We start from the raw sequence: 143,672 nt of genomic DNA on the forward strand, positions 1-143,672 counted from the left end.
CTAACAAATTTATTTGGGCATAAGCTTTTGTAGGATGGAGCCCACTTCGTCAGATGCATGAAGTGGGTTCCAGCCCATGAAAGCTTATGCCCAAATAAATTTGTTAGTCTTTAAGGTGCAACAGGACTCCTCATTCTTTTTGTCCTAGATGAACATCTCCTAGGAAAAATAACTGACAGCATTATAGAGTAGTTTGCAGTGTTGCTATAGTCATGTTGGTCCCAGGATATTAGGGAGACAAGGTGGGTGAGGTAATATCTTTTATTGGACCAACTTCTGTTGGTGAGAGAGACAAGCTTTCGAGCTTACACAGAGCTCTTCTTCAGATCTTCTTCATACCTGAAGAAGAACACTATGTAGCTTGAATGCTTGTCTCTTTTACTAGCAGAGGATGGTCCAGTAAAAGATATTACCTCATGCACCTTGTCTCAGCATTATACAATGTCAGAGCTCATTAACTTTATAAAGCAGGTAGTGAAGATTTATATATCATTGGGAGATATTTTAATAAATGTGAATTGCACAAATTAGGTCAAGGAGTGGAGGTAAGAATGCTGTAGTTTTGCTTACTGGTTGGATGTTGTGATATATTTGTGGGGTTTGTAACTCTCTTCTCTTTCTACTGTTCTTCTCAGTCAAACAATCAAACAAACCCCACAAGTTCATAAAGGGGAAGTTGAGATCAATGAGTAACTAAAAGGTAAAAATCCTGATGAGAATGTTTTAGCTAGTAAAAAAAAACAACCATTACAAAGCCAAGAAATTCTTGCTGCACAAGAAACTCAGACATTCAAAACTCTGGAAATCCATGGTTCAGGCACCCAAACAACTGTAACTCTGTCCCATAGAGACCCCAGCAACCCTTTCCCCCTCTTTATGGATGCAGTATAAATAGTGTGCACCACAGGGCACTGCATTTATAAGTCACCTCTCTCATACTGAATGCACTGCTTTAGTTTTATGTTAGTCCTGTTTGTGCAAGTGCCATAATGCCGTGCTCTGGGCCAGGAGACACACAAAGAGTGCAGGTAAGAATGCTCCTCCTGCTGGGAGAACTGGCCAGTGCATTAAATCATTTGCTGGGCACTGTAAATCAAACAGATAAAGCAGGAAAAGATGGGGATTCAGAGAAGGGTGATGAAAATACATAGAGTCAAGAGACAGAGATTAGTTCTGCCCTTGATTCCCTGCTGCTCTGTGTGTCATGGACATTTTGATGCAAGTTGAATGTAAGGACTCTGGCCTTCTCTATTTCCAGCTGGCAAACATGGAGATGGAAGGAAAACTGCTTCGAGACCTGAAACAGAAAAACCAGAAAGGAAACCAATCCATCAAAGAAAAACTGAAAGAAAAGCAAGCCATCAATGAAGATTATGAGAGAACACACTATGACCGCGGACACCTGAACCCAAACTCCTTCCAGTGTGGTCAAAGCCAAATAGCCACCTTCACGCTCACCAATGCGGTCCCCATGGACCCCTGCTTCAACAGGGTCAATTGGTATGAGCTGGAACAAAATCTCAAGATGCAGTTAACATACAGCTGTCCTAATGAGAAAAATCAGAAAGGGAAACCCTTTCTAGAGACCGGAGCAGTGCCCAGTGAAAAATATAAAATCCCCATTAACAAGGATGACAAACAAAGGCACATCAATCGAGATGCAGAGAGGGTGGTGGTGCTGAGCCACATCTGGACAGCCGTTTGCTGTGAGCACTCAGACAATAACAAGAAATTCTCCTTCACCTTCCTGGGAATGAACAGAGCAGACAGCATCCTGGAGCCCATGAAAGTGACACAGCTGAACAAATTGTTAATGAGGCTGTATGGAAATCCGTCAAGGCGGCCAATCAAGATTTTTAATGATGACTGTAATGAAGAAGACACAAAGGCACCGGACGTTTTATTGGAAATAACCAAACAGTTGCGCGACACCTTTCCAAACCGGGGAAACCATCTATCAGGAAACAAAAGGCCTCAAAATACCGCCCCCTGCCCGCCATTGATTCTAATAAGAAAAAGGCAAAGCCTTAGCAGAAGCTGAAGTAGTGGGGGGGGGAGGGGGAGGGGAAGGCAGGAATGCAGCATAGACAGAAATTCCAATAGAGCTTTTAATTGAAAGCTCCTGGGGCCTGTGTAACTGCATGAGCTTGTCAATGTCGATCTGCCCCTAACTCTCCCCTCTTCTCCCACCTGGTGCTTGTCAAACCCACTTGTTAAATCTTGTCTTAAATTATTCCTTGATCCTGCCCCCATTTTGGTGCAGCTGGAGCCCCACTGATGCAGAGCTCTGCCCATTTATACAAGCTGAGTGTCAGCCCCAGCTGTTTGCAGATTCAGCCCGGCTCTGGGTTACACTTAGAACAGGAGCATCTTGCCCAGAAAGGCTGGGAGCTCAGTCTGCCTACAGTGAAACCTCAGTTTTGCAGAAGCCAAAGAGACCAACAGGGCTGTGCTGGTGTGATACTCGCCACATAGAGCTCCACATAGCCCTGCATCGCTGTGTGCAGTACCACAGTCTGTGCCATGGGGATACAGCTCCATCTGGGCCCTGCATCTTTGTGCCAGTGTCTGTGACACGGGGCTATTTACCCACTTTCGGGAAGTGTTTAGGGCTGGTGGGATGGCAGGCGCTAGAGAAATGCAATGATGGTGATTTACATAACGCTGGTAAATATTGTGTTGGGTTGTGATTATTAAAATCAGCTTTACGTTAAAACTTTACACTCCACATCTCCAGATCGCACAATGGAAAATTCTGCTTTGCTGAGATTGGCAAATAAACAGAATGAAAAATAAAAAGGTTCTGATTGCAAATAGCACCCTGGGCATTGCAGCACTGCGTTGGCTTTGACTGTTTGAATGTGAGAGGGCAGCTGGAGAGCCACGACACCACCATGATGCCCTGGGTCAGCTAGACTCCGGGTTTCCCCTCTCACCCATTTCCAGAATCATGGCCCAGTTTCAGGTACTTTCAGGTGTTCTTACAAGGGGACATATTCAAAGACATGATAATACATGTTTATTAACTACAGAAAGAGAGATTTTAAGTGATTACAAGTATGAGGCATAAAAGCCAGAATTGGTTACAAAGAAATAAAAGGTAAAGTGCAAACTAACACCGAACATAACAAATTAAGTGAACTTGACAGTTCTGCCCACATGCTCACAGCAGTCTGGCTGGAACTTCAGCCAGGACCACTCCCCCAGTTCAGTGATGCTTCATTTGTCTTTCAGATGTTGATGCTGCTGCGAGTAGAGATGCGGGGACAGAGGTGATTTGTGTCCTCTTTTGCTCACTTTTGTATCTTTTTCTCCTCTTTGAGAATCATCCCCAGCTGGGATTCAGATGACAGTCAGTCTGTTTACACAGGAACCTCCAGCGAAGATGTAAATTTTTCGCTCAGACCCTTCTTCCTGCCAAAGAATGGTCGCTTCACCAGGTGATAATCCATCTGATTGTGTTGACACCTGGCTGAGGCATCAGTTTGCCTTTGTCTCTGAGGAACTGGTTTGAACTGCTTCCCCAGATTTGGAATATGCCTTAGTAACATCATAGAGGGAAATCTTATAACTTTACAAACAATGCTGCCACACATATTTTACCAGGCCAATAATGATCAGTGGAATATGAGTTTTCAAATTATACCTTACCCGGCATACTTTGTACAAAATTTATCATAATCTTGTGAGCATAGGGTACAGAGTGTCACAGAGAGATGCCAAGGCACGAAGGGTAGGCAGGTTCCCTGTTCCCAGTGACAGTCAATGGGAATGGGGGCCTGAGTCTCTTAGGGGTTTGGACCCCAATTACTGGGATGGGGTGGTTGGCGGCGCTCTTCTTTTTTGCCTGGGGTGGCAAAAAAGTTAGAGCCGGCCCTGCGAGCAGGGCTGGCTGATCAGCATAACGCAGTGGGAGGGTGGGAGCAGATCACAGCGTGACCGGTGCTGCCTGTCCAGGGCTGGCTCCAGCGTTTTTGCCGTCCCAAGCAGCAGAAAAAAAAAATAGCCGCGATTGGCGTCGCTTCATTCTTCGGCGGCAAGTCCTTCCCTCCGAGAGGGACCGAGGGACCCACTGCTGAATTGTCACCGAAGAGCTGGACGTGCCGCCCCTCTCCGTTGGCTGCCCCAAGCACCTGCTTGCTGCACTGGAGCCGGCCCTGTGCCTGTCCGCACGTGGCCCATTGGGGTTCCTCACGTTACCCATCTGCAGCCTGAGCCTGGTGCACGGAATGAGCAGCTCTCTCTGAGGCTGCAGCAATGACACAGTGCGCAGCCCAGCAGAGCACCAATTCCCTCCCTCCCCCTGTGATGCTCTGACTGACTCCCGAGGGGATGACGTCACTCCCGCTGCACAAAAACTACATCCCCCAAAATCCCGTGCGCCAGGCATCCGCCCGCGACTGACCCAGAGATCTGGAGGCAGGGTCGGCTGGGCTCGGCGGCCAATGGCCTCGGGCAGATCGGGGCCAATGGCGGGGCGGGATGCGCGCGGCTGGGTGGCCAATGGCGGGGCAGGGTGCGCCTGGTTGGACGGCCAATGGCAGGGCGGGGCGGGGTAGATTTGAAGGCGAGCGGGGCGGGCAGCACAATAAAGTCTGGCGTGGACGAGGTGAATCTGAGCTGGGGCGGCTCCGTGAGCGTGGTGGGCTGAGGGGCTGGAGCGGTGCCTCCGTTTGGGGGGGGGGGAGGAGGGGAGTCTGAGCCGGGAGCCGCGCGCCGGGGCTGGGGTGGGAGGGGCTGAGAGGCCCCAGCGCCCCGCCCGCAGACCCCAGTGTCACGAGGAAAAGGGTCCGTCTCCCCCTGAGTGCAGGGCTCAGGCCGGGGCGGCGCTGGGTCCCGTCAGTGCGGTTCGGGGGCAGCAGAAGTCCCCGGGGGGGTGGGGAGGGTCCTGCCCTCCCCCCCCGATCGCGGCGCTGGGCGGTGTCCATGGGCATCGGGCCAGAGCCAACGTCCCGTGATCCCGGCTCTGGCCACAACAGGAGAAGGAGACACCTTTTCTCTCTCCCAGCGCTCCCTGCCAGTGCCCAGCGCCACTCCACTCCCCCCCCCCCCCCCCGCCCCGTGACTCCAACGAGGTGACTCCTGATTTGCAGGGGACGGTGTAAAAGCTGCAATGGCGCGGAACAGCATCTTAATTAACTGAATTCTCGCAAAATAAAACCGATCCTGTTCCCCGGACCTAGGAGCAATTTTTCAGTAACGGGAGCAGACTAAGAACACCCTGTTGTTAACTTGGGCTGGCCTAGAGCCACCGTTTAACAACAGTAATGACCCGGGATAGACCCTTCCGAAGAGGCCCAGGAGAAGGAATTTCCCCACGTAGTGCAGTGCCCTGCGGACAATACTTTAGCACTGAGACTTGATTAGTAACACACTGTCATTAACCCATTCTGACCCAGAATCTTTTTCAACACTAATAAAGACCCAGAACAGTCAATTCTGCAGTGGCCCAGAGGATGAAATGTATACGTGTTGTGGAGTACCTTGAGGACAGCACTTTAGCCATGAGAACGGTGTAGTAGAATATTGTCATTAACGTGTTCTGGCCCAGAACCATTTTATTAAAACAAAAAGGATTCAGACGGTTCCCAAGTGTCACAGCACACACTATGTATACATAAACCCCGTTATCTCGAGGGCAATATTTTAGCTGTGAGAACTGATTAGTATCACTCCGTTCCTGCCCAGAATAATTTTTTAAACAGCAGTAAGAATCCAGAACATGTGGTTCCAGCACAGGGATCAAAATAATTCACAGAATGCCAGGAACTGAATAACTCTATGCCTCAGCAAACCTTTTCGGAACTTGCATTCAAGTGCCCAATTGGGGCAATAAACCTATTTTTGAATAGCACCGCCCAACGCACTGTTCTGAGGGTGGTCTACACTACAGTGTTAGGTTGACAAATGCTGCATTAGGTCGAATTTATCTTGTGGGTGTCCACGCTACTGAGTCCTTTCCGCTGACTTAAAGGGCTTATAAAATAGATGCCTGTACTCCACCTTGACGAAAGGCATAGCGCTAGAGTCAACATTCCCAGGTCAAATTAGGGGTAGTGTAGACACAGCAATGTGCAATGCAATGGCATTGGCCTCTGGGAGGTGTCCCAGAGTGCTCCAATGTGACCACTCTGGACAGCACTTTTAACTTTACTGCACTTCAGCCAGGTACACAGGAAAAGCCCTGGGAACTTTTGAATTTCATTTCCTGTTTGATCAATGTGGAGAGCTCACCAGCACAGCTGACCATGCATGCCCAGGGCTGCAAACACACTCCAGCATGGAGCATACAGGAGACACTGGATCTGATTGCTGTGTGGGGAGAAGAGTCTGTGCAGGCAGAACTCCAAACCAACAGAAGAAACGCTGACATCCATACCAAAATTACACAGGGCTACACCAGGGACACACAGCAGTGCCATGTAAAAATAAATGAGTTCAGACAAGCGTACCATTGTTCACTCACTGGGAGGTTCCCAGGTCTTTCCAGATCCTCTCTTAAGAGGTGTGTGATGCACACACCTCGTATCTCTGCTTTTCATGGAGCAATGCTAACCCTTTTTCACCCACTGAATAGCAATGGTTATAGAATGCAGCGGGAAACAAGCTCACACAGACTTCATGAAAATATTACAGACAATTCCCACTTCATCACACCTCTTCCCCAGGTCACTGACCCTGCTCAGTTCAGTCTTGAAGAGGGAAGTTCAGACCCACAACTGGTATCCATAGGTGCCAAAACTAATTCCCCATCCCGTTGTAGCTTTTCTATCGGGCACTTTTAAGATTCTTACAGCAGTTTCTCATCAATCAACTTTACAGTTTTCATAGCACAGTTCAGAACAGTTTCACATCCTCCCTTAGGATTTATCTGTTAGATTAAACTAGTAGGATGCACATGGGGTGTTTTCATGTTGTGTCCTGGTTGCTTTTACCACCCCAGAATCATTGGATTTGAAACTGGGATGGGGTCCTGCTTTGAGCAGGGGGTTGGACTAGATGACCTCTTGAGGTCCCTTCCAACCCTGATATTCTCTGATTCTATACCTCCTCCCCTTCTTCCAGGGATTGAGGAGGTCAATGAACCCACATTCCTCCACCTTGGCTGTAGCCTGGGACACCCTTATACCTAAATTGGGGTAGGGGGTGAGTGCTGGAACATTTAGGAGGAAATAAGGTGCAAATATTTAACTCTGAGAGTAGTTCACTGTTAGAAGCATAGAATTGTAGAATGTCAGGGTTGGAAGGGACCTCAGGGGGTCATCTAGTCCAACCTCCTGCTCAAAGCAGGATCAATCCCCAACTAAATCATCCCAGCCAGGGCTTTGTCAAGTCTGACCTTAAAAACCTCTAAGGAAGGAGATTCCACCACCTCCCTACGTAACCCATTCCAGTGCTTCACCACCCTCCTAGTGGAAAAAGTTTTTCCTAATATCCAACCTAAACCTCCCCCACTGCAACTTGAGACCATTACTCCTTGTTTTGTCATCTAGTACCACTGAGAACAGTCTAGATCCATCCTCTTTGGAACCCCCTTTCAGGTAGTTGAAAGCAGCTATCAAATCCCCCCTCATTCTTCTCTTCTGCAGACTAAATAACCCCAATTCCCTCAGCCTCTCCTCATAAGTCATGTTCTCTAGCCCCCTAATAATTTTCGTTGCCCTCCGCTGGACTCTTTCCAATTTTTCCACATCCTTCTTGTAGTGTGGGGCCCAAAACTGGACACAGTACTCCAGATGAGGCCTCACCAATGTCGAATAGAGGGGAATAATCACGTCCCTTGATCTGCTGGCAGTGCTCCTACGTATACAGAGCAAAATGTCGTTAGCCTTCTTGGCAACAAGGGCAGACTGTTGACTCATTTCCAGCTTCTCATCCACTGTAACCCCTAGGTTCTTTTCTGCAGAACTGCTGCCTAGCCACTTGGTCCCCAGTTTGTAGCAGTGCATGGGATTCTTATGTCCTAAGTGCAGGACTCTGCACTTGTCCTTGTTGAACCTCATCAGATTTCTTTTGGTCCAATTCTCTAATTTGTCTAGGTCCCTCTATCCTATCCCTACCCTCCAGCGTATCTACCACTCCTCCCAGTTTAGTGTCATCTGCAAACTTGCTAAGGGTGCAGTCCACTCCATCCTCCAGATCATTAATAAAGATATTGAACAAAACCGGCCCCAGGACCGACCCTTGGGGCACTCCGCCTGATACCGGCTGCCACTAGACATGGAGCCATTGATCGCTACCCTTTGAGCCCGGTGATCTAGCCAGCTTTCTATCCACCTTATAGTCCATTTATCCAGCCCATACTTCTTTAACTTGCTGGCAAGAAGAACAATTGACCAATCTCTAACTCACTGGACCCTCAACTCGGAGCAAAAAATAGAAAAAAACATAGGGAAGGAAAGAGGCATAACAAACCAACCCCATAAAAATGAAGACAGAGTACAACATGAGGCACAGTTTTTTAACTGTGGGTAATTAACCACTGGAACAACTGGCCAAGAGATACGGTGGATTTTCCCTTACTTGGAGACTTTAAATCAAGATTGGTTGTCGCTTTCTAAAAGTTGTGCTTTACCTCTACCGCAGATTATGGGCTTGATGCAGGAATTACTACGTAAATTTCTCTGGTCTGTGTTATGCAGGACGTCAGATTAGATGATCATAATCATCCGTTCTGGCTTTCACATCTATCAGTGTACAGCAGATCTTTTAGAAAGGCATCTAGAGACAATCTAAAGACTTGATGACAAATGCTACCCTTTCCCTTGGGAAGCTGTGCCAATGGTTTGCTACCCTCACTGTTAAAATGTTGTCTAATAAAGAGTATAACTCGTTACATGAAACTGATCACTGAAACGCTTACATTCCCACCGCCATGGCCCATCCTTTGAGAAAGCTATTGGAAGAAGCGGTTTGTCCCATCTGTCTAGAGTATTTCAGTGATCCAGTGAGCATGGACTGTGGTCACAACTTCTGCCGATTTTGTATCACAGAGTACTACGAAAAATTGGAAATTGAAGAAGAGGGAGTTTTCTGTCCACAATGCAGGAGCAAATTGAAGAAAGAGAAATCCCAGACCAACAGGCAGCTTGCCAGAATGGTGGAAAATATCCAGCAGTTAGGGATAAAACCTGAAAACCTAAAAAAGCAGACAGTCGGCAGGGAGCATGAGGACAAACTCAAGCTGTTCTGTGAAGATGATGGTGAGGTGAACTGTCTGCTTTGTGATAAAACCCAGGAGCACGGATCTCATACGCTGGTGCCCATCGAGGATGCTGCGCAGGAATACAAGGTAGGAAACATTTATTTCTAAATAGTCAAGAGAAATTAAATCACTGCAGGAGAAGTTTAATTTAAAAATGCCATGGAGTTTAGCCATGACAGGTAGGAATCTTCTAAATATACTGGATGAAATCATGGCCCCATTGAAATCAATGGAAAACTCTCAAACCTGTACCCACAATGGTACATAGGAACCTATGTCCCAGTTTTAGGTGCCACTGTGATTCCCCAGAGCCCCTTTATTTACCTGAAGTGGAGCAGCTTCAACAGGAGAGACTGAGTGAGCCCCTCATAAGAACAGCCATACTGGGTTAGACCAAAGGTCCATCTAGCCCAGTAACCTGTCTTCCAACAGCGGCCAGTGCCAGGTGCCCCAGAGGGAATGAACAGAACAGGCATCCCCTGTTGCCCATTCCCAGCTCCCTGAGTCCCTTCCACAAACCCCAGTGCTGAGCACCCCATCTGCCCCTCTCCCTAACCTTGTACGGCACAGCAGAGCAGTGTTGGGAAGGCGGGCAGAAAATCACCTCCCTGAATCTTTCACCTGGCTGTTTGGGAACCGAATAGGACAGCTCTGCAGAGAGCCCCGGGGTCACTCAGATCAGCTCTGTCTGTGGCAGGGCTGGGGACAGAACCCAGGTCCCCTCACTGCCAGGCCGGGGCTTGGCCAGAACCCCGTCCTTCCTGCCACCCATAGGTGAAGAATCCCCAGAGCTCTGACCCATTGCAGCAGAATTCTCCAGGCATCGTTTTCCCCACAGGTGAAACTTCACAAAGACATTGAGCATCTGAAGAAAGTGAGGGAGGAGATTTCAAAGCTGAAATCCAAGGAGCAGAATAAACCGAAAGACTGGAAAGTAAGTGTCCGCGGTTTCGTTTAATCTCTCATTTCATTTAGGTGTTTTAAAGAATTTACAAGAGTCTCTCGATAAACATAGACCACACCAGCATAACATTAAAACAACTAAATAAACCCTATTTATTATTAGTTATAATAAAAAATAATTAATAATTATATAATAATAAAATGTCTGATAATAACCCTGTTCATTATCAGACTTTAATTCCAGAAAATGTTCATCCTGAGGAGTACGGAGGGGAACAGAAGGAAACCATTAGCAGATCTAGATGGCACTTAACAATAATAGGCTGATTTACACTGACTCAAAATGCAAATGAGGCCTAGATAAATCCATGTTTTATTTATCTGTATTTCTATTGCAGAAGCCCCTTCGGGATCAAGCCCAGTCATTCTAGCAACACCTAGGAAGGCAGAGGGCCAGACTCTTCCCTGTCTCACATCTTGTGTCAGCATTTGCACCAGGACCAAATCTGTGTAAAACGCTGCCATTCTGGTTTAGTTGTTTTTTACACTGCCTGTGCTCACTGGGACAGCCCTGCTCTCGCTCGCACCAGCTTTACACTACTATAGCTCCATTAGCATGGATAGGGTTACCTCTGATTTACACTGGGTCAGTGAGAGGGCCCTAGTGAGTCCAATGGAGTTACACACGTTTAGGGGAAGCCTTTCTGCACCATACTTAAGGCTGAAACACCATTTCAGTTTAAAGCTGCCATTCAAAGTGTTCTACAATCCACAGGCATGCTCAGATTGGTTTGAAAATTGCTGTTTGTTGAGGGACCAGAGCAGAATATGTGGGGCAAATTTAGGGGCGTTTGATCAAGGGGTTCTGGAGACTGCATCCCTCACCCCCATAGGATGACCTGGTTTTTAGATGCTAATTCTTTCTCATCTTCCCTTTTATGGATATTTTGCATTTCCTGGTGAATATCTAGTGTACTGGAAGGAGGAGGTGGGGTGTTGCTTTTTCCCAAATATGAGTTTTGGGTTGGTTGTCTCAAGTGAAGGCAGAGTTAAGGATGTAATGGTTACTCAAAGGTGACTCTGGCCCACATCCTCAAAGGGACGTAGGTGTTACAACACCAAAGCTTTAGGCACCTGGAAAATGACTGGCTTAGGGGCCTCAGCTCCCAATACAACAAATGGGGGTAGGATGGTGCCTCTCTTATAACTTTTAGCCCAGTGGTTAGAGCATTCACGTGGGATGTGGGAGATTTTCCCCTTGGCCTGAGGTGCAGAGGGATTGCAATTGGGGAATCTCACACCTCTCAGGAGAGTTGGGGGGGGGGCGGGGAGTGGGGGACAGGGGGAAAGGCAAGTCTCTTCTGTTGAAATTGTTCCACTGTGTGTAAATACTTGTATAGTCATTGGGGCAGAGTGTAAAAGAGAATGAGTCTATAGCCAGTGGTTGGGGTATCCACCTAGGAAGTGGGAGATGCAGAATCTATGCCCCTGCTTTATTGACTCTTTAATTCTTTACTCAGAAGTTATGGACTTGATGCAGGAATCTCTGGGGGGTAATTTTCTGGCCTGTGCCATGCAAGGGGTCAAACTAGATGGTCACAATGGTCCCTTCTGGCCTTAAAATATGAATCTATGAACATTCATTCAAATCTAATGTACTTTGCCCAAAATGGCCTTATACACTTGCTAATTCTGCTGATATTTATGGGTTTGTTTATTTGTTTGTTCCTTTTTTATTCCCTAAAGGAAAGAGTAAAGTGCCAGAGACTGCGAGTCTTGTCTGAATTTGAGAAATTGCAACTGCTTCTGAATGAGGAAAAGAAACTTTCTCCAGAGACTGGCCGAGGAGGAGAGGGAGACTCTGAAGAAACTAAATGAAATGTCACCAAACTCTCCCAGCAAAGCTCCTCTCTGCAGCAGCTGATCACAGAGATGGAGAAGTGTCAGCAGCCAGCCGCTGAGCTGCTGCAGGTGAGTTATACAAAGTTCCCTTTTAGTTTCGATTTCCCACAGCCAGGGGAACAAACACAGACTGTCTCTCTCTCCTCCTCTCCCCCCTCCTGCCCCCATTATCATTATTATTTACTGATTTACTATTTATTTATGGAGGGCCACAGATTTACACACCATTATTAGCAATATTTAGGCCAAAATGTTCACATTTGGCTCCCTAAAGTTAGGGACCTAAGGGTAGAATGATCAAAAGCACTAAGTGACTTAGGAGCCCACATCTCATTTTGAAGAATGACTTAGTGCCAGATTTTCAGACGTATGTAGGTTCCTAGTGAGGCAGATCAGCACCTTGTGAGGTTTTCAAAAGCATCAAACAGGTTAGGCACCCAGCTCCTATTGACTGGTTTTACTGACCCCTCCCCTACAGGTGGGGACCCTGCTGCTCTGACTGGCTGGGTCCCCTCTCTCTGCCGCTGTTGCTGCGCTCGCAGGCTCAGCCTGTGCCAAGGCCAATGCGGCTCTGCTGTGGCTGCTCCTTCCCTTGGCACCTGGGTTCTCTGTGTCTGGGACAAATGGCCGGGCGAGTGGCAGGGATCTGCTCAGAGACACATGCCCTGTGCTACACCAAGGGTTGCCAACTGTCTAATAGCACAAACCCAAACATCCTTGCCTTGCTCTGCCCCTTCTGTGAGTCCCCGCCCCTGCTCACTCCATTTGCCCCCTCTCTCTGTTGCTTGTTCTTAGGGTGACCAGATCGCAAGAGTGAAATATCAGGACACACTGAGCGAGCAGGGGGGATGGGAGGAGAGGACGACAATGACAGACACAGGTGCACAGAGCCATGAGAGGGGTCCCTAGGAAGGAGGGGGATGAGACACTTTTTTTGCCACTGGGTTTCACAGATATCTGCTGACAGAAGAGGAACTGTATCAGGGGGTAGCCGTGTTAGTCTGTATCTACAAAAACAACAAGGAGTCTGGTGGCACCTTAAAGACTAACAGAGGAACTGTGAAACTCAGGAATCCTGGGTCTATTCCAGGCTCCTGAATGGAGTGGTCTCTAGTATTCAAAGACCCTTCTTCCCCGTCCCCTCCAGTCTATGTCTATCCTATTGCTGTCTAACCTGCTCCAGCTCCTCATCTGATTTCAACTGCCCCCCACTACCGCTCTGGATTCCTTGTCCCAGTTTCCTGGTCCTGTCTCACTCTCCTCTCTCCCCGCCCCCATCCCTCAGATGGGATGTTCGTTCCAGACTGGCAAAATTATAAGGCTTCCCAACATTTCAACACTTCCCATTCTAAATTTTCGGTTGCTTAACTACAGGCTAGCTCTGCCTACAACAAAGCATATTCAGAACCTCTGATTAGAGGGATTATAAGTGTAGCAACCTCCATCATAGCTAGTCACCAAAGATTGAACCCGAGCCATCCAGACTTAAAAGCATGAGCTTCTACTACTTGAGTTCAAGATATAACTCCCTTAGCTGGTAGCTATACAGTTATCCTCTAAAAATCCACCAGAGGAGGGCACAAAACACATGTTGGACAGTGAATTACAAAAGTGCCAAATATTATTATTAGACCTGCAATACTTTTCACAATGAACATCAGCGGGATATAAACTGGGAGTTTAAGAATATTTGGAAAACAATTTTAGAATAACATTCAGTGCTGTGGTTTAAAAGAAAAAAAAACTGTTAAAACTCATAACTTCGCAGTATTCAGTGTTTGAAAAAAAACAACTTCTAGGAGCTATGGGATACAAGTTAAGAATGTTGAAACAGGAAGATGTTATGCTTAGTTACCACTTGGGCAAGGCGGCGTGCTATGTAATACTTGCAAGATTTCACTGTAATGTTTTACAATATATAGCAGCGCAATGCTGATTCCATTGATATTGTTGAGCAATTCATGCTGATTTTATTTCAGCGCACATCTTAATAGTTTTGAATACAATAGATCACAGTTTTCAGCTCAGTTGGTCTGAACATGCAGAGCTTTAAAACTGCTATGCTCTAAACTGTATATTAACTACAATTTTATAAACCTGCATGTCAGAGAACTGTGTGCCACTACTACTAGACAGTGGCACAAGGCAATTCAGTGTGAATCACAGAAATGTAGGACTGGAAGGGACATCAACAGGTCATGGGGGGAAGTTGAGGGGATGGGACAGCAGGGGGAGCGATGGGGGTGGGATGATGGGAGAGGCTGAAGAAGAGATTTGGGGTAGGGCAGGGACTGAGGGCAGTGGGTTCAGGGTGGGAGGTATAGGGGGGACTGCGGGGGAGGCTGAGGGAACAGGGTCAGGGTGGGGGTTGAGGGCAGTGGGTTGGGTCTACACTGGCACCTCTCAGCATTGCTGTGCCGGGCGGGAGACCTGCGCCAGCGCTACCCTGGCAATGGAAGAGTCCTCAGTGGAAATGCAGACTTCATGACACAGACCCTCCTCGTCACTTCAAACCTGGTGCTGCTCTGGTCAGTCGCTAGGCTCTTGTGACTTTCAAACCCATGCAGGGTATCTGTCTCTTTTTCAGTTCTCAGGTTAAGAAAAGCCTCTGCATTTTGTGAGGGCTTCAGCATTCACATTCCTACTTCACAAACTGTCTGCCTGACACATTGCTCCCAGGGCATTCATCTTTATTCATTATCAGCAGGTCCATCAGATTAACGAGCAACACAGGGGGAAGCAACACAATGGTGTCAAGGATTTGTAATTTTTCAAACCACTTTGGCCTCAACAGGGATAACAGCAAATCTGGACAGAGCAGATGGGTGTCAGGATGGGTCTGGGTATTTATTTATTATTTTTTTTAAGTGAAAATGTTTGGGTCTGAGCAAAGGCTGCAAACTTCCCTTTGGAAACCTCTGCTGATCTTTTGCCCCAGGGGCTAACGACAGCCTGGAATCCGGGACAGATTTCCACATCCATGCAGGGTGAGATGATCGGGGGGAGGGGAGGAACTGTGTGGGAGGCTGTTGGAACAGGGGCAGGGACTGAGGGCAGTGGATTGAGGGTGGGGGGCACAAGGGGGACACTGCGGGGGAGGCTGAGGGAATAGGGTCAGGGTGGGGGCTGAGGGCAGTGAGTCGGGTGAGATGATCGGGGGGAGGGGAGGGACTGTGGGGGAGGCAGAGGGAACAGGGTCGGGGGGCTGATGGCAGTGGATTGAGGGTGGGGACACAGGGGGGACACTGCGGGGGAGGCTGAGGGAACAGAGTCAGGGTGGAGGCTGAGGGCAGTGGGTCTGAGGGGAGCCCCCCCCAGAGGGACCTGCCAGGGGGCCAGGTGAGCCCAGCAGTGCTTACCTGGAGCGGCTCCCAGGAAGCATCCAGCAGGCAGGTCCCACTCTGGCTCCTAGCCTAGGGGGAGTCGCGTCGCTGGCAGGTTGGGTCGGGTCACGTCGAGGGGGGCGGGGGGGACTCAGTCTCTCTGCCCACTGCCGGCATCTACAAGCCATGCCCCCCCAGCATTCAGCCGAGCTGTGGAGAATTCCTCACTGCCTGCCTCACCTCCGTGTGTGCCTCCGGCTGCTGCTGCATTCTGTAGGTTCCTGCCGGCCGGCAGGCGCATGCCAGCTGGGAGCTCAACTGTGCAGCGCTGCCCCAGGGGCCCTGGAAGAACAAGTGAGTGGCACCGGTGGCGCCGGCTTGCCGCGGTCCCCCGGATATCGGGACAAAGTGCGTCCTGACCAATGTAAGGTCGGGACGCGGGACAAGTCCCCTAAAATCGGGACTGTCCCATCAAAATCGGGACGTCTGGTCACCCTAATCTCACCAGTCCTTGGCTCATGAGCTGCCCCCCGCCTCCCCCCGGCTCCATGAGCTTCAGAGCTCCAGCCTGAGCCTGAACGTCTATATGGCTATTTTAAGTGCTGGACTGCGAGCGCCACAAACTTGAGTCTGTGGACCTGGCTCTGGGACTCTGCCATGGGCTCGGTAGATGGACCCAAAATATCTCCTGAATCTTGACGTGAAAGTTCCCAGTATGTCTGACCCAGGGCTGGTTAATGAGAACCAGGGGGGTGGCTGGTGCAGTCACTAGCTGGAGACATCTGAGACGGTCTCTGTGACCGTTATCCGCTCTGGGAGATGCCCAGGGGCAGCTGCAGAGGGTCTGTGCCACTCATAGAGTCCATGGGAGAAATTGCTCTAGACAGAGAGTTCAGGCTGAAGCCAAGTCTCCATTTATTTTCAGCCTGATTTTGGGGGTGAGATCAGGGGCTTGCTTGGGAGAAATTTTTCTATGAAGGGGAAATTTAACAGCCACTCTGAAGTATTTCATAGCTGATGTCCTGAACCTGGCCTGCCCATAACTGTGTGTTGCTGGGGATGTTGACAGGCACTCACTGCAAGTCACTGGGATTTGTGCTCCTAAGTTGCTCAGACAGGTTTGTAGTGGAGCTGGGTGAAATTTGGGTGCAAATAGTTTATCTGCAGAATAATTACACTGGTCTACAATTTTTGAGAAGTCGTCTGCTTCAGAGATAAAATGTGCTATTTATTATGTATTTTGATGTGCTGAATTCAAATATGACAATTAAAACAACTGATTGGCTACTGTTTCTAAGATATTTAAGTTTTTACATTTTATGTCTATGTATATTGTGTAGATAGTAGAGTTTTAATCATAAATTGTAAACCTAGGTCTTTTCATGTGTTTATGGTTGCTTTACATGATAATATTTCACCTGTCCTGTTTATGTAACACTTTACAAATCAGCAAAAGGGTTATATAAATAAAATTTATTATGAAACAAAAGGCGAAAAACTATTATGTACATAGTTTAGTCCTATTCAGTGTCTACTTGGCGCTTCTTGGCTAGTCTTTTGTATTCATTAAATGGAGCATCTCTTGTCACTGTCCAGCAATAGTCTGCAAGCATTGATGGGCTCCATTTGCCCTGATAGCGTTTCTCCATTGTTGCAATGTCCTGGTGAAATTGCTCGCCGTGCTCGTCGCTCACTGCTCCAGTTCGGTGGAAAAAAATCTAGATGAGAGTGCAAAAAATGTATCTTTAGTGACATGTTGCAACCAAGGCTTTTGTATGCCTTGAGGAGGTTTTCCACCAACAACCTGTAGTTGTCTGCCTTGTTGTTTCCAAGAAAATTTATTGCCACTAACTAGAAGGCTTTTCATGCTGTCTTTTCCTTGCCACGCAGTGCATGGTCAAATGCATCATCTCGAAGAAGTTCACGAATCTGAGGACCAACAAAGACACCTTCCTTTATCTTAGCTTCACTTAACCTTGGAAATTTTCCACGGAGGTACTTGAAAGCTGCTTGTGTTTTGTCAATGGCCTTGACAAAATTCTTCATCAGACCCAGCTTGATGTGTAAGGGTGGTAACAAAATCTTCCTTGATTCAACAAGTGGTGGATGCTGGACACTTTTCCTCCCAGGCTCCAATGACTGTCGGAGTGGCCAATCTTTCTTGATGTAGTGGGAATCTCTTGCACGACTATCCCATTCGCAGAGAAAACAGCAGTACTTTGTGTATCCAGTCTGCAGACTAAGCAAGAGAGCAACAACCTTCAAATCGCCACAAAGCTGCCACTGATGTTGGTCATAGTTTATGCACCTCAAAAGTTGTTTCATTGAAGGGTTAAAATCCATGTGCATGTTATATAACAACCTGGTATATATGGATTGTGCCAGCTCTTTTTCAGACCCGAAGTCCAGAGTTTGGTCTGGAGACCAGAGGCCTAACTAATAGTGATCAGCTAAGAGAAAGCTGGGGTAAACAAAATAACATTGCCTTTACTAAGATCTGCTTGGTCAGTAGAAATGCCAGATGTTGAAGCAATAACTGAATAATTATGTTTCATCCAATGTTTCAAATTGAACAAAGGATCCCTGTTCCTATTGTGTTTCTCCTGAAGGGAAAACAGTCTTCCCACAGATCCAACCTTGAGTTTATGAAATATTGGCACATGTCACTATAATGATATGGCACCCTTCCACCTCCCTTCCAAAGGACCAATGCCCTGCCTTAAGACATAAAGGAGACAATCTCTATTTTCATATGCTTTCACTGTTTCTTTGCTTTATCCCCTAGACATGTACCTGTCGGACAATCAAAGAAGTTACTCCATTCCTATGGACCCCAAATCAGAATTCAACATATATATTTTATACTAATAACATTTTATCAAAGTATTAATCAAATGTTAATTTGCTAACTTGAGACCATGGGCGGAGACATTGTGTAACCTTTTAACCATTGGCTATTGTGCTATCTTGTCTTGCTGCAAAACCTATCCCGGGGTGTGGAACTGCCTACCCCGTCACTTTCCCCCGCCCATGGAAAATCTATATATTTCATTGTAATCAATTAATTGACAGTGTCTCTGAGCCTAATAAGCCAGGTGACACTCCACCAGCGCTGTGTGTAATAAACCCCTATGCTTTGACCTCTACACGGTGTGGATTTATGTCCTTCAGTTTGGGGGCTCGTCCGGGATACAAGTTTGTGAACTGACTGAGGATCTGAGACTGAAATCCAAAAGAGGTGAGTATGTTTACTTTACCACCTCATTAGGCCAGGGATAGAAGTCTCTCATCCCCTTTCAGACACATCTTGTTTCCTTTTTAATTTGTGTGAAGGACCTTAGACACATGTGGTCAAAGCAGTGGGGTTAAATAAGGGTACCACTTGGGAGGGAAGACTTGTGCAAGAGGGTCATGTACTGTTTAAACAACTAAGGGGTGTGTTACGGAGGACTTGAATAACCCGCCAGCAAGCGATTGGCCGTGAGTTAAGCCCAGGATTGGCTGGGTACGCAAGCGGTAGGCAGTGCAAACTGGTGGTCCATTTCCTCATTGCACGTAACATTGCAAGTCCTAGGGGAGTGCCCCCCCCCAAGGCATATGACGTACATGCTTTCGAATAGCACAAAGTCTCCAACCAATAAGTCCGGCATGTGTGTGTAATTGAAGACACGCTTGGTATTAAGGGTGGGGAGACGTCCTCATGAAATTCAAGGCTGTGGGGAGTTGGAACCATAGCATAAAAAGGGGGAAAAGTAACTCCTCATAAAGGCTGACAAGCATTTAGGGGGGGAAGACGCAAGTTCCCTTCAAGGTCAGCAGCCAGGGTGACGAAAAACCCATGGCGTCAAAAGGAGAGGCAATAATTAGTCCTCGAGAGTACTTGGAATATAAACATGTTAAAACTCGGCAGGCAGCAGCTAAAAAAGCAAACTACTCTGCAGCCGAACCAGAGGCAGATCTAGTTACTTGGTGGAACCATCAGAGAAGTGACAAAACAGACAAAGCAGTAATAGTTTTATTGGATATTCTTAACATAAAGGAGAAAGAAATTGCAACGTTAAGATCTCAAAACCAGGCTCTGAGAGATAAGAGCCTATGTTCTAAAATATGTAACTGTCTGGAAATTGGAAAAGATCCCGGAGAAAAAGAATCATCATGTCTGGGACACACCTCCAGATTGGGAGGGGGAGAGCAAACTCCTGGCATATGCCAGCCCACCGCTCCGCCGATTAACTATCTGTGGGAAAACTCAGCAGCACAAAGCAGAGGGGAGGAATCAGAACCCCCTCCATACATTTCTTCAAATGACAGGCCAAATTTAAGCACCCACAGAGATAATAAAGGAGCACCACAAGCATTAATTGCCCCAGGGGAGCAAGTACAGCATATGGCTCCAATCAAAACACAGTTAAGGAGGTTCAGAAACGTTAACGCGGGGGGTGAGCCAGTAAGGGGACTTAGAACAGAAACAACTGAAATTTACCGTCCCTTCACCCCCCAGGAAAAACAGGCATTACTGTCTGATTTACCTGAACTCAAGCGTGATAACAAGAATACTGAGTTCTGGGACAAGCTGGATGGCCTCACAGAAATACATGGCCTCCATAGGAAGGATGTTCACATCCTGGTCAAGTGCAAGTGCCCCAGGGATGTGTGGGAGAATCTAGATAATAAATGGAAGACAGGGCGCTGGGCTGAAGATCGTAACCCCAACCCAGCAGGAGGGGATCAGGCTGAAGAACCAGCAGGAATCCCAAACCCAGACTCAGGCACTGTAACAGAATTTAGGAATGCACTATCTGTTGTTCTAGGAGCCCAGACCACTAACTGGGGGGCTCTGCAGTCTGTGGTTCAGCAGAAGGGGGAGTCTGCCATGTCCTATGCTGAAAAGAAATGGAATGCATTCCGAGCTTATTCAGGTCTGGAGAATATAACATCCCGAGACCATGATGTATTCCTTCAAATCCTAAAGGAGGGGCTGTCTGCAGATCACCAAGCAGTCCTGGCATTAGGCATCTCAGTGGGAGAAACATACTCAGCAGTAATGAAATGGGCCACAGAAGTAGAAAACAGAAAAAAGAGGAAGGTAGCAGCAACCGCCCCCTCTGAAGAAGTGGTAGCTGTGCATGCAGTCAAAACCACTACCTGCTTCACGTGCAATAAGCCTGGACATCTGGCACGTGACTGTAAAAGTAAAAATAAAATCAAAACATGCAATAATTGTAAAAGGAGCGGCCACTTACAGGACAACTGCTTCTACCCCGGAGGGGGTAAGGAAGGGCAGTGGCCATACAAGCAAAATAAAACCAATACAATTAGTACCCAAGAACAAGATAAGGATAAACAAATCCAGGAGTTGCTCAAACTCCTGGCTAGCAAATAGGTATCAGCGGCCTCTGTGGCTGGAACCGAAGGCGACCCCAGGATGTTTCTTAATGCACGAGTGGGGGGCCGACCGTGCAGTATGTTAATAGACACAGGAGCCTCGGTATCGATAACCAGCCAAGATCTCCCCCTCACCCGTAGAACAATATGGATTGAAGGGGTGGGAGGGGGAAGATTAAAAGCAACCCTTAGCCAGCCAGTAGAAATAGAATTCGAGGATATGGTCACAGTCAGTCAAATCTGGGTTTGCCCCGAGCAAGGAGACACAATTTGCGGCATAGATCTCCTTAAGGAGCTCGGGGGAGTAATCAACCCCAGAGCTAGCTGCATTGAATGGGCCAAAGGGTCCAAACAGGAAAGACCATCTCAAAATATAGCCATAATTGCCAGTAATAAAGTAATAATACCAGAGTGGGGGGAGAGCCCAGTAGAAACCCTGTGTTCCCTTCACCCTGAAGTGTGGGCAACAGATAAACAAGATTGTGGGCTAGTAAACATGAAGCCTATATCTGTAGAAGGACCAACTCACAAAGCCCACAGGCAGTACCCAATTAAACCGGAAGCCTTAAAGGCAGTTAAAGGTATAGTCACTAATTTGGAATCCAGAGGGGTGATTAGAAAAACCACCTCCACAACTAATTCCCCAATTTGGCCCGTCAGGAAGCCAGACGGGACCTGGAGGTTAACTATAGACTACACCCACCTTAACCGGGTGACTCCAAAGGCACATCCTATTGTGGCAAGCCCTGCCACGATTCTTAATTTGCTAACACCAGGACATTTAATATTCTCAGTCCTGGACATAGCTAATGGATTTTGGAGTATTCCCCTTGCAAAGGAAAGTCAGGAGAAATTTGCATTTACAGTAGGAGACCAGCAGTACACTTGGACCCGAGTACCTCAGGGGTTCCATAATTCTCCCTCCATATTCCACAGGACAATGGCAGAAGTAATAGCACAAGTGCCTTTGGAAGGGGATACTGTGATACTGCAGTATGTGGATGATTTGCTAATTGCCAGTTCAAATGAAAAGGACCATTTAAAAACCCTAAACAGACTGTTCATGTATCTTCGCGAGGCAGGATTTAAATTAAGCCCAAAGAAAGCCCAATTGCAACAGCAGCAAGTTTTATATCTAGGGCATAACATATCACAGGGAGAAAAGGCACTCACAATAGACAGAAAGCAAGCAATTCGAGGGTTAAAGAAACCACGGACAGTTAAGGAAGTCCGAAAAGTCCTGGGACTCCTTAATTTCTGTAGAACCTATATACCGGAGTACTCAGAGATGGTGGAACCAATTCAAAACCTCACTAGGGGGGGAAAGCCTGCAAATGAGTTAGTAATATGGGGCACAGAGCAAGAGGAGGCATTTATAAAAATAAAACAGGCTTTAGCCTCCGCCCCCAGCCTGGGCTTACCCGATATGGGAAAGCCGTTCCACCTTTACTGTAGCCATAGCGGGACCCAGTATTCTGCAGTACTAACTCAGCTTCACGGAGATAGACAGCGTCCGGTAGCATACCTATCTACCATAAGACCCCCTGTATCCCAGGGATTACTGGAGTGCGTAGCAGCTCTAGATTGTGCTACGTGGGCTGTGAAAGCTTGTGAATCATACACTTTCATGGGGAAATTAGTGCTTCATACACCCCATACACTTATCGATCTCCTCAACACCGGGCGACTAAGATCTGTAACAGATGCCCGCAGGAGTCAGTGGGAATCAACATTGTGCTTGCAAAACCCTAACTTCTCCATAGTAAGAGACAAGGGAATGAATGTAGCCGAATGTCTGGACATAGAGGGAGAGGTACACGAATGTCTTATAGATAGAGAAGAGGAAGTGTTGGGAAGAATTAAAGAAAAGCCATTAGAGAATCCAGATATAGTTTTGTATGTAGATGGATCAAGAAAGTATGAAAATGGAGTGCCACACACCGGATGGGCAGTGGTACTCAGTAATGGGACGGTGATAGCGTCAGGTCAGATGGAAGGATCAAAGTCAGCACAAGAAGCGGAGCTAACAGCCCTCACAGAAGCTTTAAGAGTGGGGGAAGGCAAGAAGCTCACTGTATATACAGACAGCAGATATGCATTTGGAGTCGTGCATGACTACATGGACGTGTGGTCACGCAGAGGTTTTATAACAACAACTGGCAAGCCGATTAATAATATGGAAGCAGTTCAAAGACTAACAAAAGCTGCCAAACTACCATCAGAACTAGCAGTAGTAAAGATAAAAGCCCACAGTAAGATCTCAAGTGAGGAACAAAAAGGAAATTATTGGGCAGATAAACGTGCCAAAGAAATTGCACAAGCAAGTCCTATTAAGATTTGTGCAGCTAGAGTGCCAGAAGAGGAAGTGAATTTAAGAAAACTATATGCAACCATAAGCCCAGAAGAAAAAAGTAAATTGGAAAAACAAGGCTGTGTATATAAAAATCACCTCTGGTATGGGCCAGGGGGGAAGGAGCTGGTAGCCCCGGAGTGCATACGGGCTCTACTGCTCCATGCCATTCATTCTCCAGCTCATCTGGGGTGGAGACAAATGAGGGCCGCCTTGGAATACTGGTGGTGGCCAGCCATAAAAAAAGATGCTTTGCAATTTCTCAAAAGATGTGTAACATGTGCACAAGTGAATGTGGGTAGAAGGAAAAAGGTGCCTCTAAATCACCAACCACGACCAGAGGGACCATGGCAAAATTTGCAAATTGATTTTACTGGACCCTTGCCACAAAGCAGAGGGTACACTTACATTTTGGTAATTATTGACACTTTTACCCGATGGGTAGAGGCATTCCCAACCAAGAATTGTACTGCCTCAACAGTAGCTCGAATCCTAGCAGAAGAAATAATACCCAGATGGGGTTTACCACTGTCAATAGACTCTGACCAAGGAACTCACTTTACAGGGCGAGTAATGAAGGAGGCATGCAAGGCACTGGGAATAAAGCAAAGATTCCATATACCGTACCACCCTGAAAGCTCGGGAATGGTGGAAAGAATGAATAGAACAATGAAAACAGCCTTAACAAAAGCAGTACTGGATACAGGAGAAGGGTGGGCTCGTATGCTTCCTGCTGTATTGTACCGAATTAGAGGCAGCCCAAATAGGCTGACTCAATTGACACCCTTTGAGCTAATGACAGGAAGAGCAATGAGAATGCCTAGCACTGTGATCCTCCCTACGGGGGAGTCAGGGCTTTTTGCAGACAGGCTGCAAAACTACATCAAGGCATTGGACAGAGAGTTGAAGGATTTATACAATCAGGTGAAGGAAAATCAAACCCAGCTGGATGATAATAGCAGTCTGGACAAACCTGCATTTAAAGTTGGGGATTTGGTAATGTGTCGCATTTACCCAGAGGTTAAAGGAATTTTAAAGCCAAGATGGCAAGGCCCTATGAGGGTCCTTCTGACTACTAATACATGTGCAAAGATTGGGGGAAAATTGGGAACATTTTGGCGTCACCAAAATCAGTTAAAATTGTTTGAATCAGTATCTGTCAATACTAACGACATTTCCACAGGTGTCTCTACAGGAAAACAACAAGAGGAAGGACTGAAGGGTGACCAGGACAACCAGAACGACCATGGGGAGGCTTCTGCTGTGGCTCCTGCTGTCCATGTGGTGCATGAGGAAGGACGCAAGTAGTATGCCATGTGAAAAGGAGGACTGGGAATGGGTCACTAACCCCCCTCCTCCGGGTTTGCTTCGTTTTAATTGCCGCACTAAGGAAACACTTAGCTTTTGCAACACACGTGCAGTGGCCAATAAACAAGTTTGGCCAGAAGTAAAGGTGGCACTGTGGTTAGGACATGAGCACACAGTAGAACGCAAGAAGGTCCAAATAAAATCATACACTGATGCTCATAACAACAGGGAGGCTAGTAACATTACAATTTTGATAACAGCTGACTGCCCTGTTATCCGCTGGTGTCAAGTACCAGAGATTATGGAGTTTCATGGAGGCATTTGGAAGGAATCATGGAAGTGTATGAGCTACCCCTTTGAACAGGGTGACGCTCTTAGACGATGTTGTGGCCCTCTTAGAGGGACAGTGTCTATACTTAATGCAACCAGTGTCCGAGTTACCTTTAAAGGGGGACAGCTGCGTACTACTAGTGAAGGGGAATACAAAGTCTTGGGCTATCCCTCATTTGAACACAATTACATGGCATATTGCCACGATGGTTTGGGAGGAAACACACAGACCTCGATACTGGAATTTGTGTGGGATTTTGTGGGAAAGAAACCAAACACTCATGAACGATTATGTGCCAATTATACTGACATGGTACCAGTGGAGGTTGGGCCTGTTGAATCAGGATGGGGCTTACCACTTAAAGCCCGAACGGAGGTAACCCCAAAGGCATGGCATACATTTGTTAAACGATGGCCCAAATTAGAATGTCCACGACTGGTAACAATTAACCGGGTTATCAGAGACAGAGTGGAACCACCCGATTGTGTGTCATGCCCTGAACAAATCCCTGTTCCAAAACCAGGACTGATAATGATAGGACCAGCTCTACCGGTCCTCACCTCGGTGGTATTCCACACTTACAGGGTCGAGGTGCGTATTCCTTTAGAGGAAGTGAACAGACAATGTGCAAAGGTCAGGCCTCGAATGAGTAGAAACATTACTAGCCTAACAAACCAAATTGGTGAGCGCTTAACTAGACAGAAGAGGGGATTACTAGATACCCTTGCAGGATGGTTTGGTGCAGGTAATTCTGTTGGCAACTCCTATACCATAGCACGCCAAGCTGAGAGGAGGGACCAGCTGGAATCAAGGTTGGCTGACGCTGTAATTTCTAATGCCCGGGGAGGACTGGATACTACTAAGGCCAGTCGATTGATCCTAGATAGCTTAAAGGATCTGTCAAACTCTGTATCCACCTCATTAGATATAACAAAATACCTGGGTCAAGAAGTCACCAGCCTGCTAATAAATGGGACTAAAATAAAGGCACTGGAGGAAAGTTGTTGGAGAGCAGGACAAACTTTGGCTATCACCACACAAGGAATTGTAACCAATCTCCTTGATGGCCGGGTCCATCCAGCCCTTATGGAAGTGGTGGGACCCTATCTCCCCAGTACCCCTCCGTGGGCATGGGGAAACAGAGAATCAATGAGAGTCCAAAGACCAGTTTGGACAGGTAACAGTATACTCTTTAGCCTTCTGGTACCTTTAGGCATCCCTCATTTGCAACAAGCTAGGATGGTGACCTCCCTGCCAGTATGGAGAAGGGGTCATGTTATTAAAATAGAAGGCGTTGCATACGCTGAGGTCGCAGGGAGAGCATTGTATCCTAGTGAATGTTGCACCTATTCTGATAAGGAAATTCTGTGTACATGTCCATATAATGTTCTAACGAATCTGTCTAGGTTCGAAGTGGCCATTACTGAGAAACTGGCGCACACGGAGCTGGTCCAGATGAACGGTACCTACTGGTGTGTGACTGCCCAGAACCACTCCATCGAGCTAAATGGAAAGCTCTGCCCCTCGAGACATCCATCCGTGTGCATGACGGTCCCCCGAAGGTCAACCCTGACTGTTGACGGGACGCGGCTCCACCGTACTCCGCCAATGATGGGTAACCTAACATGGGATCCGGAATGGCACTACGGCAGTAAGTATCTAGAGGAGGGTCTACAGGCCCTGCAGGCGAAGATCGAGGAGTTGGTGGCCGAGGCCCAGAGGCATATTGGGGAAGGCCGTCTAAGGTACACTCAGATAGGAGAAACCGTGGACCAGGCCGATGTGAAGTACTCAAAGGCAAGGAACCAGGCAGTGGAGGTTAAAGCAATAATTATGGGCGATGCCATCTCAGGTGACAAGGTCCCCTGGGGATGGATCTGGGTGTTATTTTGTCAAGTTATGTGGGGATTGTCTATCCTAACATTCCTGATGGTACTGGTGCTTTATCGGCGACTCCGCAGTAGGCTGAGTACATTAAAATTGGTATATTTGACCTGGCGGGTTAGGGAACCCTAGGGTCAAGAGGAGGGACTGAAGGGTTAAAATCCATGTGCATGTTATATAACAACCTGGTATATATGGATTGTGCCAGCTCTTTTTCAGACCCGAAGTCCAGAGTTTGGTCTGGAGACCAGAGGCCTAACTAATAGTGATCAGCTAAGAGAAAGCTGGGGTAAACAAAATAACATTGCCTTTACTAAGATCTGCTTGGTCAGTAGAAATGCCAGATGTTGAAGCAATAACTGAATAATTATGTTTCATCCAATGTTTCAAATTGAACAAAGGATCCCTGTTCCTATTGTGTTTCTCCTGAAGGGAAAACAGTCTTCCCACAGATCCAACCTTGAGTTTATGAAATATTGGCACATGTCACTATAATGATATGGCACCCTTCCACCTCCCTTCCAAGGGACCAATGCCCTGCCTTAAGACATAAAGGAGACAATCTCTATTTTCATATGCTTTCACTGTTTCTTTGCTTTATCCCCTAGACATGTACCTGTCGGACAATCAAAGAAGTTACTCCATTCCTATGGACCCCAAATCAGAATTCAACATATATATTTTATACTAATAACATTTTATCAAAGTATTAATCAAATGTTAATTTGCTAACTTGAGACCATGGGCGGAGACATTGTGTAACCTTTTAACCATTGGCTATTGTGCTATCTTGTCTTGCTGCAAAACCTATCCCGGGGTGTGGAACTGCCTACCCCGTCACTTTCCCCCGCCCATGGAAAATCTATATATTTCATTGTAATCAATTAATTGACAGTGTCTCTGAGCCTAATAAGCCAGGTGACACTCCACCAGCGCTGTGTGTAATAAACCCCTATGCTTTGACCTCTACACGGTGTGGATTTATGTCCTTCATTCATCGTGTCATATGTTTCCTTCATATGGACTGCATGACCAACTGGAATTGATGGCAAAACATTGCCATTATGCAGTAAAACAGCTTTAAGACTCATCTTCGATGAATCAATGAACAGTCTCCACTCATCTGGCTCGTGAACGATGTTGAGGGCTGCCATCACACCATCGATGTTGTTGCAGGCTACAAGATCACCTTCCATGAAGAAGAATGGGACAAGATCCTTTTGACGGTCACGGAACATGGAAACCCTAACATCACCTGCCAGGAGATTCCACTGCTGTAGTCTGGAGCCCAACAGCTCTGCCTTACTCTTTGGGTAGTTCCAAATCCCTGACAAGGTCATTCAGTTCACCTTGTGTTATGAGGTGTGGTTCAGAGGAGGAGGATGGGAGAAAATGTGGGTCCTGTGACATTGATGGTTCAGGACCAGAAGTTTCATCCTCTTCCTCTTCCTCATCTGACTCAAGTGAGAATGATTCTGGTGCATCAGGAACCGGCAGTCCTTCTCCGTGGGGTAGTGGGCGTATAGCTGATGGAATGTTTGGATAATGCACAGTCCACTTTTTCTTCTTTGACACACCTTTCCCAACTGGAGGCACCATGCAGAAGTAACAATTGCTGGTATGATCTGTTGGCTCTCTCCAAATCATTGGCACTGCAAAAGGCATAGATTTCCTTTTCCTGTTCAACCACTGGTGAAGATTTGTTGCACAAGTGTTGCAGCATATGTGTGGGGCCCATCTCTTGTCCTGATCTCCAATTTTGCAGCCAAAATAAAGGTGATAGGCTTTCTTAACCATAGTGGTTATACTGCGCTTTTGTGATGCAAAAGTCACTTCACCACAAACATAGCAGAAGTTATCTGCACTGTTCACACAAGTACGAGGCATCTCTGCTCACTTTGGCTAAACAGAAATGTGTCCCTTTGCAAAATCAGACAGTGACAAATAAGAGAGCACAACACTGTATGATTTCTAGAGCTGATATAGGGCAATTTGTTCAGCAGAGTGATGTAAGCTTCGTTATGATTGCATCATTCATGACTTCTAGGAATAACATGATGCAATTCATATCATGTATGATGCAATACCAGCTTCAGATTGCATCATTCATTGTTTTGCCTAAAAAGCAAGTACTGTCCAAACCCAGTCATAGATTTATTCATAGATCCAGTCAAAGATGTATTTTAGTCATTTCTGGTTTAAATTGAGATCCCTTCCCTTTATAACTCACTTATCCTCCGCCATTCCCAACTCAAGGGTCGTATATATTGACCCAATAGCATATCTTGAAAACTAGAGCCAATCAACAATTTTAAGCATTATTTTCGTTCTCAGTGACCCAGAATTAGTAAAGTTTGACTACATTTATTTCAGAAGCATTTTGGCTGTAGAGCAGTGCTATCTGAAAAGACTTGGTTTTGTAGTGAGGATTCTTTGGGAGCATGAGTGGGAGGTGATGAAAGAAACAGACAGGGAGCTTGTCGGTTTTTTAAACCGAGCCCAGTTGCACCAGCCTGTCATGCCTATGGATGCTCTTTTTGGGGGGAGGACAAACGCTATCCGCCTGTATTACAAACCTAACCCAGGGGAAGAAATCCACTATTATGATTTTACCAGCCTGTACCCTTTCATAAACAAAACCAAAGAATATCCTATCGGACACCCCGATATAGTTTATGAAAAATCTGGACCCCTTGCAAATTATTTTGGAATTGCAAAAGTTAAAGTGTAACCCCCCGCAAGGCCTCTTTTCCCCATTGTTACCTGTCAGAGTGGGTGGCAAGCTTACGTTCCCGCTATGCCGAACCTGTGCGGAAACCGAGCAGCGAGAGACATGCACCCATACTGACTAGGAGAGGGCCATCCTGGGACTTGGTGCACGGTGGAATTGAACACAGCCATAGCGAAGGGGTACGCGGTGGCTAAAATCTATGAAATCTGGCATTTTAATGAAAAATCTGACAAACTCTTTTCAGAGTACATAAAATTACACCTCCACCAGAAACAAGAGGCTTCAGGGTATCCCAGCTGGTGCACAGACAAAGAAAAACAAAATAAGTACATTTATGATTTCTACCACAAAGAAGGCATGCATTTACGCCAACACGAGATCATGTTGAACCCTGCTAAATGCCAAATCGCTAAACTGTTTTTAAATTCTCTGTGGCGTAAATTTGGCCAAAGAACAAACCTACCCAATACCAGCATTGTGAGAGACCCTGAAGAACTCTTTCAGTACTTGTTTTCCCCCAATTACAAGGTTTCATCCTGCAAGCTTATTGACAATGAAACAGCATGCATATCTTGGAAGCACGCAAAAGACTGGTACTCAGTCTCTGGCAATACCAAAGTCTTCATAGCCTGTTTCACCACCGCTTATGCCCGCTTAGAATTATAGAACCTCCTAGAGAGGTTGCAAGAGACACTGACTTGGTGATATTTGTGAAAAGGGAGGGTGACTGGAATCCCCCTCTGGGGGATTATTTGGGGGACCTCACGAGCAAGATCCCACCAGATCAACACATCACCGAGTTTGTGTTGGCAGGCCCGAAAACATACAGGTTTAAGCTGTTGGGAAGAAAGGCCTGTATGAAAGCCAAAGGGATTACCCTGAACGTAGCAAACTGGGAAAAGATCAACTTTGACAGTTTGAAAGATCTAGTCTTGGACTATTGCGCGGGCCTGCGAAAAAACACCTCGAAAAAGATAGAGGTGCAGTAGCCCTCTATCATAAGGAACAAAAATCAGTGGCAAATAGAGACAAAAACCCTGACGAAATTACAGAAAGTCGTTTACAACAAGAGGGTCCTAGGAGAAGGGTTTAAAACCCTGCCTTACGGCTTTTAACATGGATACGAGATGGAAACACCCCTTTTCTGCAATTCTCGCTGGGCCTAGCAACTGTGGGAAAAGTTACTTTATAAAACTGTGTTGGATAATGCTGAACAAACATTGTCTGTTATGCCTGAGAACAGTGTGTGGTGTTACAGTTGTTGGCAACCTCTGTATAAAGAACTGCTTGGCAAAAATCTCTTTATCAATTTTGTGAAGGGGCTTGATGCTTTTGAGGATGATCGTTCATTTCCTACCAATAAAGTAAATATGATTATCATAGATGATCTGATGAACTCTGCTTGTGAAAGAGATGAAAACGAGAAAGCCTTTACCAAGTACGTGCATCACCGGAACCTGGGCATTATGTATATAGTTCAGAACTTATTTTGTCAGGGATCACTTGCACCTGTATGGAGCCTGAGGAGGTCATCAGCTCAGCGCTGAGAAGAAAGCAAGAGTATAAAAGGCTGAACCAGGGAGCAGGAAGGGGCTTCCATGTAACTGCTGCTATTTTCTGATGCATGATAAATGGTAATAAAGACACTTGGTGGAGGTTCCCTGGCAGACTGCCTGCTGCTTAATTCACACACAGGTCTGCCAGCCAAGGGTTGCAGGAACTGATGCAGGAGCATTCATAATTAGAAATTTAAAAATGAACATTGCCTGCAATCTCTCAATGACATTTCATGCTGTAAATTGTTAGTGACAACACACTTTTATGTCTTGTCAGATATGTTAATATACAACATAGTTTTTACTATTTGCCAACATATTTTCCCACAATAAGATTGGATAAAAAACCACAGTAATTACACATAATTCAGTGAGAAATAGGGAAAGGAACGCAGGTATTTCTGAAGGAAATTTTAGGGAAAAATTATCTATTTTTAGAATAAAATTTTCCTCTGTTAAAAACTAGGAAAAACAGATAGCTTCAGCAGCCCATGCCACGTAGACACCAGCAGACTGGATAAAAACACAAATGAATCCATCACAAGATAATTTTAGGGTATTTATTTTCAAATAATCAAGGTATGTTTAGGGCATGAATAAATTTTCAAAACTGAATTATTACATTGAAAATGTTCATAACGTATCACGTTTAAAACAAAAAGTTGTCCTAGCAATGCCATGTGATGTGCCTCCCCTCAGACTCTGCTCAGCTAGCTCTTCAGGAAATGAGGTTCAATTGCTAATTTGAAGGAATTAGACCAATCAGTCACTATTTGTACACAGCATTCAAGAAGGTGGTGGAGAGAACCCAGAGGAACTGTGATGAATTTCCTGGAACAACTTTATTTTCTTTGTACTCTAAACCTCACATGACAACAAAATATCATCCTTTCGACTGATTTATGGCTGAGAAGAAAGGTTTCCCAATTAAGCTTCACCAAATTTCATGTTATGGGCCATTAAGCGCCAGCGTCTTTAATACAATTAAGTTAATTTGTGATGATTCAGTAAAGGAATACAACCCCCTTCTCTATTTTTTTACCAAAATACATTTGTTGCGTCCTTAGAACCAAGAACATGAAGAGCCCAGCAGTACATTGAAATCAACAGTGGACACTAACAGTACGTTGACTGCAAATAATATTTCTAAAAAACATAAACTAAAAAAAAGAATATCGTAGAAGTGATTTCTATATATAGGAAGATAGCATTTGAGGTTCGGGACCATGGTTTGTTAATTGATGTGAGAACAAAAAAGGAGGGTCATGTTTTGATTACTGATTATATGTAGCTAGAAAGTTAAAAATCACATGAATTAATGCTGACAGAAGTTCAAAGACTATTTTATAATCTTGTGTGAGTTAACTTAAATATATCGCTTAATTATTTCTATTGTTTTTTCACCTATTAATTTTCAAAGATGTAGTGCAGGAGGTGGGTGTATGTGCCCTGCCTTCCAGAGAGAACCAGTCAAGACAATAAAGAGAGAGAGAGCAATTGCACCTGTGTGTAGTTTTGATATTTATGACACATGTACATTCTAACTGAACAACCCAGTCTGACCGTTTTTAATAATTATTTTGATAAGATAAATATTTTGGATTTCCTGAAATGACACAGTTGAAATACAAATGATGCTATGTAGAGAAGTTAAACCTCAATATAGATTTGAGGGAAGAATCAAAAATTAAATGTAAATAATTGCATTTCTAAAAATATGTTTAGATGCTTGTTTCTGAAATACTGTTGAAATGTAAAAGAAAATGTTTTTGTTTACAATAACAACATTTTCTAATGTAGAATAATCTTTTTTTCATATTTCGCATTGAGATTTCACAGGGGTAAAAACTCTGACAGGAATGAATGATCCCCATCCACCACCATCTGCTACAGGGGCGGCTCTAGGCACCAGCAAAGCAAGCAGATGCTTGGGGCAGCCCATTTGCAAGGGCGGCAGCCGGCAGGGAGCCAGCATGGGAGCTGAGAACAAACAGGGGGCCCTGGGAACTGTAGTTCCTTGGTTAGCTCCCTGCCTATAGAGCCAGCCCTGGAGCAGGGAAAGAACTACATTTCCCAGCATTCCCTTGGCCGCTATCAACAGGAAAGGGAGAGGGAGTATGGTAGCTGAAACCTCATGCTGCAGCTTGCTGTGAATGGAGAGCTCACTGCTAGAACGGAGTGGCAATGAATGGGGAACATGTAAGGAGTAGAAGGCTTTGGCCCAGATATCCCCTTCAGAAGACATCCCCAGCCTGGATTAGGGATACTGGTGTGACCTCACCTTGCAGCCCCCAAAGAAAGAATTGGGTGGATTAAATGGACAGTGCCCCTCTCTATCTGAAGCCTAGCAAGGGAAGTACGTGGATCCCACTAGAATTTAAAATGAAAAGTAAGGGAGGGGAGGCTCTGGACCTGGGCAGCTTTAGATACAGTACCAGGCACGTAGGAGGATTTCCACTTCTGAGCCATGGAAGCAGAAATTGACTTTTCCTTTCCAGATTTAGCTAATATTCAGACAGGGAATCTAGCACCTGCCTTCCAGATTTGAACACCTCAAAATTCAGGAGTGCTCAAGTTCAATTTGGGCAGCTGTTACTTCATTTCTCCCAAATCAAATATACTGATCCACTGTAACTTGCTGTAGAAAAAGTAGGATAAAATTGAGCAAGAAATGCTTCCCAGTGGTTATTAGGACTGGAATTGCTATTTTCAACAGCCATAGCCATTTTTTTTTTTTTTTTTAGTTTTATTTGTTTAAAAGGAAGATAGTGATATTGCATTGGCAAATTCCCCATAGAAACAAAGAGTGGAACAAAAGAATAATAAAGGCACCTCAACTTTTCCTCATTTATGGAGGACAGTCTTATAATATGCATCCAGATATTCTCCAATCACACAAGCTGAAAATTGTTCCACTTTACTAGAGTTCTGTAACCAAGTGGGAACCAATCCTGTCTGTGTTCTGTGCACATCTAAAATTCCTGCTGAATGACCCACCCTGGGAGCGAGTTACCAGTGACCCAGTGCTGGGGCGGAAGGAGGGTGCAGGTGGAGGGGGGAGAGCCCAGGGCAGGGGTGGCAGGGTGTGTGTGGGTTGGGAGGCACTGTTGGGGGACAAGGGGGGAGCCCAGGGCTGGGGCGGCAGGAGGGTGCGGGGAGTAGCCTAGGGCTGGGGTTGGGGGCAGCCAAACATTTTTTTGCTTGGGGCGGCAAAAAACCTAGAGCCTGCCCTGATCTGCTACCCCTGGGCAGGGGACGAGGAAAGGTGAGGGCAACAAAAACCACTAGCTGTCTGGCAGTATTTCTTACCAGCATTGCCCTGTGCCAGGGGTGGAGCAAACACAGGGGGAGGGGGGAAAAGCTGTCTGGCTCCTTCCAGCAAGTGGGTCCCATTCACCCAGCCTGGACTGGGGTTGCCAGGTGTCCGGTTTTCTACTCCAGCTGAAAAGGGAAGCTGGCAGCATCTGGTCAGCACAAAAAATCCAGTTACCTGCAGTAACCGGCCTCCACCACAGGGGGGGGCGGGAAGAGCAGCAGTGCTGGGAGGTGTCAGTCTATGCAGGGACCGAGATTCCCTCCGGCCTGAGCTGGGACCGGGCAGATTATCAGGGGAGCCACATTTTCACCCCCAGTGTTGGGACCAGGACTGAAATAGGGGCGGAGCGTCCCGGAGAAGGTGCCAGTGAAAGTGAAGAGATGGGACCTGTCAGTCACATTGTAAAATGAGACCTCGCCTGCCTCATAGTCCAGGAATATCCCCACCCGACTGGGCCAGATGGTCACGGGGAGGGAGGTCCAGGGGCAGGTGCAGGCCTTGTATTCCCCATCCCTCAGCACCATGGCCCAGTATCCATTCCCAGGTATAAGTGTGACTATCCCCTTCCTGCTCACAGATTCCCTACAAACCCCCAGGTCCCAGACAGTCTTGTCTCCCACCTCCACCTCCCAATAACACCTCCCGCCCGTGAACCCCTCAGTGCCCAGGACACAGACACAACGATCAAATCTCTCAGGGTTGTTGGGCAGATCCTGGCGTGTGTCTCCGTATCTCACACATTTCCAATCCTCAGACAGGATGAGTTCGGGATTTGCCGTGTCTGTATCCAGAGTCACGTCCACTGGGGAGAGAGTCACAGAGTCAGGGCCAGGGGCAGGGGCTGGTCACTGGAATCAAAGGGGAATTAACCTGTGTCCCCATTAATCGCTGTGCGGGGGGGGGGGGGGGGGGAGAGTTGTTGCCTGAGGGGAGTCAGGGCCCATCTGCCTGTGAGGAAATGGCAGAGGCCAGGGGAGGGATTGGGAAGGTGTCAGTGGGGGAGGGGAGGGCATCAGAGGCATGGGGGAGGGGACAACTTGATGCTGGGAGAGGAAAGGGGTGGGGCAGGTGATGAGGCAGAGGGGGGAGGGGCAGAGGGGGGTAGGCACAAGGGCAATGGGGGGGGGGCAAGAGGAGCTGGCACCAGGAGGGCAGAGGGAGGGTGAAGGGGGGCAGGTTCAAAGGGGCTGCAGGGGGTGAGGGGTGGGGCAAAGGAAGGGGAGGGGAGGGGCAGACACAAGCGTAAGGCAGGGACAAGGGAAGGGGTGGGCACCAGGAGGACAGGGGTGGGGGAAGGGAAGAGCAGGTTCCAGGGGGAGAGGGACGGGGTGGGTGCCAGGGCAGAAGAAGGGGACAGACCCCAGGGGCACAGGGAAGCAAGGGAAGGGGCAGGCACCAGGGGCACAGAGGTGTGAGGGAATGTGGGGAGCTCCAATGGAGTTGGGAGGAGGGGAGGAGGAGTGGGGCAGGTACTGGGAAGGCAGAGGGGGGTAGGAGAGGCTGGCACCAGGAGAAAAGGAAGGGAGGGAGAAGGCGCAGGTGACAAGGGGAGGAAGAGGGGTGAGGGGTAGGGCAGGTGCCAGAGGGCCATGGGAAGCAAGGGGTCTGGCAGACCCCAGTAGGAAATAGGGGACTGAGAGAAGGGGCAGTCATCAAGGGGGAGAGGGGCATGATGGTAGGGGTGGGTGCTGGTGGGGCGGGGCTAGGGAAGGGCTAGTCTTCAGGAGGGATGTGGGGGCTGAGCAGAGGGGCAGAAGTAAGGAGGGGAGACAGGAGAGGGGTGGGCACCAGGGGGCAGAGTGGGGGAAGGGAACAGGTGCACTCAGGGGGTAGAAAGTGGGGTGTGGAGAAGGGCAGGCCCTAGGGGGACACAGGGGTGTGGAGATGTGGGCACCAGGGGGACAGAGGGAGGATGAGGGGAGTGGTGGGATCCAGAGGTTAGGAGAGGGTGTGGGGAGGGGTGGGCACCAGGAGGGCAGAGATGGGGGAAAGGAAGATCTGACACCAGGGGGCCCAAAGTGGGTCAAGGGAAGGGGTTTTCACGAGGCAGGCGGAGGGGGAAAAGGAAGGGGTAGGCACCATGGAGGCAGATGGGGGCAAGGGTAGAAATGGGCCTCAGGGGGGCAGAGGAAGAGTGAACTGAGGGGCTGGTACCAGGGCACTAGAGGGGGGTGAGGGGTGCAGGTGTCAGGGAGGCAGAGGGGGTGACAGGAGGGGCGGGGGAAGAACTAAGGGGAAGGTGTCAGGGGGAGGGGGTACAAGGGAAGTGGCAGGCACCAGGGGGTGGGGGGCAAGGGAAGGGGCTTGTGCCAGAGGGTGAGGGGAGGGATGGGGTCAGGACAGGCAGGACAGAGTTGGGGAGAGGTGAGCACTGTGGGGCAGTGGTGTGGCATGGGATGGATCAGGCACCTGGGCAAATGAAGGGTGAGGGAAGGGTAGTCATCATAGGGTGGGAGGGCAAGGGAAGGAGTGTGTGACATGGGAGTAGAGGGGCACGAGAGGAGGGGTGAACGTCAGGGGGTAGAGGGGGCAAGCAGATGGGCAGGCAGCAATGGGGCAGGGGGAGGGGCAGGCGCCAGTGGGACAGTTGTGCGGCATGGAAAGGGGCAGGCACTGTGGCCAACAAGGGGAAGAGGAGGTATTGGGGGGTAGAGGGGGCAAGGGAAGAGGTGGATTCCTAAGGGGCAGGTGGAGAGGCAGGTGCTGGGGGACAGAAGGGGAGAAAGGATGGGGCAGGCAAAATGAGGGAAGGGGGAGGGGAGCAGTGGGTGCTAGGAGCAGGATGTTGTGAAACAGGGGTAGGCACTAGGAAGGCAGGGAATGGGGGAAGTCATGGGTGATGGGGGCAGAGGATGTGTGGGGGGGGCACCAGGGAGGAAGGGGACAAGGGGAGGGGCAGGTGACAGGAGGACTGAGGGGATGAGCAGAGCGGCAGACACAAGGAGGGCTGAGGGGGGAAGGATGGGCACCAGGGGGCAGAGAGGAGGTAAGGGGAGAGGCAGGGCAGGTGGGTATAGGGTGTTAGGAGAGGGTGTTGGGAAGGGGCAGGAGCCAGAGGGTCAGAACGGGGCTAGAGGAGAGCTGGGCACAGGGGAGCGAGGGAAGGGGCGGGTGCCAGGGGGGCAGAGAGGATGGGGAGAGGGGCAGGTGCCAGGAGCGCTGAGGGGAGTGAGAAAAGCAGGAGCCAGGACAACAGAGGAGGGTGAAAGATGGGGTGGGCACTAAGCGCGGATGGGGGTGAGGGGAGAGCTGGGATTCGTGAGCAAGGGGGAAAGGGGAGAGCAGAGGCCAGGGAGTAGGGGAGTGAAGTGATGGGTGGGCACCAGGTGCAAAGAGTGTTTGGAAGAGGGGGCAGGAGCCAGGAGGGCATGGTGAGAAGGGGGGTGGGCTCCAGGGGAGCAGAGGCAGGTGGAGGGCAGGGGCATGTGACAGGGCAGGGGGCATGTGATAAAGTGGGTGGAGAGGGGACCATGGGAGCAGAAAGGGAGTGAAGGGAAGGGGTGGGTCAAAGTGGAGTCATGAAGGATAGAAGCAGGGGCCAGGTGGGCACAGAGGTTGAGGGAATGGAAAGGAGGGGCAGGAGCTAGAGGCCAGAGAACGATGAGGAGATTGGCAGGTGCCAGGGGGCAAAAAGGGGTGAAGGGGGAGGCCTGCATCTCTGTTGCTTTGGGGCCATGTGTGGTTGGTTTGTTACTAAGAGCAGGTCGGCGCCATCCCCACATACACTGGCCAGGCAGCCCTGCCCCAGGGGTGGAGCTGGGACTCTCTATGCCGGCCGGCCCATGGGCATCACCTTACAGTCATGGAAACCCCACAGCCGGCCCCTCACCAAACCCAGCCCCTGCCCCAGGCCATGGGAAGTGGATCTGGGCTGGGCTCTTGGGTGGGGGCAGGACAGTGGGGGGATGGGCAGTGGGGGGATGCTTGGAGGTGTAAGTGGGTAATGGGGGGAACAGGGGCCATTACTAATGAGGCCGGGGCAGTGGGGAGGAAGGGGGCATTTCCCCACTTCCTGCCCCCTCCATCTGGGAAAAGCTGCACCAGGGGCCAGTCCCAGTTCACACCTGCACAGCGCGTCTGCACTAGGGTTTTGCACAGGGGCACCGACATGCCTGAGACACTGCTGTGCCAGGGGCCGTAACCCCTCCCCTCACTGGGGTTATGGGTCAATAATTACAGAGTCACTGGAGCAGGGAAGCTGGACTTTGGGCTCCCAAGTGGCGCATGACCCACTGGGCTGCAGAGTCATTCTCACTCCCACGCTCTGGCCCAGTGCCCATGGCAGTGTTTAGACACAGGGGGCATCTTCAGCAGAAGAGATTGAGGGACCCCATGTCAGACACCCGGAGCCCAGCGGTTCCAGCCCTCACCTGAGGGGGGGGAGACCCACATTCCAATTCCTTCCCCTCTATCACACGGGGGGATTGAACCTGGGGCTCCCAGCTGAGGGCCCAGCCACTGGGCTAAAGGTTAGAAGGGAAGCAGTGGCAACTTCTTCTGTTCATTCAAACTATTCAGCAAACTCAACATGGATTTGCAAAGTCAGTCGATCCAAAATAATATTTTGCAACAAATGTTTTGGACAAATAAACTATTTGTCCAAAACAATTCACCCAGCCCGACTTCAAACCTGTCTGAGCAACTTAGGAGTCCAAACTCCAGTGACTTGCAATGAGTGACTGTCAACATCCCCAGCAACACAGTTATGGGCTCAGGACATCAGCTACGAAACAACCCAGAGCTGCTGTTAAATTTGCCCTGGGTAGGAAAATTCCCCATCCCCCAGCTCTTGATCTCACCCCAAAAATCAGGCTGAAAATGGAGTCTCGGCTTCAGCCTGAACTCTCTGCTCAGAGCGACTTGTCCCCTGGACTCTGCAAGCAGCACAGACCCTCTGCAGCTACACCTGAGTGTCTCCCAGAAGGGATAATGCTCCCAGAGACCGTCCCAGAGCCCCAGGGGCTCAGATGTCTCCATCTAACAACTGCGCCAGCCACCCCCCTCGCTCTCATTAACTGGCCCTGGGTCAGACATGCTTAGGGTGACCAGATGTCCTGATTTTATAGGGACAGTCCCGATTTTTGGGTCTTTTTCTTATATAGGCTCTTATTACCCCCCACCCTCCGTCCCGATTTTTCACATTTGCTGTCTGGTCACCCTAGGAACTTTCACACCCAGACTCTGGAGACACTTTGGGTTCGTCTACACAGCCCGCGGCAGCGAGTTTCAGAGCTGGGTGGACAGACTGAGGTTTGTGGGGCTCCTGCTATGGCGCTAAAAAGAGCTGTACAGACCTTCTGGCTCAGGCTGGAGCTGGGGCTCTGAAGCCCAGGGAGTAAGTGGGGGCTTCAAACCCAGGCTCCAGCCCCAGACACAAAATCTACACAACTGTGTTTAATGCTGCAGCACAAACCCCACGAGCCAATGTCTCTCACCCCGGCTCTGAGACTCGCCCAGGAGGGCTGACAGAGCAGCACGGCACAGACACCTTCCATGCCGGTGGGATGTTCACTCTCCCAAGCTGGTGTCTGGAGGGCCAGCAACAGCCATGGGTGTTCCAGCTCCCATTGCTGGAAGTGCCCAGGCACCCACAGCGACGCACTGAGGAGGGCCAGTGACTGGAAAGAGTCAACCTGACCCACCGCAGATAGAGCTCATCCAATGCTGTGCACTGACTGTGGGCAGGATGGGCACATAAAATGGGGCTGCCTCCAGGAGCAAGGATGGGGAGACTGGCCTGGTTTCCCAGAACACTCGGGGAACAGGGGAGCCCCAGTTTACTAAAGACACCCTGCCATGGGGAGGTCAGGCCCAGGACTGTGGGAACCCCATTTTGGGCTTGGAAGAGTGACCCCCCCTCTACAGGGTTAATTTGTTTTGACTGCAAGGAAAAGGGACACATAAAAAGATGCTGCCCTACAAGAACTTTGGATTTGGGGCAGAGGGGATGTCGCTAAGGGGCAGTGAGAGTTTCTAGTACTGGGTAAAATGGGTTGCTAAGAAAGCAGGCCTTGGGGTATAAGCTTCAGAGGGAGAGGCCAGCCATGGTTTTCAGACGTCCCTCTGCTTACCAGGGATACCTTAGCCTCACTCCCAGATTCAAAGTTTGGGAACTGGGGGCGTTTGAGTAGCTTCTTCCAGGAGCCTGAAAGGACTCTCTTGGAAAATGATCCAACCAGCAGTTCTAGTGGATGGCCGGCTCTCTGGGCCAGGGGAGCCAAGGCAGAAGCTAAATGTGATTCAGCATTTCTGGTGGTCCCAGGAGACGGGTGTAACAAGGGCTCTGACAGGGCTATTGAACAGCTAGTAGTTTGCCGGCCCAGGTGTGAGTTTTCTTACTGAAACTGGCCAAGCAGCAGGAGCAAACCAAGTGACCAGAGGACAGGCAGAAGGAGCTACTCGCAAAGCAGTAGAGAAGCCACCAGGTTGTGGCTACAGAGAACAAACAGGTCAAGGCACTGAAAAAGAAACAGGGCGTTCGGCAGAAGAAATTCTGCTCTAGCTCCCAAGAAGCCCAACCGTTGAAGATTAAACTCCAGCACCGATATGAGCCAAGGACTGATGAGATTATTCAAATACAGGAGAAACTCACAGCTGCTGAATGTACCAAGTGCCAGGCACCACCCCACAGGGAGGAAGCGGCAGTTGGAATTGCCAATACCCCTGGTCAAGGAGCCCTGGCCCTAGAGGAGAAGCAGCACCTGGAGACCGGAATAGTTCAGCCAAGGGAGGAGCAAAGCAACAGGGAGATGGGGAACAACAGTCTCAAGGCAGCCAAGCTGCAGGCAGCCAAGGTAGAAAATGAGCGATGCAAGAGGAAAATTACCCGGGAGCCAAAACTGAAAGGGCTTGAACAAGCCTTAGGCCTTGCGAAGGAGGGGCCCAGAAAGTGCTACAGGATGTGAGTGGTGTGGCTGGGAAACTAGAGCAGGGTTTGCTGGGACACAGGAGCCTGTCATGCTGGTTAGAAGGAAGAAACCTGGAGAACTTGAAACAGAGGGTGTCTGCAACTGAGCTGGGAGGTGAGATTCCCAGCTCATGTAAACATACCTGCACTAACTCTGCTCAGGCTAGTACACTAAAGGTAGCAGTGTAGCCCGGCTAGGAAGGGCAGCTCGGGCCAGCTGCCTGAATATGTACCAACGGGGGCTGGGCGGGTTTGTACTCAGGCAGTAGCTGAAGCTGCCACCTGTGCTACCCTGGCCACATGGCTATTTTTAGGTGCTAGCTCAGCTACGTCTACATAGGGTTACCATATTTTGTGCCTCCAAATGGAGGACACTCCACGGGGCCCCGCCCCCGCCCCCAGCCCCGCCCCCGCCCCAACTCCTCCCCCTCCCCAAAGTCTCCGCCCCCTCCCCTGCTTCCCGCAAACATTTAATTCGCGGGAAGCCTGAAGCAGGTAAGGGGGGGTGTGGGGGGAGGAGGCGCGGCCCAGGCTGGCCCCCCGGTGGCTCCAGCCTGGGTCGGCTCGGGCCCTGGGGTGCCGGCCCCGGCCCCCGGCCGACCACCCCCGGCCCGCCCAGCACTGCCAGCCCCCGGCGGCCCGGCGCACCCCCCCGGCGGCCCGGCGACCCCGGACCGGCTCCCAGCCCCCCGGCCCCGTGACCCCGGACCGGCTCCCGGCCCAGCCCCCCGGCCCCGCGGCCCAGCGCACCCCCCGGCTCCCGGCCCCGCGGCCCAGCGCACCCCCCGGCCCCCCGGCCCCGCAGCCAGGCGCACCCCCCGGCTCCCAGCCCCGCAGCCCAGCGCACCCCCCGCCCCCCCGGCCCCGCGACCCCAGACCGGCTCCCGGCCCCGCGGCCCAGCGCACCCCCCGGCGGCCCGGCCCCGCGGGCCCGGCCCGGCGCCCGGACCCCGGCCCGGCACCGCGCGCCCGGCCCGGCTCCCGGCCCGGCACCATGCCCCCGGCTCCGCGACCCGGCCCGGCCCCGGCCAAAGAGGCCCCGGCCGAGCCCTCCCTCCCTCCCGATTTTCCCGGACATGCCCGGCTTTTGGGGATTTCCCCCCGGACGGGGATTTGAGCCCCCAAAAGCCGGACATGTCCAGGAAAATCCGGACGTATGGTAACCCTACGTCTACATGAGCTGGGAATCACACCTCTTAGATCAAATGTAGATGTTTCCTAATAGAGGAGAAGGAACAGCTCCTGGAATAAGTTAAAGAACTAGACAGACTAAAGCTGAGGCCTCAAGAGAGGGCAGAGGTGCAGGCTGATGGCTCTGGTGTGTGTGATAAGAGAGAGCCCAACAATAAATCACCAGGAGGCTGCATTTACACAGGGGAGTGCAGTGATGCTGCGAGTGTCCTGGGAGGTGTTTTAGGGGAACAAGTGGATCACGCACTGAAGGGCTGGATGTCGACGGGCACAGATACAGAGGTGCTGGCTACAAAGAAAGCTGCACTAGTGGCCGTGTCCTCTACAGAGACCCAACAAACCCACCCACTAACGGACTCGGAAGAGCTAGAAGAAAAGATTGCTGCAGCTGAAGGGGAACATGGCAGAAGGCCTTGCACAGCTGAGCACCCTCCAGGCCCAAAGGCTGAGGCCCTGCAGGAGCTAGAGGAGATGCACTGACAAGGGACCGGATCTCAGCCCAAGCCATCCAGCAGGAGCAGGAGCAATGGAAGGAGCCCATTTCAGCACTGGAAGGCGACCAGGGAACAGCAGTGCTTGTTGTTGCAGAAGGAGTTGACTAATCTCCAGAACCAGCTTAAGATCGAATGTGGAATGAAGCCGGCTCTGAGACACATATAAAGCAGGAGAGCCCAGAGGCCTTGTGGAAAGACATGAAATTATGTCAGTGAGAGCAGGCACGGCTTCTCCAGAAAACAGAGCAGCTGGGCAGGGAGCTACACCAGCCAGCTGGACACAAGAACAGTGCTGTGGTGGGTGCAGAGGTACAGGCCCATCGTGTGGAAGCTGGACTGTCTGAGGTGGGGATTCCACCTGCTGGAGGGGAAAAGCCACCATAAAAACACACGTCCAAGAGGAAGTTTAAATAGAAAAGGAAGAGACTGGGGACCTCTCCCCGCAGAGACCTGAAAGAGCAACACAAAGCCCGAACCAGAGCTGGGCTAAAACTAGTCCATCCTACAGGAAAAGGGGAGGAGCAGAAAGGCACTTTCCCAGCTGCTAACATTACATCCAGCCGTGTGGCCAGAAGAGGATCTGAAATGTGCTCCCAGAGCTCATTTACTGAAGGCTGCAGGAAAAAAAAGCTGTGCTCAGTAATAATTAGAGATGCTAATAAGGAGCTATCTGAATGAAAGACAAACTTAACTCCAAAGGGCATGTGTGTGAGTGTGTCCTGGGTGGCAGCTGTTGGAGGGACCTTGTAGCTAGGTGGGGCTGTGTGTAACAGACCTTATTTAAGCTAACCTCAGCCAGACCTGGCAGAGCATTAAAGGGCCTTGTGATGAGCATTTCTGGTGTGTATCTGGCTCCAGGGGAAGCTCTGTATCCAGCCCGTATCTGTTACAGTACCATGATGGAAATGGTGGAAACCCGGTGCTATTGTCTACTTCTGCTATGGCCAGAGGGCCTGACTTACAGAGTACAAGTTCTTCTGAACTACGCCATGCTGAAGCATATGGGGGATTTTGCCCATCACATGAGCTACACAGGACTGTGGGGAACAAAACTCCTGCTCTCTTCATTTTTTCACAATTCAGTGACGAGAATAAAAATATGGCCAAGGGCCTGGTAGGTTTCCTTGTGGCAGAAGAGGAGGAAGTGCCCCCTGGCTGCAGAACATCACCAAGTGTTAGCCACGGTCAAGTCTGCCTTCAGGTAGACTGGGGAAGGGAGGTCATGGGGGTCGGCCCTTTAAGGGGAGTCAGGGACCAGCCTACCTGTGACAGGCTCCTGTAAGGGAGAACCAGCCAACCCAGATCCACCTGGAAGTAATGAAATCCCTAGGTGGCTGGTTGGCAGCTAAACAGCTAATGAGCTTGATAAAGGGTTACCAGGGCTCAGCTGGAGGGATCCCAGAAACAGGAAGATGCTGAAGAGGGGGGATCCCAGGAGAGCTCACAGAGCAAGAAGCCTGGAAGCTGTGCTCGAGAAAGGAGCTCCTCTAATGGGGAGGAGCTGCCAGAGATGACATTGATAGAAACAGCAGCTGTATGAGGACTGAATTGAACCTGGCTCCAGGAAGGAGGGCTGGTGGCTCCTGACTCGAGGAGAGTGAGGATCTTGAATTAGAGCCAGAGGCTGGAGCAGAGTGAAGGAAAGGATTTTATTTTGGGGTTACTGGGACTCAGAGTGACCCCATCAGGGGCCTTTTGTCTCAGCCCTTTTGGAGTGTGGGGAGCAGTTTAAGGAGGGCTGAAGAGAGTAAACTGTGGCAGGGCAGTTGCATGGCTACCCAGAGCCGGCTGAGGGTGATATGTGAGGGCGCCACCCCATGATGAGTCTGCACAACTGGCCCCCATTTATCAGAACTGTTGCCCGTTCCCCAGGCAGACAGAGCCTCGCTCTCTTCAGTCTGTCTGCTTAGGCCCAATGGAGCCTGCGTCCCTGAGTGAGAACCTGGAGGCACTGAGCACTGAGCACAGGGTGGTGCCTCCCACCTGACTCCTGGCCTCCCCATCCCAGCTCCCAGGCTGTTCCTCTTGCCTGCGGCTGTCTCTGAGCCTGCTGCCCTGCCCTCTGGCTGCCCTTGCCCAATGGCTCCATGTCTAGTTGGCAGCCGGTATCAAGCGGAGTGCCTCAAGGGTCGGTACTGGGGCCGGTTTTGTTCAATATCTTCATTAATGATCTGGAGGATGGCGTGGACTGCACCCTCAACAAGTTTGCAGCTGACACTAAACTGGGAGGAGTGGTAGTTATGCTGGAGGTTAGGGATAGGATACAGAGGGATCTAGACAAATTAGAGGATTGGGCTAAAAGAAATCCAGAATGCTCGATTTGTGACTGCGAATGGAAACATATAAATGTTTCCTAGTAGGCCAAGATTTTTAAAATGCATTATTTGCCAAGGTTGTTATCTCACATTGTTGCTATTTTGAGAAGCTATTATGTTGCGGAGTTCTGTACTAAACATTTTTATTATTATAATTAATTTTTACATAAGAATGGCCATACTGGGTCAGACCAATGGTCCATATAGCCCAGTATCTTGTCTTCCAACAGTGGTCAAGGCCAGGTGCTTCAGAGGGAATGAACAGAACAGGTAATCATCAAGTGATCCATCCCCTGTTGCCCATTCCCAGCTTCTGGCAAACCGGCTAGGGACACTCAGAGCATGGTGTTGCATCCCTCCCCATCCTGGCTAATAGCCACTGATGGACCTATTCTCCAGGAATTTATCTAGTTCTTTTTTTAATCCTGTTATAGTTTTGGTCTTCACAGCATCCCCTGGCAAAGAGTTCCACGGGTTGACTTTATGTTGTTTGAAGAACTACTTCCTTTTGTTTTTTTAAAACCTGCTGCCTATTAATTTCATTGGGTGACTGCTAGTTCTTGTTTTATGTGAAGGATTAAATAACATTTCCTTATTCACTTTTTTCACATCAGTCAAGATTTTATAGACCTCTATCATATCCCTCCTTGGGGTACGTCTATACTTACCTCCGGGTTCGGTGGTAAGCAATCGATCTTCTGGGATCGATTTATTGCGTCTTGTCTAGACGCGATAAATCGATCCCGGAAGTGCTCGCCATCGACGCCGGTACTCCTGCTCCGCGAGAGGAGTATGCGGAGTCGACGGGGGAGCCTGCCTGCAGCGTGTGGACCCGCGGTAAGTACTTTGTAGTTCGAACTAAGGTACTTCGACTTCAGCTACGTTATTCACATAGCTGAAGTTGCGAATGTTAGTTCGAACTGGGGGGTTAGTGTGGACCAGCCCTTGGTCGTCTCTTTTCTAAGCTGAAAATTCCCAGTCATTTTAATCTCTCCTCCTGTTTCATACCCCTAATCATTTTAGTTGCCCATCTCTGTACCTTTTCTAATTCCAATATATCTTTTTTGGGGATGGGGTGACCAGATCTGCACACAGTATTCAAGGTGTGCACGTACCATGGATTTATATAGAGGCAATATGATATTTTCTGTCTTATTATCTATTCCTTTCTTAATTATTCCAAACATTCTGTTTGCTTTGTTGACTGCTGCTGCACATTGAGTGGATATTTTTAGAGATCCATCCACAATGATTCCAACATCTCTTTCTTGAGTGTTAACAGCTAATTTAGACCCCATCATTTTGTATGTATAGTTGAGATTATGTTTTCCAATGTGCATTACTTTGCATATATCAACATTGAATTTGTACTGCCATTTTGTTGCCCAGTAACACAGTTTTGTGAGATCCCTTTGTAACTCTTTGCAGTCTGCCTGGGACTTAACTATCTTGAATAGTTTTGTATCATCTGCAAATGTTGCCACCTCACTGTTTACCCATTTTTCCAGATCATTTATGAGTATATTGAACAGTAATGGTACCAGTTCCAACCCCTCAGGGATACCACTATTTATTTCTCTCCATTCTGAAAACTGATAATTTATTCCTACCCTTTGTTTCCCATCTTTTAACCAATTACTGATCCATGAGAGGACTTCCCTCTTATCCCATGATGGCTTACTTTTCAAAAGTCAATTTAAATTAAATACATTTTAAAACAAAATTATATATTTTTAGAAATCTAGACCTGTTATATGTTTTGGTGTATTTTGCATTATCCTTATGTTAAATTAGCATCCTAACAAAACATTTACTTTATTCATATATTTTTTATATGTTGCAGGTCAAAGTGAAAATGAAAAGACAAAAAACAATACAACAATTTTTCCACTCAAAGGCCTCAAAAACTAACCAAGGTGAAGAACACATCAAGAACCAAGAATATATCAACATGTCATCCTGAAGGTTCAAGTGGTGTATCTACATCCGACCAGCCCGAAGCACAAATACAGCTACCTACTGAAGAAACAATGTCTCCAAAACCTAAAGGCAGTTCCCGATGTTTGTTGATCAAAGTGTTCCTATTTATTGAAGTTACAAAAGATGGCTACCTACCAGATGGTGCACCTCTTGCAAAAAAGCTTACGAAGAAGGAAAGCTTTCCAGTGCTATAATTGGTAAAAGTGGAGGAGCTTGGTTTGTCAGACCGACCAGCAAAGACAATGCTGACAAACTACGTGAAAAGGCAGCAGAACAACAGGCCTCTGGAGTGCATCAACATGCAGAAAGCCTTATAAGCCCACTTTCAAAGCCAATTTTAGAAGTACTTAATGAGGCTGTTAAGATGCTGGAGACACAACACAGTTCATGCGATCAAACATGACTATGGCATCCTACTTTCTATTTAAGCAAGAGATACCATACACTACAAACTGGAGGCCAATGTTAAGTGCATTGTCACTTGTTCATCCTGAAGTTGAACACTGATTCCGAACAAGACCAGCAAATGCTCGCTATCTTTCTGCAAGAAACTCAACTGACTGGCTAGAAGCATGCGATGCAACAGTGAAAGACTCAACAGTTTGAAAAAGTGAAGAACTCTCTCACCACATTCAAAAAATTTGCATACATGGCTGATGAATGCACCGATGCAAATTAGCATCAAGTATTAAGTCATTGTGTACATTATCTTGATGTCAGTGGTGGGCCAGTAGATGCATTTCTAGATGTTCAAGTTATAGAAGACACATCGTCTGCATCTGTGACAATCCACATCTTAGAAGAGTTAAATGCTTGTCAATTGGACCCCAAACAGATGGTTGCTTGTGCATTTGATGGAGCTGCAAACTTCTCTGGAAGATATGGTGGAGTACAAGCTTTTCTCAGAGAAAAGTGTAACCCTAATCTCTCCTATATACACTGCAGAGGCCATCTACTCCAACTAGCACTAGTATGAGCTGCAGAATCTTCAAAAGACATAAAAAAGCTATAAATTTAATGTCTTCATTATATTCTTTTTTCAGCAAGAGTCCAAAAAGACTGAATATCTTGGAAAATATAGAAGATACATTGCAACTGAAGTTCAAATTAGTCCAACCTGGGAAAACCCGCTGGCTTTCTCATGAGCGATCCTTGGCTGTTGTCTTAAAATTACTCCAGCCATTACTACTGGCTTTGGAAAGTATTTACCAAGATGGGATGGATCTAAGTAGTGAGGCTGGTGGATTACTTTTGCTACTACAGTCAGAGAACACTACTGCCATTCTCTCTCTCGTAAGTCTACTGTTGAAACCACTTGGGTCATTAAACAATGCCATCCAGGCATCTGCTACAACAGTAGTAGAACTTTGTCCAGCAATAGAAGCTACATTTGAATCAATCAGAGAGCGATCCATTGAAAAAATACTGGAAGAAGCAAAGACTTCAGTCCAGAAGTTGATTAATGAAGGCATTTATATTGAATCCTTAAGTGAAGAAGACAAGAAGGGTTTGTTAAGACAACTGAAAAAGTACACAGACTTCATTCTTAAAAATCTACAACAGCGACTTCTAGATTCTACTCAACCTCTATGTAGCTTTTACAGATGCCTGTCCTATAAAACACCGACAGTTGAGTGGAGTGTGGCACTACCAGCAATGGGGCTGCCATGTGATCAGGACAGAATAGAGAATTTGAACACAGAGTGGAATATCATACGACGAATGAATGAAGATTTGATTTCAACTTGTTTTTTATCATTACTAGTGGCTCGACTGATCTTTGTGCTGTTTCCTGGGATGAAAGAAGTAGGAATTCATCTCTTGCTACTCCCAGTCACAACAGCTACAGTTGAGCGTTCTTTTTCATCATTAAATAGAATTTTGTGTTCTGAAAGAAGTCGCCTTCTGCCTGATCATGTGAATGAACTAATGAGCATATCAATTGAAGGAATGGAAGTACCAGACACACGAGAAGCCACCAAAGATGAATGCATTGCATTCAAGAAGTTCATTAACAGAGTTGTGCAAAATTATAACAAGAAACCAAGAAGGATGTAGATGTAGTGCTTCATAGAAGGCTTGAGTAGCCAACTTTAATTTGTGTGATGATTTTAAAACATGAGTTATATATAATAAAATGGTCATGAAACATTTTTCAGTTTTTACTATGGTGCCACAGCCCACCTTCACCCTCACAGTCTCACCCCTCATCAGCCCTGACACCCCCCCGTAAATTCAAACAACCCCCCTAATTTCAGTTCCTGGGAAAACCACTGAGGGTCACTACAATACTCTGTCTGACCCAGCCAGACAGGCTCAAGGGTGCACTGGGATCCTTGCACCATCTCAGCGTTTGCTGATCCCCTTGCAGGGCCTTGTCCTCACTCAGATCGGAAGCCCTTTGGGGCTGGCAGACCCTTGTTCTGTCTCTGCAGTGCCTGGCTCACGCGTGGGCACTAGATCAATAATAACGCTCACTGCCCAGCCCCTAAGGGCTGTGTGACAGTGTGGGGCCTTCCCCATTGCACATGGGGACCCTGGGGTTCAGGGAGCCCTGGTTACTCTGCCCCACACATTCACCCAGCGACTCCCATGAGCTGCCGGATGTGGGTCCCTGGGATCAGAGTGCGGGCAGTCGAGTGGCACTGACCGGTCAGGGGCTGCTGAGGTGGGTGGAAGGAAAGGGTTAATCCCAGTGTGGTGACACTTTGCTGCCTGGCCCTGGCTGGTTTCTGCCCTCTGGGTGCAGCACAGGGCATGTGTCTCTGAGCAGGTCCCTGCCCACTCACCCGCCATTTGCCCCAGACACAGAGACTCCAGGTGCCGAGGGAAGGAGCAGCCCCAGCAGAGCCGCATTGGCCCTGGCACGGGCTGAGCCTGCGAGCGCAGCAGCAGCGGCAGCGGCAGAGAGAGGGGCTCAGCCATTGAGAGCAGCAGGGTCCCCACCCGCAGGGGAGGGGTCAGCGCTGGGACAACAGGCCGGGCTGGGTCAGGGGCTGGGAGCTCTGGCAGAGAGCGCGGTACCAGCACCAACAGCCCTGCTGGAGACCCTGGGCCTGGCCAACTGGGAGCAGCCAGCGAGTCTCTCGGGGGCCTGGGACCCTGCCCAGGATGGGGCAGCTGGAGGGTGGGGGGGGAGGGGTTGTGTAACAGGAGTCTCCCCCGGGGCTGGAGATCCCTGGAATGAGGCACTGATGTGACTGGCTCAGGATCCCGACAGGCTCAGGGGCCAAGGGTGTGGAATGGCCCAGAGCCCAGCCGTGCCCAGGACCCTGTGGCCATAGACTGCGCTGGGCTGGGGGCAGCAAGGGCGAGGAGGGAAGCAGGGCTGGCAGTGGCAGGGGTCTGAAATAACCCAGAAGGAGCATTTGGCCTTCCTGACTCCAGCCTTGTCCTGCCATTGTGTCCTGATCGCTGCCACCAACTCCTCCTCCTCCTCACTCTGGCCCACCACATAAACAACAATGGCTCACATTTTTGGTTCTTTTGCAATGGATGTTCTGTAGCATCTCTGTCTCCCTTCCTGAGCTGGGGTGTCTGCGACTTTGCTAAATGTGTTAATAAACCGTTTGTAAATCTAAAAGAGTTCCTAGAGTGTGAATGTGCAGCTGTGCACAGTGGGGTTCCCAACTGTGTCATGATTTAAATAATGCTGAGCCTGATCTTGGGACAAAACCAGTCAACCCTCAAAGTGACAACTACAAATTCGTAAGTAATCAGTATAATCAATATAGAATCTCTAGATTGGGCTATAGGCCCCCTCATACCCACTGCTGTCCCCTTCACTGGCTCCACTCCTTGTCCCCACCCCCCAGGTTCTGCCCTGCCCATCCCTCACCTGACACCTCCTGCTGCTCCCCGACTACCAGCCCCACTCACCCTCCTTCTCCCTTTGTTCCCTTCTCCCACCAGCTCCCCCTACACCCCGAACAAACTCTCTGCTGCTGAGCATCATCCAACCACCTCCTCCTCCTTCCTGCCCTAGAACCCCCTGCTCTCACCCGCTTCCCAGCTCTGACTGCCCCCCACACTCCTGTGCTGCTTTAATTCACACACCCAGGCACTGGGCACTAGCACAGTGCATATGTGCAAGGTCCATGTCCTATGGTGACACATGAGACCCAAGCTCTGTGACAGTCTCCTGGCCTTACGGGGCTCTGCTCCAAGCCCTCCCCTGTCACTGCCCCTCCCTGGCCAGTCCAGTGTCCTGTCTGTTATCGGAGTAGTGAACGGATACTCTTGTGGGTAAAGTGCTAACCTAGGGACCAGCAGATCTAGGCCCAACTTTGCCACAGCAGGGGGTAGTCAGGGCTTGTGGTCCCTGGGAGGGGACCTGGTGGGAGGCTTCTCCTCTTTCCCTTGGAAGCAGGTGTGAAAGTAACTTACATTTCTTACAGATACTGTCCTATGGCAACCGCCCCTTGGGGTGGGGACTCAGGGCCAGGGGTTGGGGCAGCACCATCTAGGGACTGTGTGTGCTGGCTCAGGCCCACCAAGGCTGGGGCCTCACCCCCGGGCCGTCTGGTGCTGGGGCCGGGAGTCACGGGCGGGGGGGTGGGGTGGTTTAGGCTCCTGTGGGGGAGGAGGGTAGAAGGGGAGGGATGGGCCGCCCATGCCATCCATGCCCAGCACCTCCCACTGTTACCCTGCTGGCAGCATCCAGAGCCCCGCCCCCAGCAGGCCAACCTCTTATGGGTGCGCTGCACCGGGGCACCCCGGCTTACTTTCACCTCTGCTTGGAAGTAACTTTAAGGATTTGTCTACATGGGGAAAAGCCCTGAGTAGCTAGTGCAGAACACCTAGTCAGCACTGCCTGCCTGTGCGGACACTCTGATTCCATGCTAAGAGTGCCCTTGTCTGCTTTGGGTTAATGCACATTGGAAGAATACAAGTGCAGAATATTCCACACTAGCTACTCTGGACTCTTCCCCATGAATTCCCCATGCTGAGAAGCCCTAAGTGTGGGGAGAGGAGGTTTAAATTCCTTGTTCCTCACCCCAGCAACACTTCTAGAGCCATCAGCTGCCCCTCTGTCTCTACCCACTCTCTGCCACTGCATCCAGCAGGGTTGGAGAAGCTCATCAACTGGATGTTTCTGCCAAAAAATGGCCAGTATTGAAATAAACAATGTATTAACTAGAGGTTATAAAATAGCAACAGAGAGCAGTTAAACAATTATCTGTTTGCACCAGCTCCCCTCTGCCCCCAGCAGGTACCCGTGTGTGTGTGTGTGTGTGTGTGTGTGTGTGTGTGTGTGTGTGTGTGTGTGTGTGTGTGTGTGTGTGTGTGTGTGTGTGTGAATAACCAAGCTCCTTAAAGTTTCACACAGACAATCACATTTTGCCCGACCCCTTAGATATTGTGAGAGCTGTAAGGGGACTGAGCAGGGACCGAGTATCCCAGAGGAATGGGACTGAGAGTGACTGCGGCAGTATCAGTGTTAGTTACCTGCGTATCCTTGGGCTCTGGTGAGTCCTGAAATAATCAGAAACGAGAATTTACACAAATGAAATGCAGACTCAGCAGGTTACATACTGTGAAAAACAAACCACACAACCAGAAACAGCTTACCCAGTTCTGCCAGAGGGTCCATGGGAATGAGAGGAGAGAAAAGGGAAAAAAGAACATAAATGAATCAACAGGAGAGATTCTCAGTAACAAAAGTGCCCAGTTCTAACCCCGCATTACAGTGACTTCAGTGGGAATTTTGCCTGAGTAAGGACAGCAGGATTGGGCTCCTAATCACTAGTTATGACTTCTCCTTTATTGCATCTGATCCTGCAAACCCTCCCCCCAGAAATCAATGGGGCTGCACCTGGGCTTATGTACGTTACCTGTCTCAGTAACACATTAATATTTTACACTAACACGTCTTTGCGCACCCAGCTCTGAGTGTTCCTTTTCCAATTTAAAGCATAATCAAAACTAGTACAAATGCCCTTACCTTTCGCTGCCTCGTATTCCGCTGGAAAGTCAAAGACATTGGGAGTTAATGTTGAGTCTCAAAACTTAATGGGCAATAGTCAAGCTAACGGCAACGTCTCCCTCACTGGTGATACGAGTGTTTTGAAAGATTTGTCCATAAGGCACTGAGCAGAGCACAGCACAGGAGCCAGCTTCTTATGGACGAATGGACTTAAGCTGTCCTGCCCCAGCTGTTATATCTACTGCGTTATACACCTGAGATACTGGACAGGGCTTCCTGGCTCCACGTCATTACTCATCTCTGGCCATGCCACACTGTTCCCTGCAACCCCCCACCCACCTGCCCCTCTTCGTCCTCTGTCCTCTGCACAGACACTCACACCCCGCCAGTCTCCTGCCCCACTGCACATTGTTATTTGCATTCCAGTAACATCTAGAGGTTGCACTCAGAGCTGGGCCCCACTGAGCTGGGTCCTGTACACCCACAGTCAAGGGTGGAACCCACTGGGCATACACAGTGCCAGGCTCCATGTTGCTAGGACCTATACACACACACTCAGGGCCAGGTCTGATTGCGCTAGATCCTGAACACACACACTCAGGGCTAGGTGGTGTGCACACATTCATGGGCGGGCCCCACTGTGCTAGGTTCCGTACACACACACACACACACACTCAGGGCAGAGCTTCTCTGAGCTAGGTCCTGTATGCACAGAGCATGCCAGGCCCCATGGTGCTAGGTCCTGTACACACACACTCAGGGCCACGGCCGATCACGCTAGGTCCTGTACACACACACTCAGGGCCTGGCCCACCACATGCCCAGCCAGGAGAGATTCCAGGGGCCACAGCACAGCTGGGTTTGGAGGAGAGATTGAAGAGAGAAGGGGGCAGCTTTACTAATACTAATGGGGTGTTTTTCTGTACATGGAGAGGGAAGGGGAGAAAACACTGAGGTGTTTAAGGGAGAAGCAGACAGGTGGCTGACCCAGGCTGCGGGTGACCAGACACCCCAATCTTATCAGGACTGTCCCAATATTAGGGATTTTGTCTTATAAATGCAACTATCCCCCCCACACACACACAAAAAAAGTGTCCAGATTTTTCACACTTACTATCTGGTCACCCTACCCAAGCTGCCAGGAGAAAAATAAGTAAAAAACCCAGTGGCAGTACAGTTCCCCCTGGAAGTGGTGCTGACGTGGCCCTGCGCGCCCACCCCTAGAATGGGCCCCACGTGCCCACCTCTGTAACCAGCCCTGCGTGCCCACCCCTGGAACCGGCCATTGCTGGCAGAGGGAAGGCGGCGCCAATCGCTCAGACAGGGTGGGACTCAATGATGAGTTGAGGGGCCTAAAGGCAAAGGCAAGGAGCTTGTGCTGGAGCGGTGCTGGAGGGGGCCTCAGTGGAACTAAGTGGTGGATGTGGCAGGAGAGATGAGCCTGAGGGCTGAGCCCAGCAGCCGTGCTTTGGATGGAGCTGAGGAGACAAAGCAGCTGGCCTCAAGGCCGGGCAGGAGGAGATCACAGCAGTGGAGGTGTGAGATGATGGGGTGAATGAGAGCCTGGGCTGTCGGGACACACACAAGAGGCTGTATCTGTGACGTGTTATACACGCAGGAGCAGGGAGACTGGGGAGAGGTCAGGACATGGGGGTCTAGAGAGAGGCTGAGTCAGAGACAATGTCTAGATTGACTGGGCTGATTGAGATGTTGTTAGGGTGGCCAACACTGTATTTCAAAAATACAGGACAGTTTTTTTCTCCCCCCACCCCACCCCCTGACCTGGGCCTATATCATGGAGTGATTCTCCCAGCCAGGGCAGGGGAAATACTCCCCGGCCCCTCCGATAAGGAGACACCTCGAGCAGGGCCCAGACCCCAGGCATCCCATTCTGTTCTGGGCTCCCTGCAGCCAGCTCAAGCCTCACACCCCACCTCAGGACCACAATCCCTGGCCCACAGAAGGGGCAGAGATCCTGGTACCTAGCTTGGGGCAGCCCAGTGGGCAGGGGCAGCTCTAGCTTTTTTGCCACCCCAAGTACGGCAGGCAGGCTGCCTTTGGCGGCCTGCCTGCGGGAGGTCCCCGGTCCTGCGGATTCGGCAGCATGCCTGCGGGAGGTTCGCTGGTCCCGCAGCTTCGGTGTACCCGCCACCGAATTGCTGCCGAATCCGCAGGACCAGTGGACCTTCCGCAGGCATGCCACCGAAGGCAGCCTGACTGCCGCCCTCGCAGGTACCGGCAGGGCGTTCCCCGCGGCTTGCCGCCCCAGGCATGCGCTTGGAGCGCTGGTGCCTGGAGCCATCGCTGCCAGTGGGGATGGGAGGCAGGGAGAGCTGTCACAGCTCCCTGCCTTAGGGAGGGCTCGTGGTGTTATCCAAAAAGATGAAGAAACTAGGAAGTGGGGTGGGCTGTGAGGGGGACAGAAGAGCTTTGAGTTTAAGTGCCCTCTGGACATCGACAAGGAGGAGATGTCAGACAGGCTGAGATGTGGGATGGGATGCCCGGGAACAGTCTTTAGCAGAGCAAGAGTTTGAGAGTCACTGGCATAGAGGTGGTATCTGATGCCGCGAGTGTCCATAAGAACCACTAGGGACAAGCACTGAGCTTTGGGGGATGTGCTGTGAAAGAGGGAGACAGGAAGAGACCGACCCAACAGAACAGACACCAAGAGTGATTAGAGAGGCAGGAGGAGAACTGGGAGAGGAGGGAGCTGTGAACGGCGAGGATTTAATGGAGATAAGAGTGGTCAGGCCCGCCGACAGCAATTCTGGGCCCCAGGTGTGACGTTATTGATATAATCATTGTTGCAACCAAGGTCCTGTAGTGGCACCCAAATCTTGTATAAAGGGGGTCAAATGGGGTGTCTAAGACAAGGTTATGGTTTACTGGTTATGATTATGCTGTCTATATGTGTGTATCAGTTTTATAGTTGAAGTTATGAATATTGGCTCTATACTGTCTGTATTGCAAACTTATGCTATGCTTCTGGGTGACAACCCAGACAAGCTGGTGTTAGCTCTGCCTAGCCTGCTTGATGGCCCATTAAGAATCATCAGGTATACAATGGACTCATTGAGAAAAGGCAAATATGCCTTGAGACTCAGCAAAGTATGCAGGGACTGTCCCATGTGACTCCAGACTTCATTTTGCTGTAATTTTCCACAGTAAGAACAAAGAGGTGTTCTTACACCTGGAAAAGACTATATAAGGCTGAGGCCTCATCTCCATTTGGTCTTCAATCCTGCTTCTTATCTCTGGAGGGACTTTGCTACACCTGAAGCTCTGAACAAAGGACTGAGGACCTATCCCAGCTGGGGATGATCCAGAGACTTGATTTGAACCTGCAGTTTATTCTATCTCTGTTGCAAGCCTGAACCAAGAACTTTGCCATTACTGTATGTAATTGATTCCATTTAACCAGTTCTAGCTCTCATCTATATCTTTTTCCTTTTATGAATAAACCTTTAGATTTTAGATTCTAAAGGATTGGCAACAGCGTGATTTGTGGGTAAGATCTGATTTGTATATTGACCTGGGTCTGGGGCTTGGTTCTCTGGGATCAGGAGAACCTTTTTTCTTTTTCTGGGGTATTGGTTTTCATAACAATTCGTCTCCATAACGAGTGGCACTGGTGGTGATACTGGGAAACTGGAGTGTCTAAGGAAATTGCTTGTGAGACTTGTGGTTAGCCAGTGGGGTGAGACCGAAGTCCTCTTAGTCTGGCTGGTTTGGTTTGCCTTAGAGGTGGAAAAACCCCAGCCTTGGGCTGTAACTGCCCTGTTTTAGCAATTTGTCCTGAATTGGCACTCTCAGTTGGGTCCCGCCAGAACCGCATCGTCACACCAGGGCAGAACAGTCATTGGGCCCCCAGGCACACACAAGCTGCGCCCATGCAGACAAGGTCCACCTGACATTTGGCAGTGCTGCCGGCTGTGCAGTTGGGCGCGCTCTTCCAGCACGGCCAGGGCTACCACATGCCCATCTGGTAGCATTGCCAATTGTCTAATGGCACAAACCCAAAGACCCTTGCCATGCCCCCTGCCCCGCCCCTTCTCTGAGACCCTGCTCCCTGCTCACTCCATCCCTCTCCCTCTGTCACTCGCTCTCCCGCACCCTCACTCTCGTTCACCAGGCAGGGGCAGAGGGTTGGGGTCCGAGAGGAGGTGTGGGGTGCAGGCTCTGGGAGGGAGTTTGGATGCAGGAGCGGGTGAGGGGTCAGGCTCTGGGAGGGAGTTAGGGTGCAGGAGGGGGTGTGGGGTGTGGGCTCTGGGCTGGGGCAGGGGTTGGGGTGCAGAGTGCAGGCTCTGGGAGGGAGTTTGGGTGCAGGGTGCTGGTTCTGGACTGGGGCAGGGGGTTGAGGTGCAGGGAGTCAGGGGGTCAGTGGTTTCCTCGGACAGCTCCCAAAAGTGACTGGCACACCCCTCTGGCAGCAGCTGCTAGGCACGGGGGCTGGGGGCACTGTGGGGGCAGCGGCCTCAATGGGGAGCTCAGAGCTCAGGCAGGGGCTCGGGGAGAGGGGCAGGGAGCAGAGGGGTGGTTCACGCACTGCCCATGAGGAAGGTTCTTTTCCTCCACGTCTCTCACCTCAGTTCTGGGTGGCCTCTGAGCACATCTACTGGATCAGGCCCCATGGGTAAGCTAGATCCTCCTCCCCCCAGTTATGTGTCGCCACGTGCCCAGGTGGGAGATAGGTGCCCAAACATCTAGAGTGAGGCAGCAGTGCACTCTTCGTGCCCAGAGGCAGAAGCTTAGACAGTGTGAGAACTTACACAGAGATTTATAAAAACAACAAGGAATCTGGTGGCACCTTAAAGACTAACAGATTTATTTGGGCATAAGCTTTCGTGAGTAAAAACCTCACTTCTTTGGATGAGGTTTTTACTCACGAAAGCTTATGCCCAAATAAATCTGTTAGTCTTTAAGGTGCCACCAGACTCCTTGTTGTTTTTGTAGATACAGACTAACACGGCTACCCCCTGATACTTGACAGAGATTTATGTCCTGAGTGAATTTAGGTGCCTACAGGGATAGGTGTCAGCCAAGCAGGGGATTGTGGATCACGGTGCCTAAAACGGGGATTGTGGCTGGAGTTTAGGTGCCTAAGACTCTTTGTAGATCAGAACCATAATGCGATTCTGAGATAAAAGCTGAGGGAGGTTGTGGAATCTCCATCATGAGAGCAGGTTAGACAAACACCCACCAGAGATGGTCTAGATCAGAGTGGGCAAACTACGGCCCGCGGGCCACATTCGGCCTGCAGGACCATCCTGCCTGGCCCTTGAGCTCCCGGCCAGGGAGGCTAGCCCCCGGCCTCTCCCCTGCTGTTCCCCCTCCCCTGCAGCCATGCCGCCGTGTGGGCAGCTCTCAGGGTGGCAGAGCTGCGCGCTTCTGCAGAGCAGAGCGGCAGCGTGTCTAGCTCTGGCCGGGAGGTGCGGCTGCCATACATGCTGCTCTAAGCAGCATGGTATGGGGGCAGGGAGCTGAGGGGTTGGATAAGGGGCGGGGGGTCCCGGGGGCCAGTCAGGGGACAGGGAGCAGTTGGATGGGGCGGAAGTTCTGGGGGGTGGTCAGGGGATGGGGGAGGGGGGGTTGAATGAGCGTGGGAGTCCCGGGGGGCCTGTCATGGGGCGGGGGTGTGGATAGGGGTTAGAGCAGTCAGGGGACAGGGAGCAGGGGGGTTGGATGGGGGTGGGATCCCAAGGGGGCGGTTAGGGGACAAGGAGCAGGGGGGGTTGTATGGGTCGGGGGTTCTGAGGGGGGCAGTCGGGGGGCGGGAAGTGGGAGGGGGAGAATAGGGGGTGGGGGGCCAGGCAGTTTGGGGAGGCACAGCCTTCCCTACCCGGCCCTTCATACAGTTTCGCACCCCAATGTGGCCCTCGGGCCAAAAAGTTTGCCCACCCCTGGTCTTGATAATACTTAGTCCTTCCATGAGTGCAGGAGACTGGCCTAGATGACCTCTCAAGGTCCCTTCCAGTCCTACGATTCTATGATTAGTGTGGGGTTAAGGTGGAGAGGACGTACTTGTAATTTAAGGGAAAAGCACATTACAGGGATCTTGTAATTATCCCCGAACCAAGTGTTATAAACTCAGGAAATACAGAACTAAGGTTAAATTTAAAAGAAATCCAAACATGCCATGGTGTAGAAATGCAGCTAAGTCACCTAAGCAACCTTAACTCTGCCCTATAGTAACTTTATGAGGGGAAAATAAACAAAAACCAAAAAACCCAGCATGCCTTTAGAAATCAGTTTCATTTAATATAGACCCCCCCACACACACAGCTCTGTATTGACCAGACCTGTGCGGTTATTGTGCGGAGTCGCTGCAGGCTGAAGCTGAGGTTGTGGGTGCGCATGGTCACTGAGGGTGAAATCCTGCCCCCTCCCACATTACATGGGCATGGAAGGGCCAGAACACAGGGGGTTCCCAGGTGAGGGATCCTGTTAAATACTGGACAAGTCTCTGTGGGTTTGTCTACACTAAAAAAAAAAAAAAAAAAGCCCTGTGGCAGTTGGCCTCTGAGCCAGGCTTGTGAGGCTCACACAGTACAAATGTTCCCACTCAGGCTGGAACCTGGGCTCTGACACCCAGTGAGGAGGGAAGGGGGATGTCTCAGAGCAGGAATGGCTACATTGCTAGATTTAGCCTTGTAGCGTGAGCTCCAGTCAGCTGACCCAGGCTCTTAGACTTGTGGGCACGGGTGGTTTTTTGCACTGTACACGTACCCACAGTCTCCAGCAACGAGAGTGACCGAGCTGGGGTAGTGTATTCAGGTTCCTGGGCTCAAGGTGCCATTTCTGTAATTCCCGTGGGGTTTATTAGATCAAATGATCCCTTCCCCTTCAAAGCCCCTTTGCGTCAGTGCGAGCAGCCCCTGAGCTCACTGCTTGGGCTCTGGTGTCGAGATGGAGATGTTCCCCACCACTCATTCAAACAGGCTGTAACTCCACCTGCTAAAATTGAGCTAAAAGTGTTAAACTGTGACTCCACTGGCATTAAATGTGACTTTCAATTGAGTTAAGGTGGCTCAACTGAGCTAACTTGACTGACATGACATGAAATCTTCAACCTATCGGATCCCATTCATCCCAGACACTGACCTTTCTGTCTCTTCATCTCAGATTGCAGAGCCTCTAGAAGGAGAAGAAAAGGGAGAGACATGAGATTCTCCCTGTCGTGTTTATAACGGTAACCCCACAGCTAACGTAACTGGTCCAGACACTGACCTTTCTGCCTCTCCATCTCAGATCGCAGAGTCTCTAGAGGGAGAAAAGAGGGAGAGGTGAGACTTCCCCCGTCGTCTTTATGGGGATAGACTTAATATTGTAACAGACACTGACCTTTCTCTCTCTCCCGTTCAGACAGCAGGGTCTCTAGAGAGAGAACAGGGTGAGAGGTGATTCATCAATTCACAGATTCCCAGGCTAGGAGGGACCATTGTGATCACCTAGTCTGACCCCTGCATAACATAAGCCAGGGGTTTTTCCCACAATAATTCCTACAGCAGATCGTTTAGAAAAACATCCAGTCTTGGTTAAAAACTGCCAGTGCTAGAGAATCCACCACGACCCTTGGCATGGGCAGTGGGTATAATAGGCTAGGGGAGGCTCAGCCTCCCCTGGCACTGCCGTGGCCACCGGACCCCACATGTGGGGTTTTGGGGGGGAAGTTTTTGATTTATTATGCCCCATGCAGGTTCCGGGGTGGTGGAGGAGGTGGTATGTGCTATTCAGCTTCCTGGTTTCATCAGTAATCTCCCTGGACTGGAGATTACTGTGGAACCCAGGAAGATGAGTAGCACATACCGCCTCTTCAGCCGCCCCAGAACTGGCATGGGGCATAGCAAAAGTGTCTTCCAGACCTGAGAGATGTTTTTCCCCAGGCAGCTTGGGGTCTGGGAAGGGGAGGCACAGCACTGAGGGGTCTGGGGAGGGGAGGGCTCGGGGCTTCAGCCGGCCTGGAACTCAGCACAGCCAAGGGAGGGGGTGCTTGGCTGCGGGACGGGGGGGCACAGGTGGAAGAGGTGGAGCTGGGGCTAGCTTCCCCAAAGGGAGGCTCCACCCGCCGCCCATGACGCTCAGTAAATTGTTACAATGAATAATTAATAATGGCTGGCAAATTTTCACCCTGTTGTGTTTATGGGGATAACTCTACTGCCAACTAATGTGATGGGCCCAGACACTGACCTTTCTCGGTCTCCTTATCCAATCGCAGGGTCTCTAGAGGGAGAAAAGGGCGAGAGGAGAGATTTCACCATGATGTTTAAGGCGCACTTCCTGCTATTAATGTAGTTGTGCTGTAACTATGAAAGTGAGGCAGACAGACTGACAAACAGGACACACAGACAGATCTGTCTCAACATCTCTGCAGCCAGCATCCCCACTGCCTCGGGGGGGGGGGTCTCTCTTTTTGTCCAGTTCCTTGCCTACTCCCGTCTGGCCCATCCCCTGAACAGCCCCAGCAATTTCCCCACCCCCACCCCCCAGTTCCTGACTGTGGGGATGGAGGATGGAAGTGAGCGGTAGGAATGGTGTCCCTAGCCTCGGTCTGTCAGAGGGTGGAGATGGATGGCAGGAGAGAGATCACTTGATCATTATCTGTTAGGTTCACTCCCTCTGAGGCACCTGGCATTGGCCACTGTCGGTAGACAGAATACTGGGCTAGATGGACCTTTGGTCTGACCCGGTACGGCCTTTCCTATGTTCTTATGTTCTTATGACCTGGGCTGGGAAAGGGATAGGATCTGATTGGCTCCATTCTAGGCCAGCTCCTGACCCTGTGGCAGGTGCCTATCCCCCGGTCTTAGTGATACATGGGAACAGCTCCCCCTAGGGCCTGGGTAAATGGGCGTGCCCCAGGTAAGAACAGGGTGGAGATGCCTTTCTTTAGCTGGGTGCTCAGGTCAGCATGAGCCAAGGAGGGGTGTGTGGATGGGCCCCTAGAGGCATCACCTCTAAGATCAGCTCTTTCCCACTGGGAGCTCGTCCCATTGATGTGTCAGCCCTGGGGTACCAACACTGCTTGAAATGGAGGTAGTGTCATGTCTGTCAGTCACTGCTGAGAACAACCTGATGGAGACCATCTTGTGACCCAGGGTGAGCAGCGTCTCAGACCAGCTATGCAAGTCCTGAGTGTGTTTGTGTTATTACAGCATCCTAGCCTCACAGCTCACCAGTGCAGCTGGTGCAGAGAATTCTCTGAAAGGCCAGGGAACAGGACAGTGACAGTTAATTGTTCTGACTGTTTAATAGTTCAAAATGAGCCCAACAGAGTTCTCTCTCTCTCTGGGCATGACTTTGACATACAACTCAAAATGAGTGTATCCCTGTCACCTAAACGTGTACTCAACCCACATAAAAACAACAGAGTCTTGTGGCACCTTAAAGACTAACAAATTTATTAGAGCATAAGCTTTTGTGGGCTTCAGCCCACTTCTTCAGATGTAGAAGTTTAAACTTAAACTTCTACATCTGAAGAAGTGGGATGAAGCCCACAAAACTTTATGCTCTAATAAATGTGTTAGTCTTTAAGGTGCCACAAGACTCTTTGTTGTTTTTGCTGAAACAGACTAACACGGCTACCACTCTGAACCTTGTCAACCCACATAATGTATTTGTTAACTAAAGCCACTAACTAAACCAGTTCACACCTGGTGCTGACAGAGTGTGTAGGTGACAGTTCTAAAGGTGCAACACCCAGTTCCAACTTTCACAAGTACAAAGCTCCTTTCTGCTTCTCTCAATTATCCGCTTCCATCCTGACTGGGAAATCATTGGAACAGACATTTCCCCTTCCCAATTCTTCCAACACTTGTACATTTCTACATAACTTTCACAGCCCTTCAGGTGAGAAAACCCTCTGGGTTGGACTTTCACAGCTGCCTTGGGGGTTTGCACACTCAGTATCCATTAATTTAAACAAAAATTGGGCATTCAGACCCCTTAGGCAGCTATGAAAATTCCAGCATCACTATAAACATATAGATCACTGAAGGGCAGTTCTGCCCTTTGTGACTGGAGAAAAAACTACAGCTGAGCACTAGAGAGTCCATTGCCCTGTGTACCCTGCTGGCTGACACTCAGAGCCCAGGGCTACGAGGTCCAGATCCACACCCTGATCGTCGGAGCCCTGGGCATGTGGGACCCCAACAACAAGCCGGTGCTGAGAGCGTGCAGAGTTGGTCGACACTATGCCCGGCTAATGGGGCAGCTTATGGTATCCGATGCCATCAGATGGTCTAGGGACATATACACTGAACACATCACAGGACACCAACAATACCAGAACCAGACCGCTGACAAGGGACACAGTCGGGGAAATAACTCATTTCCTTCCCTGACAGACTGTATCTGTCTATAGAAGACCCACAAGACACCGATGGACCAAGGGACAAACTCCACCCCATGTACCAATCCACTTTACTGCTACTGACTCTGACTCTATGCACTCTATGGGTGGCGTACCCGAGAACACTTATTCCCTACCACTTAAAGCCACACACATTAGTCTGGGACAATGCTTGTTATGTATCCTACGTATCTTGTCAGCTTTGTAACCAAGACTTTTAATTTTTCATAACCCAAGCTTGACCCCAGATGTACAGTGCCTTTTCTTTAAACCTGTGTAACGTGAATTTGATTTCAAACATTAGTTTTAATAAAATATTTGGATCTCAGGCAGAGCAAATCTGAGTGTAGATAAGTTCTAACCTTTCCATTTGCACAGCCACTGCTTTGCCCATCCACAGCTCCTACTCACAAGCACAGACTGGGGGGGCAGAGTTGGGCCCTAACAAACCCCTCTTCTACTTCGCTTTCTGTTTTTCTTGCCAGCAGCCAAGTTCCATATGTCGGGGCTCCAAGCCCAGCTCACTGAGCCCCACATGGTGTTTCAAACAGAGCTGTGTGGATCCCCAGGGAACAGTTCAGAGCCACACTCGCTCTGGATCCCGGAGTGAGATCTGAAGGGCTGAAACCACTTGACAATTCTTGGTTCAAACATGATCATAATTTCTTCAGATCCCTCTTCACCCTCAGCCCGGCTCCCACTGCCTGAAACTTCTCTGGACAGTGAATCAAAGCCCCTTAATCCCTGTCTCTTGACTTTTGGTTTTGTTTTAAATCTTTGTCTGTCTCTCATCAAGTTCCCTCCACCCCTCTCATTACATCACCTTTCACTCTGCGTTGCCTCCAGAAGCAGTAACCGGCCAGGGCCATGAGAACAGCCAGGAGAGCCAGGATCAGACCCAGAGCCACCGTCCAGGGATTGACCCTTGGGAAAAACAGCTCTGCAAGAGAAAGTGCCATTGACTAGGGAGCAAACACGCGCAGAATGAAGGCAGGACACAGTGACAGTGGTGACACTATGACTAGTTAAAAGAGTCTCACAGGGACTACACAGGGAGATGTTGCTCCTTTGTGCTTTATTATTAAGCCAATGGAAGCCCAAGCTTTAGCCTGGTTACTGAACATAGTTAATTAATGGGAGGGGGCGTGTTGAGGATAGGGAGGGTTAAGGTGCAACTCCATTATGCTACCCCTATCCCCCACTGGCATAAATTCAAGCATTCCCTAGGTTGCTGTAAGTGATCCCAAGGCTGCAGTCAGTGCAGACTGGCCCTCAGAATCAGATAGCTGTGACCAGCTTCCTGACACCCCCAACTCTCCTGTGCTCCCAGGGGCTCAGCTACATGAAAGTGTCTGGACCAAAATAAGCTAATGAAGGATTTTAATAAAAACAAAACTTGAGCCTATAGATTCAGAATAAAAATTCCTCCAAAGTCCTCTTCCCTGGGCCTTGGAGCAATGGCTGACTAGAGGGTTCTCTGCTACATGATTAGTATTGAAAACTGTGTAAAAATTACAAGATGACACTTGAAATCCTGAGGGGATTCCTGGTCGTGCTTGCAGGCTAAAGGGCTCTGTAGGGAGCATGCATCTGGGTCCTCTGCAGTCAGTCTGCAAAGAGCCAGCCTAGAGCAGGGTAGGTTTGGTTCTGCCTCTCTGCCTTAGGGAGCAGCCTGCTTTGTCTCTCTCTGTATTTGGCTGTGGTATGTTAGAGTTCTGGATTCTTAGAAATAAAGCAGTCCTACATTGCAGCCTTTTGGGAACATTATTTATGTTTTGTTTGTAACTCTCTCTGTGTGTGCTGTGAACATAACAATCAGGTATTTTCAGCTGTAATCTAAGTAGCAATGCTCAAACCATATTCAGGGCTCTCTTGTGCTGTTCAGGAAAAATGACTTTATTACCCATATTTTCATAAATACTCAGCACCCAGCTGCTCTTCCTGAGAACAGAGAATTCCCTCTCCCACCCCCATTGAGAACTGTGATGGTCACAGCACTCAAAGACGTTAGATACAAACATAAATACTCCTGCTGGAAGGTTGCAGCCTAACACGACTTTATGTCTTAGAATCCAGAACTTTAAGACACAAGAACCCAAAACAGAGCAGGGGGGCTGCTCCCTCTAAGTCAGCGGGCACAACTCACCCCACCTTGCTTTATGGTGGCTTGTCTATAGGCACAGTTAGTGCGCGGCAGGCTGGGATGTAAATCCACATCGCACTAGCCTGCTGTGCCCTAACTGGCTGTGTGCACCCTGCTGCACTGCACTAAAAGTTCCCTGGTGCACTTTGATCTGTTCCTGTTTCAAAGTGGGGCAGATCAAAGTGCACTATGGAATCGTTAGTGCATGTAGCAGGGTCCACACGGACAGTTAGTGTGCGGCAGGCTAGTGTGAGACAGATTTACACCCCAGCTTGCCACGTTCCTGTGGACAAGTCCTGATTCTGCTCACATGCTTTGCTACAGAGCCCTCTAGCCTGCAAACAGGACTGGGACACCCCCCACTCTTAAAGTGACAGCTTGCAATTCTAACACAGTTCTCACTACAGCACAAGAACAAAGCAGTGTTCCCTCCCCCACCCCTACTAAGAAGGAGGGTGATTGCTGGGTGCTGAGCTATTATGAAAATCTGTCCAATGGTGTCCCAGCCTGCAAGGTGATAAACACCCTCAGCTCCTACTGGAGTCGAAGGGTACGTCTATACTTCAATTAGACACCTGCAGCTGGCCCATGCTAACTGATTCAGGCTCACTGGGCTCAGGCTGAGGGGCTGTTTAACTGTGGTGTAGGTGTTCAGGCTGAGGCTAAAGCCTGAGCTCTAGGACTCCCCCACCTTAGAGGGTCCTAGAGCCTGGTCTCAAGACCAAGCCCGAACATGTACATTGCAATTTAACAGTCCCTTAGCCCAAGCCCCTTAGTCTGAGCCAGCTGGCACGGGCCACCAGCAGGTGTCTAACTGCAGTGTAGACATATCCCAAGAGAACTGAGGTTGCTCAGGACTTTCCAAGACATGCTCAGCACCTTGAAGGTTCAGGCCAATACATAGGAGACACAATGATAAATACTCTCTGCCCATGTCTACAGTGTTTCTTTCTATCCATGTGCAGCACGGACGGGCACTGACCTGCCAGGGAAATCGCTGACTCTCTCTCCTGGTCGAGTCGGGGGTTCCTGACACAGCAGGACACTTTCTGGTTGGACTCTTCTGTTAGAACAATGGCAATCTCTGCTTGAAACAGGCCATTGGCCTCTGGGGTTATTTCTTCAGAGGCCAATGGTAAGATCTTCCCCTGGAGATCTCTCCACTGAGCCTTGGGCTGTGGGTACCATCCAGATGATCGACACACCACCTGGATCCCTCCATCCTGATGTCCCTCCACAGAGATGACAGGATCAGAGCCCAAAACTACAGAAGAAATAAATGAACTTGTGATAATCCTGAAGTGCCCAGTAAAGAGCCAAAAGTTTTATTACACTGTTATCAAAAGCCATTTCCCATTAAACTAATAATTGACTGAGAGTTCATAAGTGTGGTTGGTCAGTTAATCTGGTCAGATTCTTATTTGATATATAGTAGAGTTAATATGAATGTCAGGGCTTTTATATGCTCAAACTTGCTCCAGTTTAGTTAAACTGGTTTAGTTAATTCAGGGCAAATCCCTGTGTGGACACTCTTAAATCAAGAAGGAATTGACTTAAGTTAAAGCAATATAAGGCATTTCCAAACCCATTTAAGTGTCCACACAGAGGTTTGCACTAGTTCATCGAAATCAGTGCACACGTATGTGTAGACAAGCCTTAAATTAATTCACAAATAGAAAACATTGTAATAGGGGAGTTTGGGTTGTGTTGGCAGGGCTTTGTACCCTTCCAGAATGCAGAAATGGGTAGCAGAAAAATGGTACCTCTGAAAGCCAGGAAATACACTCAGCAAAACAGAAATACAAACACTAGATAGAAGGAAATGACGGGTTAAGGTCACGCCTCCCACACCAGATCACACTTGGGTTTTTTTAGTACTGACAAGCTAAACTGAAATAAAATTCTCTTAATCTGAAGCAAGAGTCTTGTACCTTAACCAGGTGTGAATTCAAACAGATTTCACTATTGTGTGTCAGTGTGTATGCAGAGAGGCCCTCAGGGAGTTTGGAAATTTCACACAGACCAGCCTAGAGAAGGAAACAATCTCCCAGGAGAGACAGAGAAGGGACGGGTGTCTGGAGCCTTCCCCGTGGGATTCTTGCCCAGAAGAGCACAGGCTACGGAGTCCTCTCCCAGCAGGGGTGTGACTCACAAGGCTTTGGTCCGACAGACTCATGGGAAATGCCCCAGCGCCACAGACAAGAACTGAGGTTAAAGGGCCTCTGGTGGAAATTATATGTACCCGTCCCATCCCCCGTGATTCTGTGTCTGATCCTTTTAAACAATTCACTGATTCCAGCTAGTCAGGGATTAGCAGGTGTAAGGTCTGGGGACTTTTTTCTGCAGCCACATTAGGAGAGCAGCAGCCATGAGCCAAGAAGCAGAAAGTCCCATCCTCACATTCCATCGAAATTACATTAAAACAATGTAATATCGAGCTGTTAAGAAGGTGATCTTCCCCTAATAGTGCCCACCATCACCACATAAACCAGGAATCTCTTAAGATGTTTAAAGAAAACTTTGCCAGATGGCATTCTGTCTGGCAAGGAATCACTTATCAACAGTTGTGGGTGTGAAACCTCTACTTCATTATTGTTTTGCCTTTATTGTCCCTATTTCTTTATTGTTTAACTGTCTGGTTTCTGTTTGGTTCTTTGAGTGTTTCTGTCTATTACTTAACTAATTTTGCAAGATTTAAATCAACTAAGGTGGTGGGGTATGATTGGTTAAAGAATTGTTTCACAGTTGTTAGGATTGATCAAAGAATTATTTTGTAATATTTTAGTAAAATGATTGGTTAAGGTATAGCTAAGCAGGTCTCAAGTTTCACTATGTAACCTGGGGTCCAAGGAGACCAACAGAAGGAACAGAAGAAAAGAAGAAGAAAAGACCTGGAAGAAGAAGAACTCACCTGTAAGACACTGCCTAAGATCAGAGCTGGTATGAATCTTCTGCATGACTGTGATGGGCAGCAACCAGAATGCAGATGAGACTGACCTTGCCTGGCCAACAGGGAAAGTCCGCCTGCCTGATCAGGATTGGTGAGCATAGCATTGTATGCTTAGCATGTGTATTCTGCTTGATAATTGTTAATGAATAGAGGATAAGGGTATTACTGTGTAAGGGTCTTTCAATGGTAAAAGACCCTGCAAATCTGCAGAAGAGTACGCCCTGAGCCCTAGGAATTGGGTAAGGGTGGGGTGTTGTAGAGTGTGCAGGTAACACAGGTGAACAAAGGAAAAAGTTAATGAACTCTTGCAGTATGCTCAGTAGGGCATCTCCAAGAGTAGGAGACAATTCCACTCTCAATATAAAGGAAAAAAGTACCAAAGTCTTCAGTTAGACCCAGAGGGGAGGTGAAGATCTCTGCCCTGAATGCTGATACTCACAGGCCTGCTTTTACTGATTGCATCAAGAAGATATTCACAAAGATACGGATACCAGCTTTTTGGATGAACTGGATGCTTGCTGCTGGTTCAACTCAGAGCAATGTGGTGGCATTAATGCCAAATCAGCAGTGTATGTTTTAAATGTGCAGTGTGTGTGGCCTGTGAACTATTTGGTACTGAAGAAATCTGTATGTTTGATGCTAATTTTCTTGGTGCTGTTTGTAAAGTATTTGCTGTATGGATGTCATGATAAGATTGTGTCTAGATTTATGAGGAGTCTCAGTTAACCCTGTTCCCTGGGGTGGAAGGAGTTACCCCGCTGCGCTCCAGTTTGTGCCTGTTCTTGGCCGGAGCCGCTCTGCAGAGCAGACTCCATCTTGGCCACGAGGGGTCTATAATTACATATTAATGCCCACAAACTACTTGCCAATGCAGAATTAAGGCTGCCCAGCAGGGCTTTGTGCATTTCCAAAATGCAAAAAGCAGCTAAACTTAAACTCCTGAAACCCAAGAGATACAAAGTAATGGCACACACCGCCCCAGCCCTGCCACCTGGACTCTGCCTCCTGGGGCTGGCAATAAGCTCTGGGAACGGTTCAGTGAGGGTGGTTCCATAATACACAGGCATGACGGAGACTGTGTTCAGAGTCGCTGTAGTGACTGATGGAAGGATTAATTCAAGCAGGCTGGCAGAGCTGTCACTGCAATATGAGGAGATGTACATGTACCTTGAGGGATCACTACATATGTCTCATTTCAGTGCTGAGGTCTGTAGGCAGTGTCTGTAGAAGTGCACAGAGGTGTCTTCTTGCCATGGGGATTGTCAGCAGTCTGGTGTTCACTGCATCTGACCTAAACCTCATGTCCTGGTTACAGACCTCGCTACACCTGTCCCCTTCTGGTCTCTCTGGCAGCACCTTCAGGTATCAGGCCTCCTGCCTTCCCCTGTCATGGGGGGCGGGGGGAATTCCTCAATTCGCCCATTCTTATACCAGGCGCTGGGCTACAGGACTCTGTGTATCAACCACTGTTACCCCGTGGGTGCCAGACACAAGCCGAGATCAATCCCAGCTGATGACATCAGCTTGGGGAGGATCAGCCATTGTCTGGCCCGAGGTGTGCACAAAAAATTTGTAATAACCACAACATGCCAATATCACCTAACTTGTTGGGGTGTTTGTATATCTCATTAATTCCTTGCTCTAATGATCTCAAATTTAGCTCACTAACCCTGTCCCAGACTCCAATGTGTCGCAGCAATTTTCAAAACAATCTGAGTATGTGTGTGGATTTTAGAGCCCTTAGACAAAACAGCCGTTAAACAGTGAACTAGAATAAACCTTAATCAGAGCAGAGCTACTGTCCCACTATGAGACAAATCAGGTGGCATCTCACAATGACCCCTCAGACTCCACTTATTACCCTTTTGAAGATGCCAAAGTATCATAACAAGTTACTGACCTGCCACCTGTAGTTCCAATAAAGCATCTTTATAAAAGACACTGGACTGAAAAAAACACTTGTACTGCCCATCGTCGGAGGGTCGGATATCACGTATTCTCAGGAAAACTCTCCCATTGGTGATGTCATCTCTCAAGAGCTCAGTTCTTCCTCTATATTCCGGCATCTGCTCTCCATACTGATCCTGCCCATCACGGTACAGGTGCACGACTTCAGAGTTCTGGGATCGTAACCATCCCACCTCCATGTTTTCAGCGCTCATCCTGGGGGAGAGGTGGCAGGGCAGGACTGCCTCCCCACCTAGGGAGGCAGTGACTGGATGGTCAGGTCCAGTCACTGTGAACTGTGCTGTGAAATGAGTCAGGGGAAAAAGAAAATTAAAGTGGAGAGGAACAAAGACACATAGGAATGTACGTGCAGCAGGATGCGTATTGCCAAGTCAGGCCCCCCACCCAAATCAGAAGTTTAAAAATAAAGTGTTTTTTTTTTAATCATAAAATTGGGGGTGTTCTTTGCCTTCTGATTTCTGAACCTTTAAAGTTGCCTTGGGTCACATTTCCAAGCATTTATCTGTAACCACAAGGGACAGAAATTTACTTTATAACAAAATGAAAGCTGAGATTCTCACCTAATCACAGGCCTCCATGAGCTGTGGCTTTAAGAAACCCATCAAATGTCATGAGACTTGTGATAAAATTCTGCAAGCTGGTAACATTGTATAGGGATGTCTACAGAGGGAGCTGGAAGTGTAATTTCCAGTGGGGGTAGACATGCACCCACTAGTTTTGACTGAGCTAGCATGAGAAAGCGTAGCCATGGTGGTGTGGGGGGGATGGGCTAGCTCCCCAGGTATGATCGTGCGCAGGACCCTAGGTACATATTCAGGGAGGCTGCTCGTGCCACTGTGGCTACTCTGCCATTTATAGCATGACAGCTTGATCAGAGCTAGTGCAGGTATGTCTACCCCATCTGGAGACAGTAAGGAACAACATCTTATATATTAAAGGGTTCAACAGTGCTAACTAATGGCTTCATGGTGAGGGAAGGGGAGGGGGAGCTGGGATGGTGGAGGTGAGAAGGGGGGCTACATGTTGTGAGAGATGATGGGACAGAGGATGGAGAAGGAGTCAGACTCAGCAGTTTTCTCTCACACTTACAGTCACTGTAAGCACCAGGGAACTGTCAAGATGCTGGGACATGGACTATGTCTCAGATTTCTCACACCAGCCTTGTTAGCAACTACACACTGTAAACCCATCAAAGCACAATCCCATTAGCCCTCATTGCACTGTAACAAAATGTACAGGCAGAGTGAGGAGTGCTGAGGAATGACATAGCAACCGTGTAGCCTAGTAGAGAGACCACTGGACTGGGACTATTCTTGGCTCTGCCAGTGGCCTGTTGGATGACCTTGGGCAAGTCTCTTCACTGCTCCATGCCTCAGTTTCCCATCTGTAAAATGGGTATAATGAATAAAGTTCCTTGAGTTCTACTGATGAAAAGTACTATGTAAAAGTTAGGGCTTTGTGTTATTATCACAGTCATGTATCAGTTGCAAACCTAAGTGAGAACTACAACTGTCTAAATGACCATTAATGTCTACTACAGTAACTCCCCACTTAACGTCCTCTCGCTTAACGTTGTTTCGATCTTACGTCCCTGCTCTATTACAGAACATGCTTGTTTAAAGTTGTGCAATGCTCCGCTATAACGTCGTTTGGCTACCTGCTTTGTCCAGGGCTGGCAGCCCCCCATCAGCTCCCCTACACCCCCCACCTCCAGCCCCTCCCGCCTGCTGGCAGACCCAGCAGATCAGCACCTTCCCCCTGCTCCCCCCACCTCCTGCCTGTGGCAACCAGCTGGTTTGCAGCATTCAGGAGGCAGGAGGGAGGGGGAGCCTGCGCGCCATGTCCTCTCTCCTCCCCCCTGCCTCCTGAACGCAGCAAACCAGATGATTGCCATGGGCAGGAGGCAGGGGAGGGATGGGGGAGGAGCGAGGATGAGGCATGCAAAGTAAAGAAGGGGGGAAGAAGAGGCGGGTTAAAGGTGGGGGCTTGGGGGAAGGGATGGAGTGGGTGGGCCGAGGGTTGAGCCCCCCGCCCCTGGCAAAGTCAGTGCCTGTGCTTGCAAGAACAGCAAGAGGAGCAGGGGGACAATCCACCCTCTTCCACTCTCTGATTCCACCACCTCAACGAAGCTTCATACTCAGCAATGATGACTGTAGTATTAAATTGTTTCTAAAATATGCCTGTATTAAATTGCTTGTTTAAAATTGTTTAAAATGTATATAATGCCTTTTGTGTGGCAAAAAATATTTCCCTGGAACCTAACCCCCCCAATTTACATTAATTCTTATGGGGAAATTGGATTCGCTTAACATCGTTTCTCTTAAAGTCACATTTTTCAGGAACATAACTCTAATATTAAGTGAGGAGTTACTGTACAAGGAGTCCTCTTTCTGTTCAAGAAACTAGGAAAGACACTTACAAAAATCTTTGCTAATGCAGAGTTAAGGTTTCCAGAGGTATCTCAGGTCCTACCAGAAAATTGTTCAGCAAATCTCAGGGTTCTGAACACCAGCAAATGCAAAGTTAAGGTACAGTCCAAAACAACCTTAACTCTGCCCTCTCTGAGAGCTGATCCAATACACCCACTGCACCCAGACCCACACTCTGCCTGAGCAGATAAGGCACATCACTCAGGGATCAGGGCACTTGACAACTATAGTCAGAGCCATCCTGTCCATTGGATGGTTCAAGGCAGTCGCCCCAGGCCCCACGCTTTGGGGGGGCCCCATGCTTTATGGCACGTAGGGGCTGGTGGCAGTGTGACCAGCCCTGCTTAGCTCCACACTGCCTCACCAGCTCCCGGTGTCACTCCAGGGTGGTGCGGGGTTTGGGGGGAAGGGGAGGAATGGGGGCAGGGGAGCGGTTGTCCCGGGCCACGCATCCCCCTAGGGACATCCCTGACTGTAGCACAGAGTCAAAAGCCTTCTCCTTGCTAAGGGAAAACTTGTTTTTAGGGGAGCTGCTCTGAACAGGAGCTACTGACCCTATTCTACACTGAGCTATGGCCCAGGAACAGCCCCACACTTGTTACTTTTTACAACCCTGTCACCCCCTTTAACAGTCCCTTCACCCTCACTCCCAGGATTCCATCTGGCACTATATGTTCCTTACCCATCACTGACCACACAGACAATCCTGGGGCAAGACAGACTCCTGAGCCCTGCTACTGACACAACTACACAGCTCAGTGCTGAAATGGGGGATACTGGCTCCCTCAAGGTACACATGCACCTCTATCCTTTCCTCACATGCCTGGGGGAGCTCTGACCCAGATGACCTCACATCACAGCGACTGCTCCACCAAGCTGCTCCAGCTAATATCTCCACCATTCAGTCCAGCTATACCTAACACAGTGACTGCAGCTGGATGCATGCAGGTAATTCCCAGTGGCTAGTGCGAGCTCTGGGGAGGAGGCAGAGTTAAGGTTGCATTGGCATGTGCTTTAACTCCGTATGTCCTGGTTTTCAGCAGTTTGAGTTTTGCTGAACTCGATGCTCTGGAAGGGCAGGTGAAACCCCCGGTAACCATGGCTCTGCGTCAATGAAGGTTTTTGTCAGTGAATGTACCAGATGGCAGGAGAAGATGGGGCGGCGGGGTGGAGGGGGACACTCTCACACTAGCAGGAAGGGGCAGAGAGGAGGCTGGTGCTACATTAAAGCAAGGACCATAAAGGAAGTGGAAACACTAAATCCAGGAGAGAAATCCAGGCCCCACTGAAGTCAATGGGAGTTTTCACCCAGGGGTTTGGCTGGCAGGAGTCCACCGGACAGTGTTAGGCAGAGGGATATAATATGCTGGGTCTGCCCTGAGCTGTGGGGGTGTCCAGTGGAGGTAACATGGTAACTGCTCTCTGTATGTGCGAGGAGCTGCACTGCAGCAGAACTCTGTGTGAGAACAAGCAGCAAACCCAGCGAGGAGGCTGGAGTTCCTACCTGACACTAGCCTGTGAACCTGGAGAGTGAGGCAGAGAGCAACGTAGCCGGGCAGAGCGGAGCTCACTATAGAGCTGCAGGAGAATGAGGGAACCTTCCCCGTCATCATAGCTGGGTCTGAGCACAGAAGAAACAAACAAAATCAGACGTGCAGTGACTGGCACAAAGGTCACCCCACCCTGGTGTGCAATGCATGGAGTTGGGAAGGGATTCTCCCCATAGCTCTAGTTTGCACTAGCTCCAAGCAGGTTCAAACATCATTGAGGTTAAAATGGCAGCAGTAGCTGGCAGCCCATCTGCACTAGCGCTTGTTCCCTGGAGCTGCACCTGTGCTAAGGTTAATGATTATTCCAGAATAAATCCATATGTAGACACTCTAATTTTGGAGCAAGAATGCCTTGTTTGTGTGTTAGCCCACTTCTGCAGTGCATTGGGTAAACAGGAACAATGCAATTGTCTTCTGGAATAAGAGTGTTGTATAAATGTAGCTGTAATATAGGGTATGTCTACCCTTTCAGTTGACCCAGACTCTGAGACTTACTGCTGCGAGTCTTTTATTGCTGTGTGGATGTACCCATAGGGCCCAAAGAGTCAAAGGTGTTAACATGACCCAGTCACTGTTCAATATTAAACAGTTAAAATGGGCTTGGACTTGGTATACAGAGACCTCAGCCTGCTTAGCACCATGGCAAATGCACCATAACAAATGTTTTCAATCTTTTATTAAAGATATCGAAAAAGAAAAAATAGTTAAAGTATTTGAAATATAAGATATTAAATTAGACTTTCATTTAACAACATCCCTTGTTTCCTTTCCCTTTAGCTGGAAAGAGTTTTTAAAAGGAAAAAGCCTCTTATCTGACAGTCTCTTAGATAGTAATAAATTATGATAATAAAGATGGTAACCTCAAAAACAGCTCTGTGTGTCTCGAAAGCTTGTCTCTCTCACCAACAGAAGTTGATCCAATAAAAGATGTACCTCACCCCACCTGTTTCTAATATCCTGGCATACATGTTATACATGGCTTACATGTTAATAACTGCTTTGTGAGGAAAAGAGAAGAAGTTACTGACATGGGCTGACTCTGTTGTTGCTGTTGTTGATAACGTCCAGTCATATTTGCTAAGAAGACAAAACAAGACAAACACACACAAAAGGGGAAAGACAAGACCACCAAAGATAGAAAATGCAGCTTCTGTCTCTGGCGCTGCCCCTCACTTGCAATTTCACTGCTGGAGAAACACAAGCCCAGCATATGGTGGGACCTGGGCGCTGACATCTGGCAACTTTTTCCCAGCAGCAGGCTGTTTGGGGCTTTGCTTTAACAGGCACACAGCAGTGTTGCAAAATATGCAGTCTTGGCCAGCTAAGTCAGACTCCTCCTGGTCATCCTGGGGATTAGCTCTTTGGCTAGGTCACTTTTCCCCCTTCTGGGGTACAGTCCTCCAATGTCTCTGTCAGTCCCACAGTGATCCAGGCAGTCTTTCCAGTTCATTGCACCAATGATGCCTGTAACAGTCTCCACCCCTATGTTCACTTCTTTCATAGGACTATGATAAATCTTGTATTAAGTATGCCTCGTGAGGTATCATTTGAAAACTAATAATTTGCTGACTATTATTGTCCTGGTAAAATATGCATAGCAACTTTGTAAGTAAAGTTATAAGATTCTACTGTATGATGTTACTAAGACATATTCCAAATGTGGAGAGAGGTCACAAACTGGTTCTCCAACGACAAAAGGCAAGCTAATGCCTCAGTCAGGTATCAACAAAATCAAACAGAGAGAACTTGGGGCGTTTGCTCTCCCTTCCTATACAATTTTTCTCTCTCTTTCCCTTCCTCTCTACCTATGGCATCAACAACACATGAAAAGCAAAGGAAGCAGCACTGGACTGGGGAGAGGGATTCTGACTGAACGGAATTCAGACTGTAAGACTGCTGGAATATGTGGTGAGAGAGACCTTTGCTTTGACTTCACTTAGCTTGTTAAATTATGCTTTAGTTGCATTTTACTTTTATTTTCTTGTAACCAATTCTGACTTTTATGCCTCATTACTTGTAACCACTCCATGCACAGATCAGACCAAATCTGGTCCAAGGATTCTCCCTCTTCAGCTGTCGCTGCCTTGTTCTGTTATCTCAGTGCAGTGACATGGATATTAAAAACACAATGCTGGGCAAAAGCTCTCACACACACCTGGCAGCATTGTCAAGGATCCACAGATTCACAGGGTCTGGTCTATACCCAGCCTGTAACCAGTCTCCTGGCAGTGACCCCTACAGTGTGCCAGGCCCCAAGGACCCACACAGTTCTACTGGGGCAGTCCCATGGCCTCCAAGGCTCCAAGACTGGACCTTTGGGCAGCAGTGATCTCTGTGTCTCTATGTGGCTCCCTGCAGTGAATCCAGTCCAGCCAGACCCCTGCCGGAAGTTTGTACTGGGCCCCTTCAGGGCTCAGATGTCTCAGTGAGTATTTATATTGACACAGGCAGCCTTTGCAAAACAAGAGAACCATTTATTGGTCACCAGGTACGCAGAATCCGAAAGTCTTTGGGTTAGAATAAGAGAGGCAGGGCCAGCTCTAGGCACCAGCCCTCCAAGTATGTGCTTGGGGCAGCACCTGGAGGGGGGTGGCGCTCACCTGGGGAGAGCGGGGCCGCGTCCGGGTTCGCCGCCCTCCCCCGGCGCTCCGGCCGACCGGGAAGAGTGGGGCCGTGGCCAGGCTCTCCACCCTCCTCCCGGTGCTCCGGCCGGCCGGGAAGAGCGGGGCGGCGGCCAGGCTCTCTGCCCTCCTCCCAGCGCTCCGGCCGGTCGGGGAGAGCGGGGCTCCAGCTGGGCTCTCCACCCTCCTCCCAGCGCTCCAGCCGCCGGGGAGAGCGGAGCCACAGTGGGCTCGCCGCCCTCCTCCCGGTGCTCCGGCCGGCCAGGGAGAGCGGGGCCACGGCCGGGCTCACCGCCCTCCTCCCGGCGCTCCGGCCAGCCGGGAAGAGCGGGGCCACCCTCCCCCGGCGCTCTGGCCGGCCGGGGAGAGCAGGGCCGCGGCCAGGCTCTTCGCCCTCCCCCCGGCGCTCTGGCTGCCGGGGAGAGCGGAGCTGTGGCGGGCTCGCCGCCCTCTCCCAGCGCTCCGGCTGCCGGGGAGAGTGGAGCTGCGGCGGGCTCGCCGCCCTCCCCCGGCACTCCGGACGGCCGGGGAGAGCAGGGCCGCCCTCCCCCGGCGCTCTGGCTGGCCGGGGAGAGCGGGGCTGCGGCTGGGCTCGGCGCCCTCCCCTGCTGCGCTCCCCGCCGGGGGGCAGGGGGGTGGTGGGAGGCTTTTTTGCCTGGGGCAGCAAAAAAGCCAGAGCCGGCCCTGGAGAGAGGCAGGCATAGCATATGGTTCCTCTGCGTAGAAGCCAGGCTGTCACTGGGTCCATCCTCACCTGCCCTGTCTTCTTTGTCTCCCCATTCCAGCAGTGCTCTGTGTCTGCGTACCCTGTTTTTCCTAGCCTAACCCTGACACCGCTCCTCTTTGCTCTCCAGACACAGCCATGTTGTGCTCCCATGTTCAGCTGCAGCGAGGTGTTAATATTTAGTCATTGTGGTATCCATTGTCTCTATAGGATTGGCCATTCCAGTGTGTTGATTCCAGCCCAGAAAGTCCAAGCAGTTCTATGTCTGAGATGCCTACCTTCATCTCCCAAGTACCAGGGAGAAAATAAATTCTTTCCCTCAATAGATAGCGCTGCCAAGGTGACAGATACAGAATCATACAGATAGTTCATAAAAATATTACAGACAATTCCCACTTTGTCACATCTCTTTCCCCTTTGACATCAAACTGAGAGAGCTCTCTTCAACCAGTGACCTGGGAGTGTTCAAATCTCCTGCTACTTGGGACTCAGATGCCTTCCAGGTTCAGGTAAAACCACAGATGTTTTCCATACATGCCAAAATCAATTTTCCATCCACTTGGTAGCTTTTCTACCAGGCAATTTCAAGATTCTTAGAGCACAGACTTTTATTACTCAAACAGACCATTTTCATAACACAGTTCAGAGCAGTTTCATATCCTCCCTTGGGCCTTATAATTTGGATAACACTAGCAAGGTGCACATAGGGAGTTTTCACGGGCCTCTGTGTTCTCCTGCCACCCCAATGCCTTGAGGGTTGAAAATGAGATGGGAACCTGCCACTACCCCCTCCCACTCATCTTCCAGGGAGTGAGGAGGGCTGTGAACCCACCTTCCTCCATATGTCAGCCGACTTGGCCACAGCCTTGGGGTGTCTTTACCCCTTGGTTGGGGTAGGGTGTGAGCCTTTGAGCATTTGGGAGGATCGGAGTAGGGAAAATTCTCAGAGGCAGAAAACTAAGCACCTGTAAACTGTTACTGCAAAAATTTAGGCACCAAATAAATAAAGAAAGAAAGAAAGAAAAGTTAAAAATCACTTAGAAAAGTTAGATGCCTGCAAGTCACCAGGGCCTGATGAAATGCATCCTAGAATACTGGAGCAAATAGAGGAGGTATCTGAGACTCTAGCTATTATCTTTGGAAAATCATGGGAGATGGGAGAGATTCCAGAAGACTGGAAAAGGGCAAATATAATGCCCATCTATAAAAAGAGAAATAAAAACAACCCAGGAAACTACAGACCAGTTAGTTTAACTTCTGTGCCAGGGAAGATAATGGAGCAAGTAATTAAGGAAATCATCTGCAAACACTTGGAAGGTGGTAAAGTGATAGGGAATAGCCAGTATGGATTTGTAAAGAACAAATCATGTCAAACCAATCTGATAGCTTTCTTTGATAGGATAACGAGTCTTGTGGATAAGGGAGAAGCGGTGGATGTGGTATACCTAGACTTTAGTAAGGCATTTGATACGGTCTCGCGTGATATTCTTATCGATAAACTAGGCAAATACAATTTAGATGGGGCTACTATAAGGTGGGTGCATAACTGGCTGGATAACCATACTCAGAGAGTTGTTATTAATGGTTCCCAATCCTGCTGGAAAGGTATAACAAGTGGGGTTCTGCAGGGGTCTGTTTTGGGACTGGCTCTGTTCAATATCTTCATCAATGACTTAGATATTGGGATAGAAAGTATGCTTATTAAGTTTGCAGATGATACCAAACTGGGAGGGATTGCAACTGCTTTGGAGGACAGGGTCATAATTCAAAATGATCTGGACAAATTGGAGAAATGGTCTGAGGTAAACAGGATGAAGTTTAACAAAGACAAATGCAAAGTGCTTAGGAAGGAAAAATCAGTTTCACACATACAGAATGGAAAGAGACTGTCTAGGAAGGAGTACGGCAGAAAAGGATCTAGGGGTTATAGTGGACCACAAGCTAAATATGAGTCAACAGTGTGATGCTGTTGCAAAAAAAGCAAACATGATTCTGGGATGCATTAACAGGTGTGTTGTGAGCAAGACACGAGAAGTCATTCTTCCTCTCTACTCTACGCTGGTTAGACCTCAACTGGAGTATTGTGTCCAGTTCTGGGCACCGCATTTCAAGAAAGATGTGGAGAAATTGGAGAGGATCCAGAGAAGAGCAACAAGAATGGTTAAAGGTCTTGAGAACATGACCTATGAAGGAAGGCTGAAAGAATTGGGTTTGCTTAGTTTGGAAAAGAGAAGACTGAAGGGGGACATGATAGCAGTTTTCAGGTATCTAAAAGGGCGTCATAAGGAAGAGGGAGAAAACTTGTTCATCTTAGCCTCTAAGGATAGAACAAGAAGCAATGGGCTTAAACTGCAGCAAGGGAGGTTTAGGTTGAACATTAGGGAAAAGTTCCTAACTGTCAGGGTGGTTAAACACTGGAATAAATTGCCTAGGGAGGTTGTGGAATCTCCATCTCTGGATATATTTAAGAGTAGGTTAGATAAATGTCTATCAGGGATGGTCTAGACAGTATTTGGTCCTGCCATGAGGGCAGGGGACTGAACTCGATGACCTCTCGAGGTCCCTTCCTGTCCTAGAATCTATGAATCAAGTGATTGTAGGCACTGTAGGGTTTGGCCGCAGATGAGCAGGGTTTTGTGAATCCCAGTGTGTCCTGATTCTGGGATTTTTTTCTAGGTACTTAAAGTGACAGGCACCTAAGTCCTCTTATGAATCCATCCAGTGGTAAGGAAGGGGAGCCATACACGGCCAATACCATCACTTAAGGAAGCTATTCACTAACTACAGCTCCCATCAGGCAGCAAAACAGCAAGAGCAAATGAGCTCTACTGCAGGGCCCCAGGCTCTGCTAAAGCCCAATGAACCAGCAAAGGGAAAAACCTTCTCTCAATCTTCAGGCTAGAAGCTTTGTGGGGCAGAGACTCTGCCTCATTGTGTGACTGGAATGGACTAAGCACATTGTGATGTTACTGTCATAACTATAAAGGGAAGGGTAACAACCCTCCTGTGTACAATACTATAAAATCCCTCCTGGCCAGAGGCACCAAAATCCTTTTACCTGTAAAGGGTTAAGAAGCTCAAGAAACCTGGCTGACACCTGACCCAAAGGACTAATAAGGGGACAAGATACTTTCAAAGCTTGGGGGAAGAGGAGGCTTTTGTTTGTGCTCTTTGTTTTGGTGTTGTTCACTCTTGGGACTAAGAGGGACCGGACATCAATCCATGCTCTCCAAATCTTTCTGAACAAGTCTCTCATATTTCAAACTTGTAAGTAACAGCCAGGCAAGGTGTGTTAGTTTATCTTTGTTTTCTCAATTTGTGAATTTTACCTTTGCTAGAGGGAGGTTTATCCCTGTTTTGTTGTAACTTTGAAACTAAGGCTAGAGGGGGTTCCGCTGGGCTCTTTGAATCTGATTACCCTGTAAAGTTATTTTCCATCCTGGTTTTATAGAGATGATTTTTACCTTTTCTTTTTAATAAAATCCTTCTTTTAAGAACCTGACTAATTTTTCCATTGTCCAGAGACCCAGGGGTTTGGGTCTTTGATCACTTTGTAACCAATTGGTTAGGCTATTATCTCAAGCCTCCCCAGGAAAGGGGGTGTAAGGGCTTGGGGGGAGATTTTGGTGGAAGAGGAACTCCAAGTGGTCCTTTCCCTGTTTCTTGTTAAATCACTTGGTGGTGGCAGCGTACCAGGTTTTAACCTAAGCTGGTAGAAATAAGCTTAGGGGGCTTTCATGAGGGTCCCCACATCTGTACCCTAGAGTTCAGAGTGGGGAAGGAACCCTGACAGTTATCAAAACCAAACACTTACTGATCATGCCAAGGCTAAAATTCCCCACTCTGGCACTTCAAGTGCAGAAGGTGGGGTCCCGCATGAAAGATCCCCAAAGCTTATATTTTACCAGCTTAGGTTAAAATTCCTCCAAGGTACAGAGTCTTCTGCCTTGGACAGGTATCACTGCCACCACCAAGTGATTTATACAAAATATTCAGGGAAGGGTCATTTGGAATCCCTATCCCCCCAGAATATTCCCCTAAGCCCTTCAACCCCTTTCCTGGGGAGGTTTGAGAATAAAATACCAACCAGTTGCCTCATCAAGGTGAGCACAGACAAACCCTTTGTTTTAAGGTCTTTGGAATCAAAGGATTTTTAACAAAAAGTAAATTTTATTATAAGAACAAAATAAAGAACCACATCTGAAAAAATCACGATGGTAATAGATTTTACAGAGTGCTAGAATTTAATACACACAGAGAATTCCTCTCTGGGCTCAACTTTGGTTACCAAAAGGAAAAAGATGAAAAAATCCTATAAAAGCACAGAGAAAACACAAGCCCAACAAACAAATAGCCTAAATCGCATCTATCTAAACCTTTTTTACCCTACTCACATTTCTGTGGTTTTAGATGGATTATTCCAGGTATGGTTTTAGGAGATTTTGTACCTACTGGCTTCCTCTCAGTTCCGAGAGAGAAGACCCAGACCAAAACGAAAGACTGCTGAGAAAAGGAAACTGATTCCCCCAATTTGAATGTATCTTTGATTTTCACTGGGTCTCAGCTCTCTGCCAACTCCTCCTTTGTTTGTTTGTGGGGATTTTCTAAGCATCTTCAGGGAAACAGTTAACCCTTTACAGGTAAAGCAATTCAGAACAACAGCTAAGAAGGTCTTTATAGGTAAATGAATGGTCTGGTATACATAAAGATTGCTACCTTTCCCCCTATATTCATGACAGATCATCATGTGATGTGCGTTTCTGCAGCCAAATTTACACTTGAAGTATGGGAGCAGCAGTTTACTCCTGACAAAATTGGGAGAGGGGCCCTGTGACCAGGGCCAGTGCAAGGAAGTTTCTGCCCTAGGTGAAACTTCCACCTTGCGCCCCCCCCCCCCCCGCAGCCCTGCAGAAGCTTCCCGCCCTGAGGTGCTCCCCCGCAGCAGCTTCCCACCCCTCTGCCCTTAGGCGTTCCCCCCCCGTGGCAGCTCCCCATCCCAGCTCACCTCTGCTCCACCTCCTCCCAGAGCATGCCGCCCCCGCTCTAATTCTCCTCCCCTCCCAGGCTTGCAGCGCCAAACAGCTCATTGGTGCGGCAAGCCTAGGAGGCGGCAGAAGTGGAGCAGTGACAGCGTGCTCGGGTAGGGGGCGTAGCAGAGGTGAGCTGGGGTGGGGAGCCATGCGGCAGCTCCCCCCCAGGCAGCTCCCCACCCCCCGGCCCGGGGAGCCGTGCAGCAGCTCCCCACCCCAGCTCACCTCTGCTCCTCCTCCTCCTTGAGCACGCCGCCCCCGCTCTAAGTCTCCTCCCCTCCCAGGCTTGCAGTTCCAAACAGCTGATTGGCCTGCAAGCCTGGGAGGTGGGAGAAGTGGAGCACGACCGCACGGCAGCCCAGCCCAGGAACGCTCTAAAAAAAATTGGGGGCACCGCTTTTTGGCGCCCCCAAATCTTGGCACCCTAGGCAACTGCAGCCAAATTTACTGCAACTGCCTAGTTTGCCTTAATGGTAGCACCAGCCCTGCCTGTGACACTGACAGCTCATCTGAGTGAGTGTGAGGATGAGGAAATATCAAGCTAGTCTGTAGTTCTAGGGATGGAAGCCCCCTTACCTGCTGAGTCCTGTGGGGACACTTCCAAGCAGCTTGAGGGTCCTTGGGAAGCTCTCAGTTTTTCTAGCATCCGCATCCATTCCCTAGGGAGAGTTCCTGTGAAACCTCCCTTTGCTGAGGGGTTTTCGTCCATTCAGCACAGGAGACAGAGAGCCAAGGAGTTTGACTCTGTCCTGTTCATTTCTGTCTTTTGCTAATTTACTGCATTTTTAACTGAATGAAATCGCTGCCTGTTTCTGCTGTTCCCACCACCTTCAGAAATGAAAGTAACTCAGTAACTGGGAAGCTATTGAAACAGGAATCCTTGTCACATGCTGAGTAAAGTACAAGGATCAAAGTCCTCTTAAAGAAACATCCCCAGCAGTGCCAGTGAGTGACAGATTTTAAGCCGACCCACTCACTTTGGCAGGTGACACTCAGCTCTGCCCTGTTTCTCCTGCTCTCTGAGAATCAGTAAAATAAAAAGAAATTGCATGTAAAGGCACCATCCTCCAAGGCTTCCGTCTGCTGTGGGTAAGGGAAAGGAAGTTTCACACTTACCTGCTTGTTAGGGGTGTGGCAGGGGCAGGCGCTGCATAGACTCTCAGCTAGAGACCTAGGATAATTGATGAGTTTTCTTGTGCAACCAAAATACAACAGGTTGTCCGAGCCCCGGGCCATTGTTCCTTCTCTGAACAGTCTGGGACATTGCTGGCCTGGCAGGGCCTCTGGGGGTGAGAGTTCTCTCACACTCCATGTCCAGGGGATGCCTGGGCTGTCTGCTGTTACTTCTAGAAAACACCAGCAATTGTCATGACGGTGGACTTCGTGGTGTGGACGCCAGTTCCCCAGGGGACAGACTAAGCCCCATTGATTAACTTTGCTGAGTCACACACTAGCCATTTATAATGAAGGGCTGTGTTATCGCACATGCAGGGCAACTGAACCCATTCAAGCTATCTCAAACCAAAGGAAAAATAGGAAGAATAGTAAAAGGCCAACATGGCTTCATCAGGAGTTCTTTAATGACCTGAAAGTCAAAAAAGAATCCTACAAAAACTAAAAAAATACTAGCACAAGCATGTCAGGACAAAATCAGAAAGGCTAAGGCACAAAATGAGTGACACCTAGCATAGGACATACAAGGCAATAAGAAGAAGTTGTATGAGTATGTTAGTATAAAGGGAAAGATGAAGAAAAAGCAGGTTCTCTATTTGGTGGTGAAAGAGAGCTAAGAACTGATGATATCAAGAAGGCTGGGGTTTTTAATGTCTATTTTGCTTCAATCTTCACTAAAAAGTAACCTTAGGCCTTGTCTACACTTGCAAGTTAGAGCACATTAAATCAGCCCCGGGCACCCTAACTCCTGAGGTGTCCACACTGGCAAGGATGTAGAGCGCCCCGACTCCGCGGCTGGAGCGCTCCTGGTAATCCACCTCCATGAGAAGCATAACACTTGCTGCGCCCTGACTGGAGCACTGCGGTGCCAGTGTGGACGCCCTGGTCTGTTAATGCACTCTGACCAGCTCCGGGATGTGTCCCACAATGCCACTTTGAGCCACTCTGGTCATCAGTTTGAACTCTACTGCCCTGCCCTCAGGTCACCAACCGACAGACCCACCCTTTAAATTCTCTGGGAATTTTGAAAATCCCCTTCCTGTTTACTCAGCAAGGCGTGGAGTGCTCTCAGCAAATCTTTCCAGGTGACCATGCCTCCACGCGCCAGGTGATCCCCAATATGGATCAATGACAAGGTGCATTTGGGGAGGCTGTCCAGTCTCAGCTGTGCTCCAGCTGTAGGAATTATGATACCTATGGGCAGATATCAAGGATCATTATCGAAAGGGGCCATGACCGGGAGACACTGCAGTGCAGGGTTAAAGTGAAGGAGCTGTGGAATGCCTACTACAAGGCATGGGAGGCAAACCACCGCTCCAGTGCTGCCGCCACAACCTGCTGGTTCTACAAACAGCTGGACACAATACTTGGGGGCAACCCCTCCTCCACTCCGAAGAGCACCATTGTTGGTGTCACTAGGCATAACCCTAAGTAACTTGGGAGGGTGGAAGACCAAGAGTGTCGATGAAGCCTTCCTGCACTAGGTCTAAATGAATCAAACTTCTTCCATGTTTAAACTCTAATCGACCTCAAAAGCCAGGTGCAACAGGCTGCATACCAGTGCCAAGCAGTAATAATGAGGCCTGCATGTTTCTGGCTGAAGGGGAGATAATAAATCAAAGGGGAAAAGGACGAGATAATGGCTTAAAGGAGCTACTAACAAGCTGGACTTATAGCCGCCAAGATGACATAACTGCTTAAATGTAATTGCTATTTGCTTAGTAACTATTACCAGGAAAGGGAGGGGTGGAGGGAGGAATGGGGCAGGGGAAGAAGGGGGGAAAAAGAGGGAAGTGCTTAGCTGCAAAATGTATGAAAATAGAAAAGTTGCTTATGATGGTGTGCTTGATCTGAGACATGCCAGTCTCCTAGCACTGCTTTGGGATCCTAAATAAACTTTGATTGCTTCTCCACCCTGGTGTGTTTACTGGCGTGACGCACACTGGGCAACGGACCCCGCTGTTGCTGTCCTCAGGCACTCTGTGCCGGCAACACCATGGACACTTCAGAGCCTGTGCCAGCCCACAGTGCAACGAATCAGGAGGAGGAAAGTGGGAACGTATGGTTTCATGAGCCATGGCATTAAAGGGTAAGCGGGGTCTCCAAGGATCACAATGGGTATTTTGACTTCCCTTATGGTGATCTTCTGGTCCAGGAAGAAAGTTCCAGCTTGCAGCTTCCTGAACAGGCCCGTGTTCCGAAAGGTGCATGCATCATGCACCTTTCCGGACCAGCCTGCGTTAATATCCGTGAAACGCCCATGGTGATTCACAAGCATCTGGAGAACCATTGAGAAATACCCCTTCCGATTAATGTACTCGGAGGCTAGGTGGTCTGGTGCCAGAATTGGAATATGTGTCCCATCTATCGCCCCTCCGCAGTTAGAGAAACCAATTTGTGCAAACCCATCCACAATGTCATGCACGTTGCCCAGAGTCACGGTTCTTCTGAGAAGGATACGATTAATGGCTCTGCACACTTGCATTAACACAACTCCAGCGGTTGACTTTCCCACTCCAAACTGGTTAGCAACTGATCAGTAGCTGTCTGGAGTAGCCAGACTCCAGATTGTGATTGCCACATGCTTCTCCACCAGCAGGGCAGCTCTCAATCTTGTGTCTTTGTGCTACAGGGTGGGGATGAGCTCAGCATACAGTCCCATGAAAGTGGCTTTCCTCATCTGAAAATACTGCAGCCTCTGTTCATCATCCCAGGCTTACATGACAATATGATCCCACCGCTTGGTGCTTGTTTCCCAAGCCCAAAAGCGGCATTCCATGGTGGTGAGCATGTCCATGAATTCCACAAACAATCTCGTGTTGTATGTGTTATGCATGTTGACCTCTTCATTGGACTCCTCACTGTCACTTTGTAGTTTAAGGAATAACTCAGCTGCCATTTGTGACGTGCTGGCGAGACCCATCAACATATTCCAGTTCGGGATCCATTCCAAGACAGAGCGCGCTGTACAAAAACCATTGAAAGATGGCGCCAAATGCAGAAGGAAGCAAATGGACTTCTGGGGTGCGAAGCGATGCACGACAGGACAGGACCCAGGATGCCCCGTGACCCCCCTCTCCCTTCCCACCAGCCTCAGAGTCAGAATGGGGAGAGGTGCTCTGTGGGATAGCTGCCCATAATGCACCGTTCCGAAAGCCACTGCAAGTGCCACAAATGTGGCCATACCACTGCAGTTGGAGTTGACAATGTGAACACACAGCAGCGCTTTCCCTGCTGCTGTCTCTGAGGCCTGGTCTACACTATGAGTTTAGGTAAAATTTAGCAGCGTTAAATCAAACTAAGCCTGGACACGTCCACACAACGAAGCCCTTTTTTTCAACTTAAAGAGCCCTTTAAACCGGTTTCTATACTCCACCTCCGACGAGGGGATTATCACTGAAATCGGCCTTTGCGGGTTGGATTTGGGGTAGTGTCGATGGAATTCAACGTTATTGGTCTCCGGGAGCTATCCCACAGTGCTTCATTGTGACTGCTCTGGACAGCACTCTCAACTCAGATGCACTGACCAGGTAGACAGGAAAAGCCCCGCGAACTTTTGAATTTCCTTTCCTGTTTGCCCAGCGTGGAGAGCACAGGTGACCACACAGAGCTCATCAGCACAGGTAACCATGATGGAGTCCCAGGATTGCAAAAGAGCTCCAGCATGGACCGAACGGGAGGTACGGGATCTGCTCGTCATATGGGGAGATGAATCAGTGCTAGCTGAACTCCGTAGCAGTAAACGAAATGGCATAATATTAGAAAAAGTCTCAAAGACCATGAAGGACAGAGGCCATAACAGGGATGCACAGCAGTGCCATGTGAAAATTAAGGAGCTAAGGCAAGCCTACCACAAAGCCAGAGAGGCCAACGGAAGGTCTGGGGTAGAGCCGCAAACATGTCGCTTCTACGCAGAGCTGCATCCCATGCTAGGGGGTGCAGCCACCACTACCCCAACCGTGTACTTTGACTCCATCAATGGAGAATCACGCAACAGGGAAGCTGGTTCGGAGTACGAGGAAGATGATGATGAAGACAATGAAGATATCTCACAGCAAGGAAGCAGAGAAACCGGTTTCCCCAACACCCAGGATATGTTTATCACCCTGGACCTGGAACCAGTAACCCCCAAACTCACCCAAGGCATGCTCCCAGACCCTGAGTGCACACAAGGGACCTCTGGTGAGTGTACCTTTGTAAATATTACACATGGTTTAAAAGCAAGTGTGTTTAATGATTAATGATTAATTTGCCCTGGCAATCGCGGCCAGTACAGCTACTGGAAAAGTCTGTTAACGTGTAGGGGGATGGAGCGGAAATCCTCCAGGGACATCTCCAGAAAGCTCTCCTTCATGTACTCCCAAAGCCTTTGCAAAAGGTTTCTGGGGAGGGCTGCCTTATCCCATCCGCCATGGTAGGATACTTTACCACGCCAGGCCAGTAGCATGTAGTCTGGAATCATTGCATAACAAAGCATGGCAGCATATGGTCCCGGTGTTTGCTGGCATGCAGACAACATCCATTCCTTATCTCTCTTTGTTATCCTCAGGAGAGTGATATCATTCACTGTCACCTGGTTGAAATGGGGTGATTTTATTAAGGGGACATTCAGAGGTGCCCATTCCTGCTCGGATGAACATAAATGTTCCCCGCCGTTAGCCACGCGGTGGGGGGAGGGGTGAAGTGATCATCCCAGAAAATTGGGTGGGGGGGTAGTTGGGTTTGTGCTGCATGTTAACCTGGAAACCGCAGCCCCTCCTTTTACATTGCAAACCCATTTTAAATGGTCAACCCAACGGGTGCTTGGTATAGGAAAAGAGGGTGCTGCTGTTGAAACCATTCCCACATGTTATGAAGGTTAAAAAAGCCAAAAGACTGTGGCTTACCATGGCTGCCTGCAAGACAAATTCTGTTGCCTGGCACTGTGTGAGTTATCTCTCACACCAAACCAGCAGGCCCTCAATATAAGAGGAAAAATGCGACCTTGTAACAAAAGCACATGTGCTGTGCAATGTGAACAGCAAAATTTAATGTGAAAGAGTGTACCCATTGTTCTCTAAAATGTGTCTTTTTTAACCACCTCTCTCTTCTCCTCCACCAGCTGCAAATGTTTCTCCTTCGCAGAGGCTAGTGAAGATTAGAAGGAGAAAACAGCGGACTCGGGATGATATGTTCTTGGAGCTCCAGATATCCTCCCACACTGACAGAGCACAGCAGAATGCATGGAGGCAGTCAATGTCAGAGTGCAAAAAAGCACAATATGAACGAGAGGAGAGGTGGCGGGCTGAATCGTGGGCTGAGGAGAGCAAGTGGCGGGCTGAAGAGGATAGGTGGAGTAAGCTTGCTGACAGAAGGCAAGAGTCGATGCTCCGGCTGCTGGAGCATCAAACTGATATGCTCCAGTGTATGGTTGAGCTGCGGGAAAGGCAGCAGGAGCAGAGACCGCCGCTACAGCCCCTGTGTAACCAACAGCCCTCCTCCCCAAGTTCCATAGCCTCCTCACCCAGACGCCCAAGAACGCGGTGTGGGGGCCTTTGGCCACCCAGCCACTCCACCCCAGATGATTGCCCAAGCATCAGAAAGTTGGCCTTCAATAAGTGTTAAAGTTTGAAAGTTTTAAACTGCAGTGTGTCTTTTTCCTTCCCTCCTCCCCCACCCCTCCCAGTCTACCTTGGCATTTATCCCCCTAGTTGTGTGACGGATTAATAAAGAATGCATGAATGTGAAGTAACAATGACTTTATTGCCTCTGCAAGCAGTGCTCGAAGGGGGAAGGGGAGGGTGGTTAGTTTACAGGGAAGTAGAGTGAATGGGGGGGGGTGAGGATTCATCAAGGAGAAACAAACAGAAGTTTCACACCATAGCCTGGCCAGTCACAAAACTCGTTTTCAAAGCTTCTCTGATGCGCACCATGCCCTGCTGTACTCTTCTAACCACCCTGGTGTCTGGCTGCGCGTAATCAGTGGTCAGGTGATTTGCCTCAGCCTCCCACCCCGCCATAAATGTCTCCCCCTCACAGATATTGTGGAGCACACAACAAGCAGCAATAACAATTGGAATATTGGTTTTGCTGAGGTCTATCCTACTCAGTAAACTGCGCCAGCGCGCTTTTAAATGTCCAAATGCACATTCTACCACCATTCTGCACTTGCTCAGCCTATAGTTGAACAGGTCCTGACTACTGTCCAGGCTGCCTGTGTACGGCTTCATGAGCCATGGCATTAAGGGGTAGGCTGGGTCCCCAAGGATAACTATAGGCATTTCAACATCCCCAAAGGTTATTTTCTGGTCCGGGAAGAAAGTCCCTTCCTCCAGCTTTTGAAACAGGCCAGAGTTCCTGAAGACGCAAGCATCATGTACCTTTCCCGGACATCCCACGTTGTTATTAGTGAAACGTCCCTTGTGATCCACCAGGGCTTGCAGCAGCATTGAAAAGTACCCCTTGCGGTTTATGTACTCGGTGGCTTAGTGCTCCGGTGACAAGATAGGGATATGGGTTCCATCTATCACCCCACCACAGTTTGGGAATCCCATTGCAGCAAAGCCATCCACTATGACCTGCACGTTTCCCAGAGTCACTACCCTTGATATCAGCAGGTCTTTGATTGCATTGGCTACTTGGATCACAGCAGCCCCCACCGTAGATTTGCCCACTCCAAATTGATTCCCGACTGACCGGTAGCTGTCTGGCGTTGCAAGCTTCCACTGGGCTATCGCCACTCGCTTCTCAACTGTGAGGGCTGCTCTCATCCTGGTATTCTGGTGCTTCAGGGCAGGGGAAAGCAAGTCACAAAGTTCCATGAAAGTGCTCTTATGCATGTGAAAGTTTTGCAGCCACTGGGAATCGTCCCACACCTACAACACGATGCGGTCCCACCAGTCTGTGCTTGTTTCCCGGGCCCAGAATCGGCCTTCCACGCCATGAACCTCCCCAAGTAACACCATGATTTGCACATTGCTGGGGCCTGTACTTTGTGAGAGGTCTATGTCCATGTCGATTTCCTCATCACTCTCATCGCCGCACTGCAATCGCTGCAATCACCTCCTCGCCTGGTTTTGCTTTGGCATATTCTGGCTCTGCATATACTCCAGGACAATGCGCGTGGTGTTCATAGTGCTCATAATTACCATGGTGATCTGAGCGGGCTCCATGATCCCAATGCTATGGCGTCTGGGCTGAAAAAAGGCGCAAAACTATTGTCTGACGGAGGGAGGGACGGGCGAGTGATGACATGGCTTACAGGGAATTAAAATCAACAAAGGTGGCTGTGCATCAGGGAGAAACACAAACAACTGTCACACAGAATGGCCCCCCCAAAGATTGAACTCAAAACCCTGGGTTTAGCAGGCTGTTGATTTCACGGAGGAAGGGGGAAGCAAATGAATACAGAAGAAATCTGGTCCATCTATCTTTTACATCTTAGGCTGGCAGCAGACGGTGCAGCATAACTGATAGCCAGTGGCATCTTCTGGGTGCTTGGCAGAAGATGCTGTATTATGATTGCTAGCCATCATCGTCAAGACGGTTCAATAGGACTGCCGGCAGGACTGAGTCTCCAGGAGACAAAACATGTCTGCCCAGGCGCCTCTGACCGAACTCACTGAGGAATACGACGACAATGGATACCAGTCGTAATACACCATCTATTGCCAAAAGGCAATTAGTTGCTGCTGTGTAGCAATGCAGTACCATGTCTGCCGGCACCCAGATGACATATGGTGACGGTGAGCTGAGCTGAGCTGAGCTGAGCTGAGTGGGCTCCATGCTTGGCGTGGTATGTTGACTGCACAGGTAACCCAGGTAAAAAGGCACGAATCGATTGTCTGCCGTTGCTCTGGCGGAGGAGGAAGGGCCTGATGACATGTACCCAGAACCCCCCGCAACACTGTTTTGCATCATTCAGGCACTGGGATCTCAACCCAGAATTCCAATGGGTGGTGGAGACTGCAGGAACTGTGGGATAGCTACCCACAGTGCAATGCTCTGGAAGTCGACGCTAGCCTCGGTACTCTGGACGTGGTCCGCCGACTTAATGCACTTAGAGCATTTTATGTGGGGACACACACAATCGACTGTATAAAACCGATTTCTATAAAACCGGCTTCTGTAAATTTGACCTAATTTCATAGTGTAGATATACCCTGAGGGTAGGTTTAACTCCAGGCACCCTACAGCTGCAAGTGTAGACGTAGCCTTAGATTACTTAAGGAACTAGCTGAATCGATCTCTGAACAATTAACAATTATCTTCAAGAACATATGGAGGTTGGCTGGGATCCCAGAGAACTGAAGAAGGCCAAACATCATATCTATCTTTAAAAAGGGGAAAAAGGACAACCCAAGTAACTTTAGTACCCATAAAGATAATGGAGTAAATAATCAATCAATTTGTAAGCACCTAGAAGAAAATAAGTTGATAAGTAACAGTCAACATGGATTTGTCAAGAACAAATCATGCCAAACCAATCTATTTTTCCCTCTTTGACAGGGTTACTGGCCTGCTGAATGGGGAGAAGGAGCAGCAAAGATATGTCTTGATTTTAGTAAGGCATATGACCAGTCACCAAATGGCATTCTGATAAGCAAACTAGGGAAATGTGATCTAGATTAAATTACTGTAAGGTGGGTGCACAACAGGTTGAAAAAACATACTCAGAATAATTATGAATGTTTCACTGTCAAATTGGGAGGTGCATACCTAGCTGGGTCCTGCAGAGGTCAGTCCTAGGTCTACTATTCAATATTTCCATTAATGACTTAGATAAAGGAGTGGAGAGTATACTTATAAAATGTGCAGATGACACCAAACTGGGAGGGGTTGCAAGTGTTTTGGAGGATAGGATTAGAATTCAAATTGATCTTCAGAACCTGGAGAAATGGTCTGAAATAAATAGGATTAATGCAAGAACAAATGCAAAGTACTAATGAACTGCACAAACACAAACTAGGAAATGACTGCCTAGGAAGGAGTACTGCAGAAAATGATCTGGGGGTTAGAGTGAATCATACACTGAATATGAGTCAACAAAGTAATATTGTTGCAAAACAAAGTGAGCACCATTCTGGGATGTATTGGCATGCGATCCTTTCTCCTCCACCTACAGCTCAACCCAACAACCCTCTACCCTGATCTGCTGCTCCTTTATATATGGCTCTTCATAGTTAGGTCAACATAACCTGCCTTATGGTACATTTGCTACGCTTGTGAAGGGCCATGGCCTACTAGCCGAGAATGTCCACTGAGAAGTAGCCCAGAGTGCCAGGCACTCAAAACCAAAACTCAGTCCTGGTGCCACATCTACAGTAGAAGGCCAAGCAGTGACAGAAGGATTCCTAGGCCTGTCCTTGGTGGAAAATCACTCTGCAGACAGTGCTGGAAGAAACATGAACAGTGCCAGCATATCTAGTGACTTCTGTGAGCGAGCATTTGGGGACTGTTTAACTGATGAAGTACTTATAGCAGAGGTGAAGACCAGATGTTTGTTAGATACCTGCTCAGAAGTCACCACCATTATTGAGTTGCATTTTAAAAAATACTTGAAGGACAAGGAGCGGACCATGCACAGCACACGGTTTGTACATCTAACAGCAGCTAATGAAATCCCAGTGGTAGGGTGCCTTGAAACAGATATAGAGAACATGGGTCAGACACTGCCAGGAAAATGAATCTTCATCCGGAAAGACAAGGTCTCTGAAGGAAATCATATGGGAGATGGAGTCCCAGGGATTCTAGGGATGTACATCATTAGTGAGCTGAAGGAGCTACTGTTACCAGGAGGATGAACTGTCACAGGCACTTGAAGAAGAATGCTGTGCAGAGTGGGGTACTGACTTGAGCAGAGAGACAGCCATTCCCTGGGCCCCTTGGGGCAGATTGGAAATGTGAAAGTGGCTGGAAAACAGAAGGTGGCTATTCCTCCCTGGAGAGGGAAGATCCTTGATGAATGCTGCTGGGTACCTGGAAATATGGATGGATATCAAGTGCTTGTAGAGCCTGCATCTTGGGCAAGCTTACCTAATGGGTTCCAGCCAGCCAATGTACTGACAAATACCATGAAAGGAAGAATACCAGTGAGTCTTCTAAACTCAAGTGCGAAGGCTAAGGGGTTGTATCCTCAAATTAGAGTTGCTGAGGTACACCGGCCCGAGGAAGTGGTTCCTCAGGTGGAGATGACCTTTGAAGAGAATGAAGATGAGCTGCAGATGACAAGAAGAGAGAATGAAGAACAAATTGCCAGTTGCAGTTCAAGCAGAGCTCCAAGGGTTGATTCCTGTCACAGATGGTTAACTTAGGGCTTGTCTACACTACCCCTTACTTTGTTATAATTTACGTTGCTCAGGGGTGTGAATAATCCACCCCCCTGACTGATGTAAGTTACTTCGATCTAAGCACCAGTGTGGACAGCACTATATTGGTGGGAGAATTTTTCCCACCGACATACCTACAGCCTCTCATAGAGGTGGAGTTTTATGCCTATGAGAGCACTGTCCCATCGGCATAGAGTGTCTTTACTAGACGTAGAGCTTCTAGTGTAGACTAGCCCTTAAGCATGTTGCTAGAGAAGCATCAAAATATCTTTTCTAAGGATGAGCTGACCAATTTGGAGGACTGGGTCAAAGGTCACCATGACAGGCTGAAGACAACGTGTGAAGTTGCTCCCAGCACAACTCAAGATACAGCCCAAAGTAGGAAGAGGACTTCTGATCACGACTGTGTCCTAGTTTGTAACCATAGACACTGGGGATGTAATAAAATACAGGACAAGTGGGAGTCAAATCTCCACATTGCACTGCTCAAAACAACCCCAATCTGCCAGTTTACACCATCCAGCCTGAATGAGGAGGTCCTGAGAGAGTAGTGCCTAGGGACCAACTGAAACATTGCACTCTTAAAAAGAACAGGAGTACTTGTAGCACCTTAGAGACTAACAAATTTATTAGAGCATAAGCTTTCGTGGACTACAGCCCACTTCTTTGGATGCATATAGAATGGAACATATATTGAGGAGATATATATACACACATACAGAGAGCATGAACAGGTGGGAGTTGTCTTACCAACTCTGAGAGGCCAATTAAGTAAGAGAAAAAAAACTTTTGAAGTGATAATCAAGCTAGCCCAGTACAGACAGGTTGATAAGAAGTGTGAGAATACTTACAAGGGGAGATAGATTCAATGTTTGTAATGGCTCAGCCATTCCCAGTCCTTATTCAATCCTTTGCTGATTGTGTCTAGTTTGCATATCAATTCCAGCTCAGCAGTCTCTCGTTGGAGTCTGTTTTTGAAGTTTTTCTGTTGTAATATAGCCACCTGCAGGTCTGTCACTGAATGACCAGACAGGTTAAAGTGTTCTCCCACTGGTTTTTGAGTATTATGATTCCTGATGTCAGATTTGTGTCCATTAATTCTTTTGCATAGAGACTGTCCGGTTTGGCCAATGTACATGGCTGCTACTCTGAAAATTGCACTCTTAGTCCGATTAGGGACCATAGGAGGCACAGATCAGCATGCCCCAAGGAGACTGAAACCAGTGTGAGTGTGGTTCTAGTCACATAAACTGAGTCCCAAGGGGAACAGAGTAGAGCAAACCCCAAACCTGATGAAAATGGCCAGATCCCTCAAATTGACCCAGTGTTACTCGGGGACGGGGAATAGAAAATATGGGTAATAAACCACTAGTATTAAGATGGTTCCAGGGAACTAAGAAAGGTGAAACACCCATTAAACTTACAGATGATTATGTTATTGGTTTTGTGCATTGTATTAGTGAATGTTATCATGTGTAAGATAAAGAAGTGGACATAGAATGTTAAATAGGTTAAATGTTTATATATATAAAATGTTTATAAATGTTGTTAATGTGGGACCTGGATGTGCTGATGTGGACATTCTGGATGTGGCAGAAAGGGGGAATGTACGGGGGTTGTTGGCCCTGTACTGAAACTTAGTGGAGGTTTGGCACTCTCGGGAAAGAAAGGGGAAAGGCTGAAGAGAAATTAAGATCCTAAGACTGGCAATCCCCAAGACCAATGGGGAGAGGCCAAGTTCTCCAGGTCAACCTGATTGACAGGGAAGGCAGGCCAATGAAGGAGTCAGGAGCCCAGAGGACCATCCTCCATGTGAACTGGAGCTGCCTGACCTAATCCATCACAATTAGCTACCCCTAGAGCAGAGGACGACAGACATGAGAGATAGCAAATTGTGACAGATGGTTGAAGCCCTGTCACAATTTGCTACCATGGGACCAGAGGATGGGAATGGTAAAAAATTGAGAGGTGTACCCTCATTTGTTATAATTTACTATCCTTAGAGCAATTAGAAAGGAGGGAGGTGTAGCAAATTGTGACAGGACACCATGGAAGCCAGCAACTGCTACTGATAGCAAAATCTGCTTGACTTTGCCAACATGGAATTTAGTATCAGTTGTGCAAGTCTGTCTGTATTGGTGGTCTGCAGAGTCCCTTCACTGCACGCAAGGACAGTTCAGGGACTAAATGTTCTCCACTTTACATTGCCTAAAGGCCAGGAGAATGTCGCCAATGCTTGCCCTAGAAAGCAAAGGGAGGTTGAAAATGGAAGGGGCTTTGAATCCTTAGTGTTCTGTAGCATTTACAATGGCAGAAATTTCCAAAACTTCCATAACCCTGACTCCCTACATAAGCTTTCTGATATTCCTGCCTCTCCTGAAGAAGCAGAAAAGCCTTTTCAGTGCACTTTTAACTCACTGGTGAATGTGAGCTATGCATCCGCCTCTGGTCCCGAGCCACAAAGTATATTCAGCTTTTACACCTCTCTACTCATTGTCTGCCCTCCTTCCTTTGCCGCCTGCTCCTCTCTCCTGCTGTTAAACAGGATCACAGATTGTAATCAGGTCACAAATGACACAGGATGATGGGAAAGTTCAGTCTTAGTGTTTCTTTGCACTGGGTAGGGAGACTGGGTGGGGTCAGATCAGCCAGGCAAATTATTTACCAGGCGCTGGGAGAAATAGAAGCCGGGGAAGTTCTCTTGTCCTCCTGCTTGGCAATCAGGGTATTTCCACACTGGGGAGTAATCTGCATGTCGCCGAGCTGCTAACATAGAATAAACATGGTGTGGAGTGGACATCCGCATTTAATCACCAGGTTTAAAAGCCTGGTTCTGCCCTTGTAGAGGGAGGAGACCAGGCTAAGGTGATTGGATTTTGCCCCAACATCTTTCTGGTGCCATGTGTGATATTGAGCCACTGGCAATCGCATGGGAGGGCCTCATATGGGGCCCAGCTGCAGCCCTCATTGACATCAGTGGGGGTTTTAACCATTCACCCAATGGGAGCGGGATGGGGGCTCACAGGTTTGAAGCATTGAGCTGAGGAGCGTTGATTCCCCCTCCCAGCCTCAGGAACAGACAGACCACGTGGGGGGATCCTGAGGCTGGATCTGCCAAGGACAGAAGGGAACAGGCTAAGATAAGAGAAGGTCGGACACTGGGAGGGGGGAGAAGGGGTGGGGGGCAGCAGGAGTTGGGGCGATTGGGGCAGGGTGAGAGCTTGCCCCATGAGGGGTTCTGTACCCTTAACCCTGTCCCCTGTGTGAGTCAATATCTGCCGCTATTGTTACATTGTTCAATGTTAGATGAACTTTTCTAACTTCTCTTCCTTCTCTTTTTAAGAATGAAACTTCCCAACAGCCAGACAGTTAATGTGTCACTGGCCATCACAAGCAACCGTTGACCTGATAAGGGAACATTTTATGGTGCTACTCGTATTGTTTATTGCTGTAAAGTCTGAAGGTTACAACAATTCCTGCCTGAAGAGATAAGGAGCCTTTCAACACAAACTGGTGTTGAAAAAAGTTACCAAATACGGAGGTGACTCATGTCCCCCTGTCCAGATCTGCTCTCACAGGAAACCTCTGCACCAGGGTCCCCTGCTCCCATGTGAATGGGGCTCAGAGGTCTCTGTGACAGTGCCCCCGTGCAGAGTGTGCTCCATGGATCCTACAGCAGATGGTGAGAGGAATGGATGGGCCAGAGCTGGGGACACCCATCGTCCCTCCCTCAGCCTAGTGGAGATTCATTGGAAAAGGCAATATCACCTGGGGCTGTATGATATTTTCTGCACCTTCCCATTCATGGTGGGGATCCCCCTTATGGGGTTCCCCAGGGGCAGCTGTGATCACAGGGGACTTCCTGCTAGTGCTGCTCCCTACACGCTGTGTTTCCTAGGGATGACCATGGGCACTGCTTGGGGTTTAGGGCCTCCTGACTTCCTGCTGGTTCCTCACACCGGCCAGTTTTGGGGCTAGTCTTTGGCTCAGTCTGTGGGAAAGCAGCCCCCACCCACTGACAGAGCTGTGTGAAGGGTATTCCCGTATGGGAGCCCCATGGAGACTTCCTGCAGCCGCAACCCCTCCGATATGTGTTATCACAGCAGGGGTGTGATCCCTCCTGCTCTAGTCAGGTTCTTATACTGCACCCATCCCTGTGCCCTCTGCAACCCTATAATTTATATATTTAGCCTTTCATTAAATTTGGAAGTGTTTAAAAAAGAAAAAGAAATCAACCTTATGGAAAAGTAGAATACAAGTGTTCCCAGCAATAATTTGTACAAACAATTCTGGGGAAATGCAGGGGAGATACTGAGGTATCAAACCCAGAAATCAAAGCAGCTGGCACCGACACAGATGCTGTTTGGAGTCTCAGCACAGAGGCAAAACATCCACTGGACAGGGAGACAGGTTTCAGAGAGGTAGCCGTGCTAATCTGTATCAGAAAAAAAAAATGAGGAGTCTTTGTGGCACCTTAGAGACTAACGAATTTATTTGGGCATAAGCTTTCGTGGGTTATGACCAACTTCATCAGATGCATGGAGTGAAAAGTACAGTAGGCAGGTATAAATATACAGCACATGAAAAGTTGGGAGTTGCCTTACCAAGTCAGAGGGTCAGTGCTAAGGAGGCTAATACAGTCAGGGTGGATGTGGCCCATTCCCAACAGTTTACAAGAAGGTGTGAATATCAACAAAGGAAAAAAAATACTTGAAGTGCTAACGAGGCCAATTCAATCAGGGTGGATGTGGTCCATTCTCAACAGATGACAAGAAGGTCTGAATATCATCGGGGGTGGGGGGGAAATTACTGTTTGTAGTGACCCAGCCACTCCCAGTCTTTATTCAGGCCTAATTTGATGGTGTCAAGTTTGCAAATTAATTCCAGCTCTGCAGTTTCTCGTTGAAGTCTGTTTTTGAAGTTTTTTTTGTTGAAGAATGTCTACTTTTAGGTCTGTTAGTGAGTGTCTAGGGAGATTAAATTGTTCTCCTCCTGGTTTTGACGTCTGATTTGTGTCCATTTATTCTTTTGCATAGAGACTGTCCGGTTTGGCCAATGTACATGGCAGAGGGGCATTGCTGGCACATGATGGCATATATCACATTGGTAGATGTGCAGGTGAATGAGCCCCTGATGGTGTGGCTGATGTGGTTAGGTCCTATGATGGTGTCCCTTGAACAGATATGCAGGCAGAGTTGGCAATGGAGTTTGTTGCAGAGATAGGTTCTTGGTTTAGTGTTTCGGTTCTGTGGTGTGTAGTTGCTGGTGAGTATTTGCTTCAGGTTGGGGGGCTGTCTGGAAGTGAGGACTGGCCTGTCTCCCAAGGTCTGTGAGAGCGAGGGATCGTCCTCCAGGATAGGTTGTAGATTCTTGATGATGCGCTGAACAGGTTTTAGTTGGGGGCTGTAGGTGATGGCTTGTGGCATTCTGTTACTTTCTTTGTTGGGCCTGTCCTGTAGTAGGTGACTTCTAGGTACCAGTCTGGTTCTGTCAATCTGTTTCTTCACTTCCCCAGGTGATTATTGTAGTTTTAAGAATGCTTGATAGAGATCCTGTAGGTGTTTGTCTCTGTCTGAGGGATTGGACTGTATTAGCCTCATTAGCACTGACCCCCCCACTTGGTAAGGCAACTCCCATCTTTTCATGTGCTGGATATTTATACCTGCCTACTGTACTTTTCACTCCATGCATCTAATGAAGTGGGTCATAACCCATGAAAGCTTATGCCCAAATAAATGTGTTAGTCTCTAAGGTGCCACAAGGACTCCTCGTGTTTTTTGGACAGGGAGAGTGACTGACTCAGATCCCTAGAGGGGCCCTCCCCAGGTCTCAGCCTGTGCAGCTGCATGAAGGGAACATGGCCACAGACTCTGCTACATTGTTTTATTTAATTGCATCAGGAAATCTATGAATGAAACTGACACTGTGGAGAGGTTTTGTCTGATTATCTTCGGCGGCTGCTGAGCTCCTGCCAGGCTGCCGGCCCTTGTCACACTCCTCACAACCTGACCTGTGTCAGGGTTTCTCTCTAGTGCGGCAGGAAGCCTGGGCAGGTGGTTGTTACGTTAACATTATTTCCTTAATTACACCTAGGCCCAGTGAATCCCTCAATTCTCAGGCTGCAGAATTCACCTTTTGCTGCAGAACTGGGCTCCAGAGTCTCCATCTGCATCTTCAATAATCACAGGTGGAATTTTCAAAGCCCCACAGAAGATTTGGAAGCCCAGCTCCCATTTGAAATTAATGGGGATTGGGCACCCAATTCATTTACTCATCGACTTCAAGGGCAGAAGGGAGCATTGTGATCATCTAGTCTGACCTCCTGCACATCACAGGCTACAGAACCTCACCCACCCACTCCTGTAATAGACCCATAGCTGCTGCCTGAGTTACTGAAGTTCTCAAGTCATGATTTAAAGACTTTTAAGCAATAACCTTGAAAATGAGAACAGGCAATGACTGCCTGAGTCTGCAGACAGCCTGAAACAGTAGCTGTGAGAGGCGTGAACTGCCCCAGACATCTGAGCTAAGGTTCCATGGAGGGGAGAGAAAAGAACAGCAGAGAGAGAAAATGCAGCTTCTGTCTGTGGGTCTGATGCTGACTCACAGCCTCGCTGGTGGAGAATCACAGCACATGGTCTGATCAGCCACTGCGAGGACAGAGCAAACTTGTACCAGCATCCGGCTGTTTAGGTCATTGCTTTTAGTGCCTCTTTCTGGTCACAGGCTTACAGCTATTTTGCACAATATACAGAATATAAAAAAGGAGAGGGACTGGACAGAATAAAAATAAGGTAGGGAAGGAAAAGGACACATAGAGGTGTGTGTGTGTGTGTGTGTGTGTGTGTGAGACAAAGTCTCTTATCCCAGGGATGTTGCCAGAGTGGGTGGAGGTGGTGATGTCACCTGGGTCCCTCCCTGGCTCGGTCTGGTCAGTGCATCTCTTTGGATCAGGGCTATGAAGGCCCAACAGTGTAATGGTGGATTCTGAGGTCCCAAGAGATGGTGGGGGTGGCAGCCATGATGGTGAAGCTCACTCTTTCTGGCCCACCCGGCTCCCAGTCAGCCAGCGGCTGCTAATTTCCGCCCCCGACCAGGTTCTCTTCTAGAGGTCCCCGAGGGGATTGGTGGGTGAAATAGCCAATCCCCTCATTATTTTGTTCACCAGCTAGGCCTAATTTCAGACACACCCATTGTGCTCCATTGATTTCCCATCACACCCTTCTCATGTTTATCAGGCATGATCTGTACACAGTCCTAGAGTTAAACCAGAAGTCTGTCTGTGGGGATTGATTCAGTCTGTCTGTCTCCCACCAGAGCTGGCGCTTGGCATAAGCAGACTAAGCAGTTGCTTAGGGCCCCAAGCAGCTCAGGATGCCACCCTCCCACCCCCCACACACTATTCCTGCTTAGGGACCCCAACGTGGTAGCACAGGCTCTGTTTGCAGCTTTTCCTATCAGCATTTATTGCTAGCGGCTATTGTGATATTTTATCAACTTTCTCTTACTTCTCACAGCTCAGCTCACAATTCTGGTAGATGTGTAGCCCAATTATCACAACATTCCACAGTGAGGGAATTCAGCATTTTCAAGATCCCACAGGATTCAGGAGGTTTGTTGCACTCAGCCAGGCACCATCTTATTTTTTGTCTCCCTGCCCTGCTGGGACTTGTTTCTAGGGGAAGAGCAGAGAAGCCAGGGCCCAGGAAAGAGGATCAGGGCCAGGCTGTCTGAATAACACTGCGGGAGTGGAGGCCCAGGGAGTAGGGCTGGCCCACTGGAGAGCATAGAGCAAAATCCTGTCCCCCAAATAATAATCACTGGTTAATGTTACATCAGGGAACTGAAATGAATTAACATGGCCACTAAGTCTAGGGGCTGCTGCAGCAGGATTTGGTCCCTTTCTTTACACAGGGCTGCAGTAATTACAGAGATTCATAGAGCATGGGACAAACAGCCTGAAGAACTGGCCGTCACCAGGCAACCTGCAGAGCTGAGGCTGCTGGCACCGAAGCTGCCCTCTCCCTAACCCTGTGGGTGTGTCAGAGGAATTTGATCTTTGTGCCCTAACCATCCTATGAGGAGGATCCAGTCACAGTCACGTTCCAGCCTCGATCCTTCTTTCACTTTTGAAGCTGGTGGATGTGCCAAGAGAGGACGGGGCTTCCATTCAATATAAAATGCATTAACTGAATGAAAAGCTCAGGGGCAGACTGGAGTTAACCCTTGCGGCTCCCTGACCCCTCCGGCGGGATGGATGTTACAGCCTGGGAAAGGGAACCAGTCACTGGGAGCAGGAGCTCTGCCTAGAGGGAATGGCTCTGGGTGCTAGCGAAGCTGAGAGCCCCCCGGAGAGACTGGAACAGCTCAGAAACGACTCCACAGGACACTGCAGGTAGGGGGTCACTCACTGCAACCCCAGCTGAACTGCTCCCCTGGATAGTTCCAGGCTGATTAGTCAGAGGAGCTGCTGCTATCAACAGGCCTCGTTCCTGGGATTTGTGGGATAAACTGTCACTTTCCTACTTGGATCGCAGCTGTGGCTGTAGAAATGTCCACACAGATTCAGAGACTTGCCCAGTCCCTTCTCCACTGCCTTTGTTTACTGTTCTGCTCCATTTATTGATGGGGTAGGCACCGATCGCCGGCTGTAATGTTCCTGTGGGGCGCTGTTGGGAGTGTGCGGGTGTTTTCATCTTCAGCTCACTAACGGGACACTCCAGAGCGACAGGGTGAAAAAAAGCCGAGTCCTGCCGGTTGAGCAAAAAAAACCAAAAAAACAACCAGTGCTGCCTGCTGCTGGCGGATATCGGGACAAATTGCATCCCGACCAAAGATCGGCTGGGAGGCAGGACAGACACCCCTCGTGCAGTGCTGGGGGCCATAGAGGCCTAGGGCCATGTTTCCAAAAGAGCTCAGCTCTGAACTGCTCCCTGTGTGACAGGGCAGGTTTCTGGGGGCTCTGAGCAGTTGCAGTTGGTAGGACAGGGCAAGCAGTGACAACTCCTTACTGGTCTGGGTTGCACCTCAAAATATCAGACACTGCAGAAACAGGTCACCAAAAAAAATGATTTAGGGGCTGGAGCAAATGCCCCACAGTAGGAGACTGAAGGAGATCAATCTGGTCACTTCAGCAAAGAAAAGATTGAGAGGTGACTTTCTGTCATGGATTCACAAGGTCTGATCTATGCTCTGGCCTTCAGCCAGTCCCTTGGGAGTGACCTTTTATTATGCTGGACCCCAGGATCCACACAATTCCACATTACTATGCGGAGGACCAGAGCTAACGAGGTCAATTCAATAAGTATGGATGTGGTCCACTCCCAACAGTTGATGAAAAGGTGAGAATACCAAAAGAGGGAAAATTACTTCTTGTTAGGGTGACCAGACAGCAAATGTGAAAAATCGGGACAGGGGTGGGGGGGTAATAGGAGCCTATATAAGAAAAAGACCCAAAGATCAGGACTATCCCTATAAAATCGGGACATCTGGTCACCCTACTTCTTGTAGTAAGCCAGCCACTGCTAGTCTCTAGTCAGACCCAGTCTGATAGTGCATATGAATTCCAGCTCTGCAGTTTTACACTGAAGTCTGTTTTTGAAGTTTTTTTTCTGAAGTATGGCAACTTTCAAGTCTGTTACTGAGTGTCCAGGGAGATTGAAGTGCTCTCTTACTGGTTTTTGAATGTTACCATTCTTGATGTCTGATTTGTGTCCAGTTATTCTTTTGTGTAGAGACAGTCCAGTTTGGCCAATGTACATGGCAGAGGGGCATTGCTGGCACATGATGGCACATATCACATTAGTAGATGTGCAGGTGAACAAGCCCCTGATGATGTGGCTGATGTGATTAGGACCTATGATGGTGTCACTTGAATAGATATGCGGGCAGAGTTGGCAACGGGGTTTCTTGCAGGGATTGGTTCCTGGGTTAGTGTTTCTGTGGTGTGATGTGTAGTTGCTGGTGAGTATTTGCTTCAGGTTGGGGGGCCGTCTGTAAGTGAGAACTGGCCTGCCTCCCAAGGTCTGTGAGAGTGAGGGATTATCTTCCAGGATAGGTTGTACATCCTTGATGATGTGCTGGAGAGGCTTAAGCAGGAGGCTGTACGTGATGGCCAGTGGTGTTCTGTTATTTTCCTTGCTGGGCCTGACCTGTAGTTGATGACTTCTGGGTACCTGTCTGGCTCTGTCAATCTGTTTCTTCACTTCCTCTGGTGGGTATGGTAGTTTTAAGAATGTTTGATAGAGATCCTGTAGGTTTTTGTCTCTGTCTGAGGGATTGGAGCAAATGCAGTTGTATCTTAGGGCTTGGCTGTAGACAATGGATTGTGTGATGTGTTCTGGATGAAAGCTGGAGGCATGTAGGTAAGTATAGCAATCAGTAGGTTTCCGGTATAGGGTGGTGTTTATGTGACTATTTGCACGGTAGTGTCCTGGAAATGGATCTCTTGTGTGGACTGGTCCAGGCTGAGGTTGATGGTGGGGTGGAAATTGTTTAAGTCCCGGTGGAATTCTTGAAGGGCCTCCTTCCCATGGGTCCAGAAAATGAAGATGTCATCAGTGTAGTGCAAGTGTAGGAGGGGCACTTGGGGACAAGAGCTGAGGAAGTGTTGTTCTAAGTCAGCCATAAAAATGTTAAAGTATCAAAGGGGTAGCCGTGTTAGTCTGGATCTGTAAAAGCAGCAAAGAGTCCTGTGGCACCTTATAGACTAACAGACATATAGGAGCATGAGTTTTCGTGGGTGAATACCCACTTCTTCGGATGCATAAAAATGTTGGCATACCGTGGGGCCATGCGGTTACCCATCGCAGTGCCGCTGACTTGAAGGTATAAATCGTCCCCAAATCTGAAATGGTTGTAGGTGAAGACAAAGTCACAAAGCTCAGCCAACAGGTGTGCTGTAACATCATCAGGGATACTGATGGCTTGTAGTCCATCTTTGTGTATAATATTGATGTAGAGACCTTCTACATCCATAGTGACCACGATGGTGTTTTCTGGAAGATCACCAGTGGATTGTAGTTTCCTCAGGAAGTCAGTGGTGTCTCGAAGGTAGCTAGGAGTGCCGGTAGTGTAGGTCCTGAGGAGAGAGTCCAAATAGCCAGACAATCCTGCTGTAAGAGTGCCAATGCCTGAGATGATGGGACAACCAGGATTCCTAGGTTTATGGATCTTGGGAAGCAGATAGAATACCCCTGGTCGGGGCTCTAGGGGTGTGTCTGTGCAGATTCGTTCCTGTGCTTCTTCAGGGAGTTTTTTGAGCAGACGGTATAATTCCCTTTGGTACTCCTCAGTGGGATAGAGGATAGTGGCCTGTAGAATGTGGTGTCAGAGAGTTGCCTGGCAGCCATAATCCGACCTATTCATGATGACTACAGCACCTCCTTTGTCAGCCTCCTTGATTATAATGTGTTTTCACCTTCTCATCAAGTGTTGGGAGTGGACCACATCCACCCTGATTGAATTGACCTCGTTAGCACTGGTCCTCCGCACAGCAATGTAACACACCCATCTCTGCACGTGTATATATATCTGCCCACTGAACTTTCCACTTCATGCATCTGAGAAGTGGGCTCCAGCCCACGAAAGCTTATGCACAAATACATTTGTTAGTCTTTAAGGTGCCACAGGACTCCTCATTGTTTCCATTGATATGTGTTGATTCCAGCCCAGACACTCTGAGTGGCTCTACATCTCAGATCTCTGGCCTGTTCAGCCTAGTCCCAGCGAGAGAAGCAATTCTTTCCCCCAAAGCAGTAGCGATGCCAAGGGGAACGGTAGAGAGTCCTAATGATAGTTCATACAAATATTTCAGTAAAGTTCCCCATCTGTCACACCTTCATGTACAGGATACTAAAGTTCTCTTTAATATAGGGTAGAAAGACATAACAAGAACCAATGGCTGGAAGTTAAAACTGAACAAATTCAAATTAAAAATAAGGCACAGAATTATAACACTGAGGGTGATTAATCATTGGAACAAACTACCCAGGGAAGTGGTGAATTGTCCGTCTCTTGCTGTCTTCAGATCAAGGATTAGTGACTTTTTAGAAGATGCTTTAGTCAAACACAAGTTTGGGCTGAGTACAGGGGTAAATGCGTGAGAGTGTTTGGCCCATGGCACAGATCAGACGAAATGATCTAATGGCCCCTCTGACCTTAGTCTATGAATATTGGGAAGTGCGTTAATGTAAACATAACCGATCCATGGACCAGGGCTATGAAAGTCAGACAACGGTGGCACTGTCACTGCATCCCACTCACTCACCGTCTGTTTTGTTATTTCTCCTGTTCCCCAGACTAAGCTACGATGACAGGGAAGGTTCCCTCATTCTCCCGCAGCTCCACTCTGAGCTCTGCTCTGCCTGGCTACATCGCTCTATGCCTCACTCTACAGGTTCACAGGCTGGCGTCAGGTAGGAGCTCCGGCCTCCTCACTGGGTTTGCTGCTGTTGGTATTGCTGGTCATCAGCGGCCATCTCGCATCACTGCCCTGTCTTACAAACCACATCTGCTCAGCCTGCCAACAACCAGCAACATGGAGAAAGCACAGGGCACAGCTGGATCCCCACTGACCATGGTTATAGGCGGCAGGTTATATGGGCTCCTGGTGCCGGAACACCAGGAATATTCAAGGCTAGGGGCTGTGCTCCACCAATATCTGGAGCTGGGTTTCTCCCCTGGCCCTGCCTGGAGCGGGCACCGGCCTCTGCTGTCACACAGCCCCCCCCGCCCCGGAGCGTCTGCCCCACCCAGTAGCGTAGCTGTGGGTTGCAGGAAGGAAGCGGCCGCACCCCTCTGAGCACATTTTCCAAAAGCAGAGCCTGTCCAGTTTCCAGGCAGCCAGCACTGGGCTCCGGACTCGGAGTATGGAGCCGGGTTTTGTGTGTGGCCGCCCCGGCCGGCTGACTCTGGTCTTCGCACCGCCCTCCTGCATCCCCAGCCCTGCTCGCTGGCTCTGCAGGCAGCATAGGCATCCCTGGGGATGAGGAGGAGGCGCTCGCCCGCAGCTGCACAGCTCCCTAAGCCGGGGTGGGCTCTGCCGGGAGGGGAAGGGGTAGCAGCGCAGCCCCCCAGCGCGGCAGGGGGCTGAGGAACTTCAGCCCCGTTGGTCCCCAGCAGCCCCATGCAGAGCGCGGCAGGGAAGGGGGCTCTGAAGCCCAGCTGGTGCCGGTGGAGAAGGAAGGAAAAGGGGAGGGGGGGATGTTTTTTCTCGTGGTCTCTCTTCAGCAGAGGGGGCTGAGGGAGCAGCAGGACCAGGAGGCAAAGGAGCGACTTTGAGTTATTGCCCCCTTTTCTGTACTCCCCCCCTCCCCAGTGCTGCGCCCGGGGCTGTGAAACTGTGCTTAGTGCAGCTTGTGAAGGAAAGAGGGGTAAATGTGCTTTAAGGTGCCAATTATGTCTCCTGCATCTCACTGCTGACTAGCTGCAGACTCAGTGCTCAGAATTAAGCAGTATTCTCAGGGACTGTACAGACTCTATACTAGTTTTCAATTGCCTGCTAAATGCTTCAGCCATGCCACCTTTTCACTTCGCTATCTCCTGAATAGTGGTGACTGGGAATGGGGGGGGGGGGGGAGTGTAGCAGATGCCAATTTGAGGTGAATAGTCTCTTGGCCAGATTCTACTGGCTTTATGGTGCTTTGTGCTATGGACTGGAGCGAAGTGGCTGGTGAATAACCAGGAATCTGGTTAATTAAATTGTTCTCTAAATTCAGCTTTCTTCTTTCTCTCTCTGTGAATTATCACTAATTCAAAATAGTAGTGTGCAAGTTGACTGGATAATGGTAATAGCATAATCTCTTGTTATAACATTGTAAACTCTACTACCTGATTAGTAATTTGATATGTCGGGTGGTGCCTTTTTTATGTGTTTGCTCCCCATGATGTTAGAACCTGGCTACGCCACTGGGGAGGGGGGCTTCCTAGACCTGAGCAGCTGGGGTTTGGGTGAATTTTGTGACACCCAAGCCCCGCACCCCACAGCCACCCCCACAGCCACCACCCTGCAGTCCCCACTCCTGCCCCACGCTGAGCAAGGGGCAGCCCCATCCCCATCCCCAGTGAGGCTATGGTGAGGGGCAGCAGCAGGGGAGGCCACATGTGATGGCAACCCCCCCCTCCCCAGTACCCACCATAGGGAAGGCGAGTGGGCTTTCTGGACCTGAGAGAGGCCCTAAGAGCATGAGCAGTGACCGTGGTGCAGAGTGAGTGTGCTGGAGGGGGGGGGGGAGAGAGGAGGGATCCCTCCCCTGGAGCTTGCTGCTGCCAGTGGGGGGGTGGGGTGGGGGGAGAGTCCTCTCTGGCCCTAGCCTTGGGGCAGCCTGTCTGCACCCCAAGTTCCTTAACCGCAGCCCTGCCTGACCCCACCCCACCCCAGAGCCTGCGCCCCCAGCACCACAACTCTGAGCCCCAGCCCTGAGCACCCTCCTGCACTGTGAACCCCTCATCCCCAGCCCCACCCCAGATCCTTCACCTGAGGGGAAAAACACGCAACTGAAATTTGGTGGTCAGTTTAGAGTATCATTGTGTTTAGCACAATACTTGATTATTTTACACCCTTTAAAGTATATAACTAGTCATATACAGGTGTTACAAAGTGGGAATGTTCTTAATGTTTTCTCTGAATACTGTGTGGGTGCCTCAGTTTCCCCTATACATTTCTTATGGATCTAGATGGTGGGATAAGGGGGTGTGATTGTTGTAGAGCCCTAGAGGGTCAGTGTGATGCTGTCTGCACAGAGAATGGCCGAAACCCTGTCTCCGGGCAACTGATGGCCTGGGCCCGCTCTCCTGCAAGGTGCCAACTGAAGGTGTTGGAGAACAAAGAGATCAGGTGGCCTCCTAATGCCTGGAAAAGAGACAAAGGCCAGAGGAGGGAGTGTTAGTGCCTGTGCAGACTTCCAGGAAGCGCATGGTGTGGAAGGGGATGCTGGGATGCTCTGGAACCATTCCTTCAAAGCCAGTCAGGACTCTGGGGGAGTCTCCTCTCTCTGAGCATAGTGTCTTGAGGGCAAGAAGCTTACACCCTCCTGGGTCTGACCTCAGAGCATTCAGCATGCCCTTCCACACCGTGTGCTTCCCACAGCGAGTCCGCCCAGGTGGGGTCCTGGGGCAGCCAGAGGTCCCTGCACCCCAACTCTGCAGCCAGCCGGGAAAACAGAAGGTTTATTAGACAACAGGAACACAGTCTAACACAGAGCTTGTAAGTACAGAAAACAGGACCTCTCAATCAGGTCTATCTTTGGGGGTGGAGAGCCCAGACCCAAGTTCTGGGCCTCTCCCCATTTCCCCAGCCAGCTCCAAACTGACACTCCCTCCTCTGGCCTTTGTGTCTCTTCTGGACAAGGAGGCCACTTGATCTCTTTGTCCCAGACACCTTCAGTTGGCACCTTGCAGGGGAAACTGAGGCACCCACACAGTATTCAAAGAAAACATTAAAAACATTCCCACTTCATCACAACAGGTGCAACAAAATATAATACTGTATATTGAAGCAGGCAAGTGCTGCTTCTGACTTTCCACTTTTAATTGACCCTTGTAATCTTGTGGTGCCGACGTGTTGTAGCTTCATTTTATCCCAGCAACAAATTCTTGATTTGTAGGACCACTAATAAACAACACTGGATTTTTCTGATAGTGATATTGTGCAATAAAGAGAAACTTAAATGTTTATGGCTTCCAGTCCATGTTTACTCTATTTAATAAAATATATATATCGGCTTACAGGGTGGGAGTGGGGGGGGGGAGGGGCACCACCATTTTGGGCACCACCAAAAATTATACAAACCTGCCGCCTATGTTTTACTATCTATACAACATCATGTCAGGCCTTGATGCTACATTCATCCTACTGATCTGGCTGATTTCTGGCAGCTTCAAAAACATAGAACACAGTGAGCACCACTACAGGGCTCTCAAACTATTTAAATACTTCTATTTAAAACTAACTATTTAAATACCCAATATTTCTGTTAGTCTCAAAGGTGCCACAGGACCCTCTGTTGCTTTTTACAGATTCAGACTAACACGGCTACCCCTCTGATACTAAACTATTTAAAAAGTCACTTCCAATTTCTAGACACTGCACTGCCAGACCGTATACATCACAAATCAGACTCTTCAGCTATGAAGGAGTCCTGATTCCCAGACTCTCCAGTTTAGAAGTAACAACCCACAAGTCATTCATGCTGCACTAGACACATCTGACTAGGACTCAGAGCTAGACCTCATCTCACAGTGAGGATGTTTGCTGGCTTTCTCATCCTGTGCCTTCCATGAACCCCTTATAGTGACCCCCTCCACCCCCAGGGCTGCCTCCACAGCTACTCGGCCATTTCGGTTCCCTCCTACTGTGGTTTCCATCCTGCTAATTTAATTGGCTCTCTCTGAATGCTGTGTCTCTCCACCGAGACACACACACACACACACACACTCTCCCCACCCCGTCCTGTGCAGTTCCACAGTGACTAGCTCTCTGTTTCCTTCACCTTTTTATCTGCCACCTTCTCCCCTCCATTATGTGGCCTCTGACTTTACCTTTGAAGCCATCGCCTGTGTAGTGATGATCTATTTTCATCTCTTTACACCTTGCCAGCCTTTACATCACCCCTCCTGCAGATGAGGAGGCCCCTGTTCTGGAGCAGCATGAAAAGGCCTTGGTGTATCAGAGACCAAGGCCCCCAGCACCATTATCCCCAGGGCGTCCATGACACGTGTTGAGCCCCATTCAGAGATAATAGGGACAGCGTCTAACACTCACATGTGAACTCTGCGTGGCAGATATTGCAGACACATGTTACATTTTGGGGACTGTCGAATTCCTTTATGAATGTTCTGTGTATTTTTGTGTCCCTTTTATCCATGGCCTCTATACATGTTATATGTACCTTTGTGGGCTGGGGATTGTAATCTACGCCATGGGGGAGGGTTACCACACCTCACACCCCCACACACTCTGTTTCTCTCTCACACTCCCTCCCCCACACACTCTGTCTCTCTCTCACACACACTGTCTCTCACACTCCCTCCCCCACACACTCCGTCTCTCAAACTCCCCAACACACACAAACTCTCCCCTCAACACACACTTCATAGATTCATAGATTCTAGGACTGGAAGAGACCTCGAAAGGTCATCGAGTCCAGTCCCCTGCCCTCATGGCAGGACCAAATACTGTCTAGACCATCCCTGATAGACATTTATCTAACCTACTCTTAAATATCTCCAGAGATGGAGATTCCACAACCTCCCTAGGCAATTTATTCCAGTGTTTAACCACCCTGACAGTTAGGAACTTATTCCTAATGTCCAACCTAAACCTCCCTTGCTGCAGTTTAAGCCCATTGCTTCTTGTTCTATCCTTAGAGGCTAAGGTGAACAAGTTTTCTCCCTCCTCCTTATGACACCCTTTTAGATACCTGAAAACTGCTATCATGTCCCCTCTAAGTCTTCTCTTTTCCAAACTAAACAAACCCAATTCTTTCAGCCTTCCTTCATAGGTCATGTTCTCAAGACCTTTAATCATTCTTGTTGCTCTTCTCTGGACCCTCTCCAATTTCTCCACATCTTTCTTGAAATGCAGTGCCCAGAACCAGAGCCGGGTTCATGGTTTTTTGCTGCCCCAAGCAAAAAAATTTTTCGCTGTCCCCCACCCCAGCCCTGGGCTCTCTCCCCCACCCCCTGCTGCCCCAACTCTGGGCTCTCCCCCCACCCACCCGCACTGCCTGCTGCCCCAGCGCTGGGCTTCCCCCCACCAGCGCTGACTCTGCCCCCTCCCCCCTCACCTCCAGCCGGTCTGGCGCTGGCAGGGTCGGGGTAAGCAGCGGGGCTCCTGGGCCGCACCTCAACCCAGAGTCCCTCCAGCTGGGGCTCCCGCCTCCAGGACCGGCCGGGATTGGGGAGGAGAGAACTGGGGGACTGCCCTGGCAGGGGCTGAGGAGCTGGGGCAGGGCAGCCCCAGAGGGAGCGGAGCCCCAGAGGGAGCGGAGCCCCAGAGAGCGGGATGCGTGCCCCGCCTGGCAGCACCCTGCCCTCTATGGCCCCGCTGCTGCTGCTCTTGGCCACCCTGCCACAGTTCCTGGGCGGCTCAGGCCGCTTCGCCCAGCCCCGGCTGCGGCGCTGGGGGGCGGCCACCCTGCGGCACCTGCAGGCGGCTCCGTGCGCCCCGAGGGCGCCTCCAGCCTGAGTGTCCCGTGCTCGGAGCCCGCCCGGCCATAAGGTGCGGGAGCTGCTCTCTGACACGAACTGCAGCGGCCCTAGTGTGCCCCCGGTGCAGGACGCGCTGCTGCCACCAGGGCCGGCTCTAGGCTTTTGCTGCCCAAGCGCCAAAAAAAACAAAAAAAAGAGGCTGGCTGGAATGCCGCCCCTGAAAATGTGCTTCCCCAAGCACCTGATTGGTTTGCTGGTGCCTGGAGCCGGCCCTGCCCAGAAGTGGACAGAATACTCCAGTTGAGGCCTAGCAGCACAGAGTAGAGCAGAAAAATGACTTCTCATTTCTTGCTCCACCACAACCTGTTAATGTATCCCAAAATCATATTTGCTTGTACTACTGTTGTTGTTGATTCTTGGTACTTCCTGTCAAAATGTACAATGCACATATATTCCCTGTAATTTTATTCTTTCAAAGTTCCTTAAGGATAACAGTGCTGTTATTTTATTTATTTATTTACTTTACATACTTACTTACATGTTTGTGTATTTCATAATCTTATTTCGCTCTTATGCTTAAATTTAAGTCTTTGAGTAATGAGTTCTAAAATGCCCAACCTGTCCTGGCTGGAGTAATTCTCATTAGTACTTTTATTACCATATTGTGCTTTGCCATTCATTATTTAAAGTGGTACAATCAAATAATAGTATCCTTCTAAAACATAAATTTAGCTTGTGGTCACCTTAGCAGTACCAGTTTAAAACAACAACAAAAGCTAAACACATAACTTTAGACATTGTCCAGATGAAGGCCACTTATTTTCAAATGGCATTTTTAGTTATATCTGTAAAATAACTTAAAATTCATATGAAAATAAATGTGGCTCCAAGTCTGATACTAATAGTAATGATGGAGTCAAATGTTAGTGAGTCACATACATGATTGTGATAGATAATGTGACAAAGTTCCTCCTCTATCTTGGTGGGTCCTGCGCTTATTGGCAGATTTGCTTGTCTCGCAGATTCACCCTCTGGGTCGGGAAACAGTCCAGACACCTTCCCCTCTGGTAGAAGCTACCGTCCAGGTCAACTCCTCCTGTGTTTGATCAGGAGTTGGGAGGTTTGGGGGGAACCCAGGCCCGCCCTCTACTCTGGGTTCTAGCCAAGGGCCCTGTGGATTGCAGCTGTCCAGAGTGCCTCCTGGTACAGTTGCACAACAGCTACAACTCCCTGGACTACTTCCCCATGTCATCCTCCCAACACCTTCCTTGTCCTCCCCACCGGACCTTCCACCGGAGGTCTGATAATGCTTGTACTTCTCAGTCCTCCAGCAGTACATCTACTCACTCTCAGTTTCTTGCACACCGCTTACTCCCAGTTCCTCACACACACACTTCCACTCCCTCTGGCCTGACTGGAGTGAGCCTTTTTATAGCATCAGAGAATTAGAATTAGCATTCTTAATTAGAATGAGGTGCTTAACTGCCTCACCTGACTCTTAGCAGGTTAATTAGAATGAGGTGTTCTCATTAGCCTGGAGCAGCCCCTGCTCTGGTCACTCAGGGAACAGAAAACTACTTATCCAGTGGCCAGTATCTCTCTCTTCCATTACTCTGCTGTTCCCAACTGGTCTGGGTCTATCAAAGTAAACGTGAATGCAAAAGTAATTAGAAAACCAAATTCCCATTGGTAATAAAAGAGAAAAAAAACTTATTTTAAATTAAGTAAATACTTTTTTAGTGGAGTGAAGAATAATTGACTAGAATAGAGAAGATAATGGCAGTAAAAGAGATTGTGTCTGTTAGCGAAAGTAAGCAGATTTTATTTATTTTTATTTATCTCTACTAAAGATAGAGTACAAAGTATCAAACTTGTGTTTCTTATATCTTTGTTAAAGCTCCAGAACTGATAGCTCAAGGCTTGGGATTGGGAATATCTCGCTGTTTTATCTCCTGATTGTTCTAAATTTACATATAAACTTTAAAAAGTGGCTTTAATTGGAGTTTGTCTATATTTTTTCTTTCCTTTTATATGTAACCTTTCTGCCAGGTGGAGTCAGCAGCAACCAGGGCCAGGTTCAATATCTAGGGGTTCCTCTTCAACTACCCAGAACTGGCTTGAGCTCCCACTCAGTAACCTGGACAAATTACACACCACCATGGGCACCTCTGAGAGACAACAATTCCCCTCGTGCTCTCGCAAGCACTGAATCTGAGTATAGAAAAGAAATTTAATGAAAGGGGGGGGGGGAAGTCAGCTGACATTAATTAGGGAAAATGCCACAAGCAGGATTCATAATCATAAAACTGTGAGCAGGACACTCACCCCAGAGTGTGTAGGGCAGTGTCTTCTGCCTCCTGTTCTTGAGTTCTACAACCAAAAGTTCCTTTTCTGTGCCCCTCTCTGCTCCCTCACCACACCTCACTCACAGTCGTTGTCCTTGGTCAGTGAGGAACCAGGGATCAGAGGTGCAGCTGTGTGGGTTCACCTCCCACCCAGGGAAGAAGGCACCTGGTTTGATCTACCCTCTGAGCATATATGAGCAATACCTTATGCCACCTGTGTCTGCTGTGACCTTGACAGGTCAGTCTCTTAAGGTTCTATTCAGCTTTTAGTGATTGTTAACTCTGAGGCTAGGCAGAGACACTGTCCCACCAGAAGTGATTGTCAGCTCTTTTAAACACTAAATAACAAAAGGCTCCTAATGGAACCTATTTATCACTATCTTTGAACCATGGTGAGGAACAAGTTAAACCAGACCAGGGACCCCTAAGGAGCATTCACACCTCCTGACTAAGACACGGACCCCTACCCTACCCTACCCCACCCCCACTCCTGCTCTGTTTTCATAGGAAGGTCTGGCATTCCAGTCCCTGGCTTAGTGAGGTCCTTTCAGCCCAGGGTGACCCCTCATTTGGGACAAGTTAAGCACAGTTCTGCTCCCTTCTACTCAGACAATAAAGACAACAGCATTGATAACAGCATTTCACCACCCCTGCATTCAGTACTAAAGTGATCTGTAACCCAGCACCAGCCACAGTTCATCACTTGGAGATACACAGCTCCTGTCTGCTAGATATTTACACAGAGTAGGTGTGTTCATGTAAAGTCTCTCCCCCTCTCAGCTAGCTGTCAGGGGAGAGCTCATTCAGACCCTGCTTACCTCTAGGAAATTGATACAGTGCTTCTGTCAGCTAATTACTAAGTTATATAAAACAAACAAACCCTAGAGTTTTCAGGTACCTAAGTAGTCCCTGGCATCACAGTTAAAATTGCCCCTACTCCTCAAAATCAGAAATGACACCCCGGTGAGCCAGGAGTGGCCCAAGGGGCTGCGGGCTCTGGCAAGATGCAGCCCCTGTGTCATAGTGTATAGCCTGTCAGGCACCACGAGTCACAGCAGCAGTCAGGGTAGCATTATACCATATATCACACCACCCTTACTTCTGCGTTGCTGCTGGTGGCACTGTTGTCTTCAGAGCTGGGCACCCAACTAGCAGCCACCACAATCAGGCTACCCTACCAGTGCCAGGGCTGAGCTCTAGCATCTCTTTCACTATAAATTACGCACTTGGGGGAGGCAGTGGGGCAAGGAGGTGATGGGGAAGGGGAAGACTGTGGGTGCCAAGAGTGATGGGGGGAGGCACCAAAATACAAGTTTGCCCAGGGCACCATTTTCCCTAAGGCTGGCCCTGAGACCAGGTCCAGAAGCCCAAGAGAACAAAGATTTTTGGTTTAAAATCTGGATTTGAACTGACCAGAGACCCAGAGCTTGGGCTACAAAGTGACTTGACCTGTTAACCAAGGGGACAACCTTTACAGAAAGGGTTGAAAGACTCTGAACCCTACCAGTGAATCCCATGTGCCAGATGAGAATCCTTTGGCACAAGTGTAACATGTGTTCAGACCTTTGATTGATTTATGGTAACTTTTCTCAGTCAGGCTTTTCTCCTTAAATGTTCTCTGCTTTAGAAGAGCTCTTGAGTTATTGGTAGCCACTGGCACAAGCTGTTCATAGCCCTGAGAGAGAAAGCAAAGCACAGGTGTTGGTCTTTGATCAGGTCTGCTGGGAAAACCACAGTGAATTGAGGGGCCTGAAACCCCAGTGTGGAGGGAGAGGGCCGGGGGTCCCTGTTCAGAGAGAGGTGATAGCTGGAGGCCTGAGACCTAAGGAGACATTCCTTGAGCAGACCACAGAGGGGTCAGAGGTGCAGTTACCCCAAGCCTGTGACTCGCTGAACTCACAGACATGTCTAGGGCACTGCATGGGAACATGGTGTTCACTTCTAACCCAGGGTGCTCTCTTACTGTGAGTCTTACTGCTGAGTTAATGCCACGCCCAGCCACTCGCCGATTTAATTTCCATTTTCCTTTGTACATTTCACAGCACAATTCACAGTGACTGGACCTGACCATCCAGTCATTGCCTCCCTAGGTGGGGAGGCCGTCCTGTCCTGTCACCTCTCCCCCAGGATAAGCACTGAGAACATGGAGGTGAGATGGTTCCGATCCAAGTACTCTGAAGTCGTGCACCTGTACCGTGATGGGCGGGATCAGTACAGAGAGCAGATGCCGGAATATGGAGGGAGAACTGAGCTCTTGAAAGACAACATCACCAATGGGAGAGTTTCCCTGAGAATACGCAATATCCAACCCTCCGACAATGGGCAGTACACGTGTTATTTTGAGTCCAGTGTCTATTACGAAGCAGCTTTATTGGAACTGCAGGTGGCAGGTCAGTAATTTCTTCTGATACTTTCACGTCTTCAACGGGGTAATAAGTAGAGTCTGAGGGTTCATTGTGAGATGATGGTTGAAATTTCTCCATGGGGTAGTAGCTCTGCTCTTGTTAAAGTTTGTTCTAGTTCACTGTTTAACGGCTGCTTTTTTCCTAAGGGCTCTAAAATTCACACTCATACTCAGATTGTCTTGAAAATTTCTGTGGCTCATTGGAGTCTGGGGTATGGTTAGTGGCCTGGTTCTCAACCAGGGGTACATGTACTCCTGGGGGTACGCAGAGATCTCCCAGGGGGTACATGAACTCATCTAGATATTTGCCTAGTTTTACAACAGGCTACATAAAATTTCATACAGACAATGACTTGTTTATAGTGCTCTACACACTATTCACTGAAATGTAAGTTCAATATTTATATACCAATTGATGTATTTTATAATAATGTGGTAAAAATGAGAAGTCAGCAATTTTTCAGTAATAGTGGCTGACACACTTGCATTTTTATGTCTGATTTTGTAAGCAAGTCATTTTTAAGGAAGGTGAAACTTTGGAGGTACGCAAGACAAATCAGACAGCTGAAAGGTTAAGAGCCACTGCACTTCTGCTGATACAGCCTACAGACCTCGGCAGTGCAATGAGACACATACATGATCCCTCTCATCCTATCACAGTGACCTGAGTGACAACTTTGCCAGCCTGCTCTAACTAACCCCTCTCCCAGTCACTACAGCGACTCTGAACACGGGGAAGGCAGTGGGAGTGCAGGCAGATAGATGCTGGAATCCGAGAAACACAACACCAGCAATGGCACCTTCCTCATGCCTGTTTATTATGGCACCACCCTCACTGAACCGCTCCCCGCGCCTATTGCCAGTCCCAGTTAAGATTGCAGGGCTGGGGCGCTGTGTGCCGTTACTTTCTATCTCTTGGGTTTCAGGAATGTAAGTTTAGCTGCTCTCTGCATTTGGAAAGGCACAAGGCCCTGCTGGGAAACTGTAATTCTGCACTGGGAAGGCCTTTGTGGGAATTAATATGTAACTATAGAGCCCTCATGGCCAAAATGGAGTCTGCTCTGCAAAGTGGCTCTGGCCAAGAACAGGCGCACACTGGAGCACAGTGCGGTAACTCCCTTCCACCCTCGGGAAACCTGTTCTGACCCCCCCTGTGTAAATGCACACACCCCGGAATAGATCAGTGAGTATGGGTGTCAAGGCTGCTTCCCCACTTTGAACTTTAGGGTACAAATGTGGGGGCCTGCATGAAAACTTCTAAGCTTAACTACCAGCTTAGATCTGGTCCGCTGCCACCACTCCCAAAGCTAATTCCCTTCCCTGGGTAGTCTTGAGAGACTCTTCACCAATTCCCTGGTGAATACAGATCCAAACCCCTTGGATCTTAAAACAAGGAGAAATTAACCATTCCCCCTCCTCCCTTCCACCAACTCCTGGTGGATCAAGATCCAACCCCCTTGGATCTAAAAACAAGGAAAATCAATCAGGTTCTTAAAAAGAAGGCTTTTAATTAAAGAAAAGGTAAAAATCATCTCTGTAAAATCAGGATGGAAAATAACTTTACAGGGTAATCAAACTTAAAGAGCCCAGAGGACCCCCCTCTAGCATTAGGTTCAAAGTTACAGCAAACAGAGGTAAACACCCTAGTAAAAAGGTACATTTACAAGTTGAGAAAACAAAGGTAAACTAACACGCCTTGCCTGGCTGTTTACTTACAAGTTTGAAATATGAGAGATTGTTCAGAAAGATGTGGAGAGCCTGGATTGATGTCTGGTCCCTCTTAGTCCCAAGAGCGAACAACTTTCCAAACAAAGAGCACAAACAAAAGCCTTCCTCCTCCCAAGATTTGAAAGTATCTTGTCCCCTTATTGGTCCTTTGGGTCAGGTGTCAGCCAGGTTACCTGAGCTTCTTAACCCTTTACAGGTAAAAGGATTTTGGAGTCTCTGGCCAGGAGGGATTTTATAGTACTGTACACAGGAGAGCTGTTACCCTTCCCTTTATAGTTATGACACCTTTATGACAATGGGAAAGGGAAATATTTATTTACAGAAGGGGGGAAAATATGGGAGCGCCGGTAAAACAAGTAACAGTCAACCCAAGGTACCACAGGCCTACTCACAGTGTCACAGGGCAGACACCAAGCTCTGTGTCTACACTCAGAGTTCAGGAGTCCTGGGCTGAGTTCCCGTGCAGCAGTGAGTCTTGGGTGCTCCTGGTCGTCTTTGATACCAATGAATTTTCCACAGCAAACCTCTCCGGTGCCCTCTTCTGCCACTCTCTGCAAACCCACACAGAGCAACAACCTCTCCACTCAGCTAGATAACAGGCAGCCTCCCACCTTAATCCCAATGCAAAGTCACAAGCCCCAGTACTCACAGCCCCATACCGCTCTGGGTGACAGCAAAACTGGGTCTGGCTCTGGTTTGTTCTTCTCAGGTGATTCTTCCCTGGCACAGTGCTCTTCCTGGCTCCCATCCTGGGATGTCCCCAGCCAGCTGCTCTGTCACTCTGGGGCTTTGGGCAGGTTCTCGGCTGCTTCACTAGGCAAGGGCTCGCTCACTGTACGTCTCTTGTCAGGAGGTACAGACACACATGCCCTCTTGCTCTCTCTTTCTCCACTCTCCTTCTCCTGGAGCACACAGCCCTTCCTCTGCCCAAGGGGGTCACAAATGTTTGTAAAATTATCTTTGTAGCTAAGTGGAAGTAGTGGAAGATTTTAGCCTCCCTGCCCATCAGTTAAGCAGTGCTCAGCTCTTTCCAATGGTTCTTCTGATCCAATCCTTTGTCCCTGCTGAGAGGTGTTGTTTGTGTTCATTAAAGGAAGAACCAGTCTCTTGTTCCTGCTCAGGAAACTGCAGGATTATGTAGCAGCTCCCTACGATTGGTAGACAACATGAAGCATGTGCACATAAGCTAAAACACCCCTGAATGAGAGCCAGGGTTGTCTGATGGATAGCGCAGGGCCCTGAGAATCAAGAGACAGGGGTTCTATTCCTGCCTTTGCTACTGAGCTGTGCATGGACTGGGGCAAGCCTCTGTGCCTCTGTTTCCTTTCTCACCCTTTGTCCATCTTGCCTGTTTAGACTGTAAACTCTTCAAGGCACTGACTGTCTCCTGTGATGTGTGTGCAGTGCCCAACACAGCTGGGCCCCAGACTAGTGCCTCTAATTGCTGCTGTATGACAGACAATCATAGATAATAATTCCAATACACTTGTAATTTGTGTATCTCATCATTTTAATTTTAATGCACTGGGGGCAGCACGCGGAGCCACCTGCCATGCCTCCATCTAGGAGCAGCCAGGACAGGTCGCCACTTGCAGGTAGCCGCCTGAGCTAAGCGCCCCAGGATCCGGCAGCCCGTCCCCCTTTCTGCTCCCCAACCCCCTCCATCACCCAAACTCCCGCCCAGAGCCTGCGCTCCACACCCCGTCCCGTACCCCAACCCCCAGCCTCTCCTGCACCCAAACTCTCTCCCTTAGTTGACTGGCATTTTTCACTTACTGGTACTCCCCATTGCCCGAACATGCCAGATAAAACAGCTTTTACTGTATTTGGGAGTGGAATTGGCCCCCCACCCTTGGAGATGCCCTACTGAGCATGCTGCAAGGGCTCATGAACTTTTTCCTTTGTTTACCTGCTAGTCCCCAACTAGCTGCAGTCAGTGGGCTGTTTAAAAGGAACAGCAACAGAAGCATGGGGGGAGGGGGTTACATAGAATTTTCACCTTAGGCACTTTAACCTCAGTCCTTGTCTGTGACTCTTGGGCATTTCCCATGAGTCTGTCAGACCAAAGCCTTGTGAGTCACACCCCTGCTGGGCGAGCACTCCGCAGCCTGTGCTCTTCTAGGCAAGAATCGGATATGGGGAAGGCTCCAAACACTCGTTGCTTCTTTGTCTCTCTTTGTAGGTCATTTTTCTTTCTAGGATGGTTTGTATGAAATTTCCAAACAGCGTAAGGGCCTCTCTGCACACACTGCAATAATGAAATCTGTTTGAATTCACACTGTTGATTAAAGTACAAGACTCTTATTTCAATTAAGATAATTTTATTTCAGCTTAGCTCATCAATAATAAACCCTGTCAAGGTTCCTTCCCCACTCTGAACTCTAGGGTACAGATGTGGGGGACCTGCATGAGAACCTCTAAACTGAATTATCAGCTTAGATCTCGTTTTGCTGCCACCACTCCAAAGTGCTAACTCCCTTCCCTGGGTAGCCTTGAGAGACTTGTTCACCAATTGCCTGGTGAACACCGATCCAAACCCTTGGATCTTAAAACAAGGAGAAATTAACCATTCCCCCTCCTTTCCCCCCACCAATTCCTGGTGAGTCCAGATCCAACCCCCTTGGATCTTAAAACAAGGAAAAATCAACCAGGTTCTTAAAAAGAAGGCTTTTAATTAAAGAAAGAAAGGTAAAAATCATCTCTGTAAAATCAGGATGGAAAATAACTTTACAGGGTAATCAGATTCACAGAGCCCAGAGGAACCCCCTCTAGCCTTAGGTTCAAAGTTACAGCAAACAGAGATAAACATTCTAGCAAAAGGAACATTTACAAGTTGAGAAAACAAAGATAAAACTAACACACCTTGCCTGGCTGTTACTTACAAGTTTGAAATAGGAGAGACTTGTTCAGAAACATTTGGAGAGCATGGATTGATGTCCGGTCCCTCTTAGTTCCAAGAGTGAACAACCCCCAAAACAAAGAGCAAAAACAAAAGCCTTCCCCCCCCCCCCCGAAGATTTGAAAGTATCTTGTCCCCTTATTGGTCCTTTGCGTCAGGTGTCAGCCAGGTTACCTGAGCTTCTTAGCCCTTTACAGGTAAAAGGATTTTGGAGTCTCTTGCCAGGAGGGATTTTATAGTATTGTACACAGGAGGGCTGTTGCCCTTCCCTTGATAGTTATGACACCCCCCCCCCCCAAATCACAGATAGCATTGGACAGCCAGTTCTACACTGGCTGTGATTTCTTCCTGGAGCTCTAGGAGAAAACAGAGTCAATAAGACACATGCACCTTTAGATATACTACTGATTATATAAAAACTAACAATATGTCTCACATTCCAAGAACAATTTTTAACCAGTTGATTCTGGGAAACTTTCATGGGAGAGTGCATCAGCCACTTTGTTAGAAGCTCCTGAAATGTGTTGTATTTCAAAATCAAAATCTTGGAGAGCTAAACTCCACCGAAGAAGTATTTTGTTATTCCTTTTGGCGGTATGAAGCCATTGCAGCGTAGCATGGTCGGTTTGTAGTTGGAAATGCCATCCCCAAACGTATGGGCATAGCTTTTCCAGCGCGGCAGCGTGCACAATGGCGTACTATTCCCTTTCGCTGATTCACCAGTGGCTTTCCCTTTCAGACAGTTTCTTGCTGAGAAACAGGACAGGATGGAATTCTTGATCCAGTTCTTCCTGCATTAAAACTGCTCCAACACCACGCTCGGACACATCTGTGGTTACTAGGAACGGTTTGTTAAAGTCTGTGGCCGTTAGCACAGGGTCAGACATGAGTGTTGCCTTAAGCTAGTTAAAGACCTTCTGACACTCATCAGTCCACTGAACTGCATTTGGCTGTTTCTTTTTGGTTAGGTCTGTCAGTGGGGCGGCGATTTGGTTGTAGTGTGGTACAAATTGCCTATAATATCCGGCCAAGCCTAAGAAGAATTGGACCTGTTCCTTTGACTTTGGGACAGGCCACTTTTGGATAGCATCCACTTTGGCCTGTGGGGGGTTGATAGTTCCTTGACCCACCTGGTGTCCAAGGTAAGTCACTCTGTTTTGGCCTATTTGACACTTTTTAGCCTTAACAGTTAGTCCTGCCTGCCTGATGCGCTCAAAGACTTTTTCCAGGTGCTCCAGGTGTTCTGCCCATGAATCAGAAAAAATGGCCACATCATCAAGGTAGGCAACTGCAGATTCTCCCAATCCTGCTAGGAGACCGTCTACAATCTTTGGAAGGTGGCGGGTGCATTTCACAGCCCGAAAGGGAGCACATTAAATTCATACACCCCTGCCTGGGTGACGAAGGCTGACCTTTCCTTGGGGGGTTCATCTAGTGATACTTGCCAGTACACCTTGGTTAAGTCTAAGGTAGAGATGAATTGGGCATGTCCCAATTTCTCCAATAGCTCATCTGTGCGTGGCATTGGATAGTTGTCGGGATGAGTTACAGCATTTAGCTTACGGTAGTCCACTCAAAAGCGTATTTCCACATCTGGTTTGGGAACTAGAACCACTGGAGATGCCCATGCACTCTTAGAAGGGCGGATTATGCCCATCTGTAGCATGTCCTGGATCTCCTGTTTTATAGCAGTTTTGGCATGAGGTGACTCCCGGTAGGTTGGGGTTCTAATTGGGTGAGCATTACCTGTGTCAATGGAGTGGTATGTCCGTTCGGTCCGTCCTGGGGTGGCTGAGAACATCAGTGCAAAGCTAGTGCACAGCTCCTTGATCTGCTGTCACTGCAGATGTCAAAGGGTCGCGGAGAGGTTCACCTCTTCCATGCCACCGTCACTTTTTCCTTCGTGGTAGATACCTTCAGGCCACTCAGCGTCATCTGTTTCCTGGGCTGTAAACTGGGAAACCTTTAATTCTCTGGAATAAAAGGGCTTAAGAGAATTAACATGGTCTACCTTAGGCTTTATGTTGGAGGTAGGGGATACTATGAGATAGTTAACAGCTCCTAGGCGCTCCTGGACCGTGAATGGTCCGTCCCATGACGCTTCCATTTTATGGGCCTGGAGTGCCTTTAAGACAAAGACTTGGTCTTCTACTTTGAAGGACCATTCTCTGGAATGTTTATCATACCAGGCCTTTTGCTCTTCCTGAGCATCCTTTAGGATTTCTTTAGCAAGGACTAAAGAGTATCGGAGGGTGCTTTGTAGGTTGCTTACAAAGTCTAGAATGTTAGTTCCTGGAGAAGGCGTAAACCCCTCCCATTGCTGCTTCACCAACTGTAATGGCCCCTTAACCTCGCGGCCATACACAAGTTCAAATGGTGAAAACCCTAAACTGGGATGTGGTACAGCCCTATAGGCAAACAGCAACTGCTGTAACACTAGGTCCCAATCATTGGAGTGTTCATTTATGTATCATGGCCCCCAAAGTTCCATTAAACCTCTCCACCAGGCCATTGGTTTGATGGTGGTAAGGGGTGGCAACCAAGTGATTCACCCCATGAGCTTCCCACGGGTTTTTCATGGTCCCTGCCAGGAAATTAGTTCCTGAATCTGTAAAGATGTTGGAGGGCCAACCTACCCTGGCAAAAATGTCTGCTAATGCCTGGCACACACTTTTAGCCCTGGTGGTGATTGGAGCTACTGCTTCTGGCCATCGGGTAGCAAAATCCATGAAAGTCAGTTTTTACTGCTTTCCTCTGGGCGTCTTCTTTGGGAAAGGACCCAGAATATCCACAGCTACTCGCTGAAATGGGACCTCAATTATGGGGAGTGGCTGGAGAGTGGCTTTGACCTGGTCTTGGGGCTTTCGCACTCATTGGCACACCTCACAAGACAGGACATAATTAGCAATGTCCTTGCCCATTCCCTCCCAGTGGAAGGACTTCCCCAACCAGTCTTTGGTTCTGTTTACCCCGGAATGGTGACTGGGATGATCATGGGCTAAGCTCAAGAGCTTTACCCGGTACTTAGTTGGAACTACCAACTGTCTTTGAGGCTGCCAGTCTTCCTGGTGTCCACCAGAAAGAGTCTCCTTGTATAAAAGTCCTTGTTCTACAACAAACTGGGATTGGTTAGAAGAGCTGAGAGGCGGTGGGGTGCTCCGTGCCACCACCCAAGCTTTCTGAAGGCTCTCATCTGCTTCCTGCTTGGCCTGGAACTGTTCTCTTGATGCTGGAGACATCAGTTCCTCCTTGGATTGTGGACTTGGGCTTGGTCCCTCTGGAAGCAATGCAGGGGATGGGGTTGTTTCTGTTGACCGTGAGCCGCTCTCCACTGGTTCACTATATGGTATTTCAGGCTCTGGCTGAGCCTCTTGGGTAGGGTTATCTGCTGCTTCTGCTAGTTCAGGCTTGCTGGTGCCCTCTGGCATTGGAGTTGTAGACGGGTTTGCAAGCGTTGGACTCAGTGCTGGCAATGGTTCTGGTGCTGGTTGCTTTGCCAGTTCCGGTTCTGGGACTGGCTTTGGCTGGGTCTCAGGAAATGGATCCACTACGGCTGTTGCAGTCGTTGGCAGAGGATCCGGTTCCACCACCTCTGTCTGGGTCTCTGGTAACACAGACGGGGCCCTGGTGGATGGTTCAGGAACAGGGATGGGTGTGAATGCTTGCTTAGCCTGGCTGCGGGTGACCATTCCCACCCTCTTGGCTAGCTTCACATGGTTGGCCAAGTCTTCCCCCAGTAGCATGGGGATGGGATAATTGTCATAGAGTGCAAAAGTCCACATTCCTGACCAGCCCTTGTACAGGACAGGCAACTTGGCTGTAGGCAACATTAAAGAGTGTGACATGAAGGGTTGAATTGTCACCGGAGCCTCTGGGTTGATGAGTTTGGGGTCCACTAGGGATTGGTGGATAGTTGACACTTGTGCCCCAGTGTCCCTCCACGCAATCACCTTTTTTCCACCCACTCTCAAGGTTTCCCTTCGCTCTGAAGGTATTTGAGAGGCATCTGGGCCTGGGGAACTTTGGTATGATTGTGGTATAGTGAACTGTAATTGGTTGGGGTTTGTGGGGCAGTGGGCCTTCATATGTCCCAGTTTATTACATTTGAAACATTGCCCTGCTAAGGTATCACCGGGGCAAGGTTGGTTGGTGGAGACTGGGTGGTGGGGTGAGAAGGCGTCTGGGGTTTTCCTTGGGATGTAGGTGGGGCCTTGGGTTGCCCCCAGTGATAGGGTTTTGTTTCGGGTTGCCCTTCTGATATTCGCTCCAACTGCTACTAGTTTTTTTCTTTTCTGCCACCTCCACCCATTTGGCTCCAATCTCCCCTGCCTCGGTTACAGTTTTGGGCTTTCCATCTAGGATGTACCTTTCTATTTCCTCAGGAACACCCTCTAAAAACTGCTCCATTTGCATTAGGAAGGGCAACTCTTCCGTAGATTTAACACTTGCTCCTGTTATCCAGGCATCCCAATTTTTCCCAATGTGGTAGGCATGTCGGGTAAATGACACGTCTGGTTTCCACCTTAGGGCTCTGAACCGCTGACAGGCATGGTCGGGTGTTAGCCCCATTCTGATTGTGGCCTTCTTTTTAAAAAGTTCATAACTGTTCATGTGTTCCTTAGGCATTTCAGCTGCCACCTCTGCTAAGGGTCCACTGAGCTGCGTCCTCAGCTCTACCATGTACTGGTCTCTAGATATGCTGAACCCAAGGCAGGCCCTTTTGAAATTTTCTAAGAAGGCCTCGGTATCATCGCCTGCCTTGTAGGTGGGGAATTTTCTGGGATGGGAAGCGGTACCTGGAGAGGGGTTGCTAGGGTTGGCTGGTATTTCCTGCCTAGCCCTTACCAACTCCAGTTCATGCTTCCTTTCTCTTTCCCTCTCCTCCATCTCTTTTTCTTTCTGCTCCATAGCTCTCTCAGCAGCTTCTTTTTCGAGTTTTTTTTTAATTTGAGCAGTCTCTGATGTTTCTTTTCATTTTCTTCTGCTTCTAATCTGGCCAGCTCTAGTTTAGTTGCAGCCTCACTGGTAGTCATTTTCCTGCTTCCCTGTGCTGGGTCACACCCCCTCTGCAGTTCACTGAAACTGGGATGCACTGAGCTCAGGGCTGCTTAGTTAACAGAGACTTTCTAACTAGCTATACCCGAAAGGTAGAAAGGAAAAAAACAACAATTCAGCTTGTAAATTCCTTTTGCTGGCTGCTTGCTCACAGCTTGAAACTTTCTCTTAACAAAGACCCTTGTTAAAAAAACTTAACACCTCTGCCTTCAGGCTAAGAGATAAGATATGTATCTGCCTTCCCAGCTCTGCTTTCTAAGCAGCTACACAGGAGAAAAAAAAATCTTACCGGCTTTTGGTTTAAAATGATCCCACCGCTCTGCCACCATGTCAAGGTTCCTTCCCCACTCTGAACTCTAGGGTACAGATGTGGGGGACCTGCATGAGAACCTCTAAACTGAATTACCAGCTTAGATCTGGTTTTGCTGCCACCACTCCAAAGTGCTAACTCCCTTCCCTGGGTAGCCTTGAGAGACTTGTTCACCAATTGCCTGGTGAACACTGATCCAAACCCTTGGATCTTAAAACAAGGAGAAATTAACCATTCCCCCTCCTTTCCCCCCACCAATTCCTGGTGAGTCCAGATCCAACCCCCTTGGATCTTAAAACAAGGAAAAATTAATCAGGTTCTTAAAAAGAAGGCTTTTAATTAAAGAAAGAAAGGTAAAAATCATCTCTGTAAAATCAGGATGGAAAATAACTTTACAGGGTAATCAGATTCACAGAGCCCAGAGGAACCCCCTCTAGCCTTAGGTTCAAAGTTACAGCAAACAGACATAAACACTCTAGCAAAAGGAACATTTACAAGTTGAGAAAACAAAGATAAACCTAACACGCCTTGCCTGGCTGTTACTTACAAGTTTGAATTAGGAGAGACTTGTTCAGAAAGATTTGGAGAGCATGGATTGATGTCCGGTCCCTCTTAGTTCCAAGAGCGAACAACCCCCAAAACAAAGAGCAAAAACAAAAGCCTCCCCCCCCCCCCCGAAGATTTGAAAGTATCTTGTCCCCTTATTGGTCCTTTGCGTCAGGTGTCAGCCAGGTTACCTGAGCTTCTTAACCCTTTACAGGTAAAAGGATTTTGGAGTCTCTTGCCAGGAGGGATTTTATAGTATTGTACACAGGAGGGCTGTTACCCTTCCCTTTATAGTTATGACACCCCACAAGTGTGATCTGGTGTGAGAGGTGCTACCTTAACCCTACATTTCCCTGTTGAGTGTTTGTGTTTCTGTTTTGCTGAGTGTATTTCCTGGCTTTCAGTTGTATCATCATTCTGCTGTTCACTTTTTTCTTCTGGAAGGCTACAAGGCACTGCCAAGCAACCCAAACTCCCCTTGTGATGGTTTGGATCACAGAAACCCCCTTGGGAACTGCCAACTGATGTGCCAAGTCTACTTCTGCCCCTGCTTTCCTGTCCTGTCAGTTTAGGACTCCAGCTCCCTGCCTGGTTTGAGCCAGACCCGCTAGCCTGCTGCAAACCCAGACCCAGGGTCTGAACCACGTGCCCCAGCTGCAGGCTTAACTGAAAGCAGCTTACAGAAGTGTTCTTCTCTCTAACACTCAGATGCCCAATTCCCAATGGGGTCTAAACCCAAATAAATTCATTTTACCCTGTATAAAGCTTATACAGGGTAAACTCATAAATTATTCGCCCTCTATAACACTGATAGAGAGATATGCACAGCTGTTTGCCCTTCCAAGTATTAATACATACTCTGGGTTAATTAATAAGTAAAAAGTGATTTTATTAAATACAGAAAGTAGGATTTAAGTGGTTCCAAGTAGTAACAGACAGAACAAAGTGAATTACCAAGTAAAATAAAATAAAACACGCAAGTCCATGTCTAATACAGTAAGAAACTGAATACAGATAAGATCTCACCCTCAGAGATTTTTCAATATGTTTCTTTCATAGACTGGATGCCTTCCTAGATTGGGCACAGTCCTTTCCCCTGGTACAGCTCTTGTTCCAGCTCAGGTAGTAGCTAGGGGATTCCTCATGATGGCTGCTCCACTTTGTTCTGTTCCACCCATTTATATATCTTTTGCATAAGGTGGGAATCCTTTGTCCCTCTGGGTTCCCACCCGCCCCCTTCTCAATGGAAAAGCACTAGTTTAAAGATGGATTCCAGTTCAAGTGACATGATCACATGTCACTGTAAGACTTCATTGCCCATTTGCAAGCACATATGTATACAGGAAGACTTACAGGTAAAACAGAGCCATCTGCAGTCAATTGTCCTGGTTAATGGGAGTCATCAAGCTTCCAAACCAAATGGCCCACACTTTGCATAATTACAATAGGTCCCCAGAGTTATATTTCATATTCCTAGTTTCAGATACAAGAGTGGTACATTTATACAAATAGGATGATCACACTCAGGAGATTATAAGCTTTGTAATGATACCTTACAAGAGACCTTTTGCATGAAGCATATTCCAGTTACATTAGCATATTTTTATAAAATCATATAGAGTGCAACATCACACCCCTATAACAAGGTTTTTTTATTTGTGAATTAATTTAATGTTTGTCTTCACATACATAGACACTGGTTTTGATGAACTAGTGCAAAGCTCTGTGTGCACACTCCTAAAAGAGTTTGGAAAGGGCTTATATTGCTTTAGCTTGAGTCAATTCCTTCTTGATTTAAGAGTGTCGACACAGGGATTTGCACTTGATTAACTAAACCAGTTTAATTAAACTGGAACAAATTTGTGCATAGAATGGCCCTGACATTAATATTAATTTTACTATCAAATATGAATCTGACCAGATTAACTGACCAACCACACTCATGGACTCACATTTGATTATTAGTTTTACAGGAAATGGCTTTTGATAACAGTGTAATAAAGCTTTTGGCTCATTACTGGGCACTGCAGGATTATCACAAGTTCATTTATTTCTTCTGTAGGTTTGGGCTCTGATCCTGACATCTCAGTGGAGGGACATCAGGATGGAGGGATCCGTGTGGTGTGTCGATCATCCAGATGGTACCCAGAGCCCGAGGCTCAGTGGAGAGATCACCAGGGGCAGATCTTACCATCAGCCTCTAAAGAAATAACCCCAGAGGCCAATGGCCTGTTTCAAACAGAGATTGCCATTGTTATAACAGAAGAGTCTAACGAGAAACTGTCCTGCTGTGTCAGGAATCCCCGACTCGACCAGGAGAGAGAGTCAGCGATTTCCCTGGCAGGTCAGTGCCCGTCCATGCTGCACATGGATAGACCGAGATGCTGCAGACATGAGCGGAGAGTATTTATCACTGTGCCTCCTATGTATTGGCCTGGACCTTCAAGGTGCTGAGCACATCTTGGAAAGTCCTGAGCAACCTCAGTTCTCTTTGGATATGTCTACACTGCAGTTAGACACCTGTTGGTGGCCCGTGCCAGCTGGCTCAGGCTAAGGGACTCGGGCTAAGGGGCTGTTAAATGGCAGTGCAGCCATTCAGGCTTGGGCTGGAGACCAGGCTCAAGGAACCCGTGAGGGTCCCAGAGCTCAAGCTTCAGCCTAAGTCCATCTACACTGCCATTAAACAGCCCCCTAGTCTGAGCTAAGCACACATGAGTTAGTTGGCACGGGCCAGCTGCGGGTGTCTAATTGCAATATAGACATAAACTTTGACTCTAGTAGGAGCTGAGGGTGTTTAGCACCTTGCAGGCTGGGACACCATTGGCCACATTTTCATAATAGCTCAGTACCCAGCTGTGATTGGTCAGACCACCTTGGGATGCCACCTGATGTGTTGGGATGCCACTGAGTCAGTCTATTCTACCGGCCTGGGTCCCCTTTACCTGGTCTTCCTTGGCCAGGCTCACAAGCCTCTTCCAGCCAAGCACACAGGCAGGACCACGTCCTGCTGCAGAACAATACAGACACTGAGATCAGCTCTGGGAAGACTCAGCTTAAGGGACTTGCCACAGCCCCAGGTGTTTATCTCTCTTGTAGTGCAAACACAAACTTATATGAAATTCGCCACTTCCCTCAATGTGGAGGAAGGTATGCACAACCCCCCCACCCCCCAGTTAGAAATTATATAAACTGGGTTATATTATAAATAAGAAATATGTTTACAAACTACAAAAGATGGATTTTAAAAGGTTAAAGAGGTAGCAAACAGAAGAAAGCAGATTACTAAGAAAATGAAACAAAGCACACAAATTAAGCTAGATTCACTAAAGAAAATGGTTACATATAGCAATTCCCCACCCTAGATAGTGGTCGGTCTTAGGTAGATTCCTTCACAGGCCAGATATCTTTCAAGCCTGGGTCAAGCAGTTCTTGTTTCCAGATGTTTTTCAGTGTCTATTTGGGTGGGGAGGCAGAGGAGAAATGAACTGAAACCCTTGATTGTTTCCATCCCCCACCTTATATAGGATTGCCATAAGCTGGGAATCCTTTGTTTGATTCCCCCAACTCTTAATGGAAAAGTTCAGCGGTCCAAAATGGAGGTTAGTATCGGGTGACCAGGTCACCTGATTCTGTAGCATCACAGAATCCATGAGTTAGTGGTACTATGGAGCGTCCGCAGGAAAGCCAAGCCTTTTCACAGTCCATTGTCCTCACTGATGGGTCATCAGCCCTGTCTGGCTTTTCCATTGTTGTACCTGAAGTGTTAGCAGTGGGTGTCACCCAAAGTAGTATAGTTGAAATACAGATACATAGTCAATATTCCTAACTTCAGATACAAAAATAATGCATGGATACAAATAGGATAATCACATTCAGTAAATCACAACCTTTCAAATGATACCTTACTTGCATAACATACATCTCAGTTATGTCATATCCATATCATAAGTGTATTTTCATAAAGAATATGGAGTGCAATGTCACACCAGCAATCATCATTCTTCTCAGTAGGGATGGGGGAGGGAATTCTCCTTTGTTCTTGTGGTGTAGTGAGGACTGTGTTGGAATTGCAAGTTGTCACTTTAAGAGAGGGGTGTTTGCCAGTTGCTGTTTACAAAACAGTGAGTTCTGTAAAAAAGCAGAATCAGAGCCTGTCTATAGGAACAGTTAGTTTGTGGCAAGCTGGGATGTAAAGCTGACATGCACTAATTGTCTGTGTGGCCTCTGGTACATGCACTCACAATTCCGTAGTGTGCTTTGATCTGCACCACTTTGAAATGGGAATAGATCTATGTACACCAGGGAACTTTCAGTGCACGGCAGCAGGGTGCACACAGCAGGCTAGTGCAAGGTGGATTTACACCCTAGCCTGCCGTGCACTAACTGTTCCTATAGACAAGCCAACGTAAAGCAAGGTGCCCACTGCCTTAGGGAGCAGCCCCTCTCTGGTTTGTTTCTTGTGTGTTATGGTTCTGGATTCTAAGAAGTAAAGTCCTGTTTGTGACATGCCCTAGGGTACAGTCTGGACTGTTGAACTGCTGTGTCCCTTTAACTCTCCAGCCCAGGATGCCTGTTACACGGCTTTGCTAGTGAAAAGCTGCCTCTCTTGGCTCTGCTCACACACAGCCATTAGCATGTAAAGTCACTCCCAGAAAAGTTACATGAATGCTTTCCCACCCACTTATGAACTACATAACATACAGGGTAACACTCGCAAATTCCCCAGCCTTGTACCTGGAAATGTGCATCCTGTAGTGTCCAGCACACTACTGAACAATCTTTAATAGTCAGTCATTTCATCAAAGGAAATGATTCTGCTGGGGTGTTTGTTAACCTGAGTACAGATTTCCCAAACACTTCAACCAAAACACACTGGTTAAGGTAAAACAATAAAAAAAGTTTATTAACTAGAGAATGGTAGATTTTAAGTGATAATAAGTGATAAGGCATAAAGGTCAGAATTGGTTACAAAAGAAATAAAAAATAAAACCAAAAACTAATTCCTAAACTTTACCAAGCTAAGTAAGATTTGGAAGCAAAAAGGTTTCTCACATCCAAAAACTTACTGAAGTCCATACAAAGTGGAAAGCCTTCCAGCTAGGACCAACTCTTCTAAGCCTCCTCCTCCCCCCCCCCTCCCACACACACAGTTCAATGATGCTCCTATTGACTTTCAAGCAATCCTATGGCTGTGAGTAGAGATGGGGGAGGAGAGGTAATGTGAAGATCACTGTCTATGATTTTATACTCTCCTCCTCTCTTCGAGGATTACTCCCCACTGGGGTATAGACAAAACAGTCCCCTGTGTATGTGAGATTCAAAGAGTCTATCAGGAGAACTGTAAATTTCTTGTTCGCACCATCTGTGTACGTGACGTTTGAGATGTCACTGGGGACGATATGCAAATTCTTTGTTTACAGTCCCCCTGATGGCAAATGATTGCCTCAGCAGTTAAGAGCTTTCCATCACCTGCCATCAGTTCTTTGTTGTTTCACAGGATCTAGTCTGTGGACATTTCCCAGAATTACAATATATTTCACTAACATAGTAAAATCTCATAGATCCACATACAATGCTAACATACACATTTTAACAGAACAGTGATGTTCCTTGAATTATGAATTTTCAAAATATACCTCACAAGCCATACTTTGTACAAAATATATCATAACCATATAACTGTGGTGAACATGGGGGTTCAGGGTGTTATATGGGGCACAGTGTGTCACAGTGTTACGTGTAGCACATTGCGATGAGTTGTGCCCGATGTCTTAGGGACTCCATTGTGGGGTTCTTGTGGATTAAGGTTCTGGATTCTAAGGGATACAGTTGTGTTACGCTGCAACCTTCCAGCCAGAGTATTTATGTTTGTATCTAACCTCTCTGTGTGTCCTGTGAGGACCACAGTTCTCAGTGTGGGGAGGGAGGGAACTCTCCTTTCTTCTCAATGAGAGCTGCTGGGTGCTCTGTATTTATGAAAATTTAGCCAATTAAGTCATTTTTCCTGACTAGCACAAGAGAGCCCTGGATATGGTCTGAGCATTGATACCCCTTAGATTACACTGAAAATACCACATCAGTATAAAAGCTGCACTCTGTGCCCCATACTGCGGTTGAGACTCTGGCAAAACTCCAATCATCTTAAATGAGAGTTTTGCCCAAGTCATAACTGAGGATCGGGTCATAAATTGTGCTTAATTGCACAGAAGGCCATAAACAGAGAGCTCCACAGCCAGCATCGGCCATGAATGTACATTGTGTTTTTTTATATCACAGTCACACAATGGGATGGATCCTACCTTCCCTGCATAACCAGGCTGATGAGAGTTTTGGCAGTGCTAACAATAAAGGATAAGGCCCAATACATGCAGAAAGAAACTTTTAGCTAAAAGCATCTTAATTTTTAGGAAAAAGGTTCATATTTTTTTGTATTATTATCTACCAAATAACTCTTAATACAGAATTAGTAGTTCATCACTATAATAATAACAATGTTGCATATGTTAATCACTATTCATCTGAGATCTCATAGTGCTGCACTGCTGATAAGTTTATGGTAAGCCCGGTATCAAATTATTGTTGTGTTCACAGCATACCCACAGAGAGTGAGAAACAAAACACATACTCTTCCTGGAAGGTTGCAATGTAACGCTGCTTTATTCCCAAGAATCCAGAACTCTAACACACAACAGCCAAATACAGAGAGAGACAAAGCAGGCTGCTCCCTGAGGCAGGGAGGCAGAACATAGCCCACCTGGCTCTGTGCAGAGTGACTGCAGTGGACCCACATTGCATGCTCCTTACAGAGCCCCCTAGCCTGCAAGCAGCACCAGAAAACCCCTCAGGATTCAGAGGGACAATTTGTAATTTCTACAGTTTTCAATACACCACACTAATCACATAGCAAGGACCCTATCGTCAGCATCGCCCCAGGGCCCAGGGAAGAGGAATCTGGAGGAATTTTTAATCTGACTCTCCAGGCTCAAGTTTTGTTTGTATTAAAATCCTGCAATAACATATTTTGGGCCAGACTCTCTCATGTGGCTGAGCCCCTCTGAGCACAGGGGAGATGGGGGTTTCAGGGAGCTGGTCACAACTCTCTGATTCAGGGGGCCATTCTGCACTGGCTGCAGCTTGGGGATCAGTTAAAGCAGCCTAGAAAATACTTCAATTTATGCCAGTGGGGGATTGATGTAACACAGCAGAGCTCCATCCTGTCCCTACCCCCTCCCTACCTCCAACATGCCCCCTCCCATTAATGAACCTTGATCAGTAAGAAGAATAAAGCCTGGACTTTCATTAACTCAATAATAAAGCACAAAGGAGCCACATCTCACAGTGTATTTCCCTGTGAGAATCTTTTAACTAATCACAGTGTCACCACTGTCACAGTGTCCTGCCTTCATTCTGCACTTGTTTGCTCCCAAATCAATGGCACTTTCTCTTGCAGAGCTGTTTTTCCCAAGGGTCAATCCCTCGAAAGTGGCTCTCTGGGTGATCCTGGCTCTCCTGGCTGTTCTCATGGCCCTGGCTGGTTACTGCTTCTGGAGGGGACACAGAGCAACAGGTGAAGTAACGAGAGGGGGGAATTTGGGGTGGAGGGAGAGAGAAAAATGAAAAACAAAAGTAAAGATACCAGGATTAAGGGGCTTTGATTCCATGTTCAGAAGAGTTTCAGGCAATGGGATTCAGGAGGAGGGTGAACGATGACTTCACATTTGAGCTGGGAAGTGTCAAATGGCTTCACCCCTTCAACGCTCACTGAAGGATCCCAATCGAATGGGATTCTGAACCATTCCGCAGGGATCAGCTCTGCTTACATTGAAACACCCGTGTGGGGCTCAGTGAGCTGGGCTTGGAGCTCTAACATTTGTAACTTGGCAAGAAAAAACTAATAGAAAGTAGGAGGAGAGAGGGGATTTCTTCGGTTCCAGTATTGCCACCCCCCCACCCCCAGTCTGTGCATGCCCCTCCCCTGCCCCATCTAGATTAGTAGGAGCTGTGAATGGGAAAGTAGTGATAATGGAGAGGTTAGCAATTACCTTATCTACAGTGTGATCATGTGCCAGCGCTTAGAGAGAGCTCTCCCCGCGCTCTAGGAAAACCACTCCATGAGAGGCGTAGCTCCCAGTGCTGGGAGCCTGTCTACACTGGCAAGTTACTGCCCTGAAACTTGCTGTGCTCAGCCTGAGTGTGGATCGACACGGCACACTTCTGTCGGTATAACTACATCCCTCGCTCGGGGGTGTGGGAAACCCTCACCCATGAGCAACTCAGTGATCCTGACCTAGCTCTTAGGGAGGTGGAGTACCTACCCCAATGGAAGACACTCTCCTGTCAGCGTAGGTAGCATCTCCACTAAGCACTCCAGTGGCGCATCTGCACTGGTGCAGCTGCAATGCTGTAGGTGTAGACAAGCCCTGAGATCCTGCTACAGGGACAGGGCAATAAACTTTCTATTGTAGTACAAGTGCTCAGCTGTAGGTTTTCCTCTGATCACAAGGGGCAGAAATTGGCCTTCAGTTATCTGGCCATTTCTAGCAGTGCTGGGTTTTCAAAGCTTCCTAAGGGATCTGAATACTCAATTTTTGTTTAAATTAATGGGCACCAAGTGTGCAACTTCCGAAGGCAGCTGTGAAAGTCCCAGGCAGGGTTTTCTCGCCTGAAGTACTGTGTGAAGAATTTGGAAGGGGAAACATCTGTTACAATGAATTCCCAATGCGGACAGAAGCAGGTAATTGAGAAAAGCAGAAAGGAGCTGTGCTTTGTACTTGTGAAAGCTGGAACTGGGTGTTATACCTTTATAACTGTCACCTGTAAACCTTCTGCCTGTTGGAACTGGCAGCAACAAGGGCCGGGTTGAATATCTAGGGGTTTCTCTTCAACAATGCATCACAAAACCAGCTTGAGCCCCCACCCAGTAACCTGGGACAATTACACACACACCCTTGGCACCTCTGAGAGGCAATACTTCTCCTCTTGCAAGCACAAAGTCTCAGTGTAGAAAGAAACTTTTAATAAAAGAAGGGAAATAACCCACCATTAATTTGGGGAAACACTGCAAACAGGGTTCATAAACATAAACCATGAGCCAAAGACCCACCACCAAGTAAGTTGGGCAGAGTTCTTTTCCCTCAGGTTCTTAAGTCCAGCAACCAAAAGTCCCTTTAATGTGCCTGTCCCTTCTCTGCACCCCACTCACAGTTGTTGTCCTTGGGTCAGTGCAGACCCAGAGTCCAGAGATGCATCTGCAGAGTTCACTTCTCACCCAGGCACATTACTAGCTCCACTACCCAGGCACTTGCTTGCCACTCCTCTTCACCAGCCACTGTGCTGGCTGATCACTGTGCCTCTTTGCCAGCTACCCTGCAAGATAATTTGCATTCTGCTTCTCTTCCCCAACCACCCTATCACAAGATCTCCCCACCAGCCAATCTGCTGGCCAATTGATACACCAATCCATTAGGCTGTCCTCCCCACATAGTGCAGCTCTCACAATTTCACCTGTTAGAATGTGGGAACCCCATTGTGGGCACACACTAGGCAATTTCTCACATCAGAGATGCTATCCCAAAGCAAATCTAACACTTAAAACTAAATATCAGTGACTTAAGCTCTGGGCTGTATAACAAAACTCTCAATTAAACCCAAATTAACTTTGCTATAAACCGGTAGAAGGAAAGAATCAAATAATTAGCTAGCTGGCTGACTAGCTAGTTGGTCTCACTAGGTTTTGGAGCCCATGTCCCCTGACTAGTGAGTCTCATTTCATTGAGAGTAAGTCCCTCAATCAGACAATGCCAAGTACAGTTCTGCAGCCCTGGATTCACACACCAAGGATAACAATTATTTATTACCCCTGTCCCAATTACAAGGAGACTGGGGAATCACACACCAGCCAAAAGTGATCATTTGGGCAAGCAATCCCATCATGCTGAGCACCTAGGCACAGTGGGTGTGCCCATGCAAACGAGATTAGCTCCTGACATCCTCTTCCTCAACTCACCACTAGATGTCAGGGGAGAGCTCATTCAGGCTAAGTCTACACTAAAAACCTCAAACTGCAGCCGTGGCAGTGCTCCCGTGGAAGTGCTTTGATCTGACAGTATGGTCACCTGCGAGTGCTTGAGAGAGAGCTCTCCCAGCGCTCTATGTAATCCACCTCCACAAGGGGAATAGCTCCCAGTGCTCGGAGCCTGTCTTCACTGGCACTTTACAGCGCTCAAACTTGCTGCGCTCGGGGTGGGGTGTGTTTTTTCACACCCCTGAGCCAGCAAGTCACTGCGCTGTAACTTGCCATTGTAGACAGGCTCTCAGACACTGCTTACACACCCTGTCACCACCAGGTGTGAACTGGTTTAATTTGTGGTTTTAACAGCTACATTATGTGGGCTGAGTCCAGGTTAGGTGGCACAATTTAGTGGGATTTCAGGTGATCAAGGAAGGAAAAGAGGGAAAACGTTCCCTTTCCCTGAGTGTGGCTCCTTGTGGTTGGAGTAGCGAGGCCTAGTAGCCAGAGATCTGGGACATGCCCTTGCTCTCAGGGCAGAGCAGCCCTATGGCCAGAATCTATGTAGTTGCTCTTGCCCTTAAGGCAGTGAGGCCCCATGGCCAGAGTCAATATGGCTGCCCCTGTCCTTAGGGGATCGAGGTCTAGCAGAGTCAATCAATTCGGGGCTGTAACACCCAGTTGCTCTAGCCTTCAGTAGCAGTGCCCAATAGTCACCATCTCAGGCAGTAGTACCCAATATCTCTTGGGTGGCCATTGCACCCCATGGCAGGTGCAGGAAAGGGTAGGGGGATCCAGGTTCACCCTACTCCCCTGGGTCCCAACCCAGGACCCTGTAAAACCAGTAGCTCTGCTTTCAGGTTCAGGTTCCAACCTCAAATGCTCTTCCTGGGCTGCTTCCCACCCATGATTCCAGCTCTGGCATTTCCTCCCCTGGCAGTGGCTGTCTATCTTCCTCTGTCTCCGCGGTCAACCAGGGTCCTGCCAGGGACTCAGCGTCTTCAGCCTCCACAGTCTGCAGCTCTAGCAGCTTCCTAGCAGGAGCTCAGAGTGTGCGTATGCTCTCTTCCTCTGTCAGCCCAGACTGGGCTGAACTGCTCCCTTGTATATCCAGCGTCCAGTTGGAGCGTGTCCAGGAGGAGTGAGGAAGCATGACCTCTTGCACCCAGAGGCCATATACAACCCTTGTTGGGCCAGTACAGGGTTGATATGCCCCATCACACAGGGATTCACTCATTTTCAGTCATATGTAAAATGTATCTATGTGTCCAGGGAGAATTAGATTGGGCTAATTTCCAACCACTAAAAAATCAGAACAAGTAACTGTCACTGACTTGTTCTCTGGGCCTTTCAGAGAATAATCCCACCAGCTGCACTGGTGAGCTGTGGCTAGGATGCTGTAATAACACAAACACACCCAGGACTTGCACAGCTGTTCTGAGATGTTGCTCACTCTGGGTCACAAGATGGTCTAGCTCAGGTTGTGCTCAGCAGTGACTGGCAGATATGACGCTACCTCCATTTCAAGCAGTGTTGGTACCCCAGGGCTGACGCACCAAGGGGACAAGCTCCCAGTGGGAAAGAGCTGATCTTAGAGGCAATGCCTGTAGGGGTACATACACACCTCACTCCCTGGCTCATGCTGACTTGAGCACCCAGCTAAAGAAAGGTCTCTCTACCCTGTTCTTAGTTGGGGCACTCCCATCTACTCAGGCCCTAGGAGAAGCTGTTCCCAGGTAAGGCTAAGATCAGGGGGCAGACTAGGATGCAGACAGCCAGTTCCTGTCCCTTATCCAGCTCAGGTCAATGCCCCATTCCCATCCTTCACTTCCCTCCCCCATCCCCACAGTCAGGAGCTGGGGAGAGCTGGGGCTTTTCAGGGGATGGGCACAGAGGGGAGCAGACAGGGAACTGGATAAAAAAAAAGAGACCCTTGTCAGAGAATAACAGAGTTCTCACTCTTTTGATTGGGTACAGCAAAGTCAGATACTTTATTTTCTCAAGCAATTGCATAGAGGGAGAGAGTGCACTAGGACATAGGGGTTTCCCCTCCTAGGCAGGTCTCTCCACAGGTAAACAATTACAGCAAGCATTTATACCTTTTGTTATAGACAATAATAAGCAACAGCTGCATTTTGTTTATACATAGGTCATCCTGATATCTTAATTTTCTCACTTATTTAGACTCTAGTCTACCATATTGGCTACAAGTTATCTACACAAGGTCGCAACAACTTCTCACACAGTTCTTTTCCACTCGCCTCACACAATCCTCACTTCTACAAATCTCGCGTTATTAGGGTTACAGTTAGCCTGACTCTTGCTAACAAAGACTGTTTGCATTTGAAATTCCCTTCCAATTCCTGTCAGGCCTTGCTCTGCTTCCACAACTCCCCGTTTTGTACTACTAGAACAACAAACATTCTCAAATCTTTATTTGCATTAAGTCTTGGAATTCAGATTCTACCTCAGATGCTTCAACCTTAGGGGTTTTGATTGGATGTAATGACAATGCATGATTAGCATGGACATGAAAAGTATTACTATTATTACGTCCTTTACAACAACGACAACAACATAATCCTAAGCTAACTAATAGCAATACAAGCAATAACATTCCCATAGCAATAATATGATGGGGTTGTTGTACAATTTTAGTCATAAAGCACAATACATCATACTTAATGCATAAAGTAAACACTCCATAAGCTATATGAAAGGCATACTTTTCAACTTGATATATATTTTGAAGCATGTGAATTTGCCCTTGTACTTCAGAGATTCTCTGAACCTCTGGTAACAATGAAAGCAAATTTTGACATGAATCAGGCATTAAGCTGGTCCAATTAAAGGGTATCTGGAACCTAAGGGCTACTTGCAAAATTCTATCTGCAGGCCAGGAAATAATATGATTGCCTGCAGTGGTAGTGAGATTAAAATGTATGTCTTGCAATGTGGTGGCTTTAACATACACACAGCTATCATTAGCTTGAAAAAGTAAGTGTCCTGTCAGGGTAGTTCCTTGTCCCCTACCCTCCCAGCAAACGCAGTCATGAACAGTGACAACTTCTCCTGGCTTCAGTTTACATGTACACTGAAGCTGTGGGGGTTCTAATGGCCAAAATGTCCATTGACTCCCTATCCCCATTCAAATGTCAGGTGTAATCCCAGGAGCACCGACTAAAAATCGATTGGGCATACCAGGAGGTCTAATTTCCCAGATGTCTCGGTGAATTACCCAATCCCACATGCATCCTCCCCATGGACCCGGCAGGATTCGGTATATGGGAGCCCACACACCCCTAACCGGTCCATATGCTTGGAAGGAGCACTGAGAATGTCCACACTTCCACACAGAAAGTCTCCAAGTATGTCTACATGGCCACAGATCAGATGGTACCTCTGATGTGTCTGTAAGGGCAGTGGGCCAAGCCTGATGCTCTAGATCATTCCGAATGGCCATTAGCTGGTCATTCAGGAAATCCTGAATTTCTGAACATGCTAGATCCCACTGCAATGCCTTCCCAGCCTCAGTGATATTCAATGCCATCTCTATCAGCAACTTCTGTGTCATTGAACTAAGGCGGAAACAACATGTAACTCACCAACTCCAGCCTATACCTGGGTTAGCTGTGCCCCAGAAATAAGGTCAGTGGCCTTCTCTAGTTGCCCCAATTTCTCATCATATTCTTGGTTCTTAAAAATATTCCAAACTGCTGCTGCTCTATTGGCCCCATCCCATAGAGATCCGGTCAAGTCTTTCTTCTTTCTAGAGGAAATAACCCAAGCCCTCTGTTGTGCTAATCTAATGGCAGCCCCCTTTGAACACTTTAGGTATGTAGAGGTGATCTGGAAACGGGATAAGGGCAATGAAAATTTAACAGTCCCTAGAGTAGTGTTAATCACAGTCCATCGATATCCTAATACATCTCTCTTTGGTGTAGTACTATACCACATCTGTTGGCTGAATATCTTTATGTACTTCCGGGAGGCATTAATATTAATGTCATAAAAGGGGGTGTATTGCAATAAGGTACAGGTCACATTATTAGTCACTGGAATAATTTCTATGCAGGTAAAATTTCCAGTGGCAAAACAAACTCTTTGGGTGTTCACTAATTGGGTGACCAAATAACAATAAGGGCCTCTCTCATTTAACACAGTGCAAATTCCAGGAACAGCCATCATATCTACTTCGCTATAGAACCCATCAATTGCAAATACAGATTCTTGGGGTTCACTTGTAGTGATATCATATACTTTTATCTCCACTGATCCATTTATTTTCCATTCAAGTGTTAGCTTATATGGGATATCCTGAACCTTAAAAATAATTTTTTTTCAAACAATATTTAAATAAATCACTAAAGTGTGAAGGCCTTGGCCATTGGTTTTATCAAATATATGGCATTGTCTGTATTTGGATGTGTTACAGGGGTAATAGTGTAATGGAGGAGATGGCAGGGGCAGTGGCAACAAGGTGCCTTTGGTACTTATCATTTAAAATCCAATTAGGGAGGGTAATACATGCCGAAGGACTCATCCAAAACACAGGGCGCAGCCTGTAGAATAAACTCCAAAATCCAATCAGTGCCACATTCCCAAGCATGGGTCCCACAAGTTTCTTCCTGCCAGTGTATAATTCTTTGTTTCTTCACCAGGGTCAGTTCTTAATGTCTTTTGTAGTCAGGAATCCCTGGACTTTGTGGTTTCAATGGAGTGAGTGTTCCTTCTTCTCTTTTCCTGAAAGAGTCGTGGTTCAGCATCATACAGGGGAGAGGTTACTAGCACATCACCCTGTAATGGTTTTGCTTCTTCTAGAAAAATCCAAAGGCACAATAGGTCTGTCAGTGGACAAGGGAGAGGTTACTAGCACTTCACCTTGTCTTTTTTTTCCCCCTGCTGTCCAGAAGGCACAGCAGAGCTAGAAGGAGAAATAGGCTTATCATCAGTTGGAGAGTCCTCCCGAGGTGGAGGGGTCTTTTTACAGTGAGAAGCATGGGTCTAGGTAGGGAGTCCTTGGCACTTCACAGCGGTATTGGTGCTTAACAGGACTTGGAAAGGGCCTTTCCAGCATGGAGCCAAAGCAGTCTTTCGTTGATGGACTTTACGTAGACTCAGTCTCCTTGTTTCAATGAATGGCAGGACTGCTAGGGTCTTTGGGTAGTGCTGCTTTATCTGTGAGAAAAGTACCCTAACACATTTCATTAATGCCTGTCAGTGTTTTGCAGATTTTACAGCTGCTTGGGCACATTCAAGTCCCCCCTTTTCTTGATTGTCAGCCAAGTCTTAGCTGTAAACAGTGTCCTTGAATGGGGCCAGCGTCTTATCTTTGGACTGAGCTTGCTAGCTATTTTTTTCCAGTTAACTCTTTCTGTTCTTTTTCCTTCTCCCCTTCTTGGTTCTTTTAACCTACAAAGGAAACTTCCACTCTTCACTCATACACCTTTACCCAACAATGAACACATACACATTGCCTTTATACAGTACATTAGTCTTATTATTCAATGTATGCCATATATGCCCTTCCAGTAAAATAACTTATATACAGAGCTTTGGAGCAACAAACCAGGACAAGCACACCCACTTTTGAGGAGTCCACTTGGTACAACCTCTGGTATCCAATAGCTTTCCTCCCTCCCCAGCCCTCTGGCTAGAAATCTGAGGTAGCCAGAAGGATCCCATGTGCAATATAGGGAGTGGGTTAACCTTTCATGTCCTTGCCTCCAAAGACTATTGGTATGCAAATTTTAACAACAATTTTTTCAATTAAAAGATCTGGCCAATGAAGTTTCTTTTTCTTACTTAAGCAAATGTATTAGACTTTAATATATCACATTTTCCTGATTTTCCAAATGCTTTGTATTCTAAGTTGAATAAAACAAGTATCTGCTTTTTTGATTTAATCCTTCTATTTAATTTTGAACTAGACTGTCCTATAAAATATTAAACACAACAATTCTGGCCACAAGACAA

General features: G+C 48.4%; 3 protein-coding genes across 3 annotated transcripts in view; 2 read left to right on the plus strand and 1 right to left on the minus strand.

Moving 5' to 3' along the window:
* The first annotated feature begins 8,403 nt into the window (after positions 1-8,403).
* LOC122173097 (E3 ubiquitin-protein ligase TRIM17-like) lies at positions 8,404-43,635 on the plus strand. The gene is made up of 4 exons (XM_065562651.1): positions 8,404-9,292; positions 10,044-10,139; positions 11,855-12,079; positions 43,024-43,635. The coding sequence occupies exons 1-3, from the start codon at positions 8,876-8,878 to the stop codon at positions 11,984-11,986; spliced, it is 645 nt and encodes a 214-aa protein (XP_065418723.1). The 5' UTR covers positions 8,404-8,875; the 3' UTR covers positions 11,987-12,079; positions 43,024-43,635.
* LOC101941834 (butyrophilin subfamily 1 member A1-like) lies at positions 31,425-83,852 on the minus strand. Its single transcript, XM_065562969.1, has 12 exons — positions 83,347-83,852; positions 74,350-74,466; positions 70,349-70,696; positions 66,481-66,762; positions 64,179-64,295; positions 61,195-61,227; positions 60,349-60,381; positions 60,235-60,267; positions 60,109-60,141; positions 52,960-53,046; positions 52,530-52,556; positions 31,425-34,996 (listed from the first exon to the last, which is right to left on the minus strand). The coding sequence occupies exons 1-12, from the start codon at positions 83,477-83,479 to the stop codon at positions 34,428-34,430; spliced, it is 1,812 nt and encodes a 603-aa protein (XP_065419041.1). The 5' UTR covers positions 83,480-83,852; the 3' UTR covers positions 31,425-34,427.
* Positions 83,853-102,313: 18,461 nt separating this feature from the next.
* The window catches only part of LOC103307040 (butyrophilin subfamily 1 member A1-like), a 53,362-nt gene continuing 12,003 nt past the window's right edge, over positions 102,314-143,672 (plus strand). Inside the window, exons 1-5 of the mRNA XM_065562970.1 lie at positions 102,314-102,645; positions 106,550-106,666; positions 116,788-117,135; positions 129,750-130,031; positions 135,138-135,254. Coding sequence (XP_065419042.1) covers positions 106,561-106,666; positions 116,788-117,135; positions 129,750-130,031; positions 135,138-135,254 — 853 coding nt within the window. The 5' untranslated portion in view covers positions 102,314-102,645; positions 106,550-106,560. The remainder of the gene's footprint in view (positions 102,646-106,549; positions 106,667-116,787; positions 117,136-129,749; positions 130,032-135,137; positions 135,255-143,672) is intronic.

Source organism: Chrysemys picta, chromosome 12 (assembly GCF_011386835.1).
Source record: "Chrysemys picta bellii isolate R12L10 chromosome 12, ASM1138683v2, whole genome shotgun sequence".
Classification (NCBI taxonomy): Eukaryota; Metazoa; Chordata; order Testudines; family Emydidae; genus Chrysemys; species Chrysemys picta.

Bases quoted from the DNA above. Each gene is read 5' to 3' on its own strand.
- LOC101941834 (XM_065562969.1), bottom strand. From the start codon at position 83,479: ATGGACGAAAACCCCTCAGCAAAGGGAGGTTTCACAGGAACTCTCCCT. The intron at 66,763-70,348 runs GTCAGTAACTTG...TTTCTTCTGTAG, and splicing joins ATTGGAACTACAGGTGGCAG to TTTTGGGCTCTGATCCTGTC. The intron at 64,296-66,480 runs GTCAGTGCCCGT...TTTCTCTTGCAG, and splicing joins GTCAGCGATTTCCCTGGCAG to AGCTGTTTTTCCCAAGGGTC.
- LOC122173097 (XM_065562651.1), top strand. From the start codon at position 8,876: ATGGCCCATCCTTTGAGAAAGCTATTGGAAGAAGCGGTTTGTCCCATC. The intron at 9,293-10,043 runs GTAGGAAACATT...TTTTCCCCACAG, and splicing joins ATGCTGCGCAGGAATACAAG to GTGAAACTTCACAAAGACAT. The intron at 10,140-11,854 runs GTAAGTGTCCGC...TATTCCCTAAAG, and splicing joins ATAAACCGAAAGACTGGAAA to GAAAGAGTAAAGTGCCAGAG.